We start from the raw sequence: 144,179 nt of genomic DNA on the forward strand, positions 1-144,179 counted from the left end.
CCTCCTGTGGTAGTTGGAAGGGCATTTACCCAAGAAAATATATAATTTAGACTTCAGATCAAGCATTCTGACACGTTCTCGAGGCTAGTCTTTATTATATAGCCCATTTTCTAAGTTTCATCCCTCCATGACACTTGTTTTTACTTATCAGTGAAATAAACAAGCAAAAGCAGTAGATCTGCGTGCTTGGTGGTGGCATCTTATGAAAATCTTCAAAAATTAAACTATATCTTTCAATTTTTAATTTTTAAATCCCCTCATCTCATCAAGAGCCTTAAAAGTGGGGAGGGACGGGTGGTTGTGGGAGGTGATGCCCGGGGTATCCTGACCAAGACTAAATCGTGTAATGATGTTTCGGCGAGCAGGCCTATTGTGGCCCCTTTTCCAAGTCCTTCCTCCTTCCCTTGATAATACACATTTAAATAAAAGAAAAAAAACTATTATAGATCTAGATAAGCAAGGGCGCTTCCAGGGGGGGGGGGGGGGCGCACCCTGAGCCGGAGCATAGGTAATTTGTCTTTTGTTCTGGGTGAAAAAAAGTGCAGAATATGCATTTTTTCTCACTCGCTACGCTCGAATAGGTATTAATCTTTTGTTCAGGGTAAAAAATAGTGCAAAATATGCGGGGTTTTTTCTCGCTCGCTACGCTCGCGCAAGTATTTATCTTTTGTTCTTGGTGAAAAAACTGCAAAATATGCATTTTTTCTCGCTCGTTACGCTTGCATAGGCATTTGTCTTTTGTTCTGGGTGGATAATATAAAATATGTATTTTTTCTCGCTCGCTACGCTCGCATAGGTAATTTGTCTTTTGTTCTTGCTGAAAAAAGATATAAAATATGCACTTTTCTTCCTTGCTCGCTACGCTCGCACATGAAAAATCCAACAAAGTTTGCATGAGCTCCTATAATGCTCTTTACCATTTGTACAAAATGCTAATAGCCCTTGGTAACCCCTCCCAATAAAAAAATCCTCAGAAATCCGTTCGGGCTATGAAATTCCATTCTGGGATACTTACGCAAGAATAATTCTGATAAATCATAAAACTTGGAATATAATTATCATGTTATTTGGGTTGATTTTGTCACAAAACCTGTCCTTTTAAAATACTGGATCCAATATTTTCAAAATTTTCAGGGGGAGCATGCCCCCGGACCCCCATAGTTGTGCCCCCTCTAGCATAAAAAACTGGATCCGCCCTTGATCAGATCATGACGATGGTAATGCCTGCGTTTGCCGCATGAAATTCAACGAGCTCATAACATCAAAATAGAATCTATCTATCTAGAGACAGATCTAGACTCTAGATCTAGACCTAGATCTACTGTATAAGTTTTTTTTTAAAGAAAAACCTCATTGTCTAGAATCTATCATTTGATCGAAAATTAATCTGATTTTACTGTTCATCGCCATCACAACTTTCCTGTGTGGGGATGAGGGGCGCTTTGTGTCACCCCGACTATTCCGCGATTTCAATCTGAAAGCAGACGAAACGGCGATTTCCCCTTTTGTGTGTTTTTAAAAGCACTTTTAGCCGCCGTTTTTTCTTTGTCTTTAAAAGAAATTAAATTTCAACAAAACGTACATATATTTAGTTGTAACAGGTTAATTAACAGCATAAAAATGTAATATTTTAGCCCAAGGTACGTTTAATTGAGCACTATTTATAGATTTTGCTATCATGTGACACTCCACGTGTCCAAGGAGAATATTCCGTACCCAGAGTTCTTTGCGTAAATATTCATTTTACACAAAATGGCGGATTCTTTGTAAGTCTAATATAGGTGAAATTTGTGAGCTTATTTAAGAGCACAAAATGATTCCCTTTTATTTTAGTTTAAGAAAATCGTTTCTGAAACCATTTGCTTCCTATTTGAAAGTGTTGTATTTATGAAAACTGCATTATGTAAAGAATTGTTAGCCGTCGTATGAAATGGGCAAGATTACGGTGTTATAGGTACTTCGTATGGCATTTGCGATGGTCACGTTGTTGATTATTGCTTATTTCTCGTCATGGTGTTGCTATTTACCGGTGGGACTGTGACACACTGGGAGATTATGATATTTTGAAAAAGTTGCGTGTACGAGTTACATTGTATGTTTTAAAATGGCCAAGAAAATTGCTTTAAAACTTTTAATAACAATATCTTCCCGATACGGAAGGCAAATTCCCGCTTGACTGTAGATTTAGATGTTATGTTATTTTAGTAAAACTGTGCACATGCACTATTTCTGTGTGATTGTCTCATACATGCAGCAGTTAAACTTTATAAAATTATATCATAGAATTTAGTCTATTTTCAGTGAGAGAAGTTGTAATTAGAACAATAGTCTGTAGACTATACTTAGCTATCAGGATTCAGCCCATTTTTTGTTTGACCTTCATGTGTGTCAGTTTATACTATGTGCATTTCTTTGTTCTGAAGATTTGATGGAAATAAAGCAATTTTTGCACACTGTTCTTTTCAGACAGGAATGTATGTAGAATCTAATAATAATGTTGTACAAGATTAGATAATTCCGGAAATTGCAATGCGTTATAAAGATTCAACATGACTTGTTTGCTACATGTATGGCTGGATGGGCTTATGGGTAATAAATGCTAAAAAGTATATCCATCCATGAACTGCATTGTGTTAATTTAAAAACCGTGCCAAAACTTTATTAAAAAAAAAAAAAAGAAATCTAGATCTAATTAATTATAATATTGATAGAAAAAGTAATATAGACCAATAATGATCTCCTGGAAAAAAAAGCATAGGGGGCATATAGCTGACATCCTGTCGGCTTAGATTGTCGCATGCACAAAATTGTTGTTCAGGTAATGCTTTTCAAAAGCTTTGAAGGGATTCGACTTGTATCAACAAAAATATCAGTAGGGGAAACTTCCCATTTGGGAAGACAACCACTTTGGTTTTCCTGACTCCCGCAATGGGAAACTTGATGCTAAATATAGTCAGTTGCTTCTCATTCGGGAAGTAAAATTATAATTTTTTAACTTGTTTCATTCAAAAGGCCCATTGCATAAGAATATATGCATGGTATCATTAAATGAAAAACACCATTGTAAACTTGAGAAAAATATCTAAATTTCTACTGCTCATTTTTTTTTGAAAATACCTTAATAAAATTATTATTTAACATTGAAATTACTTAGATTGGGAAGCTCATTATATAGATTTATACTGGATTGTTTGTCTTATTACACAAATAATACTTATAAAATACTTTTAAACATTGCCCTGCCAGATGCTTTATTACTTATTTCTGACAAATGCACTGTTTATATAGTCATACATTATGCATTTCTCGTTTCTTGTTGCTTCACCTTTAGCCTGCTAAATTTCTAAAATGGACGGTCCATCATTCAATTTGGGCAGTACCACTTACTATTCAAAGGGGTGTTCACTGAAAATTTACTGACTGAATAGCGAACAGTGCACTGTTACCATGATCAGCCTGCATGGATGTACAGGCTGATCTTGATCTGCACTGTTAGCAAAGGCAAAGATTAAAATTATTGTGGCCCAAAAAGAGAGCATCATTAAAAGCTTTCATATGGACCTGAACAAAAAAGTGCATGTATAAAAAATATTTTTTCTGAGTTGAAAAGGGGTCATATTCTGACTGAATGCAATTCAATGTAAATATACGTACTTGTGTATTATGTTTTCTGTTTAGGAAGCTTTGAAATTAAGAAATATAAAAGTTAAAGAAAAATGTTGTTAAAAGACATTTGAAAAAAATCTGAACTGTAAAAATTTAGATGAAGTATCTTATTTTAAATTGGCATATTTCATTGGCCAAGTCCAAGTCCTTCATTTGAAAAACTGCAAGCTGACCTTGACAGTGTAAACATTTGGTGTTAAGAAAACGCAATGCTAATAAATGCTCAAAAGACCAATTTAAGGCAATGAACTTGTCATCAAGACCTACACAATCAGTAAAATCTCATACTACAACTCTCAAATTAGGAAGTCAACTTATCGGATACTAGTATATATAATATGAAAAATTGCTAGGTATTCATGTTGATAATGGCCTCAAGTGGAAAATACAAGTAGAAGAAATGCAATGCACAATTATATTTACTGCTGGAACCAAACTCTACGATTGATCTTAATACAAGAAAACTATTTTACAATGCCTATGTATGCTTCCATACTTGGACTACTGCTGCACAAGTTGGTGAAACTGCACTAACTATCAAATCTCAGAAATGATTCATTCCAAAAACATCAGCTACTCGAATTATTCTTGTCAGATAAAAGTTTTGACACTCCATCAGCAGTCCGTCGTCTGTCCACTGTTTCCTTTAAACAACATCTCTTAAACCACCTGGCCAGCTTTGATAAAAACTTCACAGGGATGTTCCTTGGATGGTCTAATCTTTAAAAACTTTTCAAAGAACTGAATTCCATACAGAAAGTTCTCAGGTTGCCATGGCAACGAAAGGAAAAAATTTAAAAATCTTAATGTCCAAAAAACACAGGCCCTAGGGCTTTGATATTTGGTATTTAGCATCATCTAGTGGTCATTTACCAAGGTTATTCAAATTATCCCCCTGGTGTTAAATATGACCCTGCCCTGTGGGGACACATGGTTTATATAGACTTATATAGGGAAATCATTGAAAATCTTCTTGTCCAAAATCACAGGACCTAGGGATTTGATATTTTGTATGTACCATCATCTGGTGGTCCTCTACCAATATTATTCAAATGATCCCTCTAGGGTGAATATATGCCCCACCCTGGGGTCACATGGTTTATATAGACTTATAGGAAAACCTTTGAAAATATTATTGTCTAAAACCACAGGGCCTAGGGCTTTGTTATTTGGTATGTAGCATCATCTAGATGTTCCTACCAAAATAGTTCTAATTATCCCCTAGGGTCAAATATAGCCCTGCCCTGGGGGTCACATGGTTTATATAGACTTCTGTATATATAGGGAAAAACTTTGAAAATATTCTTGTCCAAAACCACAGGGCCTAGGGCTTTGATATTTGTATGTAGCATCATCTAGTGGTGTTCTGCCAATAATGTTCAAATTATCCCCCTAGGGTCAAATATCGCCCCGTCCTGGGGGTCACATGGTTTATATAGACTTTTATATGGAAAAGTTTGAAAATCTTCTTGTACAAAACCACATTGCCTAGGGCTTTGATATTAGGTATGTAGCATTGGGTAGTAGTATTTATTTGTCAAGATTGTTCAAATTATCCCCCTAGGGTTAAAACTGGCCTGCCCCGGTGGGGGTGGTGGGGGGCACATGGTTTGAATAGACTTTTATAGGGAAAAACAATTTAAAAAAATCTTGTTTTAAACCATAAGACCCAGAGTTTAGATATTTAGTATGTGGCATGCTCTAGTGGTTCTCTACCAAGATTGTTTAAGTCATGACCCTGAGGTCAATATATGGCACGCTTGGTGGTCCTTTGCTTTACATTGACTTATATAGGAAAAATCTTTAAAAATCTTCTTGTCCAGAATCATCCAGACCTTAGTTATTTTGTATTTAAATTGCCTAGTGGTCACCTATAAAAAAATGTTCAAATCTTGACCCTGGGGTCAAAATTGACAACCCACCGGTCAACAGTTTTTACATTAGCTTATATAGGGAAAACCTTTAAAAAATTTCTTTTCTGAAACAATAAGACCCAGAGCTTAGATTTTTGGTATGTAGCATGCGCTAGTGGTTCCTTACCAAGATTGTTCAAATCATGAACTTGGGGTCAGTATAGGCCACACCTGGGTGGTAAATACATTGACTTATTTGTTTTTGAAGCAAAGACATTTGGACCTCCAGTATCATGTTTGATACAGATTTCAATACTCATCTTGTACAATCCTAATTTTGACCTACTTTTTCATTTTTGAAGTTACAGGATAGAAATTCAAACACATCTGTATTTTTTTATACATATTGAATAGTCTTAATCATGACATACTGACCTACTTTCTTGTTTTTGAAGCTACAGCAAAGAGATTTGGACCACTTGTATAACTTTTTAACAGATTTTAGAAGTTATAGATCTTGAATAATCACTCACCTAATTTTTAGCTCACCTGAGCCAAAGGCTCATGGTGAGCTTTTGTGACCTCTCAATTCCATCGTCAGCCATGCTTCGTCCGTCCGTCAACATTTTCTAAAAAAATCATCTTCAAAACCACTGGGTAGAATTACACCAAGCTTCAACAAGAATGACCTTGGGTGGCCCTCCTTTCAAAATTTCTTAAAGAATTGAATTCCATGCAGAACTCTGGTTGTCATGGCAACTGAAAGGAAAAACTTTTAAAATCTTCTTTTCCTAAACCACAAGGCTTAGAGCCTTGATATTTGGCATGTGACATTATCTTATGGTCCTCTATGAAAATTGTTCAAGTTGTACCCCTGGAGTGAAAAGAGGCCCCGCCCTGTGGGTCACAATTTTTACATAGACTTATATAGGAAAAAGCTTTAAAAATCGTCTTGTCTAAAACCACAAAACTTCAGCCTTCGATATTTGGAATGTAGCATTGCCTTGTGGTCCTCTACCTAAATTATTCAAATTATAATCCTGGGGTGAAAAGAGGCCCTGCCCTAGGGGGGGTTGGGGTCTCAAGTTTTACATAGACTTATATAGGAAAATAACTTTAAAAATCTTCTTGTCTGAAAGTTTAAGGCCTAGGCCTTTGATATTTGTAGCATTGCCTAGTGGATCTCTAACAAGATTGTTCAAATTATGCCCCTGGGTGAAAAGAGGCCCCACCCTGGGGGTCACTTGTTATATGAGTTATGGAGGAATAAATACTTCAAAAAATCAGATCATATTTCCTAGACTATTTAATTATGATTACCTGATGACCCCAAGTGATTAGGGGTCACCTGACTGTGACCTTGACCTACTGAACTACTTTCTTGTTTAAGATACAGCCTAGAAATTTGGATGACATGTACAGTTTTGCACACCGTTCTTAAAACTGACTTTCAGCGACCATGAATATGACCTATTGACCTACTTTCGAATATTTTAGCATCAGTTTGCCATTTTAAACATGAGGCTCATATTACTCAGGTGAGCAGTTCAGCGTCATCATGACCCTCTTGTTTGCATTTAAAGCTTTAGCAAAGAAATTTATTCAAGCAAGCAACTAGGGTCATCATGGCCCTCTTGTAAAAATATAGTGGTTTTAACAAGTGCACTGGTAATGAGTAAAAATGTAAACAATGCTTTCTGTGTCTAAGAATCTTGGAAAGAATGAATGACAGTCAATCTTGGTCATAATACTGATTGACAGGGAATGCTAATAACTTCATATAATACAAAAACCTATGTTGTTTGTAACTGTTATGTCCTATCGATTGAAATCTTCTCAAAACTTGCAAAATTATTGCTTAAGTCGTGACAAAGTTCACTGTCTTTGCCGTTAGCCTGCTGATAAAAGGGGCAAACATAAAAGAATTGGTGTAAGTTATATTTCACTGGTAACACCAGTTTATACTCTAACAAACACGTCAGCAAAATTTGGGCAGTTTTGAAAGAATAAATATGTTGACAAAATTAGATGGTATGTTTTCTTTACACTAAAACTGTCGTAAACTAACAAAGTAAATATGCCGATAATCTGGAGTACTCCCAACACATTGTTCCCCACTGGGGGAGACATTATTGTTTTTGCCCAGTCCATCCGTCCTTCCGTCCATCCGTCACACTTCATTTCCAATCAATAACTGGAGAACCATATGACCAAGAACCTTCAAGCTTCATAGGTTGGGAGGGCTTATGAAGTAGACAACCCCTATTGATTTGGGGTCACCGTGTCAAAGGTCAATGTCACAGGGGCCTGAACATGGAAAATCATTTCCGATCAATAACTTTAGAACCACTTGACCCAGAATCTTGAAACTTGGTAGGATAATTGGACATGCAGAGTAGATGGCCAGTATTGAATTTGGGGTCACTCTATTAAAGGTCAAGGTCACCAGGGCCCGAACAATTTTTTTACATGGAAAACCATTTCCGGTCAGTAACTTGAAAACCACCTGACCCAGAATGTTAAAACTTCATAAGGTGATTTGTCATGCAGAGTAGATGACCCCTATTGATTTTGGGGTCACTATGTCAAACGTCAAGGTCAAAAGGGGCCTGAACATGGAAAACCATTTCCGATCAATATCTTGAGAACCTCTTGACCCAGAATGTTGAAACTTCGTAGAATAATTGGACATGCAGAGTAGATGGCCCCTGTTGAACTTGATGTCATTTTATTAGCTCATCTGATTTTTTGAAGAAAAAAATGAGTTGTTGTCATCACTTGATCGGCGTCGGCATTGCCTGGTTAAGTTTTATGTTTAGGTCAGCTTTTCTCCTAAACTACCAAAGCTGTTGCTTTGAAACTTGCAACATTTGTTCACCATTACTAGCTGACTCTGTACAGCAAGAAATATAACTCCATCCTGTTTTTTGCAAGAATTATGGCCACTTTGGGACTTAGAAAATCAGATTTCTTGGTTAAGTTTTATGTTTAGGTCAATTTTTCTCCTAAACTATCAAAGCTATTGCTTTAAAACTTGCAACACTTGTTCACCATCATTTGCTGACTCTGTACAGCAAGAAACATAACTCCATCGTGCTTTTTGCAAGAATTATGGCCCCTTTTGGACTTAGAAAATATCAGATTTCTTGGTTAAGTTTTATGTTTAGGTCAATTTTTCTCCTGAACTATTAAAGCTATTGCTTTGAAACTTGCAACAGTAAATGTTCACCATCAAAAGCTGACCCTGTGCAGCAAGAAACATAACGCCATCCTGCTTTTTGCAAGAATTATAGCCCCTTTTGGACTTAGAATATATTAACTTTTGCGTTTAGGTAAACTTTTCTCCTTTACAGTCAAACCTATTGCTTTAAAACTTGGAGCAGTTATTCGCCATTAAAAGCTGACACTGCACAGCAAGTACCGTAACTCTGTATTGCTTTTTGCAAGAATTATGGCCCCTTTTGGACTTAGAAAATCATGGATAGGTCAATATTTCTATTATACAGAGACAAAAAAATCAGATGAGCATCTGCACCCGCAAGGATTGTTAAAGGTCACTGGGGCCCAGTGTCTCTTTGACTTTAGCTCCTGTCCCCTGTTGACTTCTTGCTTATACGACTATGCATTAGGGGAGACATGTGCTTTTCTACAAAAGCATCTTCTAGTTACAAAATTGTTCCAGTTCACACAATGTAGTCTGGTAGCGAATAAGGGTGCACTTACATTGCCTAGCTATAGATACTGCTGTTATAGCAAAGTGGTAGAGTGTCTGCCTTAAGCCTGAGAGGTCTTGGAATCGAGTCCCGGTCAGAGCTTAAATATTTGCATTCTGTTACAGCATGTATTTGAAGGTTATCAGACTGTTTAAGATGTTCTAAATTTTTAGCCAACTGTATAATGGATCATTGTGTAGCAATCCAGATCACTGTTGAATGTGAAATGAAATACACCCAAAGAGAAAATATCCAATATATTATGTCCCTTAAATGTTTCTGCTCTGCATGTCCAAGAAGAGTTAATTTCCTTGATCACAAAATTTTCTTTAATATGAATATATACATCTGGTTAAAATGTTGTAAATATATCTATTTTTAGCTCACCTGTCACAAAGTGACAAGGTGAGCTTTTGTGATTGCGCGGTGTCCGTCGTCTGTCGTCCGTCCGTGCGTCCGTAAACTTTTGCTTGTGACCACTCTAGAGGTCACATTTTTTGTGGGATCTTTATGAAAGTTGGTCAGAATGTTCATCTTGATGATATCTAGGTCAAGTTCGAAACTGGGTCACGTGCCTTCAAAAACTAGGTCAGTAGGTCTAAAAATAGAAAAACCTTGTGACCTTTCTAGAGGCCATATATATTTCACAAGATCTTCATGGAAATTGGTCAGAGTGTTCACCTTGATGATATCTAGGTCAAGTTCGAAACTGGGTCACGTGCGATCAAAAACTAGGTCAGTAGGTCTAAAAATAGAAAAACCTTGTGACCTCTCTAGAGGCCATATATTTCACAAGATCTTCATGAAAATTGGTCAGAACGTTCACCTTGATGATATCTAGGTCAGGTTCGAAACTGGGTCACGTGCCATCAAAAACTAGGTCAGTAGGTCAGATAATAGAAAAACCTTGTGACCTCTCTAAAGGCCATATTTTTCTTGGGGTCTGTATGAAAGTTGGTCTGAATGTTCATCTTGATGATATCTAGGTCAAGTTCGAAACTGGGTCACCTGCGATCAAAAACTAGGTCAGTAGGTCTAAAAATAGAAAAACCTTGTGACCTCTCTAGAGGCCATATATTTCATGAGATCTTCATCAAAATTAGTCAGAATTCATCTTGATGATATCTAGGTCAGGTTCGTAAATGGGTCACGTGCCATCAAAAACTAGGTCAGTAGGTCAAATAATAGAAAAACCTTGTGACCTCTCTAGAGACCATATTTTTCATGAGATCTTTATGAAAGTTGGTCTGAATGTTCACTTTGATGATATCTAATTCAAGTTCGAAAGTGGGTCATGTGCCGTCAAAAACCAGGTCAGTAGGTCAAATAATAGAAAAACCTTGTGACCTCTCTAAAGGCCATATTTTTCATGGGATCTGTATGAAAGTTGGTCAGAATGTTCATCTTGATGATATCTAGGTCAAGTTCAAAACAAGGTCATGTGCGGTCAAAAACTAGGTCAGTAGGTCTAAAAATAGAAAAACCTTGTGACCTCTCTAGAGGACAGACTTGTGAATGAATCTCCATAAAATTTGGTCAGAATGTTCATCTTGATGATATCTAGGTCAAGTTCGAAAGTGGGTCACGTGCCTTCAAAAAGTAGGTCAGTAGGTCAAATAATAAAAGAATGTTGTGACCTCTCTAGAGGCCATATTTTTCGTGGGATCTGTATGAAAGTTGGTCTGAATGTTTATCTTGATGATATATAGGTCAAGTTCAAAACTGGGTCAACTGCGATCAAAAACTAGGTCAGTAGGTCTAAAAATAGAAAAACCTTGTGCCCTCTCTAGAGGCTATACCCTTGAATGGATCTTCATGAAAATTGGTCAGAATGTTCACCTTGATGATATCTAGGTCAAGTTAGAAACTGGGTCACATGCCTTAAAAAACAAGGTCAGTAGGTCAGATAATAAAAAAAACTTGTGACCTCTCTAGAGGCCATACTTTTCACGGGATCTGTATGAAAGTTGGTCTGAATGTTCATCTTGATGATATCTAGGTCAAGTTCGAAACTGGGTCACATGCGGTCAAAAACTAGGTCAGTAGCTCTAAAAATAGAAAAACTTGTGACCTCTCTAGATGCCATATATTTCATGAGATCTTCATGAAAATTCTTCTGAATGTTCACCTTGATGATATCTAGGTCAGTTTCGAAACTGGGTCAAGTGCGATCAAAAACTAGGCCAGTAGGTATGAAAATAGAAAAACCTTGTGACCTCTCTAGAGGCCATATTTTTCATGAGATCTTCATGAAAATTAGTGAGAATGTTCACCTTGATGATATCTAGGTAAAATTCAAAACAGGGTCACGTACCTTCGAAAACTAGGTCAGTAGGTCAAATAATAGAAAAACCTTGCGACCTCTCTAGAGACCATATTTTTCAATGGATCTTCATGAAAATTGGACAGAATTTTTATCTTGATAATATCTAGGTCAAGTTGAAAACTGGGTCACTTGAGCTCAAAAACTAGGTCACTATGTCAAATAGTAGAAAAAACGATGTCATACTCAAAACTAGGTCATGTGGGAAGAGGTGAGCGATTCAGGACCATCATGGTCCTCTTGTTGTGAAATGTACGGACATTTGCCAACATTTCAAATCTTTTTTAGCTACATAGTTACCTATATTTTGAAGAAAAAAAATAGGTACTATCTGTACAGTATACTGCTTTATAGTTGTTATGATCTCACAACAGGTGTCTTCTTGTCTTCAAGAATGTCACTGCTTGTTATTTATCCCCCCACCAAAGGTGAAGGGGATATTAGAAATGCTCTCCGTCTGTGTGTGCTTCCGTCCGTCCGTCCGTCCGTGCGTCCGCAACGATATTTGTCCGCAGCATAACTCCAAAAGTACTTGAGGGATTTTCTTCAAACTTCATACACTGATAGAACACATTGGGAGGAAGTGCAGTGTGCAAGAACAATAACTCTACCTTGCCTATTTTTTGAGTTATTCCCCTTTATCTTATTTTCTTAAAAAAATTTGTCCGGAGCATAACTCCAAAAGTACTGGAGGGATTTTCTTCAAACTTCATACACTGATAGAACACATTGGGAGGAAGTGCAGTGTGCAAGAACAATAACTCTACCTTGCCTATTTTTTGAGTTATTCCCCTTTATCATATTTTCTTAAAACATTTTGTCCGGAGCATAACCCCAAAAGTACTGGAGGGATTTTCTTCGAGCTTCATACACTGATAGAACACATTGGGAGGAAGTGCAGTGTGCAAGAACAATAACTCTACCTTGCCTATTTTTAGCTCACCTGTCACAAAGTGACAAGGTGAGCTTTTGTGATCGCGCGGTGTCCGTCGTCCGTCCGTCCGTCCGTAAACTTTTGCTTGTGACCACTCTAGAGGTCACATTTTTCATGGGATCTTTATGAAAGTTGGTCAGAATGTTCATCTTGATGATATCTAGGTCAAGTTCGAAACTGGGTCATGTGCCGTCAAAAACTAGGTCAGTAGGTCTAAAAATAGAAAAACCTTGTGACCTCTCTAGAGGCCATAATTTTCAATGGATCTTCATGAAAATTGGTCAGAATGTTCATCTTGATGATATCTAGGTCAAGTTCGAAACTGGGTCACGTGCGGTCAAAAACTAGGTCAGTAGGTCTAAAAATAGAAAAACCTTGTGACCTCTCTAGAGGCCATATATTTCACAAGATCTTCATGAAAGTTGGTCAGAACGTTCACCTTGATGATATCTAGGTCAAGTTCGAAACTGGGTCACGTGCCTTCAAAAACTAAGTCAGTAGGTCAAATAATAGAAAAACCTTGTGACCTCTCTAAAGGCCATATTTTTCATGGGATCTGTATGAAAGTTGGTCTGAATGTTAATCTTGATGATTTCTAGGTCAAGTTCGAAACTGGGTCACGTGCCATCAAAAACTAGGTCAGTAGGTCTAAAAATAGAAAAACCTTGTGACCTTTCTAGAGGCCATATATTTCACAAGATCTTCATGAAAATTGGTCAGAACGTTCACCTTGATGATATCTAGGTCAAGTTCGAAACTGGGTCACGTGCCATCAAAAACTAGGTCAGTAGGTCTAAAAATAGAAAAACCTTGTGACCTTTCTAGAGGCCATATATTTCAAAAGATCTTCATGAAAATTGGTCAGAACGTTCACCTTGATGATATCTAGGTCAGGTTCGAAACTGGGTCACGTGCCATCAAAAACTAGGTCAGTAGGTCAAATAATAGAAAAACCTTGTGACCTCTCTAAAGGCCATATTTTTCATGGGATCTGTGTGAAAGTTGGTCTGAATGGTCATCCTGATGATATCTAGGTCAAGTTCGAAACTGGGTCACGTGCGGTCAAAAACTAGGTCAGTAGGTCTAAAAATAGAAAAACCTTGTGACCTCTCTAGAGGCCATATATTTCATGAAATCTTCATGAAAATTTGTCATTATGTTCACCTTGATGATATCTAAGTCAAGTTCGAAAGTGGGTCATGTGCCATCAAAAACTAGGTCAGTAGGTCAAATAATAGAGAAACCTTGTGACCTAACTAGAGGCCATATTTTCCATGGGATCTGTATGAAAGTTGGTATGAATGTTCATCTTGATGATATCTAGGTCAAACTTGAAAGTGGGTCACGTGCCGTCAAAAACTAGGTCAGTAGGTCAGATAATAGAAAAACCTTGTGACCTCTCTAAAGGCCATATTTTTCAATGGATCTTCATGAAAGTTGGTCTGAATGTTCATCTTGATGATATCTAGGTCAAATTCGAAACAGGGTCATGTGCGGTCAAAAACTAGGTCAGTAGGTCTAAAAATAGAAAAACCTTGTGACCTCTCTAGAGGCGATACTTGTGAATGGATATTCATAAAAATTGGTCAGAATGTTCACCTTGATGATATCTAAGTCAAGTTCGAAAGTGGGTCACGTGCCTTCAAAAAGTAGGTCAGTAGGTCAAATAATGAAAAAACGTTGTGACCTCTCTAAAGGCCATATTTTTCATGGGATCTGTATGAAAGTTGGTCTGAATGTTTATCTTGATGATATCTAGGTCAAGTTTGAAACTGGGTCAACTGCGATCAAAAACTAGGTCAGTAGGTCTTGAAATAGAAAAACCTTGTGACCTCTCTAGAGGCCATACCCTTGAATGGATCTTCATGAAAATTGGTCAGAATGTTCACCTTGATGATATCTAGGTCAAGTTTGAAACTGGGTCACGTGCCTTAAAAAACTAGGTCAGTAGGTCAAATAATAGAAAAACCTTGTGACCTCTCTAGAGACCATATTTTTCAATGGATCTTCATGAAATTTGGTCAGAATTTTTATCTTTATAATATCTAGGTCAAGTTCAAAACTGGGTCACATGAGCTCAAAAACTAGGTCACTCTGTCAAATAATAGAAAAAACGACGTCATACTCAAAACTGGATCATGTGGGAAGAGGTGAGCGATTCAGGACCATCATGGTCCTCTTGTTTGAGTTATTCCCCTTTATCATATTTTCTTAAAGAAATTTGTCCGGAGCATATCTTTTTCATGCATGGAGGGATTTTGATATATCTTGGCACAAATGTTTACCACCACGATGCGGAGTGTCATACGCCAGAACTAGGTCCCTAGGTCTAAGGTCAAGGTCACACTTAGAGGTCAAAGGATACAAGAATAAAAACCTTGTCCGGAGCATTTCTTCTTCATGCATTGAGGGATTTTGATATAACTTGGCACAAATGTTTACCACCACGAGACGGAGTGTCATGGGCAAACTAGGCCTAAGGTCAAGGTCACACTTAGAGGCCAAAGGTCAGATACAAGAATGACTTTGTCCGAAGCATTTCTTCTTCATGCATGGAGGGATTTTGATGTAACTTGGCACAATTATACACCATCATGAGACGAAGTGTCATGCGCAGTTCCCTTCTTTAGAATTACTTCCCTTTGTTGTTACTTTAAATAGCTTTTATTGTAACTTTTTCATTACTAGTCGTAGGGAAAAATCGAGACCACTTTTCTGTAGTACAACAAACATGCTAAATTCAATTTTGAGGTGTATTTTGACCAGTCTCTTCCTGATAAAGATTTTTGTGTGGACTTGCAAATTTTTTTTTTTTTTTTTTTTTTTTTTAAAGATTACTTTCCCTTAGTTGTTACTATAAATAACTTATATTGTAACATTTTTATAATTGACCCTAGGGAAAAAACAAGACCACTTTTCTGTGGTACAGCATAGATGTTACTCTCCAGTTTTAGGTGTATTTTATTAATTTTATTATATATAAGGTATCTCTACCTAGTAAGGAGTTTTTTTGTGGACTTTAAAAAACAAAAGACTTACAATGATTACTAAACAACCACAAAATTAACATTCCATTGCAAATACAGCTGCTAGAGTAAAGAAATTTGCTTTGACGGGCATATATTGTGACATTCTGGCACTCTTGTTCTCTGTTAGCTTTCCATTCCTTCTTTTTACAGTAGCCATATAGAAAAACATCATAGTTATACTCTTCATGAAAATTGATAAAATTTAGCAGTAAACCACCTCACTACTGACTTATTCTTTCTTCCACATCTTAAAACCCCTGATGCGGACCACATCCTTCAATTATGATATGCCCGGTGGGGGGATTAGCCATGTCTGACATGGCTCTTGTTATTCTATGAGAGTGAGACAGTTTTCCCTGTACTATGATAAAGAAACTTTTAAAGGTTCTTAGATGTTCACTAGATGACTCTGTTCATGAGTAAACTGTTGTCAAATAAGTGCTGTTTGCAAAATGCAGGAGTTCCTTTAACGTGGTTGTGTAGATAAATTAAAAATAATCTCAGAAATCAGTGGTCAGTACTGGATTTGCTTCTGAGGGGCAAACTGACCTTGATTTATATTAGCTTAGTATGTTAGGGGGAAGACTTATTTCCTGGTTGCTGGAAGTCTTTAGACTTATTTCATGGTTTCTAGAATGTAATATTTTTAGCTCACCTGAGCACAAAGTGCTCATGGTGAGGTATTGTGATCACGCTGTGTCCGTCCGTCTGTGTGTCAAGTTGTCTGTCGTCAACATTTGTGTTTAAACAACATCTCCTCCAAAACCACAGAACTGATTTTGATGGAACTTGGCCATGATGTTCCTTGGGTGGTCCTCTACTGAAGTTATTCAAGCGGTTCCACTTGGTTGCACTTAGGGGCTGCCAGAGCTAAAAATAGAAAAAACTTCAAACAACATCTCCTCCTAAACCAATGGTCTGATTTTGAAATTATTTCACACAAATTGTCCTTATGTCACCCTCTACCAAGACTGTTCAAATTATACCATTGTCAAACAACATTGCCGCTTGAGGGTGTGGTCACTTTTCCCTATATGTATATAGTGGAAACTTTAAAAATCTTCTTGTGTGAAACTGCTGGCCTGATTTTAGAATAATTTTACACAAATGTTCCTTGTGTGACCCTTTACCAGGATTGTTCAAATTATTTTTATTTGTCAAAAAACACAGCCGCCAGAGGGCGTGGTCACTTTTCCCTATATGTATATAGTGGAAACTTTAAAAATCTTCTTGTGTGAAACTGCTGGCCCGATTTTAGAATAATTTTACACAAATGTTCCTTGTGTGACCCTTTACCAGGATTGTTCAAATTATTTTTATTTGTCAAAAAACACGGCCGCCAGAGGGCGTGGTCACTTTTCCCTATATGTATATAGTGGAAACTTTAAAAATCTTCTTGTGTGAAACTGCTGGCCCAATTTTAAAATAATTTTACACAAATGGTCCTTGTGTGATCTTCTACCAAGATTATTCAAATCATTTTAATTTGTCAAAAAACATGGCCGCCAGAGAACGTGGTCACTTTTCTTTATATGTATATAGTGGAAACTTTAAAAATCTTTGTTTTGTGAAACTGCTGGCCCGATTTTAAAATAATTTTGCATAAATGATTTTTGTGTGACCCTCTACCAAGATTGTTCAAATTATTCTGATTCATCAAAAAACATGGCTGCCAGGAGGCGTGATCACTTTTCTTCTCTGAATCAATAATAGCTAGAGCCTTGATTTTTGGCGTGTGATATCAGATTTGTAATCTCTACTATAATTGTTCAAATTATTGCCCTAGGTTCAAAAGTGTGTATGACATCATTGTCATGAATATGATATAGGCTAAAGAAACCTAACTCTGTACTTGAAGCCTTGTACACAGGTGAGTGCTTTAGGGTCAATGACCCTCTTGTTCTGTTACAGCTTCTTTTTGCCTACTTTGCAAATGCATGGCTCTGGGCTGCGTTTGTTGTGCTCTGCTTCCGAGAAATCTACCCTTACCTATTATCTTTATTGTTGGCAAAATACTATTTAAGATGTCAGTCACATTCCAGAAATATTTTATGACATTTTTCAGTTTCCATATATTCTGTTAGAGACTTGTTGAAGGAACAAAAATACCTGTTACATAGAGTTAGATTCCTATTGCAAATGTGCATTTTATTACTTTTAAGAAATTTTGTAATTTTATCTCCCTTCAATATAAAAACATTTAAAAAGTGAACTATTTCTTTTGATTTTAATATAATTTCTAGTGTGACATTTGCATTTGATAAATATTGGGATATTCCATCTACCTGAAATAAAAGGCAAGTTTTAAAACAGCCTGTAGCTTTGGGATTCATCTATTTTTAATCTGTTTTGGTTGTGCAACCAAATAAAGGGAGGTAATAATAATTAAATAAACTCGCATTTCTGATACATTTTGTCTAAATATGTACTTGTCAATGCATATCTTTGACAGCTTTAACATAGTAGTGCTGATTTCCTTAGGCAAAATATGTTTATTTAATTTATACTTATGCTAAAATAACACTATCTTGGTTAGGCAACCAGGACAGGAAAATTAAACCGGTGAAATTCTAATGTGTAAACATAAATAAGTGTAAATGATCAGTTGGTTAAGTTTTGAACAAATGCATTAATTGACCAAAATCTGATTAACCCTTTAAGGTGGTGGTGAAAATTCATAAAGTAATGGAAGGCAAAAAAGTATTTACATATTACAACAGAAGTAATCTTTTTATTACTGTTTTACTACTAAAGCATTTAGTTTTTCAGGAATGGAAAGATAATTGAGAAGTTTATCAAACTAGTTTTACATTATTTTATCAACAATAGATATATAGACCAGGAAGTAAGAAGGTTATATTACGTAGAATACACTGAAAACAAAAGTAGGACATAATATAGTGTTTCTGTGGATGAACAGAGTTAGTATTATTTTTTCAAACATTTAGTGAATTTACTTTAATTGAAAGTTTGGAATTTCATTTAATATTCTGAGAGAGAAATGGGTAGTGGAATTAGTAGATAGAAAGATAGAGGGATAAGATGATAGTATATGTGCACACATAATAAAGCCTGCTTAATAGTAACTCCCTAGTGAAAATGAACATCTGGAATACCACTGGAACATCAACTGGAATTCCATCTCGGTTCCACTGGTATTTTTCAACGGAATAGTGTTGGTATTCCACTGGAATAGCGATTATTTTCCAGTGGAATTCATTTGGAATACCAGTGGAATCCCACCAAAATACCGTTGAAAAATACCAGTGGAATTCCACCAGAATACCTGTGGAATTCCACCAGATACCAGTGGAATTCCACCAGAATACCAGTGGAATTCCACTTATAATACCAGTGGTATACCATCAAGATTCCAGTTGAATTCCATCAAGTTTCCAGTGGAATTCCACTTAAAATACCAGGGGTATACCATCAAGATTCCAGTTGAATTCCATCAAGTTTCCAGTGGAATTCCATTTGAAATACTAGTGATATACCATCAAGATTCCAGTAGAATTCCATCAGGTTTCCAGTGGAATTCCACTTAAAATACCAGTGGTATACCATCAAGACTCCAGTAGAATTCCATCAAGTTTCCAGTGGAATTCCATATGAATACAAGCAGAATATCATCTCAATACCAGTGAAATGCTGATGACCCCCACCCCGAAAGGCAGTGGAAATCCTTTTTGTTCTAGTTAAATTACATCCACAACTCTCACCTGGAAGAATTCTAATGGAAAATAAATGGTATTTCAATGGTAAGTCAATGAAAAAAATGGTACTTTAATGATATCTAATGAAAATCAATGGTAAATCAATGAATATAAATGGTACTAATGATATCTAATGAAATTCAATGGTAAAAAATGCACTGCATGGACAGCATTTTTCCCACTGCAACTGGCGGGCATTCAAGGGACACTGGACAGATGACGATTCTGACAGATGGCCCTGTCTGTCAGTGGATATTCATTTATCATGTGACTTAAATCCTTGCGTTAGGTAAATATATATCTTGCAATGTTGCTTTTAATTGGATGTTGGTGTCCTTATCATGTGTAAAATAGGAGATGTGCAAGTTTACATCATAATAAAGACTCATGCTAGTTTTTATCAATTTATATCAAATACATTATGAGCCAGGTGAGTCACTAGGTGAAAATGTGCATTTTGTCACTATTTTAGGGGCCATAGCTCTAGAAATAGGCGATGGCCACGAAATGTAGGAGGTGCCCGGAAGTTCATATCATGTTACAGACTCATGCAAGGTTTCATTAATCTATATGAAATCCTTTTTGAGGTAGGTGCATCATCACAAGATGAAAATGTGCATTTTTCACTATTTCAGGGGCCATAACTCTGGAATTTGGGAGAGGGGTGCATTGCCAGCTGGAAAATAGAAATAGGAGGTGCACAAGGTCATATCATAATAATTTAGACTCATCAATTTATATCAAATACTTTTTGAGCTTGGTGCGCCGCAAGATGAAAATGTGCTTTTTTGACTATTTCAGGGGCCATAACTCTAGAAATAGGGAGCAGAGACAGACGAAAAATAGGAGGTGCACACGTTCATATCATGTTAAAGACTTATGCAATATTTCATCAATTTTTATTAAATACTTTTTGAGATAGGCGCATCACATTTTTTTTTCCTACACACAAACGGATGGACGTACAGATGCATGGATGACACTAGACTAAAATTATATGCCCCCACCACTCATAGTGGGGGCACAGAAACACATATTTTGACAAAGTAAGAAGCATGGAAATCAAGAACTGATCAAAATATTTACATAATATAAGAATAAAAGTCATGAAAACCAATGACAAAAATATGACTGCATCTGACTAGAATCATATGAACAAAAGAAACAGAAAAAATATCACATTTTATAATTGATTTAAACTTCTTTTGTTTTCAACATATATAAGGCACTTACTGTAGCTGATACCATGCTATTCACATAAATCTGGTCCAGAATTTCAAACTATATAAAAACCATCATTTTTCTGCCAAAACTGGTGCTATTTTATTCACAAATCATGAAATTCAGTTGAGTGGAATTCCACTTGTACCGGTATTCCAAATTCAAATTCCAGTGGAATTCCACCTGTACTGGTATTTCAAATTCAAATTCCAGTGGAGTTTCACCTCTACTGGTATTTCAGATTCCAGTTCCAGTGGTATATTTGGTAATTCCACTGGTATTCCAGTAACATAGCAGATTCCAGTGGAATTTATGTAGCATTCCACTGGAATTCCATTGATTTTTTCACTAGGGAGGATAAATTATATATAACAATATTTAATACATTTTTATAACCTAAAAAATTCTGTCAGCTTTGACATAATAGTTAGTAAGATATAAATATCATTTTGATGTAAGTATTATGAAACTGTTATCTGAAACAAAGTTAGGTTGAGCTGATTTTTGGTTGAAAATTTTGGTGCACTTTCCTCTTTTATGCCTGGGAAAAGTTCCAAAAATGATTCCTCAGTTTGTCTGTCTGTCTAATTGTTTTCAGTGTAACTAGTAATTAAAAGGATTCCAGTGAAACTTTTAAGGAAATCTTAGTGAGTGAGTGGGATGAATTCCTGGTAGACAGGTAGACATTTGTATTGCCTAAGAAGCTCAGACTTCAGGTCTGTGTTTGTCATCACCATCAACATCATATTTGACGGATTTCTCTTACACTTGTATGAACACATCTGGAACTGTGCATGGTCTGTAACTTTCTGGCATAAATTTCAGTCGGTTCTGCTGAACTTGAACTAAAATTAGGAAATATTTGAATAAAATACTTCTTATTAACCTTCTTATTGATCTTTATTAAACCTGATCTGTAGCAACCTAGGCTGGACCTCAACATGAATCTGCTTGACTCTGCTTAGAAGAAAAGCCAGCGCTTTAAAAAAGAAAAACATTATACAGCACCTTGTCCTGGTGGATTCTGAACAAACTTACTCTGTAGCATCCTTGCATTGTCTTAATTAAAGTTTGCTTACTAGGGAGATATTCAACAGCTTTCAAAGTACAGTCTGACCTGTCTTAAGCAGCCAGCCAGGGGAAGCAGACAATTTGGCTGCTTAAGCTAGGTGACTGCTGATTGGAGGTGCAGCCAGTATATGTATTTTTCAAACTTCTGACCAGTTTAGCCTTGTTTACAATTTTCGCCATTTTGGTAAGGAAAGCTACTGTCCATGCTTACTGTCTATGCTAAAATCTAAGATTGCGGTTATGTTCCGTAAAAGATTGAATGGTTTATATTTCTTTCAAACACAATAAACTTTGTATAAATTTAATAGTATTTTGATGAAAGAAATATAAAGAAATCATAAATATAATGCTACTAATTAGATATCGAGATTTATCTTTAACCGAGATCAAACTGTGAACAACAAAATTGACACGAGGTGACACGCTAATTAAATTGCCCATAATTACTGGCCATTTGATCGTAACGAAAAGGGGATCGCGCCTTTGGTTATCAGTTTTAATTGAGAAGCTCATGCTCATGTCATTTTGTCGTTCTTGTGGTGAAGTCACGCGAAACTTGGCAATCACGTGTTTCTAAAAAATTGGGTATCTTCGGTGATTATCGCCTAAAAATTATTGGTTTTGAAAGAAACATGGCCACTGAAAGGGGTCAAATACGGCGGTCGGGAGGCAATTTCGGTGGCCGCTGGCTGCGGATGGGAGGTGGCTGCTGAATGAAGTGATGAAATAGAGGAAAATCCGCCGGGGGCGTCATAAAATGACCGCTGATCAGAGGTGACCGTTAGTACAGGTTAGACTGTACTTCCCATAAACAGCTAGATGTATTTTCACCAAACTTGGTCACAAGCATCCTGTGATGAACCTTTCTCAAATTTCTGTTCAAAGTGCTGCTGTGGAGCTGAGCTAACCATCTGTCATCTAGTTGTTCACACTTTTCTTCAGATGACATTTCTTCTGAAAGTGCTGGTTAGAATTGCACCAAACTTGGTCAATAGCATCCTGGCATGATCCTCTATATCAATGTTGTTCAAATATTTCAGCTTGGCCACTTTAAGGGGCCTAGAGAGCTAGAAAAACCTTTAAATGACTTCTTCTTGTGATCTGCTTGATGAACCTTCTGTAAGATTATTATAAGGTTCTGTCTCAAATTTGGTGCAGGTATTTGATTCCCTGTAAGTGGTTCTAAACCGGATTGTTAGAATAACCAAACAAGTCAAATATTCTATTTTTAGCTACCTTCTGCCATTGGAATGGAATGGTGAAATCAATGTATTGATTGGTATTGAAAAGCGACTTCATATTGAATTTATTAAACGAGTTGAATAAAATAATAAAATGCGAGGCTTACTTTAAAATGTAACCGAAGTATGAATAATGTTTTTCTGGTATTCTAAAATAAACAAAGAAGTTTGTTTCCATAATCTTGACAGCAAGTCTAGAATTCAATAGAAAATCTGTTTTCAAAGTCCATTGAGATATTGGTTTTATATTTTGCATACTTGTTTACCATCATGACCCCAGTCTGTAAAAAGGAAGAGGCAACTCTATCAAGCATTTTGCCTGAATTATGGCCCCTTTCAACTTAGAATAAATATTAAAGTTTGCGTACCACACCAAATATTTTCAAAGTCCATAGAGATATTGCTTTCATATTTTGCATACTTGTTTACCATCATGACCCCAGTCTGTTAAAAGGAGGAGGCAATTGTATCAAGCATTTTTGACTGAATTATGGCCCTTTTTCGACATAGAATAAATGTTAAAGTTTGCATACCACCCCAAATATTTTAAAAGTCCATTGAGATTTTGGTTTCATATTTTGCATACTTGTTTACCATCATGACCCCAGTCTGTAAAATGGAGGAGGCAACTCTATCAAGCATTTTGACTGAATTATGGCCCCTTTTCGACTTAGAATATGCTTATTGTAATGTTAAAGTTTTACTCATTGCTTATATTATACTATCAAGCACTGAGAATAGCCGAGCGCGCTGTCCACTGACAGCTCTTGTTGTTTTGCCCTGTCCGTCCGTCCGCCACACTTCATTTCCGATCAATAACTGGAGAACCATTTGACCTAGAACCTTTAAACTTCAGAGGATGGTAGGGCTGCGGGAGTAGACGACCCCTATTGTTTTTGGGGTTATTCCATCAAAGGTCAAGGTCCCAAGGGCCTGAACATTGAAAACCATTTCTGATCAATAACTTGAGAACCACTTTACCCAGAATATTGAAACTTCATAGGATGATTGATCATGCAGAGTAACTGACTGCTATAGATTTTTGGGTCACTTTGTTAAAGGTCACGGTCACAGGGGCCTTAACATTGAAACCCATTTCCGTACAGTAACTGGTGAACCACTTAACCCAGAATGTTGAAACTTCGTAGGATGATTGGTTATGCAGAGTAGATAACCCTATCGATTTTGGGGTCACTTTGTTAAAGGTCAAGGTCACAGGGGCCTAAACATGGAAAACCATTTCCGGTTATAACTTGATCCAGAATGTTAAAACTTCATAGGATGATTGCACATGCAGAGTAGATGACCCCTATTATTTTGGAGTCACTTGATCAAAGGTCAAGGTCACAGAAGCCTGAACATGGAAAACCGTTTCCAATTCATAACTTGAGAACCACTAGGCCCAGAATGTTGAAAGTTAGTGGGATGACTGGACATGCCAATTAGATGATCACTATTGCAGCCAACCATCAGTGTCTCTTTGACTTGCGCTCCTGTCCCCTATTGACTTCTTGCCTATAGATACAACTATGCATTGGGGGAGACATGCTATTTTCTACAAAAGCATTCTTCTAGTTATCTCATTGAACACAGCCCCATCACTCGCCTTAAAATGAAATCTTTTATGCAATATTTGACAAACATTCTATATATACATGCATTCCAGTGTATAATGCACATTTTTTTCACAGATGTTTTTGACCAGATATCAACCATTTGGGACTGCTAAATGAAATTTTGGCTATGATTTGCTAAATAAAATTTTGGCTATGATTTGCTAAAAACATTTTTGGCTATGAGTAAAGACCTCAACTGTGTGTGCAGATTATGTACTGGTATGCGTTGTACTCAAATTGTTATAGTATAAATTGTAAATTTGTTTGATGATATTGTTTGAATGTAGTTTGAGTTTCAAGATGGCAGTCATGATTACTTTTGTGTTTCAGTGAATAAAATCTGCCATTATGTACGTAAGATGAAAGAGCATGGAGGCGCATATACAAGCCAAGCTGCAGAAACCAAGGAAACTAGTCACTGTATCACAAATTCTGTAGATGGGTATGTCTAAATGTTACATAAATAAATAATGCATGTAACTTTGTGTGCCGACTTTATTTACTTTTATACAACTCCCTCTGTAACTCTACTGGACATAGTTTTGTCTACCTGAATGCAGGGAAATGTATTGTTTTTTTCTGTCCATCTGTCCTCATAGAAAAGTATTTATGTGGCTACTTTTCTATGTAGTCCTTTGTTCAGTTTAGCCAGGTAAAAGATTTATCTGCATGAAACAGCTGAATGAAAAGAATTTACTCTTGTTCTCATAGCCAGTAACTGCTCTCTTGTGTGTGCATTTGTCTGTCTGTCCTTTTTAAGTTTGGCCAGAACTATTTCTCAGAAACTACTGGTTGGGTTTCAACCAAAGTAGAAATGTTCAATACCAAGGATAAAACTGCATATATTTGCATTATTTGGTTGATTTTTGAGTTATAGCCCCTAAAAGTCTTTGTCCAATATAATTCTCTTATACTGCTAATAGGATTTCAGTGGTCAATACCAAGTGTAGCTGGGCTTATTTTACATTTTTAGCTGGACTATTCAAAGAATTGTCTAGCTATTCTGCTCACCCTGGCGTTGGCGTTGGCGTCGGTGTCACACCTTGGTTAAGGTTTTTCATGCAAGTTCATATGGCTATCATTTAATGGCATATAGCTTTAAAACTTATTTTTTTCTTTTTCTAGGTCAATTACCAACCTCACTGGGTCAAGTACCATAACTCTGACATGTATTTTGAGCAAATTATGCCCCCTTTTGGACTTAGAAAACTCTGGTTAAAGTTTTACATGCAAGTTACTGTCTCCAGAACTAATGCAGATATTGAATTGAAACTTCACATGTGTCTTCAGGGTTATAAAACTAGTTGATAGCATCAAGTCCCATAACTCTGACCTGCATTTCGGCCAAATTTATAATGCCCCCTCTGGACTTAGAAAATCCTGGTTAAAGTTTTGCGTGCAAGTACATACAGCTATTACTTAAAGGCATATAGATTTGAAACTTATTTTCTATTTTTCTAGATCAATTACCAACCTCACTGGGTCAAGTCCCATAACTCTGACAGGACTGGTATTTTGGCCAAATTATGCCCCCTTTTAGACTTTAAACCATATTATTAAATTGAAACTTCACATGTGCCTTGAGGGTTATAAAACTAGTTGATTGCATCAAGTCCCATACTCTGACCTGCATTTTGGTCAAATTATGTCCCCTTTTGAACTTAAAGCTTCTGGTTAAAGTTTTGCATACAATTACAAGTTACTATCTCCAAAACTAATGCAGATACCGGATTGAAACTCTATAGATATTTTAACATTTAGGGTAATATTTTCCTGATTCTGGGACAATAGTTCGAATAGTCGAGCATTGGCTGTCTTACGGACAGCTCTTGTTAGAATTTAAGTGGACTAGATGTAAGTAGGAAAACCAGATTTACTTGCCCTTGCTATATCAGAAGAAATATGTTAACTCTTATCAAATTTACCCGCAGACTATGTACAGTTGATACCTCTCAAATTCAGTTACGGGCTAGATTAGATTAATGGGTTAAGTGTGCCACTGAATAAAAAAATGGCATATTTCACCAGGACTGTCAGTCATTCATTATCTTACATTCATTATGATCTTAGTCCCCTACTAGAGTTTAACAAGAGGGAACTTGGGGTTTGTCCAAGTTAGGGATCCCACTAACCTTTAAAGTACAAGAAACTTTTACTTGAATCTTGAAACAGTGATAGATGTAATATGCTTTCCATTCATGAAACTTTGCTTATTGATAAATAAACAGGTTTTTTGAGTAATAAAAAATATGATGCCAATGGCAGCAATTAATAGAAATGCCCCTTAGGTATTGAATTTTTATTGGTGGGCAGTAGTCATATTTAGCATATTTGAATCAAAATTCGTAGTACATTAACATTTTAAACAGAAAGAAATATGCACTTTGAATTATTTTCTACTGAAATATAAAATACCAAAAATGTGGTGATAAAGATAAGTTTGTATTTTATTTCTTTAAGTGAATAGAAAGTACATGCCAAAACTTTAGTGCATAGAAAACTTGACACAAACAGATAATACGCTTTGTAAAATGCTTTATTTCCTTGATGTAAAAAAATTCCCCTGTTTTGGAAAATAACTTACTTTTCTGCAGTAAGAACACAGAAGAGGTACACCTGAATAACAAATGAACCCTTATCATATTTACTCAGAATGTGTTACCATGTATCCTTGTAAAGTCATTGTCAAGTGAGAGTACTGGTGGAGGCAAACTGTTGATTGATGAGTTATATAATTATGTACCCTTGATTTATTAATATTTTAAATCATGTGTTAAACATTGTTCTGCTTATCTGCTTAGCATGTGTGTTTATTTAAAGGCGTATATGAGATGGGCAAAAGATTTGTCAATAACAGAATTTTTTCAAACTTTGGATATTGAAGGACAATCATCTAAGAAACAAAGAATGATATGCAATCAAAGTAATAGGTCACCAGTATTGAAAAAGAAATATCTGCCCTTGAAAACAGAATTTTTTGGGGAATTTTGAAGAAATTCTGTTATTGGTAAATATTTCGCCCATCTCATATATACAGAAACTGTAGCGGACGCCTTTAATGTTATAATGAAGCCAATACTCTGATATTTCATATATCCAATCATCCTAGCATTTAAACGAAGCAATACGGTGGCACTAGTGACTTGCCAATCTCTAATTTCACCAATTTTTGTAGTATTTTGCTTCAAGCATTGATCTTGACTGCGATCTAGGGCTACCATTCAAGGAGAGCATTCTACAGTGTCTGAAGTCCTGTCTTATAATGAATGGTCAGTCATATTTGAATGCTTCTATTATTCACATCTTTTTGTTTGTTTTCAGAGATTCTGAGTCTCCATGTTACAATAGTGTGAAGAAAAGTGTAATAGCTGACTATCCTGACATTTCTAGATCAGCTAGAAAATACAAAGGTAATTTCCAATAAAACAGTAATTTATCTTCAAGCTTATCCCAGCACCTCATACTGAGGTGTACTCACAGTGTGGCCTGCCCTCTGTCTATCAGTCCATTTAACAAAATCTCCTCGAAAAATCATTGATGAAAGCTGCATCAGCGCTGGACAGATCCACTTGTCCGCTCGTAAATACAACTAGAAATCTGCTTTGGGAGGGGCACCTGGGGTCTTCCACCTTGAAGCTGGAAAGTCACCATATGACATAACTGTGACGGTGTGATCTTAATCCCAACAAAATAAATAAATTAAAAATCTTCTTGTCAGAAAGTACTTGCTTGATTGAAAAAAATAAATAACACAAATATTTCTTGGTTAACCTTCTACCAAGAACATTCAGATTATTTTGATTTGTCGAAAAGCATGGCCACAAGAGCCATTAGTAAGAAAATCTTCAAACAGTTTTGAAATAAGTTCACAGAAATGTTCCTTCAGTGTCTTTTTACTAAGGTTTATCAAAGTATCTAAGATGTTTAATAAGTGTAGCTAGTGGTCACCCTTACATAAACATAAAATCACAAGGTTAGGACTGAATATGAAAAAGGAGTAATGACTGGTTCTAAAATTAGGGAACAGGTGTTTGCCAATCAGACAAAAAGTAGATGTTTAGAATTGCACTGACAACTTTGTGTTCTTGAAGATTATTCATTTGTTGTTTTAAATAATACATGTGTGAAAAGAAATGCTTAGGTTAGAAAATAATCTGTGAATATATGTATGTTATCTATGTGTATATCATGCATAGAATATAATACACATTAAATAATGTTTAAAAACTTCGTCACTTCCTGTTTTTAGTTTAGCCAGGCCAGACTCATTTTCAGACTCTTGGTGTATCTAGTCTGAATGAAAATTTATGAGAAATATAAACAATTCCATTTTGTTAATTTCAGGCAAAGGGAAATCAGCAAGACACAGTTTGAATAAATCTGTAGACTTATCATTGTGCTTTGAAGCACAAAACAATAGACCAAGAACAAGATCATCAAGAAACTCATCTTTAGATTCCAACAGTAATTCAAATTTATCAGTTCTGTCTGTTGAAGGTGATACACCTTGTAACCAGGACAAAGAAGTACTTGCCCATAAGAAAGAATTACTTGTCTCCTTAAACAAAAAGCCGAAGCAGGGAGATTTTGAGTGTTTGAAAACTTTAGGATTGAAAACAATACCAGAAAACATAAGGTGTAAGCAGGCTGTTGTATATTTGAAAGACTATTTCAAAGTAAAAAAAGAACCTGAAAACGGAGTTAATATAGACTACTTAAATAAAAGATATTTGGTCAAAATGAAACCCGGAGGATCAAGGTCACCTAAAAGGCATTCTCCTGTGCGTGGTGGTGGCACCACTCCAAGTACTAAAGATTCTAAAGTAGTTAGAACAACGTATGTCAAACCTGTTAGTAAAGACGCTATGGGTGATGAAAAAACTGCAGGTGAAGGCAAAATTCAAACCTCTGCTGTTCCGGATGACTTTCCCCATAAAAATTCATTAGATGCCGATGACCCAAAGGTAAAGAAAAGACATTATGTTGCTATGAGAAAAGACTCTATCACACTTGAACAGTCCAGAGTAACCAAGAAGCGAAACCCAACAGTACATGGTGATTCTATAAACTCTGGGAGGGATATAACTAAAACCATTAAAAAAGCTGTTGATTCTGGACAGGGTGATACTGTTAATGATGAAGATACCATAGTAGCAGAAGAGATGAAAACTCCAAAGAAAAGAGGCAGAAAACCAAAATCTGCTGATTCATCTCCACTTAAAGAAGATAAGCAATCTGCAGACTCTAATCCAGGGGGTGATCTTATACCAGATATAGTAATAACACCACCAAAAAGTGGTAGAAAAACACCGAAGAGTCCTAGATCAAGGAAGAAGAAAGGGGAAAATGAAAATGTACATGATGTTATGAAACAAAAAGATGATACTCAAGAAAATGAAAAGCTGACTATTAAATGCAAGTCCAGAGGGTCTTCTGAAAGTCCCAGTCCAGTACGAAGGAAAAGATCCCCAAAACAGCTACAAGAGGGAAGTCCAAAATCCATGAAGAAAGGAAGTGATCAGAAATCCAAGACAGATAAAGTATTGAAGGAAGAAGATGAAACAAATCAGGAGATATCAGAAATTATTCAGGCTCATGTTGATGAAGTTATTGATGATGTAGTAAACAGAAATATTGAAATGTTAAATAAAGATCCACCTAAAAAATCACCTTTTAAGAAAAATAAAAAGCAAGAATCCCCAGAAAAGAAATCTACATCACCTAATAAAGAAAGGAAATCTCCAAAGAAAAATTCTCAGGGAAAAGAAACCTGCTCAGTTGAAAAGAAAAAGCCTCGCTCAAGAAGCAATAGTGCTTCACCTAAAAAAGAGAAGAAGAAACTTGAGTCAAAGCCTGGAGCTATTGAGGATAATACAAGTCCTTCAAGGAAGTTAGATTTTGATGATGATATAACTAAAGTAATCTTAGAAAAATCCAAGTTGTCTTTTCCAAGTGACTTTCAATACAAATATACCTCATCTGGAATGGGTTGTCTTGGTTTAAATGATCTTATCAGTAAGGTGGACAGTTCAGTGAAAACTAAGGATGATAACCTTACAGCACTGTTTGGTAAGGTCAATGAACCAGATTATTACAGTGAAGGAAAATCTCCTGGCTCCATGGATACTGATGTTAATACAAGTACAGATAGTGATAAAACAATTGTTGAATTTGGAGATACAGATGAAAATGTAGATAGAAATGTAGATATGAGTTCTTCAAGTAAAGATAGTGATAACAACAGGAAAAAAGATACAGCAAAAGCTGTTGATAATGGTTTGATGGAAAATTTGCTATCTGATACTCCTGAGAAACAAGAGCAATTAAATACTGGTAAAGAAAACACAGGGAAAGATAAGTCAGACCTGCATTTGTTTGACATACCTCAAAGTATTGATACAGAAACACATGATAAAGATACAAAGAAAGCTAAGAGGAATACTGGTAATAGTGAATGTGATGCTGCATTAGTATCAGAAAGCAAGATTAAGAGTAGTAACAATACAGAAGATCAGAGAGGTGTGAATGAAAATGAGAATATTGAAACAGTTAGTGTATTTGAAATGTTTGGATTAACCTTGAGGAAACCCAAAACTAAAAATGTTAATGATAATGAGAAAGATTTGAAAGCGGTGACTGACTGTGATAAAGTTAATAAGGACGAAAAAGCGGATAATTGTGAAAATAGTCAGGAGAAGATAGATAAGATAAAGTCTTTTGAAAATGATCAGAAACCAGAAGATGACGATGATGTGATGTTTGTTTCAGAAACAAAACCTGGAGATAGTATTGTTATTCTCTCTGATGACGATGAAAAAGATAGCAAAGTTATAGACCGCTCTGGTTATGAAAGTTTGAAAGAATCGATTGAGGAAAAGAAATTGAAACCAAAATTAACAACTGTTAATAATGTTGTTGAACCAAAGCCATTAGACATATTGTACAAACTTGAGCGAGCTGATGCAAAGAAAGAAAATGCATTTACTTGTAATGAGCTTGACAAATACTTAGATGTAAATAAGGAAAATGTTGGTCCAATGCATGTGATACCAAGCAAAGAAAATGAATGTAGTAGAAAGAATGAAAATATGAAAGTGGATGTAAAAGAAGAAATTAAGAAAGCTGAGCCAGATTTTGATGAAGTAGGTGGTCATGTCTTTGTTTCTTTTGCCACAGAACATGCTTTGAATGCTCATGTTTCTCTTGAAAAGAAAATAGATTGGTTAACAGAAGCACAGTTGAAGAAAATGACTCATTTAAAGCACATGAAGGAAAGACAGCAAGATTCAGGGTCAAGGAGAGTTACAGATGTAAAATTTGGAGATGAACAAAAGCAAAATTTTCGGGGAATACCTATGCGTATGATGAAATATCAGAAAATGTTGAAACAGGAGTTAGAAGATATGCTGTTGGGAAGACAGCCCAGATCGCCAGAAAAATCTCCTTCAAAAACGCCAACAAAAACTACAGATATAACAAAGATAAAGGGTTGGAAAAATAAGTTCCAAAACCCTGAGGAAATGCAAGAAGCAACTGGGCTGAACATCTCTGAATCTGGTAAAGTTCATTGGAGAACTGAGGAAAGACTTGTGAAAAATCTTGATCCTGAAGAAATCAAAGATATTGGGCTTGATCTGAAAAAGAAACGTAGAAAGCTGGTGAATTATTCAAACAAAAGGAAAAGTGGTCATAACATTAAAACAGAAGATAGAGATTCTGAAATGATTGAATATGAATATGAAATTGATGATATGGCCATAATTGAGAGTGACGTTTACAATGAAGACGAAGATAAACCACCACCTGAAAAGATTCCATATTATTTGAAATACTCTAGTCAGCATAAATACGGAGCAAGGAAACTGTTTGTGAAGAAGATGAGATTAGATGCAGAAGATGAGAGAATATTACAGAAACTTGGAACACAGAAACAAGTTGGTCAGAAGCCCGAGTTGCCCAGTGCAACCAGTAAACGTAAGAAGGGGAAACAGATGTTTTCGCTCTGTAAGTTGACTCATACAATGGCTATGGCTGCAGTGTCTGCTTTTGATAAACAGCTACTCAACAGAGCAAAAGGGATGGAAAAGGTATATATACATATCTATATATTTAGCTTTTCTTGTTTGTATTAAAGAAGGAACTAGAGAATAAATTTGTAACTCTGTAGATTTTATTGTTTTAAGCCAGTGACTGCTAAGATATTTAAATCAGTTTGTGAAATAAACTTTGTTTTTATTTACCTGGTATATGAACAATATATGTAAATTTTGATATAGTCAGATGCTGAACTCTGTTAATTGTATAATTATGTCAATAGGCTGAATGCACCAGAAAGAAGAAAAAAGAGGCAAGATTGGCTAAAAAGGGATTGAAACCAACAGAACTTCACAGTGATAGCCCAGAGATTAAAGAAGAAGTTGATCTAGACTATCATTTTGACAGTAATACTTTTAAAGCTTCTCATTTCATTTACTTGAATCAGTCGGTTAAAACATTAAGAAGTAACACAAATAAAAATAGCAGTACTTGGGAATTGGCTGTTTACTTGTTACAAGTGTTACCTTGATTATTATATGAAGCCTCTTAGTTCTAGACTGTCTATCAGATGGCTCCAGATTAATAACATATTTTCTATATTAGGAAAAATAGACATTACATCTAAAGTTTTGTCTACCAGTTTGATTTAATTGGATATATACAAAAGCCAGACACATATTTGTGTAGTATTGTTATTTGTCTTCTCACCAGATTATTATCACAAAGAAGTTTTATGGGTCATTTGTACCTTAAATAAAGTAATTAAAAATGTTAGTATCAAACATTTGAGGGATAGCCTTTAAAACCAAGATTTCCAAAGCTAAAACCTGGTTATTATATTGATAATGTTAGGTGAGCAGATGGATTGATGGATGGATGGTCGGTATCAAGTGTTTTTCATTTCCATTTAATAAATTTTTGTTGAGATTGAAATATAAGTGGCATATAGATAACTTAGTAAGGTCAAGGTCAGTGTTACTTAGAATAGAAAAAAGGCAGTTTCCGTTTTATAACACTTGTCTGGATGGATGGATTGATGTATTGAAATTGAACTTGGCCTATAGGTGGCTTGTAGTTAAACAAAGGTTAAGATCAGTGGGATTTAGTTCAAGATCAACATAACTTAACTGATGATTATAAGTAGAAAATTTCTCAGTGCCAAAGGTGTTGGTCTATAGTGCCTTTTTGAATGTAGACATTTCAGAGGGCCACTGATGGTTGGTGGTTCTAATCCTGGTCTAGGCTTTGTAGAGTCCACCTAGTTTGATACACCTTTTAAAAAAGGCAATCAGAAACATATGGTTAAAGTACTTGCTTGGATATGTTGTATTGTTATTTGTTGAAAACTGTAAAAAAGGACTGAAAATGGATCACAGTGATGTTTTTAACTCTTTCAACTCAAAAATAGCATTACACATACGTCAGAGTTCAAAGATGCTAAGTAATTCACCTCTGTATTTATAGATGCATATGAACTGGATTTACCCTTCCAATTATTGATATGCAGTTTTTTTGTGTTAAATTGCAAATTATATTACTCCAGTCTAATTTTACCTATTTTTAATTGGATGCACGAGTCCTGCTTTGAAGTGTTCTTTAAGGGTTTTTTTCATTCTTTTTTTTTTTTTGTTATAAGACTGAGCTATTCAGGTAAAGGTAAGGGTCAAGATCATAATTATGGGAAAAAACTGCGTGGATTATCAAACGGTGGTTTCCAGTTTATAACTTCAGTTAGGATTGACATATCATCACCAAACTTGGTGTAGAGCAAGCTTACATAAAGAACTAGGTTTGGATTGTATTGGGGTTGCTGTTACCATAATTAGAAAAAACAGTTTCCTCTCAGTAACTAGGAATGAGGTATTGTGGTGGGTAGCTCAGTAGGACACAGTTGTTTAAGGATTGTTGTTTTTTTTTTACCACTAAGTTCACTGTTCAATCAAGGCCATTGTTACATGCAATCATATTCATTATTATGATAGTAGTATTTCTGTATAATGTTTGTGTTGTAACCTGCTTTCATCATCCTTTTAACTACTTACATAAAGCTTAAATGTTTGAAAAATCTGCTTTTCCTGGAATTTCCATATAAAAAAGGATGTAGATCTTTTGTAACATATAGATATGTTGATTTCAAAGTTATAGGAGATATGAAATTAGGTGATTGTAGCTAAAGTTTACCATGTGTATTACGATGTGGTATTTGTTTCAAGCTGAAGGTGAGAAATATGATGATGTTGAAAGTGACAATGATGAACATGTGATGGAGGAGGAACAGGGAGACAGACTCGATGATGAAGATAGTACTCATGAAGGGAAGGTAGAGAAGAAACGGAGATACTCGTCAGCCAGCAGAGGTAATCAAGGGCTCGGGCATTCAAGCAGCAGAGAGGACGATATGCTTCAAGGTAGGTAACCATCTTAGTGCGCTTTACTTTCTTACAGTACTTCAGACCAAGAATTAATTTTGTACATTAAAAGTTAGCAAATTCGCAAGGACAGTTTATTTGCAAACTTAGGTAATCACAAAATGATTGCTAGATAGGTATAATGCAGATGCAGATATGAGCTGTCATGAAGATATCAATACATAAATAAAAATACATTGTGTTGTGAATATTTCCATGTTGACAGTATACATGAGTTATGATCATTGGAAGAAGTAAAATGTTATAATGGACAGATAAAGCAGATTTATTGTTTTATGCAGTGAAGTTATCTATCAACATGCTAACATATCAGCTGTTTATAGTACTTGTTCTAATAAAATTTCATTGTCAAGGTTGTAGTTACCTGTTATTCTTGGTTTTCCCTGGGAATTTTGATAGAAGTTTGTCATGAACTCTTCATGATTGGCTTAGTGGGTGACTTTCAGTTTTAGAGTTACTTTTTTCCGCAACCCCTTAGGGCAGCATGTAGTAATTGTAGCATCCATTCATTCATTTGTCCCAATTTTGTATCAGATCTGTATGTCATTTATGGATGGATTTCAAAAAAAAATTCTCATGTCCTGTCTGTAAATTTGTCATTCATGGATGGGTTTGACCAAATATTTACCACTTCCATTCAAATGAAGCAGTATAGAGGCCTTCACTTTTTCTAAAGTAGTCTTGATAAACTGTCTGAAATAGAGGAAAGAGAAATAAACAGGTTTTTGTGCCGGTGAGCCAGTGAGCAGGACTTGTAGCTGCTAAACACCATTATAGTGCTTTCTTCTTGCACATAGCAAACAGTAGAAAACATTTTTCGGAACTATTTTATTGGAACAGTTTACCTTATCAAGTGACCTTGATATATCAGATTGTTAAACCTTTGTTATGTATTATAGACCGGTCTACAGTATATACAGACATGAAATGTATATGATAAATAAAGTTCGTGTTACTTGTCGATACTGATAAAAGAAACATTTCTTACTTAATTAGATTGGGTACGAATATTCATATCCCTGTAAACAGTCACAAGCTTCTGCATCGTCAGTGATCAATGCATTCAGAATTATTACGTCTCCCACTATATTGTTTTTACCCCGTCCGTCTGTCCTTCTGTCTTTCTGTCTGTCACACTTCATTTGCAATCAATAAATGGAGAACCGTTTGACCTAAAACCTTCAGACTTCATAGGGTGGCAGGGCTTATGGAGTAGATGACCCCTAATGTTATTTGGGTCACTCCATCAAAGGTCAAGGTCACAGGGGCCTGAACATGGAAAAGCATTTCGATCAATAACTTGAGAATCACTTGACCTAGAATGTTGAAACTTCATAGGATGATATGTCATGCAGAGTAGATGACCCCTATTGATTTTGGGGTCACTGTTGAAGGTCAAGGTCACAGGGGCCTGAACATGGAAAACCATTTCCGATCAATAACTTTAGAACCACTTGACCCAGAATGTTGAAACTTCTTAGGATGATTGGATATTCAGGGTAGATGACTCCTATTGATTTTGGGGTCACTCTGTTCAAGGGCAAGAGGGGCCTGAACATGGAAAACCATTTCCGATTAACTTGAGAACCACTTGACCCAGAATGTTGAAACTTCATAGGATGATTGGACATGCAGAGTAGATGACCCCTAATGATTTTGGGGTCACTCTATTAAAAGTCAAGGTCACAGTGGACAGAACATTGAAATCCATTTTCGGTTAATAACTTGAGAACCATTTGACCTAGAACCTTCGAACTTCATAGGGTGAAAGGTCTTACGGAGTAGATGACCCCTTATGTTTTTAGGGTCATTCCTTAAAAAGTCAGGGCTGAACATAGAAAGCTCTTTCCAATCAATAACTTGAGAGATGTTGAAACTTATTAGGACGATTGGACATGCAGAGTAGATGACCCCTACTGATTTTGGGGTCACTTGATCAAAGGTCAAGTCCACAGGGGCCTGAACATGGAAAACCGTTTCCAGTTCATAACTTGAGAACCTCCAGGTTCCAGATGTTGAAACTAAGTGGGATGATTGGACATGCCAAGTAGATGATCCCTATTGCAGCAAACCATCAGTGTGTCTTTGACTTTCGCTCCTGTCCCCTATTGACTTCTTGCTTATAGGACTATGCAGTTGGGGAGACATGCGCTTTTCTACAAAAGCATCTTCTAGTTTATTGAATCATTTGGGAATATGGTGTGTTAAAACTGACAAAAGTATGTATCAAGGAAAACCCTTGGTATTGTCACAGTAAATGTCTGAACATAGCTTGCCTCACATTATGAAAGGAGTAACCAGAGTTATGAAAATACATAAAACTTCTATTTAAAAAATATATTGAGTGCCTTGTGAAGCACATTGTGCTATAAAATTTGTATATCTGTACTTGCAGAAAAAATAAAAGTTGAAATCAAGACGGAGAGCCCAGATACCTGTACACAGCCAGGTGAGAATTGTCACAAGTGATCATACTGTTTATTTCACACTAAAATGCTTCATTATGTTTTGGTTAGCTTCTTTTGATAATTTCTGGCATTAAATGTGCTCTGGTAGGTATTATATTCTCTAACATAGTTTTCACTCCTAACATTCAGTTTGAACACCACAGTTCTCCATTAGTGTCATTTTTGCCACGAAGCATAATGTTGCTTGATGTTTAGTATGCAACTTAAGAAGCAGGAAGTATACCCCAGAATATTTTATTTTATGCAAAGTGTGGTGACTTGCTAACATATTCTCTCTATTGTATATTTCCTAAACTGAAGTTTATATTTCACCATGGTGGCATGAGTGTTGTTTTCTAGTACAGTATGGCAATATTTATTGATTTAACTCCTATAGCTGTTGCATGTGATTTTCAATACCAAGCACGATGCCATAAAACAGGGAAAATCCAAATATAGAAATTAATTCCCATTGATAAATAAATCTAAAGCAAAAAAGTTCTTTCTCAAAAGACTTCTTAAAACTGGCAGGTTTTTTATGTTTGACTTTTTATTTATGTCTCCATTTAAATTAGATTCCCATAGTATTTTCTATTATTATTATACCCGAAAATACTCTCATTGTAGTTAAATGTCTCATGCCAGAATTTAATTCTAAAATATATTTGAAGTTGCATCAGCACTGAACATTTTTTTTAAACTAAATTTTCAGCATAATTTTATGAAGTTGAATTCCTTAATCAATCAATGTATTCCCAATCTAGACTTCAAAGACTTGGGCTTAAGTCTTTTACAATGCAGTGGGTGACATCAGCCCTAAATAACAGTAATCTAGAAATGTCTGCAGAAATTAAGGTATTGACCCAAAGTATGTTTAGAATGCATTTGCTTGTAATCTTAACGTTGACCGGTTTCACATGTTTGCTATTCAAACAACTTTCCTGCTGTTTTATAAATTTTGAAATTTATGTATTTCCGACCTAGCCAAGTAGAGAAAATTTCAACGTGATGCACTATCCAAAACGTGCAGAGATCATTATGCATAATTTTTATAAAGAACATCAAACTCTTGGTAACAATTATAAAACACATAATAAACTGCAGTATCATTTTTAGTCCTCAAGTAAAAAGATTTTGAGACAGAATTCTAATCCACATGAAAATTATGTCGAATCCTTTGGGCTTTTGAATTTGCTCACTCATTCAAAAATATTCTGGGCAGAAGTAAACTACATACAGTTCTTCACATATATCTAAGAAGAATGAAGGCAAAATTAGAAATTTTAAACTTTTGAAATTTTTCGGCTTTTGTACAATAAATCAATAATAAGTCTTGCAAGAAGTAAAAACTTACTAGAAAAAAGCAACCTCCCCCCCCCCCCCCCCCCCCCCCCACCCGAAAATTGCAGTCAATGTAGGTTTATGGTAGGAATTGAACACTCTTCAAAAAGGAGGTACTCTATTTTGGGTCTAATACCTTAATTATTTCAATTTCATAGGGCCTTATATCAGTGGCTCAGCCACCCCTTGCAAAGACTGTTATTTGGGTATGTTTGATTTTATTTTAACCCTGTATTACATACAAGTGTAGTCAGAGGGTGTGTGTTATAGTTTATATCTGGGTTGGTTTTACAGTTTTGTTCTATATTTTGCACATATTCTCATTTTACTCTTTCCGAGTTGCTTTTATTTCAGTCTTAAGTTTTGCTTGCATTTGTTAATAAATATTTGTGCACTGTCATAGTCGCATATTCACCAGTGTTTGTGGTGTGGTTAGGTAGCAGATCTTAGTGTGTCTTTAGTGACAGTTGTATCATGTTCATTGAAGTCTTGTTGATGACAGTTAACTTAAACAACACAACCTGAAAATTTGATATAGAAAAAACTAGTTGCTCTATAATGTATGTGCTGTCATTCCATGGATTTATTTATAGAAAATACTATGTTCCAGTAGGATTGTCATGTGTAATTGCAATATTGATGTATCACTGGTACAGTTAAATTAGTAAAACACACAAGTATTGGTTACTTAAAGCTGTAAATGAGATGTGAATCCACTTTTTACTCCAGTTTGGTGCCATATAGCCTAAACAGTGTTGGTGCACCTTAAACCCTAAATCAACAAAAGTTCTGAACTTAGTTAATGATTGTCAGTTTGTTCTCTTGTAAAGACAAAAGGTTTGTAACTTTATACCCTTCCATTACATGTAAGTTTTCTAGGCTTTTAAAGTACCAGACGTTTTTTAAAGTATGGTTAGACTAAGGTTTTAATCAGTGACAGTCCTTCTTGTAAGGAGGGAAATTGCCAATCATTTAATATGAGTAAAAGTAAAAATATGCAGCTCTGTTTGAAAAATATATCTGAAGTTGTTTTACACATTTCTCTGTAATACTTTTACATTAGACAGTGATTTTAATCTTGGACGATTTTGTGATTAAAAAGAGAAACATAAGCTTCAAAAATATCATAATCATCAGAATACCGTATTTGTATTGCTGTGATTGACAAAAACAACAAAAATCTTGGGATGAAGAAATAGTCCTCAGCAATTAATTTCATAAAAAAAAATGTATGTGCTGAGAAAAAGAAGTTGAGGAAAGTCAGAGTGTACAAAACTTTTGTTGATGTATTTTATTGTTTGGAAGATTAAGTTTACTAAGTGAAATTTCCAGAGTTCATTTTACATTTATTTTTCTTGCCTAACCAGTGATTCACAATGAATTTCCTTTAAGAAATTATATATAGAAAAAGAGTGTTTTAACACTATTTATGCACGATGGGTGGTTATATGTTGGGTGTAATAATTTATATAAATTATTTGTACGACGTATTACCGCCTGAGTGTATAAATAGCGTAAAAACACAGTTTTGCTATAAATTATTTCGATTCTAATATGCCCTTAATCTAAAACAGCAGATAAAATATAGAAGTGCTCTTTCTTGGTCGCAACAAAAAAAAGGTCGTCATAGCACATACTGTGACATGATTCTAGCATAAGCGTGTTTTAACAGAGACAAGCATATTAGAATATTGGATCAAAATATTTTACATTGGATGATGCAGCTTTGGTATGAATCTGCATCAGTGTCGGTAAACTCCTGATGTGCAGTTCTTTCAGTATATGTTTTCATTATCACTTGTTTTGTTCACCTGGAATCTATACCACATTGTGCCTGTCTGGTTTTCAATTTTACAGAGAAAAATGAGCATAGAATGAAAAAAGTAAAAATTACAATGGCATAATATAGTGGAGTGCAATTTCAAAGAACCCTATAATTTTTCAAATGTTAGATAAATTAAGATCTTTCTGATATCTGTAGGCTGTCGCTATGGATGTATCTGTCATCTTTGCAAGCTCTCAGACAGCGGAGAGGAGAAAGAGACGGATTTCAAGCCTCCATGTGACAAGGAGTATTGCCGTCTGGGTTGTATCTGTGATAGTATTGATACCAAAGCTGTACGTATATTATGTTTCATTCTTTCAAGTTTGTCTTTTTAACAGTAATAACAGTAATAATATTTGTGAAGTATTTGTATAAGAATTTATCTGATTCAGTCTTTAACTTAGAAGATTCATATTTAACAAGCTGTTTACAGCTTTGTAGGAGGTAAAGAGCAAGGCTGTTATGTGTGTATCCTGTAAAATCAGAAATTCTTGAACGGGTTTTATCTTTGCAATATTCATATGAAACTTTCCAAAATGCTGTTATTAAAAAAAAAAGTCATAGAGGATATCACAAGAGTGTCTTTTCATATGAAATTTATTGAACAAGTTCAATAAAATAATAAAATGAGAGGCTCTGCCGAGCTTTTTATCCATTTTTCAATGAGTTTAATGAATTCAGTGTGGAAAGACACAAATGTAATATTCTTTTTATCACATGTAGGCTTTTCGTGCTGAAACATCAAAATTTCTTCTTTCTTTACCTGTTATAGACCAAGTCAATTCAATCAACGTCTTTTATACTTAAAACGATGTCAGTGTCAAAGCTTTATTTTCACTAGTGTAATAACACATTTATTTAATAGCTTTATTTCACTCCCACAACGTCAAACACATGTTAAATATATTTTGTATATATTTTTAGCTCATCTGATTTTTTGAAAAGAAAAATGATGAGTTATTGTCATCACTTTATTGGCGTCGGCGTTGCCTGGTTAAGTTTTATGTTTAGGTCAGTTTTTCTCCTAAACTCTCAAAGGTATTGCTTTGAAACTTGCAATACTTGTTCACTATCAATAGCTGACCCTGTACAGCAAGAAACATAACTCCATCCTGCTTTTTGCAAGAATTATGGCCCCTTTTGGACTTAGAAAATATCAGATTTCTTGGTTAAGTTTTATGTTTAGGTCAACTTTTCTCCTAAACTATCAAAGCTATTGCTTTGAAACTTGCAACAATTGTTCACCGTCATAAGCTGACCCTGTACAGCAAGAAACATAAGTCTGTCCAGCTTTTTGCAAGAATTATGGCCCCTTTTGGACTTAGAAAATCAGATTTCTTGGTTAAGTTTTATGTTTAGGTCAGCTTTTCTCATAAACTATCAAAGCTATTGCTTTGAAACTTGCAACAGTTGTTCACCATCATAAGCTGACCCTGTACAGCAAGAAACATAACTCTGTCCTGCTTTTTGTAAGAATTATGGCCCCTTTTGGACTTAGAAAATATCAGATTTATAGGTTAAGTTATATGTTTAGGTAAACTTTTCTCCTAAACTGTCAAAGCTATTGCTTTGAAACTTGCAACAGTTGTTTACCATCATAAGCTGACTCAGTACAGCAGGAAACATAACTCCATTCTGTTTTTTGCAAGAATTAAGGCCCTTTTTGGACTTTGAAAATCATGGGTAGGACAATTTTTCTATTATACAAAAAAATCAGATGAGCGTCAGCACCCGCAAGGCGGTGCTGTTGTTGTAAGTTGACAGTACATCATCAATATTCTGAAATAGCGAAGTTGTAGCCTTGAAAAAATTTTAGCCTTTTAAAACACTTACAATAGATACCAGAGTATGTAAGCAAAATTTTCCATCAAAAAATGGTTTGACAGTTTGAAATATACTAGTAAAAGCAAGCTAATGCTTTGCTCACATGCAGGTAAGTAAATGGTAGTGCTTGAATCATTGTGTACATAAAAAGTTGATAGTTGATCAAGAAATTAACTGTTTTTACATCATTCTGGAAAAAAAGACATGATGCGTCATGTAGAAGTATGGCTTTCTGTAAGTCTCTGAAATTGTTGTTGAAAGCAGTTGTGTCATCTGTGCTATCAGTTGAGAAACATTGAATATTTGTTACAGGCTGATACTGAACACTGCAGAAAACCTGGCTGTATGTTTAAGTGTAAATGTCCTCCAAAACAGCCTAAGCCAGATATACCGAGGGAGAGGGATCATGGGAAAAAGAAGAAGGGAAAAGGAGGAAAAAAGAAGAAGAGAAGCCCAGACAAAATGGTATTTTTAGACATTTGACAAGACCAGACACTGAGAACCAGTTATATTCACATTAAGTTTGCTTCTTTGATCAAATAATCTATAGTACTGCATTAAATTGGACATAAGATTAGCATATATCCAACAGTAACTGTTACTTATTTATGACATTGTAAAAGTTTCTGAAACATTCTACAACAACATGAGACTTTAATTCAAAAAGTACAATTAACAGTGTTGCACAACATGTTACATTGCACCTGAACATGTATGTAACAATCTGTTACAGTGTTAAGGTCAACTTAGTTTAGTATACTGTAAGCTTGTTTAACATGTCCTAATATTGCTATAAATGAGTTTAACTCAGTTTTGCACTTTTTGAAATAATAGAATTGTATAAATTGATAGTTACTATGGTTACCTGTTGTTTTAGCAGGAGTTTGAAGGTTCTGGTAAGGAGGAGGATGTGATGGTTGGTGATGACAATGACTGGGAACCACCCAGTAAACGTAAACGAGGACCAAGCAATAGCAGGTTCATATTCCAACCTTTTATAGATAGATAGAATTTATTGTGGCGAAATAGACAATATATCATAAAGCAAATACAAATTCAGTGTAAACATAATATATGTGAACATTATAAAAGTGCAATTGTAGATGACATATAATCAATACCAAGGATAACACAAAAAGAGAGCATAAAGCTTTCTTATTTCCATTGTGGTCCTTTGAATTGATCATTTGACATGGGAAAAGCAAATTATAATAAGGTATTGCACATGTTGGATTGAATTACATAGCACATGACTTTAACATTTATATTAAAATATCACAGAAAATTGCGTGACATTGAACAGGTAATATTAAGACTTATACATTAGACTTAGGAAATAAGTATTATATGCCAGAATAAGAATATTGACCAGATAAAAAGACTAGACTGACACAGTTTGCATAAAATGTTTCTTCACAACTTTTTAAAAGTTATTAAGATTATATATAGATCTAAAACTTGACAGTAACCTGTTTCATACCTTACAGCCATTATAAGCGAAAGATTTCCATAAACCCTTATCCATAGGAATGGAGTAACTGTTACTATCCCTGAAACGAGTTGAATAAGTGTGAACATTACTTGTTAAATTAAAGTGCTCATGTAAATAGCTGGGTGCACTATTATAGTGTATCTTATGAACATGAGCAAGGATAAGGAGATCAACCCCCTAATGAACAGGTAACCAGCCAACTTCCTCAAAATAGGCCCTCCCAATATGACTACGAGGACTGAGATTAAGTATGAATCTTACCATCTTAGTCTGGGTTGCCTGAAGTCTATTTTTCAGGATTTTACTCAACCCCAAATATCAGGAGGCACAAGCATAGTCAAAGTGACACTGAATTAATAAAGAAACCAGGAGTTGTTTAGTATACCTGTTTAAAAACTTACTTTTTCTGAATAAGAACTTTAGCTTTGCATTGGCCTTTTTAATAACCTGATTGGCTGTGGACTCGCTAGATAAGCTTTGGTCAAGATCCGCACCTAGGTATTTGACAGATTTAGTGGTTGAAATTGAAGTTTCATTGCATAAAATTCTACTTTATCACATGACCTCAATTTGGGCTTGGAACCAAACAAAATGGACTCAGTCTTACTGAGATGCAATGAAAGCTTATTATCAGGTAGCCAATTACTTACACGAATAAGATCATCAGTAAGCTGAGACTTGATGTACTCCATGTTTACATGCTACTAAGATACCTGAGTCATCGGCATACAGGAGTGATTTATTACGGACCACGGCCTCCATATCATTCACATAAATAAAAAATAGGAGGAGGCCAAAGATTGAACCCTGGGGGACCCCGCAAGTGACCTTGGCATTAGATGAAAGTACACCAGAAACATTGACCATTTGTGTATGGCCAGTCATACCCTAAACCAGTGAATAACATCATTTGAATATCATTATTTTTAAGGAATTTTCTTACAAATCTTGTTTTTAGAGGCCCATAATTTCTCGTTTTAGAAGCCTGTTAAAAAAACCTAGATGTAAGTTACGGTGTTACCAATTTGTTTATTAATTTTATTGTTTCTAGAATAAGTCTGAAAGTATGTGTTATGTTTCTAACTTTTCACAATGACAGTGCCTGAAGATCCTGTTAATTTTACATACCTTGAGACTGTAAATACTTCTAATGAATAGGTGAGGAATGCTTTGGCATTCAGCCTTCAGTCACCATATATAATGGAAATCTGTGGTCAGTAGATGACCCCTTATGTGTTCAGGATCAGAATATCAAAGTTGAGGTCAAATTGACCTTTAGATTGAAAACTGTTTCCAAATTGACCTTTAGATTGAAAACAGTTTCCTGAAGAATGCTTTGGCCTAAGGCTTGTCAGAAAATTACCCTTAGTGTTTAGTGGGATCAAAGGTCACAGTCACAACATACTCAAGACTGAGAATTAGGTATGTTCAGTAGGACTTTGTGAGAAGAGAGTCCTATGTATTGTGTTGACTGCAAATCATTTAAGACATTTTATAAAAGAACATCTTTCTTTTCTGTGCAATCTTTCCAACCTTTAACAGAACTCTGAAGGTGTTGTTAGGCTTTAAGTAAATGTATGTATGTTTTCAGGTTTGCTAATCTACCAAAAAGGGAGACAACCTACAGGTTAGCGAAAAATCTGGATGCGGTCAGTAGAAAGGCAATGGAAGTGTATGCCAGTAGTGAGATGTTCACAGAACAGAAAGTTAGGAGAAGAAGAAGTGTAAGTTAATTAATCATGTATCTGTTTGTAATTGAGAGATATAACTTATAAGTCATTGACAAAACTTTTCTTGTTGAGTTTACTGTATGTGGCGTGTTATGTAACCATGTACCGCAAGGGTTGTATGGATTTTAGAAGACAAGCTTAATAAATTTGAAATAAAGCTGTATGTTATGGAAGTGTGGCCATTCTAAGCTTCTAAAAAATTATGACCAGACACCACAGAAACCAGACTGATTGTTATGAAGGTTACTTGTGAATGTTGTTTGTACATCCTGCTCCAATTATTATGCCCTTGAAGGGAGGCATATTAGTTTTCAACTGTCCATCTGTTTGTTTGTTCGTTCCTCACAATGTTAACTTTTTGCATGAAGGCACTTTACAAACTTCACATGCTGATAGTATTTATTGAGTACACGACCCCTACTGACTTTGGGGTCAAAGGTCAAGATCACCAGGTCAAAGGTCAAGGCGCTGCGGGGGCATTTGTCACTATTAGTGACAGCTCTTGTTTTTATGCCCCCAAAGGGAGGCATATAGTTTTTGAACCGTCTGTCCGTCTGTCAGTCTGTCGGTCTGTCAGTCTGTCGGTCTGTCAGTCTGTCAGTCTGTCCGCAATTTTCGTGTCCGGTCCATATCTTTGTCATCGATGGATGGATTTTCAAATAACTTGGCATGAATGTGTACCACAGTAAGACGACGTGTCGCGCGCAAGACCCAGGTCCGTAGCTCAAAGGTCAAGGTCACACTTAGACATTAAAGGATAGTGCATTGATGGGCGTGTCCGGTCCATATCTTTGTCATCGATGGATGGATTTTCAAATAACTTGGCATGAATGTGTACCACAGTAAGACGACGTGTTGCGCGCAAGACCCAGGTCCGTAGCTCAAAGGTCAAGGTCACACTTAGACATTAAAGGATAGTGCATTGATGGGCATGTCCGGTCCATATCTTTGTCATCGATGGATGGATTTTCAAATAACTTGGCATGAATGTGTACCACAGTAAGACAGACGTGTCGCGCGCAAGACCCAGGTCTGTAGCTCAAAGGTCAAGGTCACACTTAGACGTTAAAGGTCATTTTTCATGATAGTGCATTGATGGGCGTGTCCGGTCCATATCTTTGTCATTCATGTATGGATTTCAAAATAACTACGCATGAATGTGTGGCACAGTAAGACGACATGTCGTGCGCAAGACCCAGCTCCGTAGGTCAAAGGTCCTAAACTCTAACATCGGCCATAACTACTCATTCAAAGTGCCATCGGGGGCATATGTCATCTTATGGAGACAGCTCTTGTTATGAATATTTTTCTTATGGGTCAGTTTTTGAATAAAATTTGTCAGTTCTACTCCTCTTAAACTGTTGATGTAAACTTCTTAGGGATGATCAGGACCAATACTTGGTGTGCATTTTTTTTTTCTTCAAAAACAACCCATCCAGTTACGTTGATAATGAAATGTTTTTACAGGGAGTAAAGTTAATGCCTAATTTGTGAATTCTGTATTTGATTGTAGTTGGAATCATAAGTATTTGGTATTCACAAATGTAAAGGAGTTTTGGATCTGGGCCAGATACTTATTTACATGTTTTTAGCTCACCAGAGCACAAAGTGCTCAGGGTGAGCTATTGTGATCGCTCACCGTCCGGCGTCCGTCCGTCCGGCGTCCGTCCGTCCGTCCACACTTTCCTTTAAACAACATCTCCTCCTAAACCAACAGGCCAATTTTGATGAAACTTCACAGGGATGTTCCTTGGATGGTCTTCTCTAAAAATTGTTCAAAGAATTGAATTCCATGCAGAACTCTGGTTGCCATGGCAACCGAAAGGAAAAACTTTAAAAATCTTCTTCTCAAAAACCAGAAGCCCTAGAGCTTAGATATTTGGTGTGAAGCATTGCCTAGTGGACCTCTACCAAGTTTGTTCAAATCATGACCCCGGGGTCAAAATTGACCCCGCCCCAGGGGTCACTTGATTTTACATAGAAAAATCTTAAAAAATCTTCTTCTCGAAAACCAGAAGCCCTAGACCTTAGATATTTGACATGTAGCATTGCCTAATGGACCTCTACTAAAGTTGTTCAAATCATGACCCCGGGGTCAAAATTGACCCCGCCCCAGGGGTCACTTGATTTTACATAGGAAAATCTTCAAAAAATTTCTAAAAATAAAGCAGAAGGCCTAGGTCTTAGATATTTCACATGTAGCATTGCCTAGTGGACCTCTACAAAATTTGTTCAGATCAGACCCCCGGGGTCAAAATTGACCCCGCCCCAGGGGTCACTTGATTTTACATAGGAAAACCTTAAAAAATCTTCTTCTCAAAAAGCAGAAGCCCAAGAGCTTAGATATTTGACATGTAGCATTGCCTAGTGGACCTCTACTAAAGTTGTTCAAATCATGACCCCCGGGGTCAAAATTGACCCCGCCCTAGGGGTCGCTTGATTTTACATATGAAAATCTTCAAAAATTTTCTTAAAATAAACCAGAAGGCCTAGAGCTTAGATATTTCACATGTAGCATTGCCTAGTGGACCTCTACAACATTTATTCAAATCATGACCCCAGGGTCAAAATTGACCCCGCCCCAGGGGTCACTTGATTTTACATAGGAAAATCTTCAAAAAATTTCTAAAATAAACCAAAAGGCCTAGGTCTTAGATATTTGACATGTAGCATTGCCTAGTGGACCTCTACAAAATTTCTTCAAATCATGACCCCCAGGGTCAAATTGGCCCCGCCCCATGGGGTTACTTGATTGTACATAACAAAATCTTCAATATTTTCTAAAAATAAACCAGAAGGCCTAGAGCTTAGATATTCGACATGTAGCATTGCCTAGTGGACCTCTACAAAATTTGTTCAAATCTTGACCCCCCAGGGTCAAATTGACCCAGCCCCAGGGTTTACTTTATTGTACATTGGGAATCTTCATAAATTTGCTTAAAATAAACCAGAAGGCCTAGATCTTAGATATTCGATGTGTAATATTGCCTAGTCGACTTCTACAAACTTTATTCAAATCATGACCCCCGGGGTAAAATTGGCCCCGCCCCAGGGGTTACTTGATTGTACATTGGAAAATTTTCCAAAAAATTTCTGAAAATCATCAGTTTGACATTTGAAACATATTACTCTGGTGAGCGATCCAGGGTCATCATGACCCTCTTGTCATGGAAGTACATTTCAATGAATTATGGATGAAGAATTTCAGTTGACAAACTGTGTTTGTTGATGTCACTAAGGGGCTAGCTATTATTAAGAGTGACATGTTACCCTCTGCAGGACCAGTCCTATGATGATGGTTACTACCTGTCACCAGAGTTTAAAGACACCCAAGAAAAGAGGAGATTTGTCAAACAAGATGAAGAAAAATTGGAACCTAGGGTATGTTACTTGCTTGTGGTAGTCTCAGTCATAACTTTGTTATCCATATAGACTTCAGTACATAGCCTGTATACAACAGCACTGCTTTGGCTCCTGTATACAACAGCTGCTTTGGCAATTGCAAATTGAAAATGGGAATAGCATATTTATATTCCTGCAAATGTCAAACATGGATATATACCAGTTCTGTTATATACTGTCATGTGTTTTATTTTTGTATGTGCAAAAAAATGTGGCACTATTTTTTTCCATACTTTAAAAGACATTTAAAGAATTTAGGGCCATTGAACTCAGACAAAACCTAGTTCCTCAGGTAGAGTGGTATAAACATATTTCCTCAAACAATGTGATATTACCAGAGTGTTAATCACTTCATTGATATTTCTAATGTTTTATCCACCTCTTCTATAACAGGTTTGTTCCTTAATTTTTCTTACACTGTTAGACAATACTATTGATTTTATACATCATACTACAGGACTCTGAGGCTGGTATATGTAATAGGAACCTTTAAAATTTATATACCTTTATAAATTTTGTAATTATTGTTAAAAAATCTTGATGGGGTATTTTCCATTGTAAAGCTATTTTTGACAACAAAAATTTAAAAAAAACACAAATTTGTGAATGGATTGTTTTAAAACTTCCAGGATATCATAAACTAATAGTTTTAGCATGAGAGCAATATTTTCATACATTCTGTACAGTTTCTAAAATCTAAAAATAAAGTAGAAATTGTGTCTTTACCTAATTTTTACAACAGGAAAATACCATATTTAGCCTTAAAATTGACATTTTAAAGATATATAAAAAATTTGAAAAGCTTTTACTACGACACTGGAGACCTTTAGGATAATGTATAACTTACATCCGCCTTAGCGATGTGAGTTTGAGCCTCACTCTGGGCATTGAATTCTTCATGTGAGGAAGCCATCTAGCTGGCTTATGGAAGGTGGGTGGTTCTACCCAGGTGCTACTTGTGATGATATAATGCACAGAGGGGCACCTGGGGTCTTCATGTACCATAAAAACTGGAAAGTCGCCATATGACCTTTAATTGTGTCGGTGTGATGTTAAATCCAACAAAAACAAAACAAAAATAACTCAATCTCGTTCTTGCAAAATAAAACCGCAGTTCTCAAAAACCTTGCTATAAGAAAAGATGGCAGAAGTAGTAGTTTTATGAATATATTCAAGATAAATCAAACAATGTTATGCATTTATGATGAAGTGATACATGTATATTTAGTTCTTCAATACATAAAGTTATAGGAGATTCAATTCATGATTTTTGCTCGACTTTGAGAATAAGTAGAGCTATCCTTCCCACGTGGCGTCGTGCGTACACTGGTTAAGTTTTTCGTACCAGTCTCATATTTTGACAAAGTCTTTTGAGATAAAGCTTTGAAACTTTCAACACTTGTTTACCATCATCATGTCCAGTTATAGGCAAGAGTACATAACTCTGTCAAGCATTTTGACTGAATTATGGCCCCTTTTGACTTAGAAATCTTGGTTAAGTTTTTCGTACCAGTTCATATTTTGACAAAGTCTTTTGAGATAAAGCTTTGAAACTTTCAACACTTGTTTACCATCACCATGTCCAGTTATAGGCAAGAGTACATAACTCTGTCAAGCATTTTGACTGAATTATGGCCCCTTTTTGACTTAGAAATCCTGGTTAAGTTTTTCGTACCAGTCCACATTTTGACAAAGTCTTTTGAGATAAAGCTTTGAAACTTTCAACACTTGTTTACCATCACAATATCCAGTTGTAGGCAAGAGTACATAACTCCATCAAGCATTTTGACTGAATTATGGCCCCTTTTGACTTAGAAATCTTGGTTAAGTTTTTCGTACCAGTTTATATTTTGTGTAAAGTGTTTGACATATGGCTTTGAAACTTTTATATCTTGTTCAGTATAATAGTCTCTATCAATAGGCAAGAGTATGTAACTCTCTCCTCTTTTTTGGCTGAATTATGGCCCTTTTTGAACTTGGAAACTGGTTCTGTTTTGTATATGTCCATGTTTTGTCAAGACTATTTGACATATGTCTTTTAAACTTTAAACACTTGTTTATCATTATGATTTCCATCTCTAGGCAAGAGTACATAACTCTGACAACTATTTTGACTGAATTATGGCCCTTTTTGGACTTTCAAATTTGTTCAGTTTTTCCTACAAGTCAGTGTTTTGTCAAAACTATTTGAACTGTGGCTTTGAAACTTTTAACACTAGTTTATCAACATGATTTCCATCTGTAGGCAAGAGTACATAACTCTGTCAACTATTTTGACTGAATTATGGCCCCTTTTGGACTTGGAGATAAGTTAAATTTTTCATATAAGTCCATGTTTTGCCTAACATATAACTTAACATATTTGCCATCATGGTCACACATTGCCATTTAGTGCAAGACTAATCGAAATCCACAAATACAGGAACATTTTTTGTTTAATCCATTTTTTTGTTTAGTCTGAAAATCTATGGAAATATTTTGACCCCATTCTTCAATCAATTCTTCGAATAGTCGAGCGCGCTGTCATCCGCCAGCTCTTGTTTTCTCTGCTTTTCGAAGAATCGCAGAAAAAGTAGAGCTATTGCACTCACCTCGGCGTCGGCATCAGCGTAACCGTCGATTAAAGTTTTTGATAAAGTCACATATCTCTGTTACTATCAAAGCTTTTGACATGAAACTTAAAATAGTTATTAACTATCAAAGTCTTCACCAGAAGAAACAATCCCCATAACTGATTTGAATTTTGACAGAGTTATGCCCCTTTTTAACTTAGAATTTTTGGGTTAAAATTTTTGATAAAGTCATATATCTCTGTTACTATCAAAGCTTTTGATTTGAAACTTAAAGTAGTTATTTACTATCAGTCTTCACCAGGAAAAACCATTCCCATAACTCTGTTTGAATTTTGACAGAGTTATTTCCCTTTCTTAACATAGAATATTTTGGTTAAAGTTTTATAAAGTTTTTTACTGGCAAAGCTCTAATACAGAATCAAAGACTGAGAAAAGTCGAGCGTGCTGTCATCAGACAGCTCTTATGTAACTTGTATCCTTCATGAATTGAGTGTAATCAAATTTGTTTACAGGTACTTGTTTATATGTAATCCTTGTTGTGAGTGAAATCTTAATAACTTGAGGGAAACTATGGTTTAACATTATTTCAGTTTTGCGTAGTATACTGCAGCATGCGGCTTGAAATGCCATTGCAAGGGTCAAAAATTAGATAATATAATCTTGTTTTCCTCGTAATTTGCATTGTTTTTAACATTGACTAAAGTTAAGATTATCCAGCATGTGGTTTGATAGTCCTTAAGATGATAGATAGCTAAAATTGTGGTAGTATCTTCTTCAAAACAGCAATATGTATATGGCATGTCTTTTATAGCCTATTGTAAACATAACATGCTTTTTTGTGTTACAACACACTTGTTAAATATAAGTTGAGCTCTTCATAACTTTTTGTTGGCTAATATCTGAAAGTTTTAAAGGAGATTTATGGCATTAATAGCTCAACCCGTGGTTGCTGCTTCAAACCCTTCCAGAGTCATTCAACAAATATCTGTAGGACTGGTTTTTCCCTTGTAGCTACCTTAAGATTGCCGACCTATTTTGACAGATTACAAGTTCTATGTCTGTATGTATGGCCATAGCTCATACAAACCATGGCATCTGGTAACAAGTGGAGAAGCTTGGAACCACATTTAGAGAAGGTTCTCAAACAGAAGTTGCAGATTGTCATTACAGGGCAATAACTTTTAGAATGATTCTGTTTAAGTTTTATCATTTTACGATCTAAATTAGGTTGATATACCGTATTTTCCCGAATTAAGGCCCCCCTCTAATTAACGCCCCCACCCATTTTGGAGGGAAAAAAGTCAACAAGAACGGGGAAAAAATCACCTACCTCATTTTTATAAGTCCATATAATAAGTAATTTACAGTACTAAAGTCCAATGTATTAAAAATTAAACACACTTTTAAACAGTCCATGTACCGTAAGTCCAAAACATTTTTACTAAGTATGGTACGTATCCAATCATCAAACAGAAAATTAAACGGTAAATACATTTTTGATTTGTTTTTACAACAGTCGCGCACACGCTTCCTGCCAACTTTAAACAAACTTGCAGCAATGTGTTTACGATATACCCTTTTCTTCGGCAGTTTTAAGAACTTTTAATTCAAAAGCAGGCACAGCAGCGTGTCAAACCATTGACATTGTGTATTGCGCTATTAGCTAACCGCATGTACTAAGGAAAATGTTATGGGTCATGACGTAATGTGTAGTGTCGCGAGCGTGTCAAAAAGCCAAACATGGAATACACGAGGTACCGTATTTAAATGCATAAAAGACACACTGCATTAAATTGGATGCCAAATAATTACGTTTTGGGGGGATTAAACAACACAGAAACACTTTACAGCTAGTTTGAACGATGTTTTTAAGTTTTGTAAAAAATTTCATTTTTTATTTTTTTACCTCAAATAAACGCCCCCTCTTTCGAAAATGTAACGCCCCCAGGGGCGTTAATACGGGAAAATACGGTAAACTATGATTTATGTAATTTTGTCTGAAGTGCAATGATTCATGGAAGGTGTTGTATACACTGACTGAAGAGCTTGTCAGTAAACAGTCAAAACTATCACCTGAGGTTGAAATTACTGAGGACTGATAGTTTTGACTTGACTGGCAAGCCATTCAAGAAGTGTTTTATTGCATAATATAAGAAAGCAGTTTTCATACTTTTTTTATTCAAGTTTGACTTAAGTCCAGAAAAATTTAGTGATGAACATGTATAGCACATACTGTGAACTAGTGATTTAGCTGAGTGATATTTCTTTTAGTAAGTTGTACTTTGCAGAGTTTAAAATAGCAGTGAAGAAATTCTTATTGATCAGTTTTCTAACTTTAAAACAAGTTTGTTTACAATTGTTCACCATATCAGTAAAGGGAAACTACTCCTGCCAAACTGTGTTGACTGAAAAACAGGATTGCCATTACATTCTATAAAAGATAAGATCAGGGGTTTCATTGATAGTTGAAGTATAGAAGGGGGAAGTTGCAGAGTGGAAGGGGGTCTTTACGATCTCCCATTTAGAATTCTATTTCCTACAGGAAAAAGAGCCAGGGCTGCAGACCACATATAGCAGAGGGAAATCCCCAGCACCATTCTCTTAATGAAACCCCTGTAAGAGTAGTTCATTTTTTTAAAGGAAACTAATTTTATGTACATAAAATAGTATTTTGAAGAAAGGTAGGGTGCATGCTACATCGGTGCACATTATAAGATTATAAATAGGAATTAACGGTGCATATTTTTTTACACAAAAACTGTTATGAACTGTAACAAAACTATTACATTGATAGTAAAAGCTGAACTGATATAACAAGTAGGGCTGGGACAATTTCTAAATTGGTTAATCGGTTAATCATTTGTATGTAATTGAATTGAACCGGTTAATCGGCCACCATATTAAAAATGCTGTTTTCTTTCCTGACGACCGTATAAAGGTACTTCCAGCAGCAGTCTTCATCAGGAACTTACGGACTTTATCATTCGCAATCAGTGTGATAATTAACAAGTCATATTTTAGTGTATTTTTTAGATATATCATGACAGGCAAATCTGAGACTATTAATTATGTTCAAGTTGATGTGTTTTAGCAGAAATATACTGCCGTTGTATCATGTTGTATGTCAAAGAAATATATAAAGAAGATAAGGTACAATTCGTGGTGTTTATTGTTTGAGAGCGATTAGCGGTTTTACAAAATTGAAACCGGTTTTACAAAGTAATCGAATCGGATCCGATTAACCGACTAATCGTCCCAGTCCTAATAACAAGTCTTTTTGTGAGTGGCAATATACAAGTAAATTCAGCAGAGTTTATATATGTGATTAATATTTATGATATCAGATTGTTGAGCTCGGATTCAACTGCTTATACCTAGTGCTGTATAGTTTTATGTTATATTTTCAGTTAAATGAAGAGACAGGTGTTCTGGAGATCTCTGATGAGGAGTCTGATGATGAAGTTTATCCTGAAGATTTTGTCTCTTGTTCTAGGATACAGCCATATGTTGGCCCATACAGACAGTAAGCCTAATGTTCTAGAATGTAGTTTTGTGTTGGCCCATACAAACAGTAAGCATTTTGTTCTAGAATACAGCCTAATGTTGCCCCATACAAACAGTAAGTCTCATGTTCTAGAATACAGCTTTATGTTGGCCATTCAAACAGTAAGTCTCATGTTCTAGAATATAGTTTTATGTTGACCCATGCAAACAGTAAGCCTTTTGTTCTATAATACAGCCTTATGTAGGCCCATATAAACAGTATGAAGTCTGTTTTGGTTCACATATCAGTTAATCTCTTGCTAAAGAAGAAAGTATCATGTAAAGAATACAACCAACAGTAAGTCTCTTGCTCTAGAATACAGCCTTATGTTGGTCCATATAGAAGGTAAGTCCCTTGTTTGAGAATACAGCCTTATGTTGGTCCGTACAGACAGTAACCCTCTTGCTCTAGAATAAAGCCTTATGTTGGTCCGTACAGACAGTAACTTGTTGGTCCCTTGTTCGAGATGAAAGCCATATGTTGGTCAATACAGAACATAAGTCCCTTGATTGATAAGAAAGCCTTATGTTTGTCCATACAGAAGGTAAGTCCCTTGTTCGAGAAGAAAGCCTTATGTTGGTCCATACAAAAGGTAAGTCCCTTGTTCGAGAAGAAAGCCTTATATTGGTGCTCTAGAATACAGCCTTATGTTGGTCTGTACAGACAGTAAGTCTCTTGCTCTAGAATACGGCCTTATGTTGGTCCATACAGAAGGTAAGTCCCTTGTTTGAGAAGAAAGTCTTATGTTGGTCCAAACAGAAGGTAAGTCCCTTGTTCGAGAAGAAAGCCTTATATTGGTGCTCTAGAATACAGCCTTATGTTGGTCTGTACAGACAGTAAGTCTCTTGCTCTAGAATACGACCTTATGTTGGTCCATACAGAAGGTAAGTCCCTTGTTTGAGAAGAAAGCCTTATAAATAAATGTTGGTCCATACAGAAGGTAAGTCCCTTGTTCGAGAAGAAAGCCTTATGTTGGTCCATACAGAAGGTAAGTCCCGTGTTCAAGAAGAAAGCCTTATGTTAGTCGATACAGAAGGTAAGTCCCTTGTTTGAGAAGAAAGCCTTATGTTGGTCCATACAGAAGGTAAGTCCCTTGTTCAAGAAGAAAGCCTTATGTTAGTCGATACAGAAGGTAAGTCTCTTGTTCGAGAAGAAAGCATTATGTTGGTCCATACAGAAGGTAAGTCCCTTGTTCGAGAAGAAAGCCTTATGTTGCAATACAAAAGGTAAGTCCCTTGTTCGAGAAGAAAGCCTTATATTGGTGCTCTAGAATACAGCCTTATATTGGTCGGTACAGACAGTAACTCTTGCTGTAGAATACAGCCTTATATTGGTCCATACAGACAGTAACTCTCATGTGTAGAATACAGCCTTATGTTGGTCTGTACAGACAGTAAGTCTCTTGCTCTAGAATACAGCCTTATGTTGGTCCATACAAAAGGTAAGTCCTTTGTTCGAGAAGAAAGCCTTATGTTGGTCCATACAGAAGGTAAGTCCTTTGTTCGAGAAATAAGCCTTATGTTGGTCCATATAGAAGGTAAGTCCCTTGTTTGAATTATCATCCAAATCCTTAAATCTCCGGCAGATAGTCTGATACATCCAATTTGTAACATGCTCAAACTTGATAGTTCTAGGACTTGCAACAGAAAAAAATGGGATTTTCAAATAAAAAATCTGTTGCTCAGCTTGCATCATTTGCTTTAAACAATTTGATCTTTTGAAATATAGAATTGCCAAATTTACAGAAATGTGAACATTTTGACACCCTTGTTTCTTTTATCTTACACTTTGGTGGAGAAATCATTGGTTCCTATGCATGTACAGATTTAGAACTAGGTAGAGTACCATTGATTATTATTTGTAAAATTAAAATGATTAAATACTGTGAAAATTATAACTGTTTAGACTTTTTTTCAGTTCCAGTTTGACCCTGACAGTACCTGATAATACTGTGTACAGTAAATTGTGACTATTTCAAATTGCTAAAATTTCATTGTGCCTCTGATAACATCTGTTAACAACTGAATATAAGTCTTTTATTTTATGCTAACTAATGAAATACTGTATTCTATCAGTTAAATATTTTCATATCTCATCACTCACACTGTGAAATATGAAATCTATATTTTCACACTGTGAGAGATATAGCTCTGCCCTCTCAAACGTGCATGAATTTTAAATTATGTGCTTAAAACAGGATGAAAATTGTAGTCGCACTTTGTTCTTTATAGTTTATTTCTCGATTCAAATTATTTTACTTCTCTCAACGTATTTGAGCATAAAATAAAAAGAAAATTTGTTTGTTTTGAGTGAATATGGAATATATCTCACCTCGAAGTGAGAAAATTTTCACATTTTCACTCGCACTACGCGCTCGTGAAAATATTTGAAATTTTCTCACTTCTTAGTGAGATATATTCCATATTCACTCAAAACAAACAAATATCCTCTATTTCTTTTGCTCACCAATATTTCATTTGTGGCTATAAAATGTATATTGTTTAATGCCAAAATAAAAGGTATTGTATTGTATTTTCAGAAAAAGAGATATTACCCAACTTAATAAAAGAAAGGGTGGCCCTGGCAGCAAAGCTTCCAAAACTGTGATAGATCTTGTAGACTCTGACAAGGAAGATAACTCTGGTGATAACAAGAGCAGTAGTGATCTCCCCTCTACATCAAAAGGAAATCGACCACAAAGTTTAACAGAAAAAATGGGCCTGACAAATAGGTTGCTCAAAAAATTGAAGGATGAAGAAAAGGTAATAAATTATTGTTTGTGTCTGTAACTACTTAATAGGAATTTGATTCAAATGTTTCGTCAATAGTTCAGTTTTTATTAGGCAGTGTATATGACAGCTGATAAATACACTGATTATTTCCCTTCAACATTTTTATTTACCTATGTTGAATGTGAGTATGTACTTGTAAGCCTGCATGGTCTGTTGGCATACTCTCCAAACCCAGAATAATTTTATGTAGTCACAGCTTCTGGCAGTTTTCATCAGAAACAAACAAAAATGTTCTCAATATTAAGACTGCTGATAAAAGTGACTGACAGAGTTTTGCATTGAATGATGCATGTCATATAGATATTGGAACAAAACATTGTAATTTTTTGTATTGATAGTAAATATGACTGAAATAACCTTTAATATTTCAGAAACCATCTCAAGATGAGACTAAATGGAAAACCCAGATGGTCTGTCTTAAAGCAAAAAAGAAATCGGATGATAAATCGCAGGATGCACAGGCAGAGATCAAACTGCTGGAGATCATGTCAAATTGTAATTGGGAGGTTGACAGAACTAACATGCTCTCAAAAATCTCACACATTATCTCTAAGGATTACATGTGTGATACATCTAAAAGTCAGTTTATTGTGTGGGGCGCCTATTTACTGGAGTTTTTACCGAAGGCTGATAAGCCGGCTGTGATTCCACCAGAACTGAAACCCAAACTTCCCAGCGAAATGTTCTCCATCAGAATAAAAGTTACTAATAATGTAGGTAAGGATGAGAAAAAGGAAAAGAACACTGACGAGGTTGTGACAGTGGTGGATGATGGTCAGGAATGTACAAAGTCTAAAGCAATGTCAGAAGATGAAAGGAAGCGGTACAATATGAGGTTGCAGAAGAAATTGATTGATAAGATAAAATTTGCTGAGCGGTTGAGAAATCTGATCATAGCTGAAGAAAAAAAAGGGGTGACTGCATCAAAATTTTCCGTTTCTAGGGAAGGCATAGAAAAAGCTTTAAAGAAGTACAAGACTCAGTTATGGAAAGCCTATACTGGCAATAGTAATTTGACTATACAACAACTGAAACAGGCACTGCATGCTGCAAAGTCTTCTGCTGGTGGATCAAATACTGCTGGTAATAAATCTAGACCAGTTTCAAGAGGTGCTAGTGCAGCTGCTAATGAGACATTGTCAACTTCAACTTTGGAACGGATCCAGACAAATCAAGGTGTTACTGTGGTTACTGCAACTGGGCAGACTATGGGACATCATAGCTTTATAAACCTTGCCAATCTTCAGCAAGGAGTAGCTTCAACAGCAGGTGCCTCAATTAAATCTGTTGGCAATCTTGTCATTCATGGATCTGTGCCAACACATAATCTCAACCAGGGACAAGGGTTAATTGATAATATTGAAAATGTAAAAAAATTCGACGGGCCAGTTTCCTCAGTGCCCCAAGCACCTAAAGGATCAATAAGCACCTCAAAAATAAATCAGATATCAAATGCAAATTCAGGTTTAAGTCCGAATATTTCTGGATCTGATGTTGTATTTATGCCTCTTGACAAAAACATACACCCTAGTCAGCTACCTCCAGGAGCCAAGATAGCAGTTGTACAGCCTATCCTTGATCGAGATGGTTCTCCAGTACCCTTTGCAGGACAGCCGCCTGCTGGTGGTGGACCATTTAGGGCTGTTGTTCTTCCAAATGCTTCTCAGATGTCTGGCTTCCCAGTGACTAAACCTTTCTTAAATCCAGCAGTGACATCCTTAGCTGCAACTCGTCCAGTTAGTACTCAAAATTTTCAAGGTTCTAGCGTATCAGGAATGACGTCAAGTACATCTGGACCTCAAAGTGTTCCACGAATGCCAGGTCCTGTTGGTGCAGTTCATACGTCCGGAAATTGTGTCTTTGTGAATGGAACTGGCCCAGGCATGAGGGCTGGTTTCCCATGTCCACAGTATGTAGCTACAGTGACTTTACCTAGTAGTTCAGTAAGCGGATTTCTTCCATTAAAAAATATTTCAAACATAGGGTCTGTGATGTCTCCATGTACTTCTGGGGGAACTTTGATAACTTCAAATGGTACTGCAGTAGCTCCAGGTGCTACAGGTGTTTATCCAATCAGATTTACACCAGACACATCAGGAAAAATGCATGTTGCAGTACCACCAAAAGATATGATTGGTTTTCCAAAGGTAGCTTCTATGCCTTTCAAGATTGTTCCTGATGGGAAACAAATGTTGCTGGTTCCAGTAACTTCTTCAGTGGTTCCTAGCTCAACTGGCTCCAATATGTCAGCAACAGATGTAGCAAATGTGCATGTTGTTAGTCAGTTTGGGACTGGATCTCCCATGGTCAGGCCAAATGCAACAAGTCCGGTACTTTTTACTTTGCCAGTGTCTGAAGGAAATGTTTCTTCAAATTTGCAGGAACAGATTCCTGCAACAAATCTAAATGGTCAAAGAAAAGGCAGCGATACTGTGTTCAAAAAACAAAATACAGGTTTTCATGCTGAAGAAAATATTGCACAGAAACCAGAATCATACATATCAAAAAATGAAATTGCTCAAGGGAAGAAATTGAGAACTGATGAAACAGAAATTGGAAGTTGTGAAAGAGGTGAAATCTGTGATAGTATTCATGTTGAAAGTGATGGTGAAACTGGTGATGTTGACTCTTTAGGAAGCTCATCAAAATCTCTGTCTTCACTCAGTGATATAATGAAGACTGATATTAATTCACTTGAAGTAAAACATCATACAAACTCTAGTAAATCCAGTGAAAACATAGCTCAGAAAGATGCAGCTAAAAGATGTAAATCCGAAACTACTGATATAAATGACATTTTAGATATTGCAAAAAGTGCAGGTATTGAAATAGCTAATACTTTAGAGCTTATAGATAAGACAGATAGAGAAAGGAATAGTTCGAGTACTTGTCTGAATGTGAAAAGTAATGTTAAGAAAGAAAAGATAACAGGTGGTTCTAAAACAGAGTCAGATTGTGTTGTGCTTGATGATACTGATGAGGAATGTTTAGTGATTGATGAACAGCAAAAGGAACAAAATCAAACAATTGAAGATGAAGCAAAACAAAATACTACAGAAAATAAGGACAAAAGCTCATCAGAAAATCAAAGAAAAAGTTCGTCTCCAGATTTAATAGACAGTATTGATTGGGAACAGGAAATAAGAATAATGGAAGACTACATGGAAAAAGAACGTAGAGAAAGAAGTCAAGCTGAATCAAGACAAGAAGAGCAAGCTGCTATAAAAATAGAGGATTCTGAGGTGAAAGTTCATAATATTTATTTTAAGGATTGGAATGAATACTAAAATTAACATTGGAATATTTTATGCTTCATTGGACAATTATTTCTGGAATTTCATTCACTTACCTCATAATTGTCCGCTAATAATTTACCAATTTGTTGCTTGTCGACGTGGGTGGTTCGTAAGGCAAAACTTACAAAATAGAACATGTTGTAATCTGTAGTCGAGACTTAAGATTTACAAAATCAAGGAAAAGCATCGTACACATGATCATATTTGGCTGCACATCTTGCATTTAGTTGGTGTTGGACAACTAAATCCTTCTGTCTGTTGAGGCCTTAATACACCTCAAGGTAGCTTTGCCAAGTTCAGATTTTCAAAAACCATTATAATTTGTGCTGCATTTGGTTAACTTCTAAAAAAAAAATGAACATGCAGACGTTTAATCATTAGTGTACAAATTGTTCAATTATAGACCAATTTGTGTTTTTAGCTCACCTGAGCACAAAGTGCTCAGGGTGAGGTATTGTGATCACTCACTGTCTGCCGTCCAGCGTCCGTCCACACGTTCCTTTAAACAACATCTCCTAAACCAACAGGCAAATTTTGATGAAACTTCACAGGGATGTTCCTTGGATGGTCTTCTTTAAAAATAGTTCAAAGAATTGAATTCCATACAGAATTTTGGTTGCCATGGCAACCAAAAGGAAAAACTTTGAAAATCTTCTTCTCAAAAACTAGAAGCCCTAGAGCTTAGATATTTGGTGTGAAGCATTGCCTAGTGGACCTCTACCAATTTTGTTCAAATCATGACCCTGGGGTCAAAATTGACCCCCCCAGGGGTCACTTGATTTTACATAGGAAAATCTTAAAAAATCTTCTTCTCACAAACCAGAAGCCTAGAGCTTAGATATTTGACATGTAGCATTGCCTAGTGGACCTCTACTAACATTATTCAAATCATGACCCCGGGGTCAAAATTGACCTCGCCCCAGGGGTCACTTGATTTTACATAGGAAAATCTTCAAAAATGTTCTAAAAATAAACCAGAAGGCCTAGAGCTTAGATATTTCACATGTAGCATTGCCTAGTGGACCTCTACAAAATTTGTTCAAATCATGAACCCTGGGGTCAAAATTGACCCCACCCCAGGGGTCACTTGATTTTACATAGGCAAATCTTCTAAAAATTTCTAAAAATAAACCAGAAGGCCTAGAGCTTAGATATTTGACTTGTAGCATTGCCTAGTGGACCTCTATAAAATTTGTTCAAATCATGACCCCCAGGATCAAAATTGACCCCACCCCAGGGGCCACTTGATTTTACATAGGAAAATCTTCAAAAATTTTCTTAAAATAAACCAGAAGGCCTAGATCTTAGATATTTGACTTGTAGCATTGCCTAGTAGACTTCTACAAAATTTGTTCAAATCATGACCCCCGGGATCAAATTGACCCCGCCCCATAGGGTTACTTGATTGTACATAGAAAAATCTTCAAAATAAACCAGAAGGCCTAGAGCTTAAATATTTCATATGTAGCATTGCCTAGTGGACATCTACAAAATTTGTTCAAATCATGACCCCTGGGGTTAAAATTGACCCCACCCCAAGGGTCACATGGTTTTATGTAGGAAAATCTTCAATTTTTTTCTAAAAATAAACCAGAAGGCATAGAGCTTAGATATTTTACATGTAGCATTGCCTAGTGGACCTCTACAAATTTGTTCAAATCATGACCCCGGGGTCAAAATTGACCCCGCTCCAGGGGTCACTTGATTTCACATAGGAAAATCTTCAAAAATTTTCTAAAAATAAACCAGAAGGCCTAGATCTTAGATATTTGACATGTAGCATTGCCTAGTAGACTTCTACAAAATTTGTTCAAATCATGACCTCCGGGGTCAAATTGACCCCACCCCATGGGGTTACTTGTTTAGCTTTAGCAAAGAATTTTTTTCAAGAAAGCAATTAAACTCGGGTGAGCGATAATGGGCCATCATGACCCTCTTGTTTAAACTTTGTAATTTAGATTCAGTTTGGTACATTACTTAAATAATAGGAGTCTTTGGTATTAATTAACTGATGTAGGCACCTAGTATTTCACGTATTATTGTTCATACAGACCCTGTTTATGTATGTAGTAAAAAGGTTATTAACTTCGCATTGGGAAATATGCACTCGTTCTTTACCAGAAGAATATTGCACTCCTTAAGTCGCGCAATATTTCCGCTGCATATTTCCCAAAACAAAGATAATACAACCTATAATTGTTAACTCTTTTTGTTACAGTGGTTTGTAATTTTGATTTTTATCAATGCAATGACATCAGTTATAATTATGTCTCCCACCACACAGTGGTGTGGGAGACATATTGATTTACTCCAGTCTGTGTGTGTCTGTCACAAAGCTTGTCCGCACTCTAAGTCGAACATTTCTCATCCGATCTTCACCAAACTTCAACAAAATGTGTCTGCCAATAAGTGCTCGGCCAGGTTTTTTAACTAGCCAAATCGGCCTAGGCACTTCGGAATTATGGCCCTTGATTTACCAAAAACACTCAGATTTCTTGCGCAGTTAGTATAGGCGTCCTTCTGGTGTCAGGAAAGCGCATTCACATGTGGATTAAGTAAACAGTATATAAAGACTGACTTACTATTTAGATGATTAGGCAGTTGTGGGAGGCATGCGCTTTTCTCAAAAGCATCTCTAGTTTTTGTTGATATTATGTTATTTAGGAGTCTGATGTAGACGTAACATCCTATGATGCCTTGGATCCGATTCCAAGTACATTATGCCGTGATTTCAGCACCCGTCAACCTGTCCAGCAGAGTCAAAGCAAGCGGAAATCTCAGCATACAACAGTGCCTTATGATGATGATTTTCAGATAAAGAAATGCAGGATTGAAGTGGTCAGTAATTTCTGTCTAGATGTCTGTGTTACTTAACACAACATGTTATATATCCTGGGTATGCTAATAACTACAAGATATTTTCATTTGGCTCTGTTTGTAATAAAATCATTGATAGTGGATAAGTTTCACTTTGTTTTAATTTATTTATATGTTAACTTTAATAGACTTAAAATTGCATATAATTCACCAAGACAACAGATAAAAGTTCCACTTTTGTCCTACAGAGTTTGGGGGTGGGGAAATCTTGCTTTTTCTGGAATATACATATTACTGCGGATATAACTTTCAGTCTAAAGCAGATCTTTAATTGATCTGAATCAGTGAAAGCAGTTGTATTTCACATTGGATCATACCAAATATGAAAAAGACAGGGCAGAAATAAGCAGCTAAATTGAATGAAAATAGCGAAAAATTCCCAGTACGACTAATTGCTGTGCTAGATCCTTTAATTTTAGGGATCAGGGTAAATTTAAAAAAAAGAAAGACACTCCAGTCTTACAGAATTTTTATGCTAAAAAAAATATTTCAGCATTAAAGCTAGTGAATGTGAAAAGAAGTAAAAACATTTGCAGTCGAAATACTATAGTGAAATATATCATTCTGATAATTTCACAAAATAATGAAGCAAAATATATCTGATATTGCTTGGTGAAAGATACATATATCAAATGTACTTTGACTTGTATGAAACTTTGACTGGAGTAAAATTTGGCCAATGTGAGCTTAAAAGAATGTTTGTTTGTTTTACATGTCAATAAGGGCAATTTTGGGAAGCATGCAGTTTTCTCAAAAGCAGCTCTAGTTTCACGGTAACTTCTATGTATTTCCTCCATTGCCTCTTATTTGATTTAACTCAAAGAAAAATGAGCCACACCATGAGAAAACCAACATAGTGGCTTTGCGACCAGCATGGATCCAGACCAGCCTGCACATCCATGCAGTCTGGTCAGAATCCATGCTGTTTGCTTACAGTTTCTCTAATTGCAATAGGCTTTAAAAGAGATCAGTATGGATCCTGACCAGACTGCGTGGATGTGCAGGCTGGTCTGGATCCATGCTGGTTGCAAAGCCACTATGTTGATTTTCTCATGGTGCGGCTCATTTAGAGATTTGTCTGTTGTCATCAGATATCGAGCAAGAAGAATTTTGAATACATGTTAATGTTTTCCTTACAGAATTTTTAGCATTATAAAATTTTCTTTGTGATCAGGCTGTATTGCTATAAAAATATTGTTTTAATTCTAGAGAAAGGATTCTACTCGTCTTGGGGAAGAGTTTATGCCAGGAAATAAGATAATGAAACAAAACAAAGAGAAGTACAGACGTCTTGAGTTGCGCAATCTCTTTATTCATATTCAGAAGACTGTGTTCAAATATAACCAAGCAATGCAGCACTACACTGGTAGAGTTCCCAAGCACATGATCTTGCAGGAGGTAAGTACAGATGTTCAGGAACACATAGCTGACTACCTTCTTATGATAGACATTGCTACTTTTTATTCACAACCAGCTTTATCAGAAAAAGTTCAGTTGATGGGTAATTTTCCTTAAGAAGTATTTGATGAAATGTTTCTGAATTATGGTATTAACATTTACTTAAAATGCAATCTTATGCAACTGTATGCCAAAATATAAATTTGAGGGAATTTGCTTTGTAGGAAATAAATATTTGTGTATCAGAAAAGACTTATTTTAAGATTAATGGAATAAAAGTGACATAAATGTCACTGATTTTTAGCTCACCTGTCACAAAGTGACATGGTGAGCTTTTGTGATAGCGCGGTGTCCGTCGTCCGTCCGTCCGTAAACTTTTGCTTGTGACCACACTAGAGGTCACATTTTTTGTGGGATCTTTATGAAAGTTGGTCAGAATGTTCATCTTGATGATATCTAGGTCAAGTTCGAAACTGGGTCACATGCCTTCAAAAACTAGGTCAGTAGGTCTAAAAATAGAAAAACCTTGTGACCTCTCTAGAGGCCATATATTTCACAAGATCTTCATGAAAATTGGTCAGAACATTCACCTTGATGATATCTAGGTCAAGTTCGAAACTGGGTCACGTGCCTTCAAAAACTAGGTCAGTAGGTCATATAATAGAAAAACCTTGTGACCTCTCGAAAGGCCATATTTTTCATGGGATCTGTATGAAAGTTTGTATGAATGTTCATCTTGATGATATCTAGGTCGAGTTCAAAACTGGGTCACGTGTGGTCAAAAACTAGGTCAGTAGGTCTAGAAATAGAAAAACCTTGTGACCTCTCTAGAGGCCATATATTTCATGAGATCTTCATGAAAATTTGTCAGAATGTTCACCTTGATGATATCTAGGTCAAGTTCGAAAGTGGGTCACGTGCCTTCAAAAACTAGGTCCGTAGGTCAAATAATAGAAAAACCTTGTGACCTCTCTAGAGGCCATATTTTTCATGGGATCTGTATGAAAGTTGGTCTGAATGTTCATCTTGATGATTATCTAGGTCAAGTTCGAAACAGGGTCATGTGCGGTCAAAAACTAGGTCAGTAGGTCTAAAAATAGAAAAACCTTGTAACCTCTCTAGAGGCCATACTTATGAATGGATCTCTATAAAAATTGGTCAGAATGTTCATCTTGATGATATCTAGGTCAAGTTCGAAACTGGGTCACGTGCCTTCAAAAAGTAGGTCAGTAGGTCAAATAATGAAAAAACGTAACCTCTCTAGAGGCCATATTTTTCATGGGATCTGTATGAAAGTTGGTCTGAATGTTTATCTTGATGATATATAGGTCAAGTTTGAAACTGGGTCAACTGCGATCAAAAACTAGGTCAGTAGGTCTTGAAATAGAAAAACCTTTGTGACCTCTCTAGAGGCCATACCCTTGAATGGATCTTCATGAAAATTGGTCAGAATGTTCACCTTGATGATGTCTAGGTCAAGTTTGAAACTGGGTCACGTGCCTTAAAAACTAGGTCAGTAGGTCAAATAATAAAAAAAACCTTGTGACCTGTCTAGAGGCCATACTTTTCATGGGATCTGTATGAAAGTTGGTCTGAATGTTGATCTTGATGATATCTAGGTCAAGTTTGAAACTGGGTCAACTGCGGTCAAAAACTAGGTCAGTAGGTCTAAAATAATTAAAATCTTTTGACCTCTCTAGAGGCCATATTTTTTAATGGATCTTCATGAAAATTGATCTGAATGTTCACCTTGATGATATCTAGGTCAGTTTTGAAACTGGGTCACGTGCGATCAAAAACAAGGGCAGTAGGTGTAAAAATAGAAAAACTTTGTGACCTCTCTAGAGGCCATATTTTTGGTGAGATCTTCATGAAAATTAGTGAGAATGTTCACCTTGATGATATCTAGGTCAAGTTCAAAACAGGGTCACATACCTTCGAAAACTAGGTCAATAGGTCAAATAATAGAAAAACCTTGTGACCTCTCTAGAGACCATATTTTTCAATGGATCTTCATGAAAATTAGTCAGAATTTTTATCTTGATAATATCTAGGTCAAGTTCAGAACTGGATCACATGAGCTCAAAAACTAGGTCACTATGTCAAATAATAGAAAAAACGACGTCATACTCAAAACTGGGTCATGTGGGAAGAGGTGAGCGATTCAGGACCATCATGGTCCTCTTGTTTTTACATTTCCCTGCAAGAGGTCACATCACTATAAGCATACAATAAGTTTTAGTTGAACTAATTAACTAATATAGTATGTACAGCTTTCATTTTGGAAAAATGGCTAAGCTTCTGTGTGTGAGATGTTTATACCACAGGCTTACATATCAGAGACTTTGACTTTGAAAACCTTCGCCCCATGTGGTTCTGGGACGATCTGTGTATGAAAAGAATTGGAACCACTGCCTTACCCTTGCATGATCGTAAGAGGCGACTAATAGGGTCTTAACACTTGGTTTTGCAGTAACTCTGTGATTCCAGCAGGTATGCAAATTTTGATTCCATACCTCATGTTTTTATTTCAATGTAAATGAGATGTGGAACCAAAATTTGTAGTCCTGTTTGGCGCCATGTAACCTATACTGCGTTGGTGCGCCATAAAACCCAAATAAATAAATTGAAAACCTTCTCTGAAGCGGTGATAATACCTATAGCCTAGATATTTAGCATTTGATATCAAGGTTCGACTCTACCATAATTGTTCAGAGTATTTCCCTAACTTAAAAAATGTGCACTCCCCTGAGTGTAGTAACATATATATTATAGGTTTATAGAATCTTTCCTGAAAAAAAAAAGATAATACTAGGTAAGGGTGGATTTCTCAGAAGCACAGAGCACCAAAAACACAGCCTCAGAGCCACTCAGTTGATATCCTAGGGTCAGAAATGGCCACTCCATTGAGTGTGGCATGTAACTCTGTACTTGTATCATTATGTTATACAAGCACACTTTAAGCCATTTACACAAGTGAGCGCTTTAGGGTCAGTGACCCTCTTGTTTGTTTTTAGAATTTTCTTATTCTAAAATGTTGAGAAAAAAAGTTTTATTTCTCTGTTGTAGCAGATACACATATTACAAAAATATTTGTCCTTTACATGTGGTACAGAAATAATTGACCTTCACAAACGATGATGCAGAATATTTGTAATACAAAAATACTTGTTCATCACACATGAATTGGATGTTAGAATTAAGTGTAAATTTCATTCATTTCAGGCCCTTGATATTTTGTCTGCTTTAAATCAAAGACAGGAGCTATTGAAGGAGTGTTTGGAGGATGGTCGACAGTATGAAAAAACATTGAAAGCTCAATTAAAACAACAAATTGGTAATTATGATTTCTCCACTGTAAATTTAACATATGACTAGTTAGAAAAACTCCATAATTGTGGGTTTTATACAGACTTTGGTCAAAGTCCTGTATTTGCAGATTACCCTGAAATAGAATCACTGACAACTTCAAAATATCACTCGTTTAGGGTGTAGAAATCTTCATGTGGTGAGGAAGCCCATCTGCTGGCTTATGTAAGGTCAGTAGTTTTACCCAAGTGCCCACCCACGATGAAATAATACCCAGAAGGGTACCTGGGGTCTGCTTCACCATTAAAAGCTGAAAAAGTCTATAACCTATATTGTGTTAGTGTGACTGTAAACCAAGCAATGAGTGATTTGCAGATATTAAAAAGTAAATGATTTGCAAATTGTATTTATATGGCTGTTAAACAATATCATTTTTTTATAGTTCCTTTTTAATGAAAAATTGTTTTAGTGGACATATATTGTCTGTGTTTTCCTGCAATTTGAAGAATTCTTATATTTTGATTTATTGAAGGTTGCATGTGAACAGATAAGCACATAAAATGTACTATCTATTTTTTGCTTGACTATTCGAAGAATAGTCTAGCTATTCTACTCACCCTGGCGTCAGTGTCCGCATCACACTTTGGTTAAAGTTTTGCATGCAAGTACATCATTTAAAGGCATATAGCTTTGAAACTTATTTTTTTCTTTTTCTAGGTCAATTACCAACCTCACTGGGTCAAGTTCCATAACTCTGATGGGTATTTTGAGCAAATTATGTCCCCTTTTGGACATAGAAAATCCTGGTTAAAGTTTTACATGCAAGTTACTATCTCCAAAACTGATGAAGATATTGAATTGAAACTTCACATGTGTCTTAGGGGTTATAAAACTATAATAATAATAATAATAATAATAACTTTATTTTAAGAAGGTGACATATTAAGAGTACATAGTATACATACAACTTATTTCCAATATGGCCTTCTACATAAATGTTAAAACACAGTATCTACAACAATAAGAGTATCAGTGGCACAGCTTTAACGACAAACACACTTTAAAAACAAACTCAATTTGAAATGATTTTACCAGGAGAATAAATCAGTGTAATTCATTTTGCATACATGTACATTCATCCATCAATATCATAAAATTTAAAAGCTACCCTATGCGACATAAAATGCTAAATGATAATTGATGAAGATTTGAGAAAAAATAAATGAATGAAAAAATCTCAGTATTAGTAATGTTGTTCTTGTAATAAATAATCCTTAATTAGCTCTTCGAATAGTCTAGCTATTCTACTCACCCTGGCGTCGGCGTCGGCGTCACACCTTGGTTAAGTTTTTGCATGCAAGTACATACAGCCATCAATTAAAGGCATATAGCTTTGAAACTTATTTTTTCTTTTTCTAGGTCAATTACCTACCTCTCTGGGTCAAGTCCCATAACTCTGACATGTATTTTGAGCAAATTATGCCCCCTTTTGGACTTAGAAAATTTTGGTTAAAGTTTTACATGCAAGTACATACAGCTATTTCTAAAAGGCATGTAGATTTGAAACTTACTTTTTCTTTTTCTAGATCAATTACCAACCTCACTGGGTCAAGACCCATAACTCTGACATGTTTTTTGAGCAAATTATGCCCCCTTTTAGACTTAGAAAATTTTGGTTAAAGTTTTACATCTCCAAAACTAATGCAGATATTGATTTGAAACTTCACATGTGTCTTCGGGGTTATAAAACTAGTTGATAGCAGCAAGTTCCATAACTCTGACTTCCATTTTAGCCAAATTATGTCCCCTTTTGGACTTAGAAAATTCTGGTTAAAGTTTTGCGTGCAAGTACATACAGCTATTTCTAAAAGGCATGTAGATTTGAAACTTACTTTTTCTTTTTCTAGATCAATTACCAACCTCACTGGGTCAAGACCCATAACTCTGACATGTTTTTTGAGCAAATTATGCCCCCTTTTAGACTTAGAAAAATTTGGTTAAAGTTTTACATGCAAGTTATTATCTCCAAAACTAATGCAGATATTGATTTGAAACTTCACATGTGTCTTCGGGGTAATAAAACTAGTTGATAGCATCAAGTCCCATAACTCTGACCTTCATTTTGGCCAAATTATGCCCCCTTTTGGACTTAAAAAATTCTGGTTAAAGTTTTGCGTGCAAGTACATACAGCTGTTTCTAAAAGGCATATAGATTTGAAACTTATTTTTTCTTTTTCTAGATCAATTACTAACCTCACTGGATCAAGTCCCATAACTCTGGCATGTATTTTGGTCAAATTATGCCCCCTTTTGGACTTTGAAAATTCTGGTTAAAGTTTTACATGCAAGTTTCTATCTCCAAAACTAATGCAGATATTGAATTGAAACTTCACATGTGCCTTCGGGGTTATAAAACTAGTTGATAGCAGCAAGTCCTATAACTGATATGCATTTTGGTTAAATTATTCCCCCTTTTGAACTTAAAACTCTTTTGATATTTAACCTTTTTGGGTAATATTTTCCTGCTTCTGGGACAATATTTCGAATAGTCGAGCTTGGCTGTCTTATGGACAGCTCTTGTTTTTCTTTTAAACTAGGTCACTAGGTCAACTCAAAGAAAAACCTTGTGTATGCGATAGAGACTGTATTTTTCAATTGATTTTCATGAAATTTGGTCAGAATGATAGCCTTGATGATATTATGGTCAAGTTCGAATATTAAGAAAAATAGGGGCAAATGGATGTAATTTAAGTTGACAAATAAAGGCTTGAAATATAACTCTTTATTTTGTCTGTTTCAGACTCATTTGTGCAATCTGGGGTTCCAGAAGCAATAATTAAAAACTTCCTTAAAAGTGTTGAGAAGTCAATATTACCAAACGCCTCAAAACGAAAGAAAAAGGCCGTCCAGACCTTTTCCTCCGAGCAAATAGAGATATCAGACTCTGAGGATAGTGATTCAGCTCTGGAATATGAACCATTGAATCCTAGTAAATTCCAAGAATATTTGATGTCTGCAGATCTTATTCATACAGCTGACTCTGATCCAGATGTTGTAAATATGGCAGATAATCCTGTGGAAAATCTGTCTGCTGTTTGTGACAATTCTGGTTCACAAACTGAAGTTAAATCAGTTTGTACATCTTCACCAGTGAAAATTTTCAGCGGTGACAGTGTGGAGACACGACAAGTAGCATGCAGTAATAATTCCCAGGATCAGAGAGCAGATTTTGCATCTGATGGACCGATAAATGCAGCAGACTCTCCGAAAAATGATCAGGGAGTTGGTGCTTCTTCATCACCGTGTACTGTAATACCTGGCCAGAAATCATGTAGTAATAATGACAATATTAGAAGTTCAACAGGTGATGCATTAATTGACCATGATAATAATTTCATGCAGAACAAACAAGGGAGTGAAATCAGCCAATCAGATGATCTGTTACAAACTAAAGACAATGTAGTATGTGCAACTAACAGTGTCACCTGATAGATACTTGGCTTTGGTCATTATGTTCTGAAAACTGAAAACATCAGTGCATTGGTTGTCCCAACTGATCAGTCAAGATTTCGATGTCCAAAATGGGCAGCCATATTTATGGATGGACAAGTTAGAAGTGCATGGACGGTGCCATAGCAACACCATGTGTTCTGTATGTGTTATAGTATGCATTCAAATATATGTGCTAATTTTTGTAAATATGAAATAACCTTTTAATAAAATATATCTGAAATTTACTAGGTACAAATGTGAAATTAATTCAGGGATTTGATTATAAACTTTGCTGTTGACTATTTGTCGTAATAAATGTAAAATATTGTGATATATATATAGCAGATATGAAAGAGCTTCTGTTTATAGGGAATGTTTGATTGACCTTGTTTCATTGAAATTGCTTGTTGCAAGATGTATTAGTTTTAGTGGAATGTTGCAAGACGGAGTAAGTGGCTTTCACCCCAATAATTAAAAAGACCACATCACTGAAAATGTTTTCATGAACTATAGCTAGTGTTTTAAAGAATAGGGACTTGTTGTTACTTTATCTTTTTGCTACAATTAAGATTGCCAAGTTGCAATATGTTTAGACTTGTTTCAAGCTTGTGTGTTATACATAGAATGAAACATTTTTGCTATTTGACAATATGAGTAAGTTTCACATGCATATTTTCATTCTTCAAAAAAAAATCTATGTTAGTGAACATACAACACTTGTATGGCCAGTTGAATTTAGAGTGTATGTGGGACAGTTTTCACAGAAATAACATTTGGATCATTTCTCTCCATTCAGAAGGTAGATGATCTGAATGTCAGTTTGTAAATATTGCGACATTGTGTTCCTATATCTAAGGCAGCTGTTATTATACTGAGTACATGTTTTGTCATTGCATAGTTTTTAAACCTTTTTAAATTGCATCTAAGTATAAACTTCTGTTTCATGTAAATGAGTTATGTGAGTCTTTCCCTTGATCTCTATAAACGGATGTGTTGCTGTATATTTATACTAAATTTTCCATGATATAAACAGTTCCTTTTGTGCAAAATTTTCTTGATGTGTATAAAGGTACATGTAGATAAACTCATTGCCTTTGCTGACAATAAGCATCGATTTATTCAATGTTGCTTTGGGCAGCTACATTTCATATGTCATTCTCACAATAATTTATATTTCCATTAAACATTACTTAGATCATCAAAATTTAAAGTAAAGTTATAGATAGGAGATGAAAGACATGTAACAGCAGCAGCTCAAAATTAAACACGGGCACTTTGTGTGAAATTGAGGCAGAAATGTCATGAATTGTGGACAGTGCTGTCACTGCTAGTACTTGACTTTTCCTGTCCAGTTTTAGCCTAGTGTTAGTCATTGGGTTTAATTCACAAAGGTAGAAGCTGCAACAATGCTTGAACCTCTTTGTTTATTTGAATATTCTCTCAGCCAATCGACTATGTTACATGATATCTGCAATAACTGTACTGCTATTTTGTATTTGTATCAATATTATGTATATATTGTGTATAGACACTGGCTAGTCTCGTTTCAATTCTTGTTAACTTCAATCATTTACATTTTATTTCCTTGTTTAGAAATGGTCATTACAGCAACATGAGATTAAAGATAAAGGTATTTCTAACAGAATTCTGCGTTGTTAACTATTTATTACATTTTATCACCTTAGAAAAGCCCACTGAGAGAATTGTTGTGATCACAGGTATGTATTGTTGAGTTTCAAGTGTTAACTACTTAGGTGATGCAGCAATTTTCTAACTTTAATGTATAAGGAGGTAGAGTTTCAAATAGTTGTGGATAGTATTTGCAACTTAGAAAGTTTCAACACATGACCAGACCAGAGGGCGTGGTCACTTTTCCCAATTTTATATATTGTGGAAACTTTAAAAATCTTCTTGGGAGAAACTGCTGGCCCCATTTTAGAATAATTTTACACAAATGGTCCTTGGGTGACCCTTTTCCAAGATTGTTCAAATTATTTTGATTCATCAAAAAACATGGCCGCCAGAGGGCGTGGTCACTTTTCCCTATATGTATTCAGTGGAAACTTAAAAAATCTTCTTGTGTGAAACTGCTGGCTCGATTTTAGAATAATTTTACACAAATGGTCCTTGTGTGACCATCTACAAAGATTGTTCAAATTATTTTGATTTGTCAAAAAACATGGCTGCCAGAGGGCGTGGTCACTTTTCCCTATATGTATATAGTGGAAACTTTAAAAATCTTGTGTGAAACTGCTCGCCAGATTTTAAAATAATTTTACACAAATGGTCCTTGTGTGACCCTCTACCAAGATTGTTCAAATTATTCTGATTCATCAAAAACATGGCCTACAGAGGGCGTGGTCACTTTTCCCTATATATATATATATATATATATTGGAAACTTTACAAATCTTTTTTGTGTGAAACTGCTGGCCCGACTTTAAAATTTTGCACAAATGGTTCTTGTATGACCCTCTACGAAGGTTGTTCAAATGATTCCGATTCGTCAAAAAAAAGGCTGCCAGGGGGCGTGGTCACTTTTCTTCTCTGAATCAATAATAGCTAGAGCCTTGATATTTGGCCTGAATCAATAATAGCTAGAGCCTTGATATTTGGCGAGTGATATCAGATTTGTAATGTCTACCATAATTGTTCAAATGGCCTAAAGATGGCGTGGTCACTTTTCCCTATATACATATATATTGGAAACTTTACAAATCTTTTTTGTGTGAAACTGCTGGCCCGATTTTAAAATTTTGCACAAATGGTTCTTGTGTGACCCTCTACGAAGATTGTTCAAATGATTCCGATTCGTCAAAAAAAAACAAGGCTGCCAGGGGGCATGGTCACTTTTCTTCTTTGAATCAATAATAGCTAGAGCCTTGATATTTGGCCTGAATCAATAATAGCTAGAGCCTTGATATTTGGCGAGTGATATCAGATTTGTAATGTCTACCATAATTGTTCAAATTATTGCCCTATGTTCAAAAGCCTTGAAATTTGGATGACGTGTACAGTTTTGCATGAATATGACCAACTGACCTACTTTCTTGTTTTTGAAGCTTTTAGCAAAGAAATTTGTTCAAGCAAGCAAGCAACTTAACTCAGGTGAGAGATATAGGGCCATCATGGCCCTCTTGTTAAAGGGAAATGTCCGTCCGTCAACATCGTTTCTTGACGTAGTCAGGAAGTATAACAGATACAGCTTCTAAACTACAAAATGACTAAGCCCCACTTCAGGAGGATCCCTGTTGTTTATGGGATCAAAGGTCAAGGTCATAGTGACCTGTAGACTGAAAATGATTTCTGGACTGGTGAAGTATAACAGATATAACTGTATAGAAATTTATACAATTAGAGACATGAAGAGATGTAACAAGAGAAAAAAGGAATCAACAAAGCTTTTTACTATGTTTATCAATATTCAGACCTTTGACAAATGTTAGGGAAAACAATAATGGGAAAAAGGATTTAACATGAAATTAAAATATTTTATGTTTATAACAAAAAAGATATGAGAACACACTAGAAACAAATGAATTATGAGATGTTACCACATGCAGACTAGTGTCTAGCATTCTCTATGTACTTGAACGAAATATAACCTTCATGATACTCGGAAGATGATGATCATCCTTGAATCCTCATGCCAACTTTTTTATTTTGTGATCTATAGAAAATTATTTGTATTCCACGACATAATTACTAAGGTATAACTCGTGAATTTGAACGAACGAACAATACAGTTTAACTCATGAATTTGAACCTTTCCATTGATAAAAAATATTGATATAATTTGTTTTAAGAAAGTAGGCCGTTAGAAAAACATCACTGTTTACAAAAAAAAAAAACGTGGCCACTCAGTGTCTTGCCCATCCGATCACTGTCTTATCAGTTCTAAAAATAGAAAATACAACGGATTTGTATACAAACACGATCTCTCCTATAGTTCATTTTTGAACATTTGGGTAAGGTGAAAAGTGAATGCTGCAGGCGTTATTTAAGTTGAACAACGAAATTGATATACAGTATGCTGTTGGACAATTTTATGAACTCCATTTTATACATGAAACCATTTGTATTCAGTAGAGAAAAACTCCAGAAAATGTTGTGAATGAGTTTTGGACGGTCACGTCAGACACTTGGTACGTTTCCACCCATACTGTATCCCCTAGGTCGAGACGTATATTGGCTGCGTTTCCGCCCTGTAGATTCTGGCTACCAAAATGGCCCTCAACAGCAACGCCGTTCTGGGCAGCACCATTCTTCACGAGTTCAAGCCATGTTTCGCCAGTGCCGTGGTGTCCAAAGTTATAGATGAACAGGTATGTACCGGCCATTGGAGCAGTAAAGGCTCCTGTGTTTGGTTCATAACCATTTCCGTCATTCACGAGGATCTTGTTAAACTTGATAGCTTGTTTGTCTCCAAGGTGTTGAAGAGAGTTCGTTAAAACAGCCGAGAAAGCTACATTTTCTACCTGTCGTATACCTGTAAGATAAAATTATGAAATATATGGTGGCATATTTCTGCTTATCGTACACAACTGAAGGGACCCCTTGGAAGTTACCCCGCCCCGTGCTTGGTCTGAGACAAACGAATCCAATGTAATACTCTAGTATACAGGCGTCATGTGTTATATTTAGGTACTCCAGAAGGATTATTGACTTGCGATCTGTTTTTCTCAGTATGTTAACTTCCACTTAAGTTAAATGTTTTGTTTTGCGTTTACAGAAATATGCCACCATACAGACACACATTCACACCCACATACCAACGATCGTGCTTTATTGAAAGTAATGTGAAATATACATTAAAATGGTGTTTTGAAAATAGTTAGGATTGTGCAGTATACTGAACAGAAGTACACGCTCTTGTGGCTGTGGACATATTTTACGAAATGAAAAACTGTACTGCAGTAGTAAAAAATATAATACAAACCACTAGTATAGTAGTCAAAGAGCAAATATTCGACGGAACCGATGGAGTAAAATTAGTGGAATAAAACGATTGTTACAATATGAAGAAAATTAAATTATTGTATCGAAAAAGAAGTCAACATAGTGAGGTAAAACTAAAAAAGCACCTCTGTTAATGTGACTTGAGAGCGACTGTTTATCTTTTGAAGTGACAACTGGTCCTGTAGAGCTTTTGCTTCCCGAATTGTTTCTCTTAGTGACTAACGTTTCCATCACACGTTCCATTTTGGCGATTTTCTCATTTTTCAGCAGCAGCGTTTCCTCCAGCGACATCATCTTATCTTCCAGGCGTTCAAGCTTTTCAACTTTGGCTTCCAGAGTTTTAATTTTGTTTGCCATATCAACTACAGTTTTTATGAGCGTTTCAGTGCTAATTCCGATAGAATTTTCCACGGAATCAATGGGATTCCGAAAGTCTGATGTGGCACTTGACGCAGACGAGAATACAAACATACTCAATAATACTTGGATCTGTAACATTTTTACAAACTTTACTAAAGCTACAAGTCTTATCAGTTCAATGTACAATGATTAAATTTTGTTATCAGCTACTCGTATCTCGTAGAACTAAACGTCATTTACTACTTTCGACTACATGAACTGAACTGGACGGAACTAAGCGATGTTTTTAAATATTTTGTTTACTATGGCAATGACAAATCTTTAAATGACCTTTGACGATCAATAAAAAAACCCTTATTTGGAATTTCTGGTATTATTTCTGATCCTGTGGGTCAAGTATATTTAAGTTGCGTTTTATGCTTTCAAAGAACACAACAGCAGCCTTTACGAACCATAGAGTCCACGCAACGTTCTGTTATACTATCAATAGAGTTCCGTTTATGCCAGTGCCAAGAGGGTGAAGAATGATGCCTCATTGACAGGCTCAGTCGAACCGAGTCTGCTACAATTGTGCTTAGTTATGTTATGGATTTATTTGATGATCAGATGTTTATCATTTTGGTTGTTGGGTGTTCTGGTTGCGCCCATCAAGCTATGGGCGTTTTTTTTTCATCGTTTATTATCATAGAATAAGATTTCATTTCTTCCAAAATAACTTCATGTAGTAACTAATAGCACGTAAAACTGAAACTGAAACTGCTTTATTTGATTAAACGCCTAATTTTACACATAGTATATTCACTGGCGTTGTACATTAAATAAAAAAAAAATCATGATAAATTATACACAAAATGGTATCAGACAATGAAATACGACATATTTGACAAAATTTCTGTACAACAAAATTACAACATTGCGTATAAAGCATACACGATCACACTACATAGTAGAGTATACTCAGCGTCTCTACCATATTCAGTCCACCAACAGAGAAATGATCAGAACCATGATTCAAACCTTTCAAAAAACAGTGTTTTGAGCTTTTTTTTTAAAAGTGTCTACCGAATCAGAATTTCTCACGTCTACTGGTAGTTGGTTCCATAGTTTCGGCCCTACAATACGAAAACTTCTGTCGCCAAATGTTTTACGTTTGTTAAATGGTACCTTGTAACAACCTTTAACAGAGTCTGAAGATCTTAAACTACGTTTTGGTGCTTGTTCCGATAATAATTCAGTCAAGTAAGATGGAGCTTGGCCGATTGAACAATTAAACATGACAGTTAAAATCTTAAATTCAATTCTAGCTTTAATAGGAAGCCAATGTAGTCGGAACAAAGCTTGTTTTGAACTGTCGTACTTGCTGAGTCTTAAAACGAGTTTTGCACACATGTTCTGTATCCTTTGCATTTTCTGAATTTCACAGTGAGGAATGCCATACAATATTGCATTGCAATAATCTATATGTGAAATGACCAGTGATAATACCAGAATTTCAGTAGCCTCTTTAGTAAGGTATTTTCTAATATTTTTGATTCTAAGATAATTAACCATTGCGGTCTGACATTTTCTCTTGACATGATCCTTAAAACTAAGATTTTCATCTAAGAACGCCCCTAGGTACCTAAGTTGCTGTCTACTACTGAATAAGATGAATTCAGTTTTTGACGTATTCATTTTAAGTTTGTTTTGTTTCATCCAGGTATCAATGGTGAATGCGCAGTTTTCAAGTTCTTGAATAGCCTGTTTTTCATTTTCAACTGAAGATGGTCGAAATCGTTTGTTGGCAATATGGTCATCAGCAAACCCATACACTGATATTGACTTGGGAATGACATTAAATAGAGTTCCTGCGTAAGTGAGATAGAGACAGGGGCCTAAACAGCTACCCTGGGGAACGCTACATTGTAATGGGCGTGGAGTTGAAACAGCAGTTTCTACACTTACACTACAACTGCGTGGCCTAAGATAAGAGTCAATCCAGTTTAGAGCTGTACCACATAGCCCATACTGAGAGTGTAACACTTGCACTAAAATATCGTGATCAACAGTGTCAAAGGCGGCACTCAGATCCAGTGCAATTAGGGCACTGACCTCTTGATTTTCCAAGCCTTCCAACAAGTCACTTGTTAATCGGAGTAAAGCCGTTTCGCATGAGTGAAAGCGTCTATACGCAGACTGATTCTTGGGAAGAAGACTGTATTCACTAGCGTGTTTATTTAATAAGAAAAGAGCTGCCTTCTCTATAAGTTTCGATAGAAATGGCAAATTGCTCACAGGGCGATAATTGGATAGCACAAGTTCGAGTCCGACCTTCTTCAACAAAGGCCTGACTATCGCATGTTTCCACTTCGATGGAAAAACCCCTTGACGTAATGGCAAATTAACCAAGTTAGTTATTAAAGGGACCAATTCATTGAGATGCATCTTTAATATTTTTGTGGGTAGTTTATCAAGCTCACAGGATTTGGTTTGAAGTTCATTTATCAATGTTTTCACTTCTGCTTCACTTAGATCTCTGAAAACCTCAAAACGTGGAACATCCCTTTTTTCTGGTACGTAACTTTCATAATTTTCAAGTGATTCGCGGATTTTTTCAATTTTGTTCAAAAAGAAATCCGCAAATTTCTCTGCCAATATAATGTTACTTTCTTCAGCGGGCATTGGATTTTCAGACTTTGCTCCGGTGAGTTCCGATACTAACCTGTACAATTTTTTTGAATCGCCTTTTGAACTTACAACTTTCTCACTAAGAACTGATCTTTTTTCTTTACGAATTTCATAATGATACTTGAGACGTAGCTTTTTTACAGTGTCAAGTTGGTAAAGTTCTCGGTATTTTCTCCATAATCGTTCAGCTTTACGTAATGACCTTTTATGTTGAAGTAAGCCGACGCTAAACCATGGTTTAGGTGACCGACAGATCTTAGTTTTCTGTGTCAGTGGTGCATGTTTACCAAGAACTGACTCTATTTCTGTTTCAAACCGATTGGCAAAAGAATCGACGTCTTCACTAATTCCCGATATATATGCAAGGTCTTTTGAAAATTCTTCGTGACTGATCCGTTTAAGATTTCGAAATTCCAATGTTTTGCTTGTTATACTTTCTTTTTGTATATTTAGAACACATTTTACAACACAGTGGTCAGATACAAATAAACCAGGTTCACAAGATAAAATGTTGACACCATTTGCAGCTTCAGTAATAACCAGGTCCAGACTTTGACCAGCTGTATGAGTAGTAAAGTTAACATGTTGCTCTAGACCCATAGCACATAACGAATTTTTGAATTCTGAAATTGTGCTGCTGTTTTCATCTATATGTAGGTTGAAGTCACCCATTACCAAGATATTTGTAAACTTTGGGAGTGTGTCTTCCATAAACTGAAAGAAATCTGAGACAAATTGAGCAGGAGTCGACACTGATGGAGATCTATAAATGCCGACCAAATGAACAGTAATGTTTTTAAGAATAAGTTGCCAGACGCCAAATTCAAAAGTCTGTGTAGTTCCCATGGACAGTCTACGCATATTCACTCCTGTACGGCACGTGACTGCAATACCACCCCCGACTCTGTTCTTTCTGTTCGCTACACTGATTTTATAGCCGTTTTGATTTAAGTCAGAAGTTTCGAATTGATGTTGTTTGTTATCTGAAAACCATGTTTCCGTGAGCAGTGCAAAATCAGTTTTCTCTTCTCTTGAGAATCTGCCCAAGAAGATCGCCTTTATTTACAAGGGATCTGCAGTTTAATGTTAAGCATATGACTTTTTCATTCTTGTTATTTAATAACAATGTTTGATCTTGTTTAATTTGAATTAAATTTTTCATATGAACACCAGCATTGCTTTTTGCCCTTGGGCGACCCGCTCGTTTACCTCTGTATTTTAAAAGATTAAATTCTTTCAATAATGATAATGTCTCTCCATTTGGTATTGTATATCTTCTGGGTACACGGCTATAATCCAGTAATTGTTCTCTACTGTATTGTAATTTCATTGTGTTTAGATTATCATAAACTCCAGGTGAGATTTTGTTCACCAAATCTGATGAAATCCGCATTAATAGGTGTTCACTTATCATTGCTGTAGGTAAAATGCACATGTATAAAATGTCACAATATATACAACTTTACCAAGTCTAAAATTCTCAAAAAGCAGAAAATGAATCCAAGAAATAAACACAAAAACACAATCCTAGCTATCTTCTGCACACAACTGCACAACTTTTTTTTTTTGCAGTAATAGCACGTATGATGTTAGTCCTGCCTCGGACGATTGTTAGGTCAGTTACATACTCGAACACAGGGATAGGGCCTATATAAAGGCTTATATAAGACCCCCGTAGTTCGAGTCACATATTGGCACCAGCTAGATGTCAGCAAATGTCATCTTCACATGCCGGCCTAGCATACACTATGAAGTTAAGTTATACGGGATCCCTGAACTTATGTACTAATCAAACAGAAAGAATATCATTATCTATTGTATTCCCTCATATTATCTTCTTATCTCCACCTTATATAATTAGCTAGCACGTCATATAATTATACCATATTAAAACACTGCATTCCGATGAGGGTTTCCCTGTAGAAATATGAATATCGACCAATCTAAATTTATATATCGAGGGGAACGCATTTTTCATACCTCCTAGGAATTGCAGTTTATATTTCATTAAACATGGAATAAAATAAATGATTACATGCTTCATCGTGAATTGTCGAAATATTAGAGTGAAATATATTTTCCACTGGTAAGAAACCATTTAATGTTTAATGTTTGCTTTGGGTTTAACGCCGTTTTTCAACAGTATTTCTGTCATGTAACGGCGGGCAGTTAACCTAACCAGTGTTCTTGGACTCTGTACCAGTGCAAACCTGTCCACCGCAAGTAACCGCCAACTTTCCAGATGGATCAGAGGTGGAGTGCGAATGATTTCAGACACAATGTCTTTTGTCAAATCGTCGCAGAGAACATACGCCTCGCCCGGGGATCAAACTGACGACATCGCGATCCGTAGATCTGCGCCCTCCCTATTTAGTTAAGCAGAAGGGTTACTAAAATGAGTAAATTTAGTCAAAACATGAAATAAAAAGAAAATGTGTTTGTTTTACATGTAAAATGGAAACATGTTTCACTCGTAAACACCATAATTTACATTTTCACTGCGCCTTTCGTGAAAAATATTTTTCATATGGTGTTCACTCGGTGAAATATAGTTTGATCTCACTCTGAAACAAACAACTTTCCTCTATACCTGCACCTCTTAGTTGGATGTAATAAAAAACACATTCATTGACGTTTCATCATGATGTTTCCAGACTCCAGACGCACCTTCCCCGGCCAGACTCCAGACGCACCTTCCCCGGCCAGACTCCAGACGCACCTTCCCCGGCCAGACTCCAGACGCACCTTCCCCGGCCAGACTCCAGACGCACCTTCCCCGGCCAGACTCCAGACGCACCCAGACTCCAGACGCACCTTCCCCGGCCAGACTCACCTTCCCCGGAATATATTCACAAGAATGTATATGGCTACCGAAATGTTTAGTCTTTGAAGAGGTCAACATTTCATATCATCTTAACCAAAGAACCAAAAATCAAGATCTCGCGTTTCATGTAAAATAGAACACAAATGTTGTTATCAGGGTTGTTTTTTTTTATATAAATGAGACACAAAATGATGAGGAAACTTATGGTAATGCGAGTACGTTTGGCAGCACCTTAGTGAAAACGCGATGGCACGATGGTACAATGGTATAAACTCGATAGTACGATGATGAAAAACACGATAAAACATCGCCATTTCGACATCGTGGTATAGCACGTACATAGCGATTTGATCATCGTGCCATGGCGTTTTTACCATCGTAACATCGTTGTTTCATCATCGTGCCATCGCGCCATTCCGTTTTCGTCATCATTCCATCGTGCATTCAATAAAATGTCATAATTGTTCAAACGGAACACCGTAGTAATAAGACGATAGTGGAATGAAATAAGGTGTAAGTCATTGATTTTTTGTTAAAAATGCAATCTGTGTGTACATTTATGACAATTTAAGTCTAAAAGATCTGACATTGAATTAAAATGTTAAATATTCTTTTTCACTTTTTAAAAAAAGCATTAGGTCAGAAATTTCTTGTAAGAACCATTGAATGAATACTAAATGAAATATATCGTACAACACAGTGATTGAATGGAAATGAACTATCTGTAATTCATCTTGTAATTCTACTAAATGAAATTCAAAATGTGTAACTGTTTAAGTCTGACTGTCAAATTTGACTGTTTAAAGATACTACCATATCATAATCCAGTCTACAGTGTAGCCAACGAGGCCATTTAAGAAAAAGCCCACTTTTTAAGTACTTTCGTATTAAAGGGGAGTAATTACAAAATTTCATAAAATGTGATAAAATAGGGATCTACTATATGTAATGGGTCTTTTCGTTCATTAAATAAATCTCTAATAGGATATAACAATATGAAAAATGCATAAAGTTTTGCTTATACGTGACTGACCACCTTTAAAATTGAAACAAAGAATTCTTTTTACACGGAAAACTAAGTCCAAGTCCCAAAAATCAGTGGGCCGATGGTCTAGTGGTAACACGCTTGACTGTCAATCCAGAGGTCCGGGGTTCGAACCCCGGTCCAGGCACTGGAAATTTCTGAGATGCTTTTTAGTGTCTCCAACCTAACTTAGAGGCCTCTATTGGTACTTCCCAGGAAAGACGGCTTCGCGTGTATCGGTGCTATACACCGGGCACGTTAAAGAACCAGACTGTATATTCGCAAAGAGCTAGGCTAAGTTAGCCGGACAAGTCTGTATCTAAAAATGATTTCTCTCTATCTGTTCCGTGGGCTTTGTCTCACTCTGTCCCTCTGGTCAGGTCGCTCTGTGTCTGTACTAGTAGAGGATGAATTTTGCGCCCTGTGTCATTCCCTCCTTTTATCTCTCTCTTTTGTGCGTAATGTTAAATGAGCACAGCCCCTGATGTAGAAAAAACTACCAAAATACGTTCCATTCTATGATTCTTAACACATCATATGTACCCTTGCAATGGATTTTGCCGCTACCAAACCTCGTCGAATTTCGGTAGTGACTACCAACATGCGTTGCTACCATTTTGAGGTGTAACAAGGCTGAAACCGGGCTTCAAAGACCTTTCCGATGATCGACGCTACTCCAACAATTATTAATTTCCCCTTAATTTGAAAAGTATATTTATTTTTGTTCGACCTGTCTGTGGAGATGTTTAGCAAACATTCATTTTTTTAATCCATCCTCAGTAAGATTCCGACAATGGCATGGTTCGTGCTACATTTTTATAGATTGGAAGACGATACCGTCCACGTCTGTCCTTACTGGTCAAGTTTGGATATAATAGAATGAGGGCGAAGGTTTCATCCATTTTCAACAAATATGAAGATGAAACAGTTTACGCAAAAATTAACAGTTATTAAATGCCACGAGGTTCAGACAAAAACGAATATCACTGGACGCATTAAATGTGGTCTCGTAAATAAAACATTAATAATATTATAAAGAAATATATCATAGCACATGATATTGAAATATCTTTGTTGCTCGTGAATGATAAGGTATAATAAAGAAAAAGTGTGACGTAGATCATTTAACCTATAAAAATCTTGACCCTGCAGACGAAGGCGATGCCGCATAAAAAGCAATAACGGCCTCCGCGGCCGAGTGGTTACCTGATGTGTTATCACTTGCTGCCCCCCCCCCCCCCTACACTCCCCCTCCCCGCGCAAACCCCACGAATACCACTGTGAAAACCTCGCTTTTATTTGAGGAAGCCGTCCGAGTAGGTGGTTCGACCCAGGTACCCGCATACGTCTTAAAAGTGCTTATAAGAGCACTAAGAGTCTTCCTCCCGCACGAACATATTATGATGTGTACTTGTAGCGATGTGACGTCTAACCAAATCAAAAAAAAAAAAAAAAAAAAAAGAAAAAAAAAAAAAAAACAACGCAATGATTTGAATTGCCAAACCTCGCATAAAATCTGGTTGTGATGAACTAACATATTTACTTCAGAATAGTGACACTATGAAGCGTAACAGCGTCAAAGAAATAGCTGCATGGATGGTGATGAATAACATTTAAGCGTTTTGACAATATATCTCTTTTATTGGAATCTCAACTGAATATTTTTATCGTTTCAATGAATACACAATAGATGTACAATTTTCTGATATACATGTACTATGATCTTATTAAAAAATTCATATTCAGTACAGAAAAACACCTGAAAACGTTGTGGTTTGGGCATGAAGGCTTACGTCAGAAACCAGGTAAGTTTCCACCCATACTCTATCCCCTTGGTTAAGATGTATAATTGCCGCATTTCCACCCTGGAGATTCTGACCTCCAAAATGGCCTTCAACTGCCGCACTGTTTTGAGCAACACCATTTTTCACGAGTTCGAGCCATGTTTCGCCTGTGCTGTGGTGTCCAAAGTTGTAAATAAACAGGTATGTACCAGTTAATGGAGCAGCAAAGAAACCCGTGTTTGGATCATAACCATTTCCGTCATTCTTTAGGATTTTGTTAAACTTTATAACTAGTTTCTTTCCTAGGTGTTGGAGATGGTTTGTTAACACAGTCGAAAACCCTACCGTTTCTATCTGTCGTATACCTGTAGATGTAAATAGATTATTACGAAACAAATATTAAAGTGTCTTCGGTGTGCAACAATACTAAAACATTGTTTCAAGGTAAATGACAAATCTGGACAGTTAACGCATTCACGACCAGTTCCGACCACTAACCTCAAGATTTCTAAATGCATACATATGTATTAAATTGAAATTTTAGTGATTATTGTCTGATATTCTGACACCGAAGAACCGAAATCGAAACACAGACGCCATGAGTGTTACGTATAGAAACGATTGTGTAATAGACTAAATCAGTTTTACCTCTGTGCTTGTCCTTAGTGTGAAGCTGAACATCATGTCTATCTTTTGAATTGGAGGTGTCTGTTGGTTCTGTTGAGTCTTTGCTTTCTGAATTATTACACGGTTCAGTGATCAGTGCTTTCACCACACGTTCCATTTTGGCGATTTTCTCATTTTTCAGCATCATCGTTTCCTCTAGGTAAGCTATCTTATCTTCCAGGCGTTCAAGCTTTTCAACTTTGGCTTCCAGAGTTTTAATTTTGTTTGCCATATCAGTTACAGTTTTTATGAGAGTTTCAGTGCTAATTCCGATTGAAGTTTCCATGGAATCAATGGGATTCCGAAAGTCTGCTGTGGCACAAGACACACACGAGAATACAAACACACTCAATAATACCTGGATCAGTAACATTTTTTAATAATTTGCTTAAACACTGCCGTTTCTTCCAAAAAGCACGTTTCAGATCTTATCTTTTCCATGTACAATGCTTTATTTTGTTATCAGTCATGTCATATAAAATGTAGATATTAGCTGAACTAAACAGAACGGAACATTCGTGTTCGACTTACGTTTGATAATTACTATATGCCATCGCCATTTTGCTAATCTCTACTTGCTATTTGTTCCCTGATTTTTTTATCCACTGCCTACAGACTTTTTCAACTCGTTGTTAAAAATTCAGTTAGTATTCATAGAGCCACAAGTTAGCAAAGTCTGTCTAGTGTGCTATCTTTTGCATAAAGTAGAAACTTTCGGTGAGGTTTTGGTCCAAGTTTCAAAACTGCCCGCGCGTAAGAAATGCAATGTTTGCGTAAAAATGGTGTGTAACAAATACTTATTAGTAAATGGCTACAAGGAAGATTTAAGAGTAACAGTTCTGTTTTCCCCAACTGCTGATCATGCGGACAAAATATTGCCTACATTCGTTTAAAACTCTCTGTTATCTATATAGAACGATGCAAATTTCTCATGGCTTACTTTTAAGCCGCTCAGAGGCCCTGCCAAGAAATTCGGTGCGTCAAAATTAAAAATGCGTCGGATTCACTTCGGAGATGCTCTTGAGTGTCTCCCACTTAGCTAAGAGGCCATTACTGGTTCTTTCCAGGAAAGACGGCTTTGCGTGTATCGGTGCTATAAACCAGGCTCGTTAAAGAATCGACTGTCTATTCGCAAAGAGCTAGGCCAGTATCTTAAACAATTTCTCTCTCTCTCTCTCTCTCTCTCTGTTCTGGTGGCTTTGTCTCGCTCTGTCACTATGATTAGATGGCTACTAGTAGAGGATAAATTTGGCGCCCTGAGTCGCTGCCTTTGCGATATGTAAAGCGCCTTTGGACGTATTCATCATGAAAAGGCGCTATATAAATCTGGTATATTACTGTATGAATATAACTTGAATTAATCGCTGTTTGGGATAAATTATTTCTTGCATAAGTGAGGGCTTTAAGCGCCAATATTCAATTAACTTACAAGTTCTGGAAAGAGGGAGTAATTAAAAGGAACAAATTTGAATATTGTCTCATACGTATAATACCATCTTTAACGGATTTAACGATAACATGTGACAACACCTCAACGACTGCTGTTGCTGCGAGACAATAAACCAGAAAACTAAGAAAATAAAATGTAAAAAAGGACACAGTCATCAGTGTTGTTACCAGGGTTGTTTCGTTGACAATAGAGAGTTTGAGATTTCAACCTTCGCCTTCCCCTTCAACGTCTCTTGCGAAGTTAACGTATCAAGTTGAAGTTCGATTAAAATTTCTTGAGATTTCAAACATTAGAATGAACCTTACTTCTTTTAATCCGCCCATTCAATTTATCCGTAATTATGATCGTTTTTTTTTTTGCGTGCATTTTGATACCAATTGTCCGAAAGGGCAGGAATTTTAAAAGATGTTTTAAAAATGAAAAAAATGAAAATTAAATAAAAAAACATTTCAATTAATATAATCATCGCATGGATATTAGAGCGATTACCAAAAAACAAAAAAAAAAAAACAAAAAAACAAACGATAAAACAATGTGAACAATGTAAAAACTCGTTAGTGTTGCTCCAAACATTTAGGTTTTATATAAAATTATGTCAGTATAGTCAGTATACAATTCACGATTGTAAATCATACATGAGAGGAAATAAAAATGATTATTACATACCTAAAATTATTTTCCATTGGGTTTCAATGGACCGCGATCGTACAATATTTTTCCATATCATGACGTTGAACGTTTTCATATCGGACTAGTCCCAATCTGTTACTCTAGTTACCTCCCCTGACGACCCGTCCATTGCGGATCTCGTTTCTTTAGATTTTTGTTGCTATTGTGTGTTTGTTTAACACAAATTATGCAACATTTTGTTTACTTTTACACTTTGATTAATCTGACCTATTAGATACTGGCACGTAGTAATTTATCAGACTGAAATGAAATGAAAGTTATAATTACGTCGTGAGTTGGACTAATATAGGACGTGGAATGTTTTCTTGCATACCAGACGTGGATTTCCGGTATTTTTACCGGTGCTGGAAAAATCCATCTTACACCCCGGGGTGTAAGATGACTCTCGTGCTTTAAATAACGTATTACGAACAACATATATGTGGAAAATTTATGTAATTATTTATATTTTATTTCAAAAACGGAATAAAAATCCAGTACCTTGACAGTTCCTCTTTGTTCCTGATAGTATATTTCTCGATTCAAAACACGTTAATTTATCAAATATTCATAACGTTACGCTGGAACTGATAAAACAAAACCGGAACTAAACATTGTTATTTGTTTTTGAAACGTCATGACGTCTTTCCTGTTTACGGACGTTGATTTCCCGCGCTTTGTTTAAATACGCTGCTATAAGAAATAGTTCTAAAAAGAAAGCCGTTCGACTGATTTTATTTTTATTATTATATAGAGAATAATAGGTTAATGCCGTAGATGAGAAAGTTTATCTGGCGAGGTGGAGGAGGTTATCGGGTGAGCCGAAGGCGAACCTGATAACGTCCGGAGCCGAGCCAGATAAACTTTCTCCATCTTAGGCACTAACCTATTATTCTATTTATCTTGTCATTACTTCATTTTCCGATATTTGGCAATTTATTTTACAAAAATAAGTGTGCGCCAACCGCTTTAATGACGTCATATTCGTAATGACGTCACTTATATAATGACGTGATTACCGGCAAAATCGCAATAACTTCTTCGTTTTTGAATAAAAACTCATTATTTGACCACTCATTTTCTTAGTTCGGACATTTCCAACACAATGATGATGGTTTCGTTGCAAAATTTCTTATGACAACAATATCGATCATAAGGTCACATGATCAACTGACCGTATATCACTGGTCACATGATCAACTGACGGTATATCAAGAAAGATATACGGCACCCTGATATCGGGTCGAAAATACTGCAAGTGACAGGATAAATCTTTATATCAGTATGCAAGAAAAAGATTCTGTCACTGGTTATAGGTGCAATTGGGAATATCCGGCTCTCGGGTAACTGTTTAGGCGGTAACTCGGTAGGAACCTCGTTACCGCCTAAACAGTTACCTTCGAGGCCGGAAATTCCCATCTGCACCTGTAACCAGTGAAAGAATCTTATATTCTTAACGTTGTGATGGAAAGAATCGCGTGACGTCCATGGCGTCCACGCGCACGTTGCGACAACAAGTTGACGTCATTTTCACGGAAAATATTAATGCGCGTCAGTTTGATTTGTTTATTGCGTTTTCGGAGAATATTTTTCCGTATTTTTTCCTGTCTTTCGTGACAGAACGATAATTTACATATAAATTAATCATTTGATAGTGGATATGTAATAAAAAGGTTATCAACTTTGTGTGTGGATAATACACTCGTTTTTTCGCGGACAATATTGCGCTCCTAAAGTCGCGCAATATTACCGCTGCAGATCTCGTGCATATATCCACATACAAAGTTAATAACCTATAATGATCATATCAACGTGATAATGACACTCTGTATGACTCTGTTTAATGCCAAACTCTCAGACAGCACAATATGATTTTAATATACTATTTTATAAGTAAAGCATCTGCGGATCCTGGAATTTTGGTTAGAGGGACACCAACATTAAAGAGGGTGTCACCCATTTCAGGGGGTGGGGGAAGGGGGGTAGGGGTAGGGGAGGGTCACGCCCGACTTTCTTTGTAAAATGTAAGAATCAAAGGGGGAATTAACCCACAATGTCCCTCTGCCAGGCTCTGGTTCCGTGCATTTAAAGTATGGAGTTATCCCATACGGCTAACAGGAAACGTCTCTCATCATGATATCATAGATCTGAAATTGTCTGATACTTAAGAAGAATTTTCCGACTTACTAGTACCATTTTATGTTTATAATTAAAACGCAATTGTCGTATTAAGTGTCCGACAGAAACAGATTGATTTTATTTGGATGTGAAAATAAAATGTTCCACCAAATGATAATCGCGCGTAATTATTTATTTTTCAAGTAAAATGACTGTCATGCCATGTGCCTCCATCCAGATTTCAGTCTTTGATGCCGAGTATGTGGACAGAGTAGATGTAAAAAGAATGAAGTTTCGACTTTCGTGATATCACACCTTCGGACGTTCAAAACTTCACTTCATACGACAAAAAGGCCCATCTGGTATAATCGATACCGCCTGGGGACACAAATATGCCGTAGAAGTTAAAGTTTGAACAAAATCTCAAAGTTTCTCAAAATCAGTTGATAACTTCATACTTCCAGGTTCAATTCAATGTATTTAGTTAAAATCATTAGCCATACAAAACTTCATTATTCTTATACCTATTGATAGTGTTTCGCATCAAATTTAGTCTAATTATATATATGGATAATCAAATAACTTAATAAGCAGAAATCCTGAAACTAAGCTTTTTATTTCGCATAGTAATAAAGAGAAGTTTTAGGCTTACGTGATATTACATGGAAAACTTTAGTAGCAACGTGTGATATAAATAAAATACACGCATATCGGTGACGTTTTACCCAAAATATTTTGATATTGTCAATTTTCCTCTTCAGCGACAAGGTTTCAATATATTAGGCATTTTGCAGTTGGTCACTACGCGTTCTTGTTTGAGTGTACGATGACGGGAAAATTGGGGGACTTCATGGTAGCTAGGCCTTAAACCCCCACTTGGGACGGACTGTTTTGATGCCCTCTGGCCTGCTTCGTCGTGCGCTTAAAAGTGTTTCCTTTGATGCACTGGCTAACTGCATTTAATAATACATCACGCTATCTGGATGATATTCTTAATATGGATAATCCGTTTTTTGGTCAATTGGTGGGTACTATTTATCCTAGGGAGCTTCAGTTAATTAAAACTAACAATTCGGATACTGATGCTTCATTTTTAGATTTACATCTCTCTATTTATGACTATATTATACATACCAAAATCTATGACAAGAGGGATGATTTTAATTTTAGTATTGTAAATTTCCCCCATTTGGATGGGGATGTACCTCAGGCTACATCTTATGGGGTATACATTTCTCAATTAATTCGGTTTGCCAGAGCGTGTAGTCATGTCAAGCAGTTCAATGAACGTAATCAATATATTACAAGTAAACTTCTTCAGCAAGGCTACCGTTATTACAACCTTACAAACTGCGTAAATATTTTGCTAATTTTTACTATCGCAATTCTGATTTGGTTTTAAAATTCAATAGAAATTTAAAGACACTTCTGCGAGAAGGTATTTCTAAACCCGTTTTTTTATGGGGATGTGGTTTACAAACTTCGTAAGATCTTGGGTTATGGTAATTTTCCAAATGTATTTGGTAAAATTATAAAACGTTTTATTAAAAGAGGTTACGACCCAACTGTTTTGAGACATACCGCATGTTTAGTGTTCAACCCGTTTACATTTGGACACTACGCTTCCCTCTTTGATTGTGTCTGACGGAAGAGGGGGAGGACTCTATGATAAGCAGTTTTTAAATCCTACCAGGACTGAACTGTTCTGAAATCTGTCTTCTGGCCTGTTTCGTCGGGCCCTTAAGGGTTTTTCTCTTGTTGCTCTGTCTTCTGAAAAGGTATTGAGTACATACGTTTTTGGTTCTTAAGGTTTGCTTTTTATATATTTATACACGAGCATTTTTGTGTTTTACATGCCATGCCTTTTTGTTTCCATTACGTGTGTTAGAGATTCAACTGGAGGGGATTACTTTTATTTACACTGTCCCGTGTCTTTGGAACATGGTAGGGGTAAGAGTGAGGTTGGGTGCGCACCATAAACCGGTTTAAGCTCCCCAGTGGTGTTTTTGCCACTGACCGTTCCAAGGCGGAGCCCCACTGTGTTCCTTTGTTTGTTCGTTTTGTCCTCATGTGTTGGCTTTGTGTGTGTGTGTGTGTGTGTGTGTGTATGCGCGCGCGCGTGTAGTGTGTGTGTGCGTGCGTGTGTGTTTGTGGTATGCACGTTTGCGTGCTGTGGGTTTCGTTTTGGGGGAGGCTGCGTTTTTGGTGCATGGCATTCCCTGTTTGATACTTGTCTTTGTTTTTTTTCTGCAGAATCACCGAGTACATATGTTTACAGTTCGATATGTTTTGATTTATAGTTCTTTAGTTGAGCATATTTTGTGTTTACAACGTGTTTATTTGGTTTCTGTTCCATGTGTAAAGGATTCAATTGACGGGGAATAATTGTATTTACTCTGTCTTATAACATACGAAGATGATGAGGTTAAAGAGTGAGGTTTGGCAATGGTATTAAAACTAGTTTAAATTCCCAAGTGTTGTTGTTGTTTTTGCCACTTACCGTTCCAAGGCGGTACTCTTCATGTATGTGTGTGTGTGTTTCCTGTCAATGTGTATATGCGATTGCTTTGCTCCCTAACTTATGGTCCAAAAACTTCATTCTTACTGTTTGCCAGTTTGACGCCATCACTGTCTCCTCCGCCCTACCTCTCACCTCAGCAAAGGGAAACAAGCCTGTATAAATTTTGCATTATAGATAATGCAAAGTTGTCGATAATGCTCCAAGTATTTCTAAGACATAGCGGCTTTATATTATAGCGATATTCATACAAAGTCAGTATGCATTTTAATTTGAAACAAGTCAATAACATGACATGATATGACAGTATACATTATGACACAGATAATATACAACTAAGATATGGGCCCTTCCACTTAGCTCAATAGGGAAAGCGCAGATCTACGGATCTCAGGGTCGCGAGTTCGATCCCCGGACGGGGCGTATGGTCTCCGTGTGACGATTTGATAAAACATTGTGTCTGACATCATTCGCCCTCCATCACTAATTCATGGGAAGGTGGGTGGGTGTGGGGGGGGGGGGGTGAACATGTGTATACTTGTACAGAATTCAGGAGCACTGGTTAGGTTACACAACTGAAATACTGTTGAAAAACGGCAAACAAACAAAACATGCAACTAAGATACATACTATAGGGACGTGATTAACTTTCAACAAAATCCCTTTTTTTTCAAAACTTTAAACTATATACATTACAGAATTATCAGACTGAAACAATTCTAGATTTAAGGATATCTAGATATGACAGAGACGAATGTCTTGATTCAGGGGGCGCTCTAACAAAAACTGAAGTAATACATTGTTTGCGAATTTTCCGATCAAGTACTTTCTGCGGCTTATACCATATACGTATACTCAATAAAGTGCAGAACTCTCAGTCTTGTAACTTCAAGCAATAATCTTAATAGTGTCTAAGTATAGTTGAGACAGTAGTTTCTCAGATTCCGAAATATGCAAATCTAAAATTTTTTAAAGAGAGAATAAACAATTACTAGTATAAGCCCAGATGGCATTAAACTTTCCAATTTCGGTATGAAATAAAGATTAACCTTAATACTTCTTAGAGACAATGAAGTTGAATTATGCCGATAAACCAATACTTAAAGATTGAATAAAGTGACCCCTGGTTTCCTTGCAGCGTGATGCTAGTGGAATACATTTGTGGCAATACGCCGTAACTGGTATTGATCACTCCGCGTGTGTGGGGAGTCTAGTTGTCGTAGAAATGAACGCGGAAACATGCGGACGCTATGACTAATAACAGATTAGATGGTGTTCTTATAACAAAAATTCCATTGTGATTTATTTTAAGAATTTTAGATAATTTTTAATGACAGACTGGAAATTTAGTCGTGTAGAGAATTTAATTCCCAAATTGGATAATTATTTGAATGATTAAATGGTAACAACACGTGAACTAACCTGGTATGTTGGGAATAACTATATTTAACAGGAATAGTTTGTAATTAAGAAAATTCATATTTATTGATTGAAATATTCAATAAAGAGTCGCCACAGAACGAGGGCAGTTTACAGAGACCGCTATCTGACTGACATCAATCATCTCGCACATTACAGCAGACAGACAAAACCATCCCAGACTGTACCAGCGTGTCTGCTAAAACAGCTGGAATACAAAACAGGATTTTAAGCGTACAAAAATCATAGGGTACGTATTATCATATATACATACGAATTTTATTTCTTTATACTGACTTTATAAAATGCATGTTGGTCTAAATGATCTGTCCATTCTTATTTTCATATGGTCTGGAAAAAAGTACATATTGATGTTCAGTAAAACAGAAGCTAACACTGGTTTCTAAAGCACGTTGTTTATACTCATTTATAAATCCATTCATAAAAATAGTTTAAGCATGGATTAGAATTTCTAATGAACTGAATGTTAATAAGGGGATTATATAGATTTAAACATACATATAGATTTAAATCTGTATGCTTTGCTTAACATTTTATTCAATTGATATTTGCAGGAGTTCTCTTTTTGGTACATACAGTGTAGGAAATATTTTAATGCATCCGTTAAAAAAGAAAAAGTTGCGACCTATTCCTAGTATTGATATACGGGGAATAATATTTGTGTTAAAAAAATATTTTATTGTATTTCGATCTATTTACGTAACATATGTTACATTATATAAAGATGTATTGTTGGTTTATAGTTCAACATTGAATTTTGCTTGGCTAATAAAAAATACCTTGAAGACAGAATTATAAAAAGTAACGTATGATATCATGTAAGTTAAGTCTCAGTCACACTACACCGTATAGCGTTAACGGACGTCTAACGTATAACAAAACTTTCAATCCGTCCGTGTCCGTTCGCATGCGTTTCTTTTCCGTTTCTCTTGCGGCAATGCGCTCCTGGTCCGGCGATGTTCGTTCCATCCGGTGGAAGGTTTTGAGCATGTTCAAAATTTAGAACGTACACCACCGGACAAAGTTGTCCGTTAGACGTACGGTAGCAATGCGCTGATATGCGTTTTGTTCGTTACTCGTGCGTTCCCTATTCTGAGCTTGACCGGTTCGCATCCGTTCTTGTCCTTTTCTGATTCGTTCTTGTCCGGTGGACCTGATTCACTGCCGGACTACTACCGGACATGGAACGATGTAACGTATGTTCAACGGACGATAACTGAAAAGAACGTTTTGTCAGTTTCTCATGTGTTGCGCTTTCGTTTTACGCGGTACAAGTCCGTTACTAGTACGGTGATATCCGTGAATTGAACGTTGTTCGTCTTGTATATATGCGTTAATCTTGCGGTCATTGTGCGTTTTATGCGCCACATACACCGAGCGCGAGAGCATCGAGCAGCAGCGGGGGATGCCTTTCGTCCCCGGATAACTTTCTGTCGCAATGTTTCTATACGTTTGGCGTCCGTTAACGCTATACGGTGTAGTGTGACTGACACAATACTGAATGGCCTCTCGGACAGAGTGTAATAGTTTTGAAAACTGAACGCCAGGCAATTCAGTTAGGGAAAATATTATATACATGTTGGGATCGTAACATGCCATATATACATGCAGCTTCTTTTGAAATTATTATTTATACAGATTTGCAAAAAAAAAAATAAACTTGTTTTTTTTAAGAAAAATCTTGATTTCACGTTTTAGCTTGAAATTGAGCTAACGGACTACCGGAGCTTTGAACTTCATTTCTTGTGTTAAAATGATTTTTTGTGACGGCACTGTTGTAGTTCATAATAAAGTTACTAATTTGACTTAATTTATTATTAAGCATTATCAAGATTACATCTAATATTACACAGAGATGTGAGATTAAATCTTTCCTTAAGATTATTTAATACGATCTGCCGGTAATTCAACCCTATCTCAATATTCATTCACTGCCAATTGAAAAATGTAATAAAATGAGGGGTAATGTAGTCCTATTGACGGTATGTTAAAAAAGTTCAATTAAAATTGACGCAGGCATGAAAGACTGCTACTTTCAATATCTGTTTCTTTAAAAACGAATAAGACACAGAGTATAGTCGGTGATGTTGTTTTATCCCATGCTAAGAATTTCAGAAAAAAGTATTTGTACTCGTATATCAAGTATTAAGTTAATACAACCATTATTCTTTCAGTTTCAATTAGTTAAAGAATAATTTTATGAGGACAGCAATAAGACGTGATTATTATAATAAAATGATTTAAAATAAATCAAATGAAATTTTGAAAAACAGAACTTCCTGATCACTGCAAAATTTCAAGCCGATATAAGTCTTTGTATTTAGTTTTGTTTACTTAAAAATATGGAATAACATGAAACTGAATTTATTTTGCACGTTTTTAGTCGGTGAGTTATCAGCCACAAATAATGCACACATTTTATCTTAAAGTCACACCCCGTCAATCAAATCGATCTCTTAAATCTGATCGATCAGTCGATCAATATTTATTTAGTTTAATTTTGATAAGAAACCCCAAAGTTTACAAAACCGTGGATTTACAAAGCTCCGGTGTGATTAAAATTGGGGATGTTTTTGGCTTGTGCGCTCTTAATGCATAACAGTGAAAAGAGATGTAAAGGTTAGAACTTCACATTAATATTTGTTTAATAAAAACTCGCGCATTAGGCAGGCTCGATAAATATACCCTTTGAATTTTATATTTAAAGTATTTAACATAGGTAAAATGTATTCATACCAGAGAAGGTTAATAAAATCAAATTAATTGCCTAATTTAAATATTTCCATTCTGTATCTGAATAAATAGTATGTTTGGCGAAGGTTTGCCATAAATTTTAATGCCCTTTTAAGTACATGTATATTAAACAAGATTAAATTCTTACTTCTCTGTATTTGAATTACGTTTCATATTTTAAAATTTTATCCAAAACAAAACGAAATAAAATTCTGCAACAGAATGGACCTACAAACATCAAGTTAGCGATCAATATTCTTTTCCTTTCACATTTGATATTAACGTTTATGGCAAGCATCAATACATAAATTTCATTGAAGTGGGCTATTCGCAAAAATTGTTTGATTTATTTAGTTACCTTAATGATTAAAAATGCAAATATTGACTGGGTGTTTAAAGATTTCACATGTCACCGACAATTGTCGGTTTTAAGTCAGTTATACTTATCACAGGCAATATAACATTACGTATACAAGAAAGGATTTTGAGGAAAATCTTTTAATTCCCATATCAGTTTTAAGGATATCAGCCTAATGATTTTATCGGTTATTATATATCATATTGATCACGAGGTTTCATAATTTAATGTTTTGCATACTTTACCGTTGATTATTTTAAGTGTTTTGTTATTTCAATGATATTCTGATCAACATGGAAACTGTGCGATTCATGATAGACTATGATAGGTAAATATAATTCATTTGTAATTTTAGTATTAATTTTATTTATCTATTATATTGTTTAAACATTGTATAACCATTTTTGCAAAGTACCATAATCATATATTGTGTTTAAAACGTATGTAGCTAGCCTTTCTCCCTTGCATATAGTTATTAAAAATACTGAAAACATTTTAAGAATTTAAAGTTAAGAATCAGCTCAAATTTTCTGATGGCTGAGCAATTCCTATGTATGGAACAAAGGGCAATGGAATGTTAATATTGAAAATATATAAGGAATATGAACACACATAAGTACGGAAGGATGTCTGTCTGAAGTGACCTGCCCTTTACTGGTGATAGTGTGGTGTCAAACAAAACTATACGTTTCGATACTATGGAAATCTGAAAAGCCGCATCTTATCTGATATTTAAAGATATAAGCTCGAAAACAACAATAATTAATGGTTAACATGTTGGTCGCGCAAATGGAAAGTCGCGAGTTCCATTCCAACTGGGGTAACAAACACATACCTCTTTATACACTTCAATGTAATGGAGCTGTGTTACACATCAAAATGGCAGCAACGCATCGGCCGAGTTTTGGCAGCGACAAAATGCGCTGCAAGGGTACATATAATGTGTTAAGGATCATGGAATGAAACGTATTTTGGTAGTTTCTTCTACATCAGGGGCTGTGCTCATTTTTACATTATGCAGAAAAGAGAGAGATAAAAGGAAGGAATGTCTCCTATAAAATGGTGGGAGAGGGAGTTCGGAGTTCCCTTCTTGAGAAATAGTTTTCGTATAAAAACAACCAAATTGTAGATTCCTGAGCGTGTGAAAAGGGGACTCAAACGACGCCTCCTATGCAATAACATTGTATTGTTTTGTTGTTTTAATGTGCTAGTGTTGTCGGATAGCCCATCGAGATTTTTTAAACTTCTTTTTGTAAATCATGAGATTATTATTAATACCGTTTTGCACTGGATGTGTACATATCCAACGCATTTTGGTACTACATTTTTGTAAACTACCAAACTGCGTTGAGTAGAACGCATTTTGGTAGTGACTAATAAAACTCGGCCGAATTGTGGTAGTGACCAAAATGCGTTACTACTATTTTGAGGTGCAACAGAGCTGAGAAAAAAAAAATATGTACATATATCATCATCGTAGTTTTAATAGGGACGGCTGTATTGGTATTTTCACATCTGTGCGCCTTACAATTTCCATTTTAACAAAGTGAAATGTAGTTTTAGTGTTAAAATAGTGAAATCTCCATGAAGATAACGCTTTGATAGTCTACTTCACACAAACCATAAAAAACTTTCATCTATTCCAAAATGGTTTAATGGTTTTGTCAGACCAAAGATTTAAGTGTGAAACATGTCATAAAAGACAAGAGATAAACAGCAGAGAAACGCTACCGTAAATGCGTCTAGCACGTTTGGAATTGCGTAACAATCCTGTGTGAAATTATTTTGTCTTTTCTGGGAGACATTAATTTGTTTTATATTGCGTTACGTCTAAGTGCTAAAAAGTATGTTCTTGTAATTTTAAGCGTGTTACATATTTTATATATTTTTGCCAGCTGAATGTCTGGAACAGAAGTGAGTCAGTTTTTTTTAATAAAAAATTCTATCTGAAAAAAAAAAAGAACGGCTTTCGTTTTGCGGGTCATTTTTTTTGTTTCAGAAATAGATCTAGGTAAAATCTGTATATAATGTATATAAATTAAATAAAGATTGCCGCTGTAAAAGTCAGACCCACGGAGCAATATCGCTGCAGACTTTCGAAATTTCGTTCCGATTAGAAAAGATAATACCCTGTTTGATGTTACACCCTCTGTGCACCTGTCAGTTTTGTTTTGTCAGTTGAAATAATGATCTAGGCCAAAACTTCATGCTTCTCTTTTACAGACCAAGAAGAATGAGTAACACAGCCGCACTTGAAAACGGGTGGGACGAACATTTTGCATTCAATGTATCACGTGAGGATAGGTCACGTGCATCAAAGCTAAGCACGAGAAATGGAAGGTCGAGTCCAACCCACAGTGCACACGGTAGCTTAATTAGACATAGTATTCTGAAAGCTACGGACGATAAGAGAGCGAAGAAAGTACGATTTTACAGAAATGGCGATCGTTTCTTTAAAGGAATGGTTTATGCTGTGTCACCAGAAAGATTTCGAACGTTTGAATCTTTGTTAGCAAACCTAACTGACAGTCCTGTCGGTGATAAAGCGGTTTTACCGCATGGTGTCCGCCATGTTTTCTCCATCGACGGATCTTGCAAAATAAATCGCCTGGAGGATTTAGAGGAAGGCGAGAGTTACGTATGTGCCTCGACTGACGTTTTCCGCCGGGCTGAATATGACAATAGCGGAGCACCTGCCTGGAATTCAAACATTGCAAGTAAATCAAAGTCTCGTGAAGCCACGTCTCATAGTTCAACGTCAAATGAAGCACTTACATCTCGCGATAACTACATGGACGAGCATAGAGATTTCATTAAACCAAAGCTTGTTACTATAATAAGAAATGGTTCGAAACCTAGGAAAGCCGTCCGTGTTCTTCTGAACCGGAAAACAGCACATTCATTTGACCAGGTACTAACGGATATAACAGACGCAATCAAACTAGACTCTGGGGCAGTGAAAAGGATTTTCACCCTAGATGGAAGACCGGTAAGTTAATACTTTTCACAAATGATAGTTGTAGAGGATAAATAAGCCGTGCCATGAGACCGTGCTTTGCGACCAGCATGGATCCAGACCAGCCTGCGCCTCCGCGCAGTCTGGTCAGGATCCATGCTGTTTGCTAACGGTTTCTCTAATTGCAGTAGGCTTTAAAAGCGAACAGCATGGATCCTGACCAGACTGCGCGGATGCGCAGGCTGGTCTGGATCCATGCTGGTCGCAAACCCACTATGTTGGTTTTCCCATGGCACGGCTCAAATTTCGTCTATATAACTTTGTAAAAGCAAAAACTAGATATTCAGCCCATTTGTCCAAATGTTATAGCCACAGGGCATCAATGAAATGTCTTTTCTGTCTCCGTTATACTACTTTCAGTTCAAAGGTTGAGGGAGTTATACTTTGTGCACCTTATATGTAATTATAAACTTACAAAACCCCACTCATATATGTGTTTTACAGAATGAAATATATTGTTTGAATCTGCAAATATGATTCACTCAAAGGAATATAATGTATCTTTTTTAATTTAACAGACATGTAACACGAAAGGGAATTATTGCCTCTAGCATTTAGTCTCCGTAAATGAGACATACTCTCAAAAAAGCTCTTATATTCCTACATGAATTATATGTAACCTATAAGAATTGAATGTAAGCGAAACATTTGGGACCAGCAACTTGCATAAAGAGCACAGATGTTGTTAGTCATCTATCCTGAATTTTCAAACACGCTAAATCGGTAACAGCATTAGATACGTTCCGAATATTATTCTTTCTCATTTCTATGGCATTTACATTTAACCATGGAGATATAAATCATTTTACATTTCCATGGAAACCGTTTCACAATATTTGTCATCCTAACAAAAAAGTTCTTAATATTTGCATAACATGCGTTTCCATATTTATGAGTCTTCCCATTATCTCGCGCAGACTTTATTCTGCCTGGTTCTATCTGTGCAGCACGAAATACTTCAAAGCCATATTTTGCCTGTAACGTGGCTGGTATTCAATTACAGAAATAAATTCTACGAGCAAATTTTGTTTAAACGATTCTTTTGAAAGCTTTTGTTGGCCAAGTCAGAAATATTCGCGATTTGTTTTATTGCGTCTAAAATACTTTCAGAAACTTTCTGCTGAGTCACGAGCAGTGGCAATAACTGCCAAGTGTTTAACGACGTATGATACTGTATTCTTTACTGTGTTGTTTGCACTTTCTAAAAACGTATTTTTACAAGTTCATTTTTTTTTTTTGGTTATATTCTCCATCCTTGAAGACCTGGTTTAAAGGTATAAGAGGTAAGGGAAGTTTTACAAGAGCTACAAAGCTATGTCTCCAGTCACTTTTGTTGACGTGAAAACCCTTGAGAAACATTAAACAATTGCATTTGTTTGTACATTCAAACAAATATTAAAGACACATAAGTGCAAAATGCTTGCGTTAAAAGAAACAAGACATACAGAAAGTACATTCTATAGTTTCATCAGGACAGCTGTACATTAACATTTCCTGGGAGAATCCTGTTCGTATTTCATCCACTCTGTTGGTAAATGACAAAAAGAATATATGAGGACAATTGCTCCCATGGACATCGTTAGCTAATCTAACATTTAATTCCATTTACTGACTATGAATTATTTGTCAGATTCAACATTTGGTATATATGACTCTTAAAAAAAGTTGCATATCGTCATATTTTAAACTTTTGCTGAAATAACATTAACCTTCTACAGAGCTAAACTAGTAATTTTTAAGAAAGAGCTGTCACTTCATAGTCCGTGTCTATATTTCAACATCAAAGGCAATAGATTTGTTTATTCTAGTGATACAACTACTGAAAAGACAATCCATGACTGACTTACGTGACATCTCCAAACGTTGAACAACATTTCTTGCTGAATCCTACTTTTAATACCAGACACCAGCAGGTAGACAACCGGTAACCATTATTTAACTACACGGCTACTCACAAACCGGTGTCCATTCGGTAACAAGTCTCGCTGTTGACAGGTCTCGAACATTTGACCTCCCGATTGCGGGACAGGCACCTTATCCGTTAGGACCCTTAAGGGAATAAGTAAAGCTATACTGATGCTTAATTTACAGTTATTGTACCCTGTACTCTTCCTTGTCACTGTATACATATTTTACGAGGTTGAAGTCAACCCCTTGCATAGTTTGTAACTCATTCTTCGGAACGGACGAACTAGTGGAACGGCACACAGACAGTTTTATTACGGAACGCAGCCCTTCGCTGGGCATAAACATAATACCACATAAATTTTCATAACAAACTAAAATCAAAAACACGACCAGAAGCCTTCTTCTTATATCTTTACTTGTTATTGTTCGTTGGTCAGAATCCATTCAGATAAATAAAATCATAGCCGCCCAGTTGTTCAAGTGTAGCATGCCGGATATTTTACAGGAAGTAACATGAATCTGTAGAAAAATGATTTATATTATCAGCAGGGAATGTCTGGTCAGATCAATATTGCGCTAGATATGAAATTATTACCATTGTCTGTTGCAGCCTCATAGCGCATGTAATTGCATCTAAATTACAACGCAGCAGGGGTGAATTGTTTGGAACTTGGAAGACCATGTTATCCATCCATTTGTTGTTATTCACGGCTTATATATGAAATGTTTTTAGTAAAAGAGATTTAGCATTGAAACAGTTAAAGTCTTTTTAATTATATTACATGTTCCAAACCATCATACTGTGGTGAAAGGACGTGGAACATGCAGTCTGTTGATTGATATTATATTGCACGCAGGAACATGTTTGAGTTGGGTGTATTTTTTCAAATAAATATATTTACCACACAAATATTTATTAATCAACATAATTATATAGATGCTGAGTACATTAAATTACAATTTCCAGAACTATAAACACGAAATAGGACTACGCAATTGGGGCAAATTGAATAACATTGATGAATGACTTTCAAATTGAACGTGTTTTTTTCAACGGATGCTGTCAAGTCACTGTGAACGCCTGACACAAACGCTTCGCTTTCCTGAGATTTGATTTGTGTTCAAGTTGATGAAGCTTGATATTAAAGACGTTTCATGATGCTGAAAATCGTACACTCACAATAGGCCAAATTAGATGACACATTCAGAGACGCCTTGAAATGGAGATATCAAAATGGGGTATCTAGTTCTCGTGGGCACGCTTACCAGGAAAATTCTATATCATAAACATATCAATTTCTGCTACATGTAATACAAGTATATTTGGCATAAGAAATGGGATAGTACAAATTAAATGAGATAATGAAACATGAATCCGTCCATTTTGGGTTCACATATGTCTCTAAAATAAAAGAAAAGCAACAGATGCATGATCGACAATTTAATAGACACGAGTTTCTGTTTTTCAGGTATTATGCTTGGCGGATTTCTTCAAAGAAGAGACGATATTTGTAGCTTATGGTCCAGAGAGATACTACACTGACGACTTTGACTTAGATGAAAATGGTACGTATATCGACATTTGAGCCGTGCCATGGGAAAACCAACATAGTGGCTTTGCGACCAGCATGGATCCAGACCAGCCTGCGCATTCGCGCAGTCTGGTCAGGATCCATGCTGTTCGCTAACAGTTTCTCCAATTCCAATAGGCTTTAAAAGCGAACAGCATGGAGCCTGACCAGACTGCGCGGATGCGCAGGCTGGTCTGGATCCATGCTGGTCGCACACCCACTATGTTGGTTTTCTCATGGCACGGCTCATTTATTTTGTTTGAATTTGAAATTTTCTGTTATATCTCACTAACAAGAAACAAGATAGATCAAAAATACAAATTTAATATCTGATAAACTGAATACATCGTGGTTAACCGTGTTGATAACTTTAGCTAAAATGACATTGAGCATATGCGAGTGTTATGAATAATACACTGCCAAAGGACATCAAACCTTTTCAGCTTATTCTTCAGCTATACCGGTTTTTCAGTTCTTTTAAGTTTCAACAACTTAAAAAATGATATTGAGAACTAACCGCTTTTAATGCTAGGAAAGTAATCTCTGCCTTTCGTGTCTCATGAGACTTCAGAGATCCAACCTCTGTCAATTTTCTCTTGAAAGAAACGTGTAATATAATGCATTTGCTGTTGAACGTGTTTTTTTCTTTTGCAATTGAGCACTATTACACGAATAAGCAGAGTGTCGTTCTGGTAACTTAAAAGTACAAGTTTCTAGTTGTTGTTTTTTGTGTAAGTACGTGGGTGCGTTCGAGAACTTTGAGACTTCTGGTTAAGTAAGCAGTTATGATTTGGAAATCAAAACAACTGTTCGGTTCAACATACAGTTATAAGTCAAAATAAAGAGAAGAAAGTAAAACGAACACTTAGTTCTACACGTAACTGACCTGGAAATATTCGACTTAGCACGTCTCCTATTGTTAGATTATTACTAGTCCTTCAGTATTACAATTTAAACGACTTAGCTTGGTAAAGATACCATTGTGACGGTTTATAACAGATAAAGAAATTCCTTAAACAGAGTTCATACTCGCAACAAAGAGTGACACGAAACTACCTTTTAACCTCAAATGGACATAAATATTGATTTAAGATTTGCAAGAAGGCCAATTTATTTAGTTCCTAATTGCTTTCATGATTCAGACGTCCAGACATGTTGTCTAGAATTGGATACGATCAAAACAATTCACAATAAATAGCTAAGACACCGTCTAAGATACCAGAATTAATAATCAAAGAAAATTACATTGTGACTCATGCTGTCATTCCGGACCTGTCTGCTAAATTGAAATAAGTCTTTATTTTAAAAATATTGAAAATTGATATCATCACAAAGAAACATGTTCTTCTTGCGTGAACTTTGGGTGGTTATTCTGTATGTTATTATATATAATGTCCTGTAACAATCCCTGTTACCAGTATATAAATAACGTATTTGAAAAGTTACCCTTTAAGCTCAGTGTTCTTCAATGATTGCCAGTAACCAGATCAGCAGGTACTATTCTCAAACGATGGTGTCAACTGAAACATAGGGAATTAAACTTTTTTTGTAATTTTTCATTGTACCCCCACGACAACAAAGTTGTAAGGGGGAGGGGAGGGGGAGGGTATACTGGTTTCAGGTTGTCTGTCTGTCCGTCCGTCTGTCTGTCTGTCTGTCTGTCCGTAGACACAATCTTGTGCGCACCATCTCTCCTCATCCCCATGACACAATTTAATGAAACTTCACACAAATGATCAGTAACAACAGTAGTTGTGCACGGGGCATGTTAGGTTCTTTCAGAAAAAATATTGCAGAGTTACGGGACTTTGTTTTTTGTTACTATACTATATACCCTAGACACACTCTTGTGGGCACCATCTCTCCTCATCCCCTAGACACAATTTAATGAAACTTCACACAAGTGATCAGTAGCAACAGTAGTTGTGCATGGGGCATGTTAGGTTCTTTCAGAATATTTTTTTGCAGAGTTACGGGACTTTGTTTTTTGTAACTATACTATATACATAGACACAATCTTGTGCGCACCATCTCTCCTTTGTTTTTTGTTACTATACTGTATATATACAGTCTATATACATACAGTCCACATAATTATGCAATCTTGTGTGCATCAAATTGCAGTGTACTGTGTCAGTGCATGTGGGGGGTACATTCATTCCCTTTAGTGATAGCTCTAGTTTTTCTTGTTTCACTCTCTGCTATATCATACACTGTAACATTGCAGCATTCAAAAGGTGAAATAAATAGTGACAAAACGAGTAATTCTGTAGCATCCTTCGTTAGATATTTACGAATTCACTTATTCCTGGAGTACTTCTACATAACTGTACGGAATTTCGTTTTAAAATACTCTTTGAAATAATCAGCGTTTCATCTAGAAAAACACCCAAATACCTTATGCTACCTTCAGCGCTCAGCAGATTTTTTACGTCAAAACATCAAAACTTCTTTGACATTTTCTTGAAAACAGTGACATTATGGAAGATTATTACGAAACTAGCACAGCTTCTGAGGAAGACATTTTCTTAGCTGACATCGAAGATAAGACAAATAGTATCAAAGCATATGGTACCAATTTAATGAATTTAATTGAACCTAATTCAATTTGATCTCAAATATGAGGAGACACGAATTTGCATGCATATTTTGATCATTTGCTATATAGCACTCTATTTTACCATACAAGAGCGATACAATAGCGCTATTTATATAACTGACTTTCCAAAATCCCGTATTGTACCTTCCGTATTGTTGCCGGACTACTTTTTTTAATATGCATGAGCTGACGCAGTTATATAAATAGCGCACACAAAAGCATCACTCATTTCGTTTTAACATCAACAAACATTTAAGATTTTGTTCGATTACAAATAAACAAACAAAAAGATGGAGGTATATAATAAAAGGGTCATTACAACAGTAGCTAGATCTGGGATTTTGTATTTGGCTCTTGTGGATTTTGCAACGACGGATCACACTCGGCGCATGCGCGCCTTGTGAGATGCGATCTGACAAAATTCATTCGAGCGAATACAGTCTATTTTATTTGCAGAACAATGGACAAGGAATCTCAGCTGCTGTTGTATAGGTCTCGTCCTCTTGTTTGTGCAGGATTCACGTCATAATTGTTATCTAAGATTTCTCAGGCTTCATTTAGAAACCTGCTTTATTGCTTTGTAATAAACTCAAGAAGCCTGATATCGTCTGATCCTGACTTCCGCAACTGTTTTGTTTGTGTTTCAAATTCATGAAATTGAGACCACTATATAAATGATGCTTAAATTTAAATATTACATGTTCATAAAGTAATACATTACATTTAGTTGTGAACAAGGAGTTGTAACGTGTAAGAAAACGCAAACGTTTTGACAATACAAGTCATGTTTTGTAGTCGCAATACATTACAAGCCACTTTAACAATACATCACAAGTCACATAAATAGTTGTAAGTCACATTCATAGTTGCAATACATAAAAGTTACTTCAGTAGTTGCAATACATTACAAGCCTCTTTAATAGTTGCAATGCATTATAAGTCACTTTAATAGCTACAGTACATTGCAAGTCACTTTTATAGTAGCAATACTTAAAGGTCACTTTCATAGATGCAGAATATATTAAAAGTAACTTTAATTATTGCAATACATAAAAGCCACTTTCATAGTTGCAATACATTACAAGCCACTTTCATAGTTGAATACATTTCAAACCACTTTCATAGTTGCAATACATTACAAGCCACTTTCGCAGTTGCAATACATTACGAGCCACATTCACAGTTGCAATACATTACAAGCCACTTTCATATTTGCAATACATTACAAGCCACTTTCATAGTTGCTATACATTAAAATCCACTTTGATAGTTGCTATACATTACAAACCACTTTAATAGTAACTGTGGTAATACATAAAAGTCACTTTAACTGGTGGTTATATATTACAAGGACCCTAATTGTTAATTGTTTATCATCAAACGCACGCTATTCTGCACATTTAGATTTATCCGTTAAGTCGTTTGAAACTGACTAAAAATAATAAATTAAGGCGTCAGAAACCTGTAAAATCATACATCATGATAGAGTTTACATATGTAGCATGTAATGTAAAACGATGTATAATTTTTTTTTTGTTAATTGAAAATAGAATATCAAAATAAATATAAGGTGTTCCGTTATTTTTATGTGTAACGCGTAACAAAAAGCATATTTAATCTGTTTTTAAAATGTTGTAGGAGTAGCAATTCTTATCCGATTTTGATAATTTTTGCACCAACGTGTTCTGGATTTGGCGCGTAAATACGACGTTATAATTATGACGTCAGATACTTTGGTTGCGTCATTTAAAATGTAAACAACGGTAGTGCGTCGTAGCGTAACGCATTCGATACAACTAGAACACGGTATGTAAAAATGTTTATCTTGTGTTATTCTGTTTATTTTTTTAAAAGAAAATTATATCATGTAAAAGTACATATTACAAACAGATGGATTTTGTAAACGAAAGTATAAAATGCCATTGTGTTATTGGTCAATTTGAGATTTAAAATAATTACGAATTTTCTGACGTCGTATTTTTTGTCGTATTTGTTCAACGGGTATCCTACGTGATTCAACAGTATTATTTAACGCATGATTTATATTTGAAGTCCATTATTTCTCTTAGTAAGTCATTATTCAAGAAACATTGATTGAGTTTTACTTGTCAATTAGTAATGCAGAAAATAATGTTATTCACAGTGTACATTATTGTAAACTTCCAATCATAATAGTGCATGACACGTGAAAGCAATTCATCAAGAAATCCCTCAGGAAACAATTTGTTCTAGGAAATTAGACAAATATTAAGAAATAATGTGATATTATTCCACAAGGGAAATGTTATGAACAGCCTGAATGGCATATGGCGGTATAAAAATATGATTTCCGTTGAAATGTCAAACAAATAATACATATTAAAAGAGCAGATCTGTTACAGGGTTGAAGACAGTATAAGCTTCCAATTCGTCCAAACAGCTGGTCGCATGTATTGACATTCGGCCGTTTGACTGCGGGTAGCCGAATTCGGAGCTCTATGTAAAGAACTAGGTTGAAGATACCTTCATCCCTGCAAAATGTACACATATAGCTGATACAAGAAAATAAATAAAAGAAATATGTTAAGTCGAAGGTCTTTAATATTAATTTATTATAATAAATAATAAAATAAATCTCCGAGATGGTTTAAGGGTAGAATTTTATTGTTTGTGTGTTTTGACAACTAGTAAATTATTTAACCGTGCTTAAGATTTTTGGAAAAATTTTGAAAATTTTTAATGTGGTATACCAACGTCTTAACGCATAAAATTATCATTCAATTCTGATAGATACATTTTCACAGTTTCCGGAAAAAAAACAGGTACTTTTTTCATGTGTATCAGAAAGTCACTAATAATTGGTCTTAGCAGCATTTATATAGAGCAGTGAGAGGCGATGTGCCGGCAGGGAAGTCTTTTTCACCTAATGCAAGGCTATCCAGCGGCAGAGGCTGAAAACGGAAGGCGATAAGCCACAACACACAGCACATCTCATTTGATGCATCAATAGACCATTTGACGCACGCATTGAATTGTAATTCGCCTTCCTTTCATCCAATAAAGTCACGTCGTTTTAAATTTGATCTTCACCGTTTCGCTTTTTTGAAATATCTGTGCAATATCGAGGGATGGGTCATCCCTGATTTTATTGCATCGATGTAATTGATATGATTTCTTTCCTTTCTAATACACAAAGTACATCGTGATTACAAACTTGTGGTTATATAGTAAGCCTCATATCAACTTCGTTGTTAATTGCAATGGACTGTGAGGTTTGCTGTACTTTACAACATGGTAAACTCAGATATATCTGGTTTTAAGATATGATAAGGACCACGTGACTCATATTACTTTGTAACTTTTACCACAGATGATGAAACTGAATCTTCATGATTGTATTATTCCAATTGTTTCTTCACTTACACGAAATCAACGTGTAATGAATTCTATTTTTCTAAAGTATGAGTATTATACCTCCTCATTAAGAATGGAATGTTATTTTGTGTGCGTTTATGCAGTATGAAACACATTGAGACGTCTTGCAAATCCATGATCGCACTGGACATTCTTGAAAGACTTGCAAGAAGTCCCAGGGAGGTGTATACCCGCATAAACACGCAAATTATAACATCCAATTCTTAAATTTATTTTTTTACAGTAGCTTGTGACAAAAATAATTGGTTTGCTTTCCATGTGTCAGAAAATCAAAATAAAGCTTTTCAACATATATTTAGAGCAGTCAAGCCGACCAACGTTCAGTTGTAATTCGCCTTCGATAGAAGTAAACTTTCTGGTTTTTATTTAAAATATCGTTTAGTCAAGACAAAACCCATTAAGTCGTGTCGTTTCAGTTTTGATCTTCACGAGAAATATGAATTTAGCTATAATTTAATGCTCTTTAGAATAACGTCAGATTGCGCCATCCTTGATTTTATTACACCAATGTTGTTTATACGAAAATAAACACCATAAAAATTTAAAGTGATTGTTAATATAAAAATATGCTTAATAAAAAGCATATATTAACGGTAGAATATAACAATAAAAATGAATAATCCACTGTATTGACAGAAAGACATTTTCCCGGCCCGTCCAGACGGGCTTTGATACGATAGGACTTTTTGCTTGAAAACAACGAAAAAGACTAAAACCTTGAGTACCATGTATGGTTTTTAACAAGCAATCCAGCTAACCTATCGCATTCGGCCCAAATAGACTCTTTCTAATGCGGTGATATAGTACAGTGTATTTTCGAAATGGAGTACAGTGACATCATTGACAGTATGGTTTAAATCTAAATCAAGATAGATCTAGATCTGTGAAAAATATAGGAAAGACACTTGTTGAAGAAAATTATTAAATATTGATTCTACACAGAAAATTACATAATGACTCATGCTTCCAGTCCAGATAAGGCCTACGAAAAAATGATATAAAAGCTGTCCACAATAGCAAGCAGGAACATTTTCAGAATATTGAAAATTTATATCGCACAAATGAAATTTATAGTAATTATCTATTTAGTTAGGCTCTTATTCAAAATATAATGACGTGCACGGTTTGGGAGGGTGGTAGATGGAAACATCTATTGATATCACGGTATACGTTGCAAGTTTTAATATTCCCACTTTCTTTTATAAAACACCCATAGGTATTTTTAAGTTTTATCTCAGTTTGTCGTTGCTTCCTTGCATTTCATATATTTTTATTGACTGTTACGACAGCAGTCTTTTAAGTGCCTTATGGTGCTGACGTTCTCAGTGTTGTCGTATTGTCAGATCTTTTGGGATCATGGAGAACAGTAAATACTCCGCTTAAGCCAGTGTTATGAAAAAGTCCAACAACCCAAAAATATATGAGCCGTGCCATGGGAAAACCAACATAGTGGGTTTGCGACCAGCATGGATCCAGACCAGCCTGCGCATCCGCGCAGTCTGGTCAGGCTCCATGCTGTTCGCTTTTAAAACCTATTGGAATTGGAGAAACTGTTAGCGAACAGCATGGATCCTGACCAGACTGCGCGGATGCGCAGGCCGGTCTGGATCCATGCTGGTCGCAAACCCACTATGTTGGTTTTCTCATGGCACGGCTCATATAACAAAACGGAGACTTCTTAGAGATTGTTACATTAAGGGAAAAATAAATTCAAAACAGTTAGCTTTCTCATACGTGAGATCCACGCGAATTCAATATTAATTATTACAGACCGAAGACCGCTGCAATACGCGGCAAAGCGTCTAGCAGTACAGACGGGGGGTAAACTTCTGGATTCGCCCCCATATCATAGTGTTTAAAAATTATCCATACTCATCAGATAAACAAACAGACAGCGGAGACAATGCAGTTATATAACACAGTGGGTGGGTTCTAAAGTCAACACATCGGATGTATTATATGATAGTGTTGTTCGAATATTTTCTATGTTTTTAAAAGTGTCGTTATAATATAATCTTAATCACAGCAGTCTGAATGTAGATTTCGTATACGGTAAAGGTAGTGCGTTAAGAGAGCTCTAAACTCTAACGCTAGGACAAATGTTCCCAAAGAAGCCCAAAATCTGATTCTAGACACTTTGAGAGTGACATTTCATTTCCTGGCACTATGTACAAATCAATAGTTATAGTCTGGTTATCATGCAGGCTGATGAATTCTCAGGTTAATCATTGGCATAAAATTGTTTATTATATTTCTAATTGCCTGATATCGTATTTCTAAAAGACATTGTTTATTACGAAATTTGAGCGTTTAATTGATGCCGATTTTACAGAAAATGTCAATAGCACGTGTAACTGTAGTTGCATGTCTACATTTTGAGCCATTGCGTCGACATCAATATCCAACAAACAGAACAGTAGTTAACGGAAAGTATGTAATGAGATGTTCTGCTAGGACACCCTGATATTCTGTTCAAGTACACACTAAATACTTGTGTGCTGATCTGATTTGATGTAACGTTATAACAATATTACCCTTTTAGCTCTAAACGTAAAGTTGACTGCCATATATCCTCCTTAACAGAAGTGAGAAGTAATAAATAAATATATACTGAAATAATCTTGAGCATTATGCTCTCAAGTGTTGCAACTGGTACAGTACAAAAACGTTGTGTGAGAAATGGAAATACAAAAAATAGATGGACGAGTTAAAATGTATATACACAATACGTAATTCTTATACATATGGTCTTTAGGAACGTATTCATTCATAAAAATACCACGTATATTTGTAATGTGCATGATTTAGAAGTTAAAATTTTATGAATTGTCACAAAAGGGATGAGTTCCGTTGATATATTTATCATGAACGGAGGCTGATTTTATTTTGTTTGGTTGCGATCTGTGCTTTTTATATATTTGAGTGTATGTTTTATTTACCACTTTCATTCCAGAGGTAAAATATGTTGCACCATACAAACCAAGGACAACCGAACGTGTTACCCTTCGTTCTGCAAAGTCTGGAAGACGCTCGTCATCTTACAAAAATCTTTCTGATGGTAAATACTTAGACATTCTGTCTAAAGCTGGTCTCTTACGCTCTAGAATAATTCATGTTTTGTTGAATCAATTTGTATAATTATGTAAGATGAGTTCTACACACGTAGAACTGTTGTAAATTGTACTCTTTTTGCATGAGGATATATAAAGTTATTATTATTTTTTCAGGTTTATTATTTTTCAAATAATAAATTAAATAATTTCCAGTATAAAGTATGTTTTAAACCACTGAGCCGATATATGAAACAATGTATCATATATCTTTCTGCAGAGAGTGGTTATCTTAGCCCGAGAGGTTCACCAAAAACACCAAAGAAGCTGAGGGCGGTGTCGGCAGTAAGTATTCACTGTTTTACCAATATTTCTGTTGTAAACATTTATTCTTTTAAGTATGTTACGACGGTTCAAAGAACTTAAGAGGATGATTCAATAAATTATTTCACTAATGACCTTCCATAGAAATCCTTGTACATAACAGGACGAAATGTCCATGTACTTGATAACCATACCTGTTTCATATCAGATTAATCCAGTTACAACCGACTGTCGTACACAGCGGCTGTATTTAAAAACGCTAAGAGGGTTTTCATAAAAGCCCGGTTTTCTTTGCGGGTATCTCCAAAGAGATTTTTTTTTCTTAATTGTATCGCACCCGTGGTAGTTCTGTAGTGGCGTTAAGAATAGCCTGGGTTAAAACCTTTCAAGGCGGTTAGAATAATCTTCAAGACAGTAACCGTCCGGGCAGGTTTGTTGCAGCAACAAAGAAAAAACTGCTGCCCACAGGCCAAAAGTTCGAGCGTTTAGTTTGCTCACAAAAAGCTGCAAAAATAAAAAAATTGTAATCACAGACCCCCCCCCCCCCCCCCCCAAAAAAAAAAAATAAAACAAAAAAAAACATTCTATCAAAATAAACAATCAAGTAATGTTTGAAAGGCACACAGCTTATTCATGACAATGCGTCCGTCCGCAGAAGTCAAATTGAACATTCTTTCTAAGAATAAGAAAATGTAATTCATGTTGCGCATCCACCTTATGTTCCTGATGTAAGCCCCTGTGGCTTTTTTTAGTTCCCTTGCCATAGAAAGTGCTCGCAGGTATACGCTATGCCAATAGAAATGCCCTTGGTGCTGCAATTCAGTGTCTCAACAGTATACCAAGGGTAGACTTACTTTGCAGCATTTAGGTCATGGATAGCAAGACTCCAAAAGTGTGTTTCTGTGCAATGAGAATGCTTTGAATGGATGACGTGAAATTGTCTTGATCTGATCGATAATTTAGGCATATGAAGACCAATTACAGAATTATCCCACTCACCCTCGCTATATTAAAACAAATAGCTTTTCTAGTACAACCTCATTGAGCGTTAATCTATCGTTTTGTAATCTGTCAGTCATACTTCCGTTGTTCTTTGATTTACCCTTATATTGTTCACTGCAGTTCTCTAGATAAGGTTGTGTACATTGCGGCAGTGAGACGGTTTTTGCTGAAAACAATCAATCATTATCAGACGCAGAGAGTAAATAGGAAATGTCTGGTCTTTATGTGATTTTGATAGAAAGCAACAAAATGAATGATTACATTCTGTCACAATTACTCACTGTTTAAGTTATAAGAATATACTTGATTATTTGCTGTCGGGATTTTTAGTGAAGTATTTGGTCTCTATTCTGAATGAATACGTAGGAAATGCACATTTCAGTTTGACCATATGAATTTACTGTATTTCTAATCATGTTTTCTCTATATGTAACGAATTTTAATATTAACAACACCCCGTTTGCATGTGGTCCTTGTGCTGATTGTATAGATAACTGCGTTCTCTGAAAGTGACCCTTTCTGTTGGTCTTTTGCCCTTGTTTTTCTTGTAGGAATGCACGTTAGAATTAATACATCAGAATGCATTCGAAATGCTGTTTTGCTATTTATTTTCATTGTAACTTTGCAGCCGAAGTATCGTATGTACAGTGGGCCCGATGGAGGTAAGTAAAATATTGATGTATATATTGCTTTTTGAATTACTCTCCATAGAATCACACACACTGCCTGTCCTGTCACACACTGTTTGTCCTGTCACACACTGCTTCTGTCACACACTGTTTGTCCTGTCACACACTGCTTGTCCTGTCACACACTGCTTGTCCTGTCAACGTACTACGATAGATCAAGTAGAATATCAGTTGAACAAACACAATTTTAGAATGGTTAGCTGATAGCTATATCAGTGTACTAGCTGATATCTATATCAGTGTACCGACAGCTTATTTTGATAAAGGACATAACGCTTTCTTTTTAAAGAGTTACAAGGCTAGTAGTATAAGAAAGGATGGTGCGAGGACATATCTGACCCCACTTGACATATGACCCTTGGTCAGGACTGACCAATGCCAGACAATTAAAAAAAAGAAAAAAAAGATTTTAACAAATTATTGTTAAAACCTATAGTAAAATATGATTAAACACTTCTACCAAATATTTGCCAAAATCCTGCCAAGTGGCAGCAATGTGGCAGTCGCTGCCAACTTGACAAACTTTTGGCAGAACGTTGGCAAACACAAATTCAACCAATCAAAAGCCTGCCATTTTTCTGCCAAGTGGCAGCAATGTGACAATGTCTGCCAACTTTCAAACTTTTGGCAGAATGTTGGCAAAGTTATTTAATGTACTTAAATTTGATAAAACATATATATTTAAATTTCTGCCAAATTTCTGCCACGGAGACAACAATGTGGCAGTGTCTGCCAACTTGACAAACTTTTGGCAAACTTTTGGCAGATTATTTTTATTGATAAAATGTAAAGGTATTTAAACTTATTTTGAATTAATAACTACATTATTAGTCTTTAAATAATTTTAAATACATATGATATAGATGAGTTTACAGAATAAAATATATTGTTTGAAAGAAAGAAGATTAACTGATAATATAAATCCTCATTATGTTATAACAAAAAACGGGAGAAAAATGATAAAGGCTACTTGTTCATCTTGTGGAAAAATGAAATCAAAATTTGTTAAAAGTACAGGGGGTAATTTAGATATTCACAAAGCAATGTTACCTTTATTACCTAAGAAAGGTTTAACACTTCCAGGATATAATTATTGTGGGCCAGGAAATCCCCTAGATAATGGACCCCCTGTCAATGAACTGGATGCAGTATGTATGGACCATGACTTTTGCTATGACAGTGGTGTAAAAAAAGGGTACATGTGATAAGCAAATGCTTTCCAATTTAAATAAAACTAAATCAAAAACATTTGGAGAAAAGATTCAAAACATTTAGTTGTGAAACCTATAATTAAAACGAAATACACACTTGGGTTGGGACAAAAACAAAAGTCAAAAAACGGGAAAAGGGGGTAGAGTATACCCCCGGAATCACATGGAGCGATGAATTAGCAGAAGAATTACACAAACCAATTAAAAGAAAATTTAAGAAACGAAGAGTGATTGTTAATGATATTGATGATACTTGGTCAGCTGATTTAGTTGACATGCAAGCTTTTTCAAAATATAATAAAGGAGTAAAGTACTTGTTAACCGTTATTGATATATTTAGTAAATATGCTTGGGTTATTCCATTAAAGAATAAAACTGGAGAATCTGTTACTGAAGCATTTGAAAAAATAATATTAGAAGGACGATTACCAGTAAATTTATGGGTAGATGAAGGAAAAGAATTTTATAATAAAAAGTTTGAATCATTTTTGAATAAAAATAAGATTAATATGTACCATACATTTAATGAAGGAAAGGCTGTAGTAATAGAAAGATTTAATAGAAGTTTAAAAGAATAATGTGGAAATATTTTACAGCAAATAATACTTATACTTATTTAGATAATTTGCAGGATATGGTTGATAAATATAACAAAACAAAACATTCTAGTATAAAAATGACACCAACCGAAGCTAGTAAAAAAAACTTAAATAAAGGTATGTTTACTTTATTTTATATGGTGATTTTAAAAATACAAAAAGGTAAAACAAAATTTAAAAATTGGTGATCGAGTTCGTTTAAGCAAACTTAAAAGACATTTTGAAAAAGGATATACACCAAACTGGACAGAGGAAATATTTATAATTTTATAAATTAATAATACAAATCCCAGAACGTACACTATTAAAGATTTAAATAATGAAATAATTCAAGGTTCATTTTATGAACAAGAACTTTTACCTACTACACAAGAAGTTTTTAGAATAGAAAAAGTTATTAGACGAGACTATAAGAAAAAACAAGCTTTAGTAAAATGGAAAGGTTACAATGAAAAATTTAATAGTTGGGTACCATTTAGTGAATTGAAAGAAATTTAATTTAAAATATATATTATATAAATGGTCCATAAAAATTTAATTTCTAATAATGGAATAGAAACAATAGATCAATTAATCATTCACTTAACTAAACTAGCTGCTGCTTACAGAAAAAGTTATAAATTTTGTGGGAGAGTAAGTACCGGATTATATATTACAGCAGGTGTTTTTGGTTGTTCAGCTGCATTAGCACTTGTTCCAGCTATTCCTATATTTGTAGCAGTTGCTGGCGCTGTTCCATCAGTAATTACCATATTTACTAACAGACTAAAACTTGACGACAAGAAATTTATTTTAAAAGCACATCATCAAAAAATAAAACAACTAATAACAAAAGCACGGATTGGAAAAGTAAATAAAGAAGAAGAGAAACAAGTTATTCAGGATATTTTTACAATACTATTAGAAATGCAGGAAGAAAAAAAATATTCAATGCCTTTTGAAACGTATATGAAGGAATTTAAACTTAACGGATATAAAAGTAAAAAAGAAGAAGAGCTGTGTTAAATTTTACGTGTGTTTTTAGAGATTTTTTTCTATAAGTATATTATATATAGATGGTTAATAGAAAGGTAGATAGAATGATTATGTCAAAATTATCTAGCACTTTAGGAGAAATAATGAATCCAGATAAAAATTCATATAAGAAAGTTCTTAAAAGAAGAAATGTTATTAAATCAAAACTTGATCAAATAGTTAGCGATGAATATAAAAACCATGTCATTGATAAATTACAAAATGTTATAGATCCTTATCTTCGTAAAAGAACTTTATTTGAATGGGACTGTGGTTGTCTATTAACTGAAGAAGAAAATGCTGTACCCTCGAGTACTAAAACCTCTAGTTTTAAAAAGTTATGTGATTGTCCCAGACCAAATAATATTAGAAACAACCCTAAAAAAGTTATTGTAACCGACTGTGATACTAATGAAGAAAAACATATAAAAGCAATTATGCAGCTTCTAAAGACCTTGGTATTAATTCTGGGTTAATAACAATGTGCTGCAAAGGAGAAAACCGAGTAAAATGTGGAATATCAAAAGTTAATGGAAAAAGATATAAATTTAAATATTTTATTTCTTCTTAAAGATAATTTAAAACTTTATTTATTTTATTATTTTTTTAATCCTTTTTTGCTTAACGAATTTTATTTTCTAAATATAATATATAGATGGAAATTGAGAGATCTACAAAACAATATTATAAGAAATTTGAAATTAAAATTACATATAGACAAGATCCAAAGAATCAATTATATTTAACTATAAACGACTCTTATGAAATACTTAAATCTGAACTTAAAACTTTAAAAGGTATAAAAATAAACGTTGTTTTAAAAATAACTTTTGCAAAAATGGATAAAACTGATACAATATATAAATCAGCTTATTTTCAATCAAAGGCTTTAGAAATTATTAACACAAACGAAATAAAAAAAACTTTACGTCAAGCTTTTGATGAAATAATAAATAGAATTGGTAATTGGATTTCTGAAGGAAGTGGCTGGAGAATAGAGTCAGTTGATGCTTATTATATAAATAGATATAAGTATAGTCCATTGGCTGCTTCAAGTTATTTAGAATTACCAAAACCATTACAAAATTCAGTGAAAGGATTAATAAATATAAAGAATGATGATAACGAATGTTTTAGATGGTGCCATTTAGCTTACAAATTTCCTGTAACAAAACATTCTGAAAGAGTTTCAAATTATAAAAAACATATAAACGATCTTGATTATACTGGAATAAAGTTTCCTGTTACATTAAATCAAATACCTAAAATTGAAGTTTTAAATGAAATATCATTTAATATATTTGGTTATGAAGAAAATAGTATTTATCCATTGTACATATCAAAATATCAATACGAAGAACACTGTGACATGTTGCTAATTACTAATGATAAAATAAATGATAAAATAACTGATGATGACTGTAAGCCCTCAAGAACTGTAGTCCAACATTATGTTTGGATAAAAGACTTTAATAAATTAATGTTTAATAAAACAAAACATGCAAATAAAAAACACTTCTGTAAAAGCTGTCTGCAACATTTTTCTCAAGAAAGAATATTAAATGAACACATACCAAATTGTTTAGCTATTAATGGTATCCAAGGTGTTAAAATGCCAAAAGAGGGAAGTAAAGTACAATTTAAAAATTATCATAAAGGTTTAGCAGTACCTTTTGTAATTTATGCTGATTTTGAATCAATAACTAAGAAAGTTTTAACTGCTTTACCATCAACTGAATCTTCATTTACTGAACCATATCAAAATCATATAGATTGTGGTTACGGCTATAAAGTTGTTTGTTGTTATGACGATAAATATACTAAACCAACCCAGATTTATAGAGGTCCTAATGCAGTTTATAAGTTTATTGAAAAAATGCTTGAGGAAGAGGAATATTGTAAAGAAATATTTAAAGAGCACTTTAACAAAGAACTAAGAATGTCTAAAAAAGATGAAAGTGAATTTAAAAAACAAAAGTTTTGTCATATTTGTGAAAAAGAATATATAGAAGATTCAATCAAAGTAAGAGACCACTGTCATATAACAGGAAAATTCAGAGGAAGTGCTCACTCAGAATGTAATATTAATTTTAAACTAACACATAAAATTCCTGTTATTTTTCATAATTTAAGAGGTTATGACGGTCATTTTATTATGCAACAAATAGGGAAATTTAAAAAAGAAATTAATGTTATTCCTAACAATATGGAAAGATATATGGCATTTATGATTTCCGACTTGGTCTTTATTGATTCATTCCAATTTATGTCTCAATCATTGGATAACCTAGTAAAAAATATTCCAGAATTTAAATACTTATCTCAAGAATTTGATTATATTAATTTATTAAAAACAAAAGGTGTTTATCCATATGATTACATGGATTCATTTAAAAAATTTAAAGAAACAGAATTACCTTCTAAAGAAGAGTTTTATTCAATTTTAAATGAAACACACATATCTGATAATGAATACGAACATGCTAAAAATGTTTGGAAAAAATTTAAAATTAAAACAATGGGAGAATATCATGATCTATATTTAAAAACTGACGTATTACTTTTAGCTGATGTATTCGAAAATTTTAGAAAACTATGTTTAGAGTACTACAAATTAGATCCTTGTCATTATTTTAGTAGCCCTGGTTTAGCTTGGGATGCAATGTTAAAAATGACTGGAATTAAATTAGATTTAATAACTGATATTGATATGTATCTTTTTATTGAAAAGGGACTGAGAGGAGGAATAAGTTATATTTCAAACAGATATAGTAAAGCAAACAATAAATATATGAAAGATTATGATTCAAAAGAAGAAAGCAAATACATTATGTACCTCGACGCCAATAATCTTTACGGTTGGGCCATGTGTCAACCTTTACCCTCTGGAAACTTTAAATTTATATCTGAAAAACAATTCAAGAAATTAATTGCAAAAGGTAAAACTAACTTTATAATTGAATGTGATCTTGAATATCCAAAAGAATTACATAAAACCCACAACGATTATCCTTTAGCTCCTGAAAAAATTATTATACCAGATCAATGGCTTTCTGATTATAGTAAAAATATTAAAACAGAATTTGAAATAGGAAAAAGTAATGTAAAAAAATTAGTTCCAACTTTAATGAAAAAACAAAATTATGTAGTTCATTTTAAAAATCTTGAACTATATACACAATTAGGGTTAAAAGTAACAAAAATACATAAAATATTAACTTTTGACGAAAGTCCTTGGTTAAAAAAGTATATTGATTTTAATACTCAAAAAAGATCTAAAGCAAAAAATTCATTTGAAAAGGACTTTTTTAAGTTAATGAACAATTCTGTATTCGGTAAGACGATGGAGAATTTACGCAAGAGGGTTAATATTAAATTAACTCATGATGAAAATATTTTATTAAAATACATAGCCAAACCTTCATTTGTTAGTTCAACGATGTTTAACAAGAATTTGTTTGGTATTCATAGAATAAAAGAAAGTTTGTTATTAAACAGACCTTGTTATGTTGGAATGTGCATTCTAGATTTATCAAAATATTTAATGTATGATTTTTATAATTATATTAAGGAAAAGTACGAGGGTAATTGTAAATTACTATTCACTGACACTGATTCATTATGTTATGAAATAAAAACCAAAGATGCATATGAGGATTTTTATAAGGACAAAGATTTATTTGATAATAGTGATTATAACCCAAAATCAGAATTTTATTTTGATAATAATAAAAAAGTAATTGGAAAATTTAAAGATGAAGCTGCCGGCATTCCCATTGTTGAATTTGTCGGATTAAGAAGTAAAATGTATTCATATTTATTAGAAAATGAAGTTAATGTTAAAAAATGTAAAGGAATTAAAAAACTTGTTGTTAAGAAAACAATAGTTCATAAAAATTACAAAGATACTTTGTTTAATTCAACCCAAAGTAATCACACCTTTAAAGTTATTCGTTCTGATAAACACAATCTTTCCAGTTATGTTATAAATAAAACATCTTTATCATGTTATGACGATAAAAGATATATTCTTGATAATGGTATTGATACATTAGCTTATTCTTAAATTAAAACTTAAATTAATTCTTAAATTAAAACTTAAATTAAAACTTAAATTAGCTCTTAAATTAAAACTTAAATTATAGAACCATAAATTGTTAACTGAATATTCATAACATTTAAAGAATTAATATAAATAACATCATTTATTTTAAATTCATTTGCATAATTAATAGAAATAGATTCATTATTTCTATTATTTTTTGCATTGTAACTTTGAAGAATTACATTTTCTTTATTTTTTATTTGTAATTTAGCTTCTCCTTTATCTAATTTAATTGCATCAACAAGAATAATTAAAATGCAATTAAAATTAATTGTTACATTATTACCATTTTGAACTAAACCAGGACTAGCATTTACAGTTTTCCATTGAAATAATCCACCATCGGTATCTTGGGTATAACATGTTAAAAACAATGGAGGTTTTCTTATTAATTGTCTTTCTATTTTATTTACTTTCTCATTTATATTATTGAATATTCCCATTATATTAATTATTCCAGTTAAATAAAAACACAGTTTTAATAAGTTTAATTTACATGTCCTTATTGGTTAAAATAATTTATAATAGTTTGTTCATTTTGTTTTACATTATTAATTTTTAGTATTTTATACAATAAATCATACAACGGTACTTTATCTTGTAACATTTTAATGAAAAATAAACAATAATATCCGCAAAGCATACTTCTTTTGTCTTGATATTGAACATTATTGTATTTTACATTTGGTATATACTTAATTACTTCTTTCGGCGGAGGAAGTCCAAATGGATCGAAATACAAAGCATTCAAGTAACAAACCCAATGTGTTCCAGGACCAACAGAGTCGTCCAAATTTATAATTCCACATTCAACCTTTTCTTTTAATTTTAATTTTGGTAGACCTGTGGTCTCCGAGAGTTTCACTCTTGGTAAATTATTTCTACTAAATACACCCCTAAAGTTTTTAATTTTTAATTGTTTTACCCATTGTTCAATTTCAAAGTTAGAAATAGGTTTGTTTATAAATTTTATTTTTTTTTTACTAAATTTTATTTTTTTTTACTATAGGAATTCGTCTGTAAGGTCTTCGTTGAGAATCAATCTGTAGTCCTTTTCCACTTAACAAAGATGTAATCAAAGGTATCCCTAGACTAGCAGCCAACATACCTAAAAACCCACCGTCTTGTTTTTGTTTTTGTGTTAATTTAATCACTCCAGATCCTACTAGTTGCTTTCTTTGATTAGGTGTAAGATATGGTGATATCATATTTCTCTTATCATTAGCTACTGAAATCATACCATTTCCAAGTATTTTACTAACACCAGTACTGGCCAATCCAGAAAGGGCTCCAATGCCTAGAGGGGCTAATATTTTTGGAGCTATTTTTGCTGCCATTGGAAGAATTGTTTTTCCTAACAAACCAGCCAAAGCTCCTAAAAATCCACCATTTTGACCTTGACTGGACATTTGGCTTTTTGAAATTGTAATTTCTAATCCCTTATTATTTGCAACAGCTTTTTTAATTTGATTAATTTGTGTTTTTGTTAAAAGTAAAGGGAAGTTTCCATGTAATTGTTCATGTTTTAATCTAAAATTATATGGAGTTTTGTTGTTGTAGGCTCGGGCTAAATTTTTCTTTTGTCCATCTGTAAGGTTAACTTTATATTCAATATAATTTGATGTCATTATATAATTTATATTTATTTTATTTAATTTATATTTATTTTATTTAAACAATGACAAGTTCATTTCCAATAGTATTTATTTCAACTGTTTCTTCATACAATACAATTGCGTAAACACGAATATTAGCTGCTGGTGGAATATTTAATTTAGCTGTTAATGTAATATGCTTAGGATCTTCTGTTATTACTTCCTTTTTATATTCCAAGTTAAAATGAATAAATCCAAACAATTTTTTAAAATTAAATCTATTTAAGAGACTTCCAGTAGTCTTATTATTTTGTTTATAATAATAATTAATTACATCATCATATATTCTTGATATACTTGTGTATTCTGTTTCTGGATAAAAAACTCCATTACCAACTTCAAGACGACAGGAGCTCAAAATGCAATTATCATTATCTGCATTAATTTTAAATGTATCTAATAAATGTGGGTTATGTTCTTGTGAATTACTTTTATCAGGTCGTTGTAAATAAACAAATACATGTTGTGGTTTTATTACACCAGCCGTTATTCTAAAGGTTATATTAGTTTGTTGTGTATCAGTTGATTGTGTCACCATTTCCCTAAGGTATGACCATCTTGCTTTTGTAAATCTTTCAGTAGCAATTAGATCAAACCCAAATTCATTGAAAACCAAACGTGGAACCCATAGAATTAATTTTGTTACAATTACCCTACCTGGGTCTCCGCCAGCTCTAAAAATTAATTCATCATCATCTGTCAGCTGTAGTGTTATTTGAATTTGACTTGGAGGTAAAATATTAGTTTCTAAACCCTGAAAAAATGAATAATTATTTAATGGAATTTTAGCATTTACCTCTTTATTACCCTTGATTAATTCATTTCTAAATTTAAAACCTGAATTATCATCAGCAGCAGCAGTAGCAGTAGTATCTAAATAGATAAATTCATTTGTTCCAGTTGATTTTGCATAATCTTCAGATAGTTCAACCAAACTCTTTACATTTATTACTTTGTATAAATTATTACAATCATAAACAATTTTTCCATTTTGTTTAACCACTAACTGATCAATTAATGAAGCTGCATTATTAATTAGAGCGATTTGGGCTCCATCATACTCAGCACCATCAGCAAGCTTATTTACTTTAAAACTTACTTCAAAATAACCATTAAACCAATCAAAATATGAGCTTCTATCATTAATTGTAAAGTGATATCCGTTTTTTTGTTGCTTAACATTATTTCCCAGGACAGATATTAAAGCTGTATCTAATTGAATAGGAGTTAATTCATATCTTTCACAATATTGTTTTGTTCTAAACATGTATATATTATATATTATTTTATTTTTTTATTTTAGTTTTTATTTTAGTTTTTATTTTAGTTTTTATTTTTTTTTATTAAAGTTAAAACTTTAGTTTTTATAAATTAATCTGTTAATACGTTTTTGTCGAGCTGAAGTTCCAGATCCTGACAATAATCTATTTAATCTTATATCAATATCCTCCTCATTATTATTTTTATTATTTTTATTATTATTTTTATTATTTTTACTATTATTCTTTTCTTGTAATTCCTTGGCAATTAAATTACCAACTGCCGGAGCAGGTTTCTTTTTAAGTTTTTCAACAATTTTATCAGCAGCTAAATTTCCAACTTCTGTTCCAACCTTTTTTGTTCCACTTTCAAGTGCTGCTTTTCCTGCTGTTTCCAAAGCTTTTTTTCCAGCTGTGCCAATTGAAGATGCAACTCCGCTTGAAAACAATTTCGTTAAAGTGTCAAAGATACCTGTTCCGTGTATGATTTCTTCTTTGGTCTGAGCATCAACATAAATAAATATTCCTTTATTTTTGTCATAAACTTTTTTGTACATTATATAAAACTAAAATTTATAATTTCATAATTAAAGTTTTAAAACTTTAGTTTTAATTAATTTCTTTTAAAATTAGTGTAAAACTTGTTTCAACTTCATTAAAATTAATTATTCTACCAAATACATCTGTAATATATATTCTAATTGAATTTATAATATATTTATTAATTTCAGAATATCCAACTCTTTGTGGTTCTTTTGTAAATGGATAAGCTCTTGTTAAATCTGCAGTACTTAAAGCATAGATAATATCACTGAAATTACCATCAACAAGTGAATTATCAATAAGATCACAATGAATGTAAATTGTATCCACAGAATTAGTTATATTTGGTGTTGTAGTTCCCCATTCGGTATTTCTCAATGCTTTTTTCTCAAATCCAAGCAATGTATGAAAATTTGACATTCTTAAATCCAACATAAAATTATCTGTAATTGAAATCAAAATCTTAAAACTACTTAAATCAAATTCCAAACTTATTGGAGCAATTTCTGATTTATTAAATTCAAAATCATCATTACTTATTAATGTTTCTCTAATATAATTATTAATATCTGTGTAACTGTAAGAACCATTTGTAAATATAATATCTTTCCATTCTTTACCATTATTGTAACGAATTCTTTTATTGTCGTATTCATCACTAATATTATGCCAAGAATAGGTCATAGTGTTAATACTATCCAAAGCAACAACATAAGTTTTATTTTTATCTAAAATTAAAGAACGACTAAATCTGATTGTAAAATCACTCGGAGTATTTTTATTATCTTTAACTGTTTCAGAACTTAATACTATTTTTTGTTCCATTTATATAATTATTAAACATATCTTTTTAATAAAAATGCAAATTCAAGAAAAATAATTTTTATATAACTTTTCATGTTGTTCTGGTAAGAGTGAATTCATTTTTAATAGTTCATCAATTATTCTAATACCTTCATTTTTTAGTTCTTCATTATTATTTCCAGCATCAATTGAACCACAAATTAACTCCAAGTCATTAACCAATTCTTTTGGATTACATGGACAAACGTCATAACCCTGTCCCCTAATTACTTTTTTAAATTTCATAGATCTTTTATTGATAGGTAATCCTGATTTTTCTGTTAATTCTTTGAATATTTTTATTGAATGAATTGAATGTGTTTTATTATTGTTATATCTTTTATTAATCAAATCAATCAAATCATCATCTACTTTAGTGTTAATTACTTCTTTTCCAGTTATTCTATCCTTAGCAATTAACTTATTTTGACCATAAAGTTTATTTAAGTTAATAATTAAATTACCATATTGTCCATTTGGTGAAACTTTATATGGGTTATGATATTTTATTCCTTTTCCACTAAATACCTCTGAGTCATTAATCATTTTTGATAAGCGTTTACCATATCTTCTAAAATTTTCTCTATGTAATTCTAACTCCGAAACATACTCACCTGCAGTCGTAGGTTCTGCATTTGTAAATTCAATTATTTCATCTGGGTTTTCTTTACTATATTTATTTATATCATAAGTAAAGCCCTTTAATTTCTTGGTAACCTCTTTTTTTGTTTTTATCCAATCATCTTTATTTTTGTTTATTACTAACTCTGATAATGTGGGCAATTCATATTTTGATATTATATCTTTATCAATATTTACATCTAAATTTGCCACAAATTCTTCTTCTGATTCTTCAGGAAATTCTCTAGTGTATTCAAACACATCATCTTCATCATCCAAACCCATATGATCTTTCGGTGGTATTAATCGCATTGGTTCTCGGAATAGCTCTTCCAAACCTATAGTATCTTCCGGCGGTAATGGTTGTAATGGTTGTTGTAGTCCCGGAGGTGGTTGTTCTTCCGTTATCTCTGCCAATTTTTGTTGTTGTTCTACTTCTTTTATTTTATCAACAAAACTTTTTGGAAGTAACGCTAATTGCTCCTTAATTCCAGGTAATGCTTTTAACTGACTTGATAATTGTTCTTTTTGACTTTCTATTTTTTCAGTAATTGGTTTATAAATTTCAGTATACATATCCCGATTTGTAGCTTTTCTTATTTTTTCTCTCATTATTTCTTCTCTAAGAGCTCTCATCTTTTGTCCGACTAATTTTTTTCTTATTCTTATTGCATTAAGTTTCGATTGCATTTATATTTATAATAATGTAAGATAATGTAAAATAATGTAAAATAATGTAAGATAATGTAAGATATTGTAAAATAATGTAATATTATATAAATGGAAATTCCAAATTATGATACAAAAAGTGATAAATCCAATAACTTTAAACAATTTTATCCTTTTATGCCAGATTCATGTTTTAGAATGTTAATATGTGGATCTTCTGGATCTGGAAAAACAAATACATTAATGCATATACTTCGAAAACCTCTTATATATTATGATAAATTATACTTGTATGCTAAAAACTTAGAACAATCTAAATATCAAGATTTAATTAACAACTTAAGTCAAATTGCAAAAAAAATTAAAGTAGATCCAAATGAAATACTTGAATATTCAGCTGATCCCAACCAAATTGAACCTTGTGAGAATCTTGAATCAGAAAAACAAAAAGTAGTAATATTTGATGATTTTGTATGTGAAGATAAAAAAGTTCAAAATGAAATAACAAAATACTTTATTCAAGGACGTCACAAAAACTGTTGTGTTATTTATTTAAGTCAGTCTTACTATAAAACACCAAAAGATATTTGAATTAACTGTTCACATTATATTTTATTTGAAAGTCCAGGTAAACGAGAAAATGATATGATTTGTAATGAACAAAATATAGATCGTGATACTTTTGCTAATGCAACAAATCAAAAATATGATTTCTTATATATTGACAAACCAAGGAAGTTTTTAAGAAAAAACTTTACTGGTAATATATAATGGGAGTTTTTAATGATACAAAACAAATAAGTGAAACTGAAAGTGTAAGTAAAGTTAAATTTGATATTGATTTAAGTGATTATGCTACTAAAAAACAATATAAAAAGCTTAGAAAGGACATGGAATTGTATCTTCATAAAAATAAGGAACTTGATAACACAATGAATAGAGCATTAGATATGGGAGGTAATAAAATAATCAACTTAGGAAATCCAGATAAATCCACCGATGTAGTTTCAAGACGATTTATGTTTAAAAAGTTCAAAGTGTAATAGATAACTATAAACTTGAAGATGTCAAAAGTATAAAACAAACACTAGAAGCAGAAGTAAAGAATATTGAAGAATTAACAAAAGATTTTAAAAAGAATTCATTATTAATAGTTGAATTACAAGGTAAAATTGAAGAAGAAATGAAAGCTATGGTTGATTCTATTAAAGAACTTGAAGAGAAATCAGATTTGACAGATGATAACATAAAAGAAGTATTTCGAGTTAATTTAAACATTTTATTCACCCAAATTCAAGAATTAAAAGATAGTATGATTAAACATGAAGAACTAAAAGACAAGATTATTGAAGCTGAGAAAAAGTTACAAAATATGTATCAGTTAGAAATCAGAACAGAAATAAATAAACTAAATACTGAAACTGAAAAAAAGCATAAAGATTTATTAGAATTAATTTCAAATAAACTTGCAGAATATAAATCTGAATTGGAAAAGGCAGCTTCACAAAGAGGTGATGATCATGATACAGCATTAGAGGATTTTAAAAAAGAAATTAATTCTAAAATAGATGACTTTAAAAAACAAATTCGAAATTGGATTAGTATTGTTGACAACCGTCATAATTTAAAGTATGCAGACTTAAGTAATATTACAAAAAAATTACAAGAAGATATGACGCAGCTTAATGCTAAAGTTGAAGAACATAAAAATGAACTGGACTTTGTAGTTGAAAAATCAATTAAACAAGGAGAGTTAATTACTGCTAATACTGAAGCAATTACTGCTAATACTGAAGCAATTAACACAGTTAATTATCAGCTAGAAAATTTGAAGAAACAACTTGTAGATCTGATTAATAATGTTGATGCACGTCACAATAGCAAGTACAAAGAGTTAAGTAAACTTAAAGGTTTATTACAAAAAGATATTAATGAATTTAATGATAAATTTAATGATAAAATTAAAAAAATAATAAATGATCTTAACTCTGCAGTTAAAATATCAGCTAAACAAGGAGAATCAATCACTGCTAATACCCAAGTAATTACTGCTAATACTAAAGCAATAACAGCTAATGTTGAAGAAATTACCACTAATGATGAAAAAATTTCTAATAATTGGGAAAAAATTATAGAAGTAAAAGATGCTTTCTTAAAACAAGAAACACAATTAGCTAGAACAAAGAATACTGTTGACAATTTATCTGCTTCTGAAGTTGCCATAACAAAACGACTTGATGATTTAGCTGAAATAATTCTTAAACTTAAAAAGAAAGACAGGAAAATAGAAAAAAGGGTAGAGGAAGTGAGACATGAAGTGTTTCTCTTTGAATACTATTATAATCATACTTTTGATTACATACAAATGAAAAAGTATTTTGACCGTCGTGGTGCCTGGATACATTCAACATATGAAAATATGGCCGGTTTGAATTATTTAAATGAATTTGAAGTAAGACCTGGAATTATCGTAGATTATAAAGATTTTATACTCATAGACCAAAAATATAAAATAGATGTACTAGATATGCTTTTGAGTGGTGTGTTTATAGTCAGAAAAACCGGAACTTATATAATAGATATTAAGATTTTATTAAAGGGTACGAGCTCTTTAGGTGAACCGGATAAACCGACTAAAAGCCCAATATCACATTTTATATTTAGGTGGCGGAATTATAGACCTCAGGATGATGTTTTATTTTTTGATATATTTGATAATGTAAATATAACAGCTGAGGCAGCTGAGGACTTTGACACTGATAAGTTAATATCTATGTATAAGAAAAAAATTAAAGTTTATCTAAAACAAGGAACAATGTTTGATATTCATCCTTATGAGGATTCAGCATCTACAGAAGTAACATTTATGCTTTTGATGGGTAGTTACATTAGATTCTACATATCGGATGAACCTGTATCTTATGATGGAAACAGACTTTTGGATTAAAAGTTTAATTAAAGTTTTAATTACTATGTGTACCCTAATAATATACTTACTAATTGAAAATAAAATCAAATACCTTTACATTTTATCAATAAAAATAATCTGCCAAAAGTTTGCCAAAAGTTTGCCAAGTTGGCAGACATTGTCACATTGCTGCCACTTGGCAGAAAAATGGCAGGCTTTTGATTGGTTGAATTTGTGTTTGCCAACGTTCTGCCAAAAGTTTGTCAAGTTGGCAGCGACTGCCACATTGCTGCCACTTGGCAGGATTTTGGCAAATATTTGGTAGAAGTGTTTAATCATATTTTACTATAGGTTTTAACAATAATTTGTTAAAATCTTTTTTTTCTTTTTTTTAATTGTCTGGCATTGGTCAGTCCTGACCAAGGGTCATATGTCAAGTGGGGTCAGATATGTCCTCGCACCATCCTTTCTTATACTACTAAGGCTTGACATTAAACGTTGAGACATAATCATATCTATGAGACATTGGTAATTATCATGCTCAAAATTTCTAACTGAAACTCCTAAGCTGTAATTAGTTTCTAAATATGAAGAATTTTATTGCCATATTAGAAAGCTAATGTTTTTACGGGCATCATTGAATCATTCAAGAGACTAGATTTCCGGTCACATTAAAAGTATTTTGTGAACTTAGAAACTCAAGAAAAAACGATGTTGAAAATAATGCTCTGCAGTGTCAGCTCACGTACCCGCCGAAGTCGTCGCCTCCAATATTTTTTATACTTAATTGACAAAGTAAGACCTTCATACGATCATATCCTTTGCAGAGGAGTTCCAAGGAGGTCCGCCGACACTTGCACAGACCTATGAGATAGGAAAGAAGATAGGAGAAGGGAACTTCTCTATTGTGAAAGAAAGTATACACAAGTAAGTTGACCTGATTAATTTGTGATACATCATGATTTTACTTTATCTTTCATTGTTAGTACTAACTATTTATATAAATAATGAATCGACAATCTACCTTTCCCATTTAAATGTGACTATAACGGTAAAACTCGTACATATTTGTTTCCTACTAATATATGGTCAAAAACTGTACATGAGACTTTTGTCAAAAATATCAGTAAAAATTAGAAATAGTTTCAGACAGTCAGCTGTTAGAAAGAAGCAAAATGTCTTTATATACGCTGACGGAAAATAGCTGAAAATAGGCGATATTAAAAAAAATAAACCAATTTTAGACCCCCTCCCACCAAAGATTTGTTTAGAAAAATAATTCTTGAAAAAAAAAAACCTTTGAAGTTTTTATATGTTAATGTTTAATCTTCTCTTTTTTTATTACTAGATGCTCATTTTGGCCAAAAAGCTACACGTGGGATGATTGAGATTCATGGGGCATTATAAGGGTGCTAAGTTGCTTACAGACAGCTCGAATGTAGATTTGTTTTGCTCTTTTTTTTAGGATTTTCGTTTCTTTCTGCATTTTCACTCTAAATCACAAGTACACGTATATTTTTACAGACGAACAAACAAACGTTATGCTTTGAAGATAATTGAAAAAGAGAAATGCAGGGGAAAGGTAAAACTGTTATGTTATTATTTAATGTCTATTAGATTATTAGATTTCTTTGTACCCACACAGAAATATCAGATAGGGCCTATAGAATACATGAAATTATATTGTCCCAAATTCTATTCAATGAATATTTGTACCGCCGAATGCAAACAAGCAGGTCGAACTTAAAATAATTATTAGCGGATATAAAATTATTATGGTATTCTAATATACTTTTCTCTGTTTAAGCACTCTTACGCTAGAATGACGTCACGTTAACGTGCAGTGATGTCAATGTTTTTGTTGCGACCAAGAAAGAGCGCTTCTACATTTTATCTACTATTTTATATTAATTAAGGTCATATTAGAATCGAAAACATTTATACCAAAACAGTGTGTTTTAACACTATTTATACAATCGGGCAGCATAACGTCGTACAAATAATTTCACTCGGGCTGCGCCCTCGTGAAATTATTGAGCCCGACGTATAACCGCCCATCGTGCATACATAGTGTTAAAACACTCTTTTGCTATAATTATTTCTTAAATAAACTTCGTTTTATTTGTAGGAGCATATGATACAAAATGAAGTGGAAATATTGAAGAAGGTGAAACATCCAAATATTGTAGAATTAATCGAGGAATTCGACTCTCATACAGAATTGTTCCTGGTCATAGAGCTTGTGAAGGTAAATATGTGCTCTAAAATACAGATAACCCCTCAGCCAGTGTGTTGTAAATTATCTCACAGGAGAGTTCGTACCGTAAATGAAACTCGGCATCGAATTACCTAAGATGAATATAGTGCACAGGTGACAAAAACTGAACATAATTGGATTCCAACTTTTCGCATGGTCAGATTTGTATTAAATCTGTCAAGATCTAAGTGTTACACCATCTGCGTTACTGCAAGTTATGCAACCCTGGATGGTTCGGAGTCTCCGCACTAATAACAAATACTTTCTTTAATGTGCAAAACAAAAGACACTTTAGAACTATTGATATATAACTGTATCACAAAATGTCCTGAATGTCGCAAAAGGAAGAAAACGACTTATTGTTTTCAAACATCATTTTTTTCTCTCTAATTTTCTTTGGTGTTTAGTAATAGATATCAAAGGGGATCCATTTTCACGATAAGATTATCTTACAGTTGCATTGGAGACAAATTTAGAGAAATGCTTAATCTTGCGTTTTATAATGGAACGGGGAAAACTTGAAACTTGTTCTTCGAAATCGATATTGTAAAATATCTTAATGTGCCATTCAACGGATTTTTTTACATTCTAGGGCGGAGACTTATTTGATGCAATATCCATGGCAACCAAATACACAGAAAAGGATGCATGTGCAATGGTGTTTAATCTAGCTTGTGCACTCGACTACCTTCACAGCAATAATATTGTCCACAGGGACGTGAAGCCGGAAAATTTACTGGTTTGTTCCATTTTCCGATATTTGATTACATTTAAATTTCATGGAACAATTCGCAAAGGTGAACATTCATTTGATCGTTTGAAGATAAGGAAGGATCGTATTTCAAACAAAAAATGACAAAATGCTGTCTTGCAAAACTAGTTTTTACAGTAATTTCATTTAACTACCTCCTCTTAAGTAACTTCATTCTAGGATTTTAAACTTGGACGACCATTTTAATTTCATAATATATAGACCTGATTTTTCAAAGCAAGTTTATGGCGTTCCTCTGTTTATAACATATGGTGTGACCGTATATGGTCTGTGTTATGTATAACACTATAATCCCTCCGTAGAAGTATAATAGCGCGTCTAACATATCTGTCTATAACAAAATGATGTGTTGATATGACAGAAGAATTTTATAATTTTCATGTTCACCTTAAACTTTAAAGTTTAAAGCTGTTGCAAATATTTTAGAAGTACATGTTTTTTATTCAACTGCGACTAGATCTACATTGAGAACACACAATTCTTTCATATCTATCTAGGTCTGTGACCACGGTGACGGCACTAAATCTTTAAAGCTTGGCGATTTTGGTCTTGCAACAGACTGCACCGAGACTCTGTATACAGTTTGTGGTACACCTACATATGTTGCACCGGAGATTTTATCAGAAACAGGGTACATGTCTTACATGATATAATGAAGTTTGTGATTAACGTCACACCGACACTGTTGTGGGTCATGTGGCGACTTTCCACTTTGCGTAGTGGAGAAAGACCTCAGGTGCCTCTCAGTGTATTACTTCAGCATGACAGGGTACCTGTGTATATATACCACTGACACTCCGTAAGCCAGCTGGACGATTCCATTGTACAACCCTAGAGATGTTTCGAACCTACAGCAGTGAGGAGCCAACTGGACGATTCCATTGTACAACCCTAGAGATATTTCGACCTTAATCACTGGGCCAAGGAGGCCCCCTTTATGCCATTGTATCCATTAGAGTTATATCTGCTATTTGATAATAAATACAAAATGGTACTGACTGCTTTTCAAAACAGTTTTTGGTGCATTGTCTCGTTGTTACGTTTACACAAACCATCGGTAGAAAGAATGGCTTGTGATTAAAATCAAGAATAAATCAAGTGTGTTTTGTATTCATGGCAGTTCCTTGTCTGATATGTAGAAGATAAGTCTGATATCGGCAAGATTTAAGCAGTGTGACAGTTTTGTCTTGAAAACATAATATCTTTTTAATTATTTCTCCTCTGCGAAGTATCATACACACAATGCCAATGGTGTTAACGGAAACGGCTTTTAATAGTATTATTTCAAATATACATGGTTTTGTGTGCCAATGAATACTCCTTTCCTCTTTTTTAAAAAGTCTAATGATGTTCTTTAAAATATTGCTTCCACTGAAACATTGGCACAAGATTAATAATGTATTTTTATGACAAATATGTAATCTGAACAATGGGCCTTTGCATAAATCAAAGTTTAACTTAAAAACATTTATACGCATTTTAGGTATGGTGCGAAAGTGGACGTGTGGGCAGCTGGAGTTATTATGTATATTTTAGTATGCGGATTTCCACCGTTTTCAAGGTAAATACACCAAAACACTGTAGAGCGTACTCTTATGGAACGTCAAAAATGTCTTCCTTCTAATACAACAAAGACAATATCCAATAGGAATAACGACCTATAATCAATAAGAACGTAGCATCCATACACCAACGTTGGTATGTATGTGTATACTATAGGCATAAAAGAAATAAAAATTAGACAAGAACAAAATACAAACAAAAGAATATAATTGGGCAATGCATGCGAACCGTCAGTGACAATGGGCCGTGTGAAGTTAAACCCGGTTGCGCGCACACCACCCACTCTATGTTCTAAAGTTCTAGAACAGTTTAACCACTGTTATTCCTGTCTAGTGAATCTTAAAAAAGGCACGATACGTAAAACACGGAAATGCTTGCGTAAAACTATATTCAGTGCGTTTGCAGAAAATCTGCAAGCAACAGGACAATGAGGGTGTGCTGAAACGGAGCGGTCCAAAGACAAATATCAAATTATTTGATTGTTATAATCTATCAAGTTGTATATATATATATATATATATATATCAACAATTTGCGCACCCCGCCGCCAAACCCGCCCCCTGAAAACAACAAACAGACAGACAACAATAACATAACAAATTATCCATAAGTAAGAATATCATCCAGGCAGCGTGAATAAATACAGTAAAACGTTTGCCTGTGTATATGGAGAAAGGCATATCAATGCAAAAACAAATCGGCGACAAGTGATGAAAAGTTAGTACTCGCACAAACCTTCAAATTTACATTAGACACTCATAGTATGCTTTGAGTTCAGCAATATAGTGATAATGCTGTTTTACTTACCATGCTTAATTGAATAGTATCTGCCTTAGTATTTAATAGCATATATCAGTATACATCTTTCTATATGTTGTATTCCTGTACTTTTATTTGATCATGTTGTGATACTATGTAATGTTTTGTAATATATGAAAGACCCGTGGTGACATTTCAACTTCATTATTTCACGGTTTCTGCTTCATGATTTCACGATTTCCACTTCATGAATTCACGAATTCACGATTTCTGCTTCCTGATTTCACGATTTCCACTTCATGAATTCACGATTTCACGAATTCACGATTTCACGAAAAAACTTCACGATTTCTTGATTTCACGATTTCACGATTTCTTGATTTCACGATTTCCACTTCATGAATTCACGATTTCACGATTTCTGCTCCCTGAATTCACGATTTCCACTTCATGAATTCACGAATTCACAATTTGCCCTTCATGAATTCACGATTTCACGAATTCACGATTTCACGAAAAAACTTCACGATTTCAACTTCATGAATTCGCGATTTCTCTTCCTGAATTCACGATTTCCACTTCATGAATTCACGAATTCACAATTTGCCCTTCACGAATTCACGATTTCCACTTCACGAATTCACGATTTCACAATTTCCACTTCATGAATTCACGATTTCACCATTGTGAAATCGTGATTTCGTGAAGTCGAAATCGTGAAATCGTGAATTCATGAAGTGGAAATCGTGAATTCGTGAAGTGGAAATCGTGAAATCGTGAAGTGGAAATCGTGAAATCGTGAATTCACGAAGTGGAAATTGTGAAATCGTGAATTCGTGAAGTGGAAATCGCGAATTCGTGAAGTGGAAATCGTGAAATCGTGAATTCATGAAGTGGAAATCGTGAATGAATTCAGGAAGCAGAAATCGTAAAATCGTGAATTCATGAAGTGGAAATCGTGAAGTCGAGAAATCGTGAAATCATGAAATCGTGAAATCAAGAAATCGTGAAGTTTTTTCGTGAAATCGTGAATTCATGAAGTGGAAATCGTGAAATTGTGAATTCATGAAGTGGAAATCGTGAAATCGTGAATTCATGAAGTGGAAATCGTGAAATCAGGAAGAAGAAATCGTGAATTCGTGAATTCATGAAGTGGAAATCGTGAAATCAGGAAGCAGATATCGTGAAATAATAAAGTTGAAATGTCACCACGGGTCTTTCGTAATAATGCCATGTGTATACTCTGATTCAGTACAAGCAATGATCAAGAGGAATTATTTGATGCAATATTGTCAGGAAAGTTTGAATATCCTTCCCCGTACTGGGACGACATCTCGGAAGAGGCAAAGGTAAGTCATTCGTTTCGTTCGTAGAAATTATTGCATTCATTTTTGTTCCGATGCATTTGATGAACAAACGTAAGTATTGTGCCAAATTATTTCGGGTGAACCGTATTGACATATTAAATATCTTTAGCTGCATTACCAATTTTTTAAGCTGGAACACAGTTCAGGAAACAAGTTGCTAAAGTTGTTATGAATAATGAATGCGAAAACACAAATACTTAAGGACGTATGCTAGAATTTGGTGCGAAAATTTTCCCAATAACAGAATTTCCTCAAACTTTGGATATTGAAGGACAATCATCTAAGAAACAAAAAAATGCAATAAAAATCATAGGTCACCGGTATCGAAAAAGAGTTATCTGCCCTTGAAAACCGCATTTCCCCCAAAAATGGCGTTTTCAAGGGCAGATAACTCTTTTTCGATACTGGTGACCTATGATTTTTATTGCATATTTTTGTTTCTTAGATGATTGTCCTTCAATATCCAAAGTTTAAAGAAATTCTGTTATTGGGAAAATTTTCGCCCATCTCATATACAGGGAATTCTAGCGTACGCCTTTAAAGAGTTCATAGCAATAGCTTATCATGACAATTGTTTTCCGAAGTATTAGCGTAGTATCAAAATATCTGAAACAAAACATTCACGTTAATTCAGAATTGTTACAAACCAAAACGTGCATTCAAAGACATGCCTTGCCAACGTTTACCTAAATGAATCAAAAGATATTATTAGTAAATTCTTTCCAGGTATCTTTGTTTTTGAACCTAGTAAATTATACCTAAGAGTGTAGTTACATGTGAATGATGTGATCATAGAAATGTTTAATGTATCTGTACAACAAAATTTAGTTTTTGCCAGTGGAGGTTTGAGAGGAGCTGTACATTCATTACCTCTGTTGACCTGACCCAGTTAAACCGAGTGTACAATTAGTTTTGCTCGGATGCTTTCAGTGGTGCCATATGGTGATCTCTAAATTGTTATTTGTTCATTTATACCTTTTGTTTCAGGATTTAATAAACAAGATATTAGTTATCAACCCAGAGAAAAGATGTTCTGCCGAGGACGTTACAAAACACGAGTGGGTCAAGGTGCGTAACTTATTTTGAATATCTATAAAATCGAGAACTTTCAGGGCATTTATTGTTAAATATTCGTTTATGCGTTTCCGTGTCGTTATTTAAGTTTTTATAACCTGCTTGGATACAGTGTTTTCATAATTACACACTTAGACTAACAGAACTTAAATAAATTAAGACCGATATAATGTTCATGAAGCTAAGTAATGGAAGTTTGCGAAACTTGAACTGATTCTTCACAATCGAAAACGTCTAGTTTAACATTTTTGTATAGAACATAAAATTTCATTGTATCATCAAAACCTCATTACACGCCATTTTGTTAGAGTTATATAAAATTCAAACATAGTAAATATTTCAGTTACAGATCGCTGCAATTTCTTGCATGTCGATTCACTAACAAAATAATCCATTTTTGTTTATAATCACATATTTTTTATATTTCTCAAAACATTTAGTAGTTTACGTGAGGAAAATTAAGGTTTGGCGTTACAGTGTCGGTTGCTTTAAACCTTCGCAAAATACAGTAGTTACAATCAGCTTATTATACAAATAAAGTTGCTAGCTTTTTTAGAACAAATATTTGGAATTTTTGTATTTTCTATAATTAAACTTAATTGTATTGGTCAAAACTGCTTCCTTTCACTTTGAATACATATCAAATTCAGTGTTTAAGGGTGTTCCATGTGGTATACATAATTCATAAGTTCTTAACAGAGGACATTTACTTTGTTTCCAACATTTAACATCGTATAGACGTATGAAAAACTATAGTAACGTCAATCAAATGGCGTCATAAACATTATGTTACATTTTTGTGTATTGATCTTAATTTGTCGGACTTGTAAATACTTTAACATAACATAACATAACATAAATTTTATTTGTCTTAAGCATTAAAAGCTCATCGACACAACGAAAAACATATAAACATACTTAGAAGTCGATTCTCACCTTAAGGTATTAGATCACTAATAGAGAACCTCCTTTTTGAAGAGTATTCAATTCATTTTACTGCAATTCTTAGGGGTGCGTAGGTTCAAGCCCTACTGGGACCAACATTTTTTTTTCTTATTTTCCTTTTTTTCTAGTAAGTTTTTACTTCTTTCAAGACTTATTATTGATTTCTTGTACAAAAATGGAAAAAGATGAATCTTATAACCGATTTCTTGGTGTTAAAAGTGAATTTACTAATTAAACAGAAGGGAATTTACTAATTAAATAGAGTTACACATCTTTAAAAATATTGTGTAACATGCGGTGAAAGTTCTCTATTTTGCTTTCACTCTTAGATTATATATTGAGGAAGAAATTTAGGTAGGTTTTACATCTACCCTAAGGTTATTTTCAAATGCAGTAAGCAAAATTCAAAACAGAAACACAGCATCCGACCTTATTTTTTCAATGTTGAAGTATGAATTCTGTCTCATTAAATCCGTTTACTTGAGGCACCATAGAAAAAATGATATTTACAATTTTATTTTGTGTTTTATAGTTGTTTACCAATAGTTTGATGTTTCTTTTATTAAAATTAATGGTAAAATCAGTTATCTGAAAACGTTTTGGATAGTGGCCACCACTTTGAAATTTGTCTCTACTTGAGCTTGAGGAGATACCATAAGTTATACAAAATTTATAAAAAACGGCACGGTACAAGTTGTTTAAAAATTGCAAAATAGTGCAAAACACGGTTACCTTTCAGAATATACCAAGCAAAGGCCATTTTTGAAAACATTACTATTAGTGATCTAATACCTTAAGGCCTCAAGTGTGGTTTGTCAAACAATTTTGTTGACTCTTGAGCCATTGGATATGATATGATATTGATCAGAAGAAGGTTATATTGACCTCGGCTATATTTCATCTTCGGTTAGTGTGTTTTTCATATTTATAATGTCACATGAGGAAATTCAGCCAGTTCTCTTCTGTTACTTCCTGCACATTTAACCACCAAGCAGAATGTCGCATGTTTATCAGTTTTCAATTAAAATAGGTTGTTAATCGCTAAATTTCAGTGTCAATCAATGGTTTCGTTTATTCCCATTGCTTTCACAGAGTTATATTAAGCCCCCATCACACCAAACTAGTTCTCAAAACGTTCCAGCCCGTCCTAAAATATTGTAAAACGGGCTTCGATCTGGCTAGAACGTTTGAAATTTGACAGGAAAATATCCATAACGCGATCATAGTTAGTTCTTAAACAGTTCTCGATACGTCCACTGCGTCTTTATCCCGTCTGAAGTACGTTTATAGTAAGTTCATTTCGGAAAAAAATGCCCGTTCACCTCATGTGAACACCGTTTGTAGGCAGTCCAAGTCCGTCTGTAGTCAGATTAAAGAAGTATGTAATTAGTCCTTCTTCGTTTTGAGTACGCCGAAATACGTTCTAAGTAGTTGTTAACTCGACCAACTCGTTCACAGACAGTTTAACTCGTTCTGGTTACGTCCTTATCTCTCCCTAGTACGTTCAGAACGTAAATTGTAATCACGTTCTGGCCCGATGGCTATTAAAAGCCATCACGTTTCGCCCAGTTCTCATTCTCGTTTGTCTCTTCAACCTCTCAAGACACAAAAAAAAACTACATCAATAGGCAAGTATCAATATGACTCCAAAGAAAAGTGAAGCCAGACATACAGGGTGTAAAGTGTTAAAGCAGCAAAAGACCAATGCCGATACAGTCTCCTGAGTCGGTCTCTGAACGTGAAAGTCGAGAGGATGAGTGTCGTAATATATTCCCTGCACCTTCTGACGACTCTGTCTCCAAGTCCGAGGATGAAGGAGGACAGAGTCCGAAACCAAAAGGCATAAACTTGGCTAAACCTTGTGCCCAAATCTTGAACCTGTACGACAACGGCATGTATTTATACCCTAACTTGTGTAATTATACTGCAGACGGGATCGACGTTGTAGGAACTGTGAATAAACGTACTAAAGGTACTAAAAACGTGCGGAGCGTACTGAGAACGTATTGTAAACTCTTAGAACTGTTTTGAAACGTATTGCAAACTTAGTATTTTATTTTGATCGTATTCAGACGGAATAACGACGCGCTAAGGATGTAATGCGGTCGAGTTAACTCTTTCTGTGAACGGGTTAAACGAGCTAGAAACGGATCCGGTCGGTGTGCACACGTACTTAAATTGACCCCCGATCGCATTACGTCATACCACGTCTCTAGTACGATCGAAGTACGGCGGTTCAGTTCTTAGTACGTCCATCTCGTTTTAAGTACGTTGTCAGTCCGTCTAACTGCAGGACGGAATGATCGGCAGAAATGTTTGAGGAGGTTCAAAGTTCTGGAGCACCATTCCCGTTCAACCCCGTCCGAGCCAGTCCATAAAGTTCTTAGACAGACTGTAGAACGTCGCTACTACGTCTGTTCCGTTACCACACAGTTTGAGCCCGTTCGGTTACATTTTTTAGAACGTACTGAAAACGAGCTTGGTGTGATGGGGGTATAAGTAAGCATCTGTTCCGCTAAACAATTAAAAGTGACGCTTCATAGAGTTCAGTTTTAATTGATTTCAAACACCCAAAGCGCTGTTATCTCTATGTTGTGCCTTAAAATAATTCTACTTTAAGTCATGAAACTGATATTTATCAACAGAAAATAATAAAATGATTAAGTGGAAATACCGTTATACACAACCAATAAATCAAACACTTACGTATTACGTAAGGCTATTGTTTGCATTTATTTTGATGCAAAGTAATATCAGTGCAGCTTCTTTGATATAATTTCTGACTGCAAGGTGTAAGGAAACATTGTCGGCTATAAGCGTAGCAAATCGTTGGAAGATGGTTAGCTATTTAATGTAGAGGACATTGAAATAAAAAAACTTAATGAGAACCGTCTACTTCAACATATATACGTCCAAAAAGTCTTGAAATTAATTCAATGTTAGCGGAATGTTTATGCTTTGCGATATTTCACTGAACGTTTCTAGCATCAACTTTTGAATTTATTTAGAAATGCTTGCTCACATTTACGGACGTATTGAAGAAGATATAATAATAATTATATAAAAATGTCGAAGTACGGCTTTGCGATATTTCACTGAACGTTTCTAGCATCAACTTTTGAATTTATTTAGAAATGCTTGCTCACATTTACTGACGTATTGAAGAAGATATAATAATAATTATATAAAAATGTCGTCCGATTTGCTAATAGCCAACACTTCTCAAAGTGAAACATTTTAGTTCAAATTTCAATTTTTGAATGATATAACGAATATTTTTATAATGTAACTTAGACCTGGAATAAGTCACATATTAAACATTATGATTTTAGGGCGATCTTGCATCTGACAGGGATATCCACGTAGAAATTGCGAAAAAGATAAAGTCTAGGTTCAACAGAAAGCCCGTGCCTTCCATCAGCTCTGCTGGTATAAGACTGGTCGCGGCGACAGCCTTAGACAAGGAGTCTAGATTTTTCGAAGGACCGAAGCATGCACAATTTACGTTACCGGATAAACGTGTACACGAGGACGAAGACAATGATGAAATCTTTTAGTGTTTGAAATTTAAAGAAATAAAGAAGTGATGATGGGTGAAGCTGATGCAATACGTAAATGATAAAGAGCAGACATGGCCAAATTTGCGTCTGTATTATTGATGGAATTGTCAGATTTCAGTATAGTATATTGTACAAGATTTTGATTATACCATTAACAGAATTTACTGACAAATGATAAATATTCGAAACATGCACTTAAACATAGCTGCACTATTTAGAAAAGTATGAAAAGGCAAATAACGGAAACAAGCATTTCTTCATTAATTTTGAACATTTTTATAGTTTCTAGAAATAGAACATTTTCAGTGGGGCTGAATTTTAACAGAAGTATATTCTTTTATGGTGAAATTGCCGCATATGTTGCTCATTGAAAAAATTGATTCATTCATGCATAGAGTCGGCTAAAATTACGTTAGATTTTCCAACTTGAAGGCATTTTCGCAGTACTGAATGTTTATATTTTAAGTAGACAATCATCTAGCTTTTATTACGGTTGCTTTTAAATATTTTTGCATATCGCTGATTCATACCAAAGTGAAAATATTTAATGTATATTTCAAAGCTTGTCTTCATAGTTTTTTTAACAGAAAGGAAAACCTGGATGAAAATGTTCTTTATTGCATGGATACCGGTTTTACAAAACAGCAGTAAAAAATTGGGAGTCATTATAATATGACAGAAGTATTGGCAATGCTAGAAAAATCAAAGTTTACAATATGTATGAACTACAGTCAATGTTGTAATATATGTTTGTAACCTATCTGAGATATGTAACTTATCTAAGCAACTATGTAGTTATAGTATATGCCGTGTAGTGTTATGTTTTTCGCAAAAAAAGTATTAGAACTATACCATATGCATTTCTATATTTCATTTCTATTTATATCCGCATTTGTATTATGCTGCTGATGCTTGATTGTCTTGTAAACAATTAATCAATAAAGTATTTTCTTGCCATCCGTTGTTTTATTTGTATAGTATTACAAGTACAATCCGCTGTTTTGAGCACATACTATGTAAAAGCACGTTTAACTAAACAAAAGGCAGAAACAACGGTACAGAAGTAAGAATATGAACTGTTGAAGCATGAAAGACAGCTAATGTGACAAGTTTCATACACG

At 34.7% G+C, this 144,179-nt stretch overlaps 4 protein-coding genes across 6 annotated transcripts; 2 read left to right on the top strand and 2 right to left on the bottom strand.

The window, feature by feature from the left end:
• Nucleotides 1-1,723: 1,723 nt before the first annotated feature.
• LOC123556372 (uncharacterized) lies at nt 1,724-73,836 on the top strand. Its single transcript, XM_045347021.2, has 20 exons — nt 1,724-1,766; nt 24,714-24,825; nt 27,705-27,793; nt 28,728-32,470; nt 32,701-32,824; nt 34,634-34,828; nt 37,245-37,298; nt 38,796-38,843; nt 40,619-40,755; nt 42,599-42,751; nt 43,164-43,264; nt 45,370-45,502; nt 48,788-48,889; nt 54,891-55,006; nt 57,567-57,789; nt 58,191-61,061; nt 63,780-63,953; nt 65,202-65,390; nt 68,616-68,727; nt 71,500-73,836. The coding sequence occupies exons 2-20, from the start codon at nt 24,743-24,745 to the stop codon at nt 72,186-72,188; spliced, it is 9,336 nt and encodes a 3,111-aa protein (XP_045202956.2). The 5' UTR covers nt 1,724-1,766; nt 24,714-24,742; the 3' UTR covers nt 72,189-73,836.
• A 2,386-nt stretch (nt 73,837-76,222) lies between these two features.
• LOC123558766 (otolin-1-like) lies at nt 76,223-77,865 on the bottom strand. Its single transcript, XM_045350633.2, has 2 exons — nt 77,276-77,865; nt 76,223-76,680 (listed from the first exon to the last, which is right to left on the bottom strand). The coding sequence occupies exons 1-2, from the start codon at nt 77,646-77,648 to the stop codon at nt 76,274-76,276; spliced, it is 780 nt and encodes a 259-aa protein (XP_045206568.2). The 5' UTR covers nt 77,649-77,865; the 3' UTR covers nt 76,223-76,273.
• A 7,777-nt stretch (nt 77,866-85,642) lies between these two features.
• LOC123558767 (collagen alpha-1(VIII) chain-like) lies at nt 85,643-87,606 on the bottom strand. The gene is made up of 2 exons (XM_045350634.2): nt 86,458-87,606; nt 85,643-86,174 (listed from the first exon to the last, which is right to left on the bottom strand). Exons 1-2 carry the CDS (start codon nt 86,846-86,848, stop codon nt 85,768-85,770), a joined length of 798 nt encoding a protein of 265 aa, XP_045206569.2. The 5' UTR covers nt 86,849-87,606; the 3' UTR covers nt 85,643-85,767.
• A 6,822-nt stretch (nt 87,607-94,428) lies between these two features.
• LOC123556374 (serine/threonine-protein kinase DCLK1-like) lies at nt 94,429-144,017 on the top strand. Of its 3 annotated transcripts, none has more exons than XM_053542599.1 (15): nt 94,429-94,899; nt 99,985-100,750; nt 104,155-104,251; nt 113,223-113,327; nt 113,600-113,664; nt 115,274-115,307; nt 131,589-131,688; nt 132,286-132,343; nt 132,890-133,009; nt 133,611-133,757; nt 134,288-134,421; nt 135,274-135,351; nt 137,365-137,461; nt 138,467-138,547; nt 142,831-144,017. In XM_053542599.1, exons 2-15 carry the CDS (start codon nt 99,995-99,997, stop codon nt 143,053-143,055), a joined length of 2,097 nt encoding a protein of 698 aa, XP_053398574.1. In that variant the 5' UTR covers nt 94,429-94,899; nt 99,985-99,994; the 3' UTR covers nt 143,056-144,017. The 3 variants fall into 3 exon arrangements, with proteins under 3 accessions (XP_053398574.1, XP_053398575.1, XP_045202958.2); XM_053542600.1 differs by lacking the exon at nt 94,429-94,899 and adding an exon at nt 97,141-97,289; XM_045347023.2 differs by lacking the exon at nt 94,429-94,899 and adding an exon at nt 97,877-98,089.
• The last annotated feature ends 162 nt before the right edge of the window (nt 144,018-144,179 follow it).

The sequence above is a fragment of the Mercenaria mercenaria genome, chromosome 5, assembly GCF_021730395.1.
Source record: "Mercenaria mercenaria strain notata chromosome 5, MADL_Memer_1, whole genome shotgun sequence".
NCBI classification, from domain to species: domain Eukaryota; kingdom Metazoa; phylum Mollusca; class Bivalvia; order Venerida; family Veneridae; genus Mercenaria; species Mercenaria mercenaria.

Coding starts and splice junctions, on each gene's coding strand:
- LOC123558766 (XM_045350633.2), bottom strand. CDS start 77,648: ATGTTACAGATCCAAGTATTATTGAGTATGTTTGTATTCTCGTCTGCG. Junction 76,681..77,275: donor CTCAAGTCACATTAACAGAG/GTGCTTTTTTAG, acceptor TTTATCTTACAG/GTATACGACAGGTAGAAAAT.
- LOC123556374 (XM_045347023.2), top strand. CDS start 98,055: ATGGAAACTGTGCGATTCATGATAGACTATGATAG. Junction 104,252..113,222: donor CTTTGACTTAGATGAAAATG/GTACGTATATCG, acceptor CTTTCATTCCAG/AGGTAAAATATGTTGCACCA. Junction 135,352..137,364: donor GGATTTCCACCGTTTTCAAG/GTAAATACACCA, acceptor ACTCTGATTCAG/TACAAGCAATGATCAAGAGG.
- LOC123556372 (XM_045347021.2), top strand. CDS start 24,743: ATGAAAGAGCATGGAGGCGCATATACAAGCCAAGCTGCAGAAACCAAG. Junction 48,890..54,890: donor AAGAAAAATTGGAACCTAGG/GTATGTTACTTG, acceptor TTATATTTTCAG/TTAAATGAAGAGACAGGTGT. Junction 61,062..63,779: donor TAAAAATAGAGGATTCTGAG/GTGAAAGTTCAT, acceptor TATGTTATTTAG/GAGTCTGATGTAGACGTAAC.
- LOC123558767 (XM_045350634.2), bottom strand. CDS start 86,848: ATGTTACTGATCCAGGTATTATTGAGTGTGTTTGTATTCTCGTGTGTG. Junction 86,175..86,457: donor CACTAAGGACAAGCACAGAG/GTAAAACTGATT, acceptor TTACATCTACAG/GTATACGACAGATAGAAACG.